We start from the raw sequence: 125,901 nt of genomic DNA on the forward strand, positions 1-125,901 counted from the left end.
GGAGACGGAGCTAAGGCCATCAGTCTTAGCAGCTCCTTTACCTGCTGCGCTATCTCACTAGGTCACCAAAAAAGAAATTTATACAGCCCCAGAAATACAGTTACATATAATAAATATGCAAATCAAACATCTCCTGACAATACATCATAAACTTATGTTACAGTTCTTCAGTATACTTGTAAATTTACCACTTAAAGCAAATCTACATGCTAATGACATGGATGGGCTTGTCTGTCTAACCCAGTACAGTCCAGGGATGTATTAGCGTGACACTTACATGCTAAGGAATAATGTTAGAGGAACATCAAAAAAGTCTTTGTTTTCTATGATCGAGCCGCTCTGTTCCTACGACAGCAGGAAGTTGTACATCCAGGAAACACACACAGCACACAGACCGCCCAGGCCTGAGCTGAGGCGTTTCTGAAGGAATTCGCTGGCACTCTAGACAAAATGGCTTGTCCAGTGCCAAGTGTACATTTCTGTGTTCAGAACCAAACCAGGTTGAACTTGTGCAATACCGCAAGGGCGAGCCTGCCAAAAATACTTCAGAGTAACTTTTGATTAATTTAAAGGTTTTAGTAGTAACATTTGATCTTTGCACATTTGGAAATCTCTGGGGGTTGCCGGTGTTTTCAAAGCCACGGATGTCTAAGACTCTCTGCTGGTGGACAAAGGCATCCCTGTGTTTCCATGCTCTGGTCCTGAGCTTGGCCCCTGTGCTGGTTCGTCTTATGTCAACTTCACCCACAAACTAGAATTACCCTAGAGGAGAAAACCTCAACTGAGAAAAATGCCTTCATAGTATCGGGCTGTAGGCAAACCTGTAGGGCATTTTCTTAATTAGTTGCTGTAGGGAGAGCCCAGCACATTCTGGGTGGTGTTACTCTTTCCCTTCTGCACCCTATACAGGTTGAGCCCCAAGAAAGGGGCATCCTGATCCACAGTTTTACTTACTCAAAAGTCTACAAAGTCACCTCTATACTTGTAGTCTAGCCTGTGTCTGTCTAGGGTTGCCAAAAGTTGCTGAGAAGAAAGCGAAGAAATAGCAATGGCTTAAAGTAAGACCAGGCTGAACCCTGAAGAGCTGGGCCCAGTGCTTTTAACATCCCAAGAACACAGGAGAAGTAATTTCGAAGGAGGCTTCCTGTCCGGAGACAAGTGTAGACATCAAAGTCAGGGTGTGAAAAGCCTATCCTCCTACAGAAGCAGGATGAGGCCCTGCTGGACTAAGTTTCAGAGAGGAGCCACACCTGCTATAAGGCCTGTTATACTATGATCTGGGTGCTTATACCCCAACCCCCAAACTCAGAGGCCGAAACCCTAACTCCCAAGAGAACGAGGAGCTGGGACCTTTGCGGAGGTAAGCGGGTCATGAGAAAGACCCCATGAGTGGGGTTAGTAGCCATATAATGGACGCCAAAGGGTGTCTCCTTCGCCTCCTCTGCTACGTGGGATACAGCGGGAAAGCATCCTCTCTGACCAAAAACTTGCCCTCACTATGTAACAACAAGGCCTGTGCTCAGAGCCTGGGTCTCCTACCCTCAAGAACTGTGAGAGGGGCTGGAGAGATGGCTCAGTGGTTAAAAGCACTGACTGCGGGGTTGAGGATTTAGCTCAGTGGTAGAGCGCTTGCCTAGCAAGTACAAGACCCTGGGTTCGGTCCCCAGCTCCGGAAAAAAAGAAAAAAAAAGCACTGACTGCTCTTCCAGAGGTCCTGAGTTCAATTCCTAGCAACCACACGGTGGCTCACAACCATCTCTGATGGGATCCAATGCCCTCTTCTGGCGTGTCTGAAGAGAGCAACAGTGTTCTCACATACATGAAATAAGTAAATAAACATTTGAAGAAGAAAGAGGAGGAAGAAGAGGAGGAGGAAGAGGAGGAAGAGGAGGAAGGGTAGGAAGGGGAGGAAGGGGAGGAGGAGGAAGAGCTGTGAGAAATACATTCTGTTTTTTATAAGCCACCTAACATAGTTTGAATATGTTTGGCCTAGGTAGTGGCACTATTTGGAGGTGTGGCCTTGCTGGAGTAGGTGTGTCACTGTAGGAATGGATTTAAGACCCTCATCCTAGCTGCCTGGAAGCCAGTATTCTGTCAGCAGCCTTCAGATGAAGATGTAGAACTCTCAGCTCCTCCTGCACCAGGCCTGCCTGGATGCTGCCATGCTCCTGCCTTGATGATAGTGGACTGAACCTCTGAACCTGTAAGCCAGCCCCAATTAAATGTCCTTATAAGAGTTGCCTTGGTCATGGTGTCTGTTCACAGCAGGAAAATCCTAAGACACCACCTAAGCTAGTGGTGATTTACTATGTCTCTCCAAATGAGTTAAGGTGGCATAGCAATCTCTTTTTTTTTCCTCTCTGAAATTTGAGGTGACCTAGATACCTCAAATCTCAAATCCTGTGAGACGGCTCAGCAGGTAAAAGTGCTTGTCATCAAGCTTGATGACCTGAGCTCTACCACCAGGACCCACATGGTGGAGAGAGAGGCAACACTCACAAGTCGTCCCCCTGAATTCCATGTGTGCAGCCTGGCACATGCATGGCCCCACACACATATGTATGTACATATATACGTTTAATAAAAATATGAAACTAAATAGGTAAAAAGTAAAATTTTAACCTCTGACGGGCTCAAATGATCTCTTTCTTCTTATATAGAAAGGGACTCCAGATTCCTTAGAAATAAAGTGAACCCACTTACATCAAAGTCTTCGAAAGGGAGCTGGCTGTGCAGTAATAAGCTACTTTACCCAGTTACCACCAAAGCTCGGCCCTCACTTCCACCCATTTCATTGGCCTGTATGTCACCCACAAAGCCACTTGTAGGGGCCTCACCTCGACCAGCCCATCAAAAGAATGCTTCTGTACTTGCCCCAAGCTCTCTTGACAGTGGAAGACGCAACCCCTTCCAGAGTTAGCAAGGTAAGAAACAACGGCTGATCCAGGCAAACAGCTGCAGTAGGACCAAGTCTCAGGTGACACTGACCCTCTCAGCTGCTCCCGCACAGCTGTTTGAGGCAGAGACTTGTATAGATGTGGCTGGCTTCAAACTTGCAGCAATCCTCCTGCCTCTGCCTCCCAAGTGCTTGGGTTACAGGTAAACACCAACACACCCAGTATGCATCCACCTATACAATATCCTCAGGGAAGACAAACTGAGAGAACCTGATGCTGTGGGGCCTTTTTAGATCAGCTCAGAAGGTAAAGGGAGGGTTAAGGGTCCTCAGTGAGAAAACTAAACTCATCTAAAAGAAAATAAAGCAAAAGGCTTTCTATGAGAGACTCGTGTTCCTTTTTTATTAAGCTGAGCTAAACTTGATATAATGAATTTGTGTAACAGAATGTCCTGTGGTACCAAATTACTATGCACAATTTTTTTTACATTTTTATGGATCAATTTAAAACAAATTTCAAATGTATTATCATGTATAATAGAAAAGTTTTTCTAAGAGTCACACAACTTGTAAAAAGTTTCCGTCCCACAATACAAGGCCAGAAGAGTGTAAGGAGGCCACACGAGTGTAACTAGAAGCTTGAGACTTCGTCTCCACAAATGAAACGAACTCAGGTTTCATCCTTCAGAGAGAACAGAGCTAGGTGGGAGATGGCTTTTCTAGCGTAGAAAGGTTTGTCCTGGAGATTTCAGGATCAGCCATGCAAGAATGCTTCCCTTTTGTATCTAAGAAAGACAGAAGCAGTTCTGTTGATTATCAAATCTCCCTTGCACGAAGAGGCAGGACTGTGAGCTCTGCCGGAAAGCTCTGTATGAGAGGACAGCACCAAGGTTCCCCTGCTGTCCACATGTAATGGAGAAAACCTTCAGGCAGATCTCACAGCCAAGAACGAGTTAATTCTGTCTGCTGCTATGTGGGAAGGGGAACCATAGGCAAGCAAGCAGAAACTACCTAATTCTGCATATTTTAAAAATAATTCATTTTTTAAGACTTTTGATTTATTTTATGTGAGTACACTATAGGTGTCTTCAGACACACCAGAAGAGGGCATCAGATTCCATTACAGATGGTTGTGAGCCACCATGTGGTTGCTGGGAATTGAACTTGGGACCCCTGGAAGAGCAGTCAGCACTCTTAATCACTGAGCCATCTCTCTGGCCCCTAAAATAATTAACTGGGCAGTGGTGGCACACACCTTCCATCCCAACACCCAAGAGGCAGAAGCAGGCAGATCTCTTGAGTTGGAGGCCAGCCTGGTTAAAGCAGAGTCTTAGGACACCCAGAGCTACACAGAGGAAAGAAAGAAAAAAGAAAGAAAGAAAGAAAGAGAAAGAAAGAAAGGAAGGAAGGAAGGAAGGAAGAAAGAAAGAGGAAGAAAGAAAGAAAGAAAGAAAGAAAGAAAGAAAGAAAGGAAGGAAGGAAGAAAGAAAGAAAGAAAGGAAGAAAGAAAGAAAGAAAGAAAGAGGGAGAAAGAAAGAAAGAAAGGAAGGAAGGAAGGAAGGAAGGAAGAAAGAAAGAAAGAAAGAAAGAAAGAAAGAAAGAAAGAAAGAAAGAAAGAAAGAAAGAAAGAAAAGTAGGTAGGTAGTTCTTGGAAATTTAGACCAGACATACTAGTCTATCCAAAACACAGATACTGTGTTAACCATAGTTGACCTTGTCATGGCTTTGATTTTCAGAGCTGTGAAAAAGCAAGCTAGCTTCTCTTTCAGCTTCTCTGCCCCTGGAAGTCTAGTTGATAACTCCTGCGACCCCTGACATCCAGAAGCACCCTCCTTAGGAGGAGTCCCAGCACTGGTTAGTTCACCTAAACAGAAACAGCCAACAGCACAGGCCTACATAATGCAGGAAACAAACGACTGACCAGTGCACTGACTTAGACAAAGCAAAGAGAACCTGGGCGTCCACACCCATTTTCCTGTTGATATCCCACAGCTGCCGGATTAAGAGTGATGGACAGGAGAACTCTCTTTTACCAATTAATTCCAGGGTATAATTTGTAGCCTGGGCCCATCCTGGACGATCCTGAGCTGTTAACAAACCATGACACTGCTTTAATTTCTCCTTTGCCCCCATACTTTATTAAAACCTAGAGTAGGTTCCATCAAATATCCCTTCAAGGAAAAACAGAGAGAGGGGAAGGAATGGGGTGACATTTGTCTCAGTGCAATATGAAAGATTAGAGTTTGCTGGGTAAAGGGGGGGAGGAGGGGCATGAATTCCTGTGAAACACACGCACGTACAGGGACACACACACACAATTTCTCTTTTGCAATGACCTCCCTATGCCCCATCCATCAGCCTGGGGTTGGCTTATTCTAACTAGCAGATTCCTTTATTCTGTATAACAGGCCCATCAGACACAATCTGCATGCCAATTACTGGCACAGACCCCTTGATACCAAAAAATGGAAATTAGCTGTCAAGAAAAGCCTTCAGTCGGCCAGGCCTCTTCTGGCTTCTCTATTTCCGGCTTGTACACACCCTCATTCTACCCAGTGCCCTGCTCTCACCAGGGAGTCCCCAGTGGAAAAAGTCATCTAAAAATACAAACATATTTTATTATTAGTAGTATTAGTTGCTGGCTTTCTCAGTACAATGCGAAATTCACCAGTGGGCAAAAGCTGCTTAGGGCAGAAATGGGTGAGGGAGGTTGAGTTCTGATAATTGCATTTCTATGGGAGCAGATCAGGGCGTCCCATGAAAGGACATTCAAAGAAACTGAGGGTGAGGGCAGAAGAAAACAGACAAAGAATGGGATTCGGGTAATGGAGATAACAATCAGAACTTTCACACTCAAGAATGGGCCCAGGCAGGGTTGAAGGGACAGAGGTGAGGAGAGCTCTGAGCAGGAACAAGCTCCCATCCAGGCTTCGCATCCTAATTGCCTCCTGAAAAGCCAGGCTGTGGCCAGCTGGAGAGCCTGGAGCACAGAGGGAATGCAGGGAGTGTGCTGCCCGCAAGATCTCTCCCCTGCTATTTGCAGGGGCTCTGAAACACAGTTCCTCTTCTCTTTTTGCCAACATGAGTCAGGGATGGAAGCAGTCGGTTTTCCACTGTCCAAGACCTAAGCCTGTGTTACTCAACAGAGTAACTTTGTCTTTATAGAACAAAGGAATCTCTGTTGGTCACCTGGAGATTCCGGGTGGGGCCTTCATTCAGGGACTTATCACCCCTGCCAGTATAGTTCTTATTCTTAAGAAAATATTTTTAGTGAGGGGGCTGTTGGCGTAACTCAGTGGTAACGCACTGGCCCAGCGCGTGTGAGGCCCTAAGTTTGACCCAGCACTGAAAGAGAAAAATGAGTAAGGAATCATTTACCATTCCCTATTTTCATTATGCCATAATTCAAGACTTGCTCAAGATCCATCTTCCTTCATTGGTAAGTAGGAAGCAGTCTTCTTTTAAAAACAAACAGAACAGGGGTTGGGGATTTAGCTCAGTGGTAGAGCACTTGCCTAGTGAGCACAAGGCCCTGGGTTCGGTCCCCAGTTCCGAAAGAAAGAAAAAAAAAAAACAAACAGAACAAAAACCTCTTCTTTCCCTGTATTCTGACAGCTAAAAATTGTCAGACAAGCAAGTCTAGCCATCTTCGGATGCCCCGTGCCCAGAACGTGGTGTCTGAACAGTTTCATTCACCCAGGATCAACAGTTAAGTGCAGCTGCAAGGCTGGCACGGCAACCTGGACACAGGTAATAAATGAGGTGAATGGATACCACCGCCACGAGTGGTGTGTGAATGAGACTCATGCTCTGCCTTGACAAACGTGTGGGCATCCAATCCATCTGACCTTCCTCATTAGCTCTTCTTTGAGACTGGTTCTCACTCTGCAGCCCTGACTGGCCTCACACTTACTCTCCAGGACAGGCTGGCTTTGAACTCACAGAGATCTGCCAGCCTCTGCCTCCTGAGTGCCGAGATCAGCCAGTCTCGTCATCGTTTCTTGTCATTCTTGAAGAAGGTATTATTACAGGTCTCCTCGCCCTCTGAATGTTTTGTTGGCTGGGTTTTGTTGTTGTTCGTGTGTTTGTTGGTTGGTTTCTGTTGTTGTCTGTTTGACAGGGCCACTGGGATGGTTCACCAGGTAAAGGTGCCTGTCACCAAACCTGATGACCTGAGTTTCATCCCTAGAACCCACAAATTGGAGGGAGAAAGCCAATTCCCATAAGCTGTTCTCTGAGTTCCATGCATGTGCTGTAACATGCACACCCTCACGCTTCTACATACACACACACACACACACACACACACACAGAGAGGTATGTATACAAATAGTGTAATACTTTAAAGGCAGAAACGACCACTTTTTGGATAGGTCAGCTATGAGGAAAGTTCTATAAACTGAGGGGCCCTCAGGCCAGAGGAAGAGAACGAATGACAAGAGTCTATGACGTAGGAAATCAGAGGTAAAAATCCTCTGAACCTTAGCCATATCACATGACCACACCCAATCCTGAAGCTAAGCAAGATGAACCCTGGTTAACATTTGGATGGGAGGACCAACCACCTTGGCCATGAGGAGGTCAAAGTATTTCAAATTCTAAGGTATCTGCCTGAGATTAGACTCAAGTGCACTCTTCCCCTGAACAGGCAGAGGCCTGGGGTAAGAAGCAGAGGTGAGAAACAGTAGAGACCTGGGCTAGAGCTTTGGCACGATGCTCACCAGACTGGCCATGATAGGCTCCTAAGAGAACGTGACAGAAAGGCTGAGCCACCAAGGATAGCAGAGAAATCTGGGTGGAACGAGGGCAACAGACAGTAGCCCAGAGCTGGAGCTAGAGCAGAGGCTCTATCGACATCACTGAACGGTTGCACGCAGGGAAGAGAGAACAGCCCGGCTGCAGCTGGCCCACGGGGTGTGGGAGTGAAGAAGAGGAGTTATGATCAGGTAAAGGGGCCAGACATGAACACTATCACCTCACCGGCACATCGCTTACTCTCAGATAGCCACACAGATGAAACTTCTGGGTGGCCCTGAACATCCTCTTGGCTTAGGTAGCCCAGTGAGCCTCTGGCCACCAGTGGGGATCAGACTGGGTGTCATCCTATCAACCTCACCCCAGTGTCCCATTGTTATTTAGCCCTGTAAGGCTTTAGGGGGCAGCTATGGGGAAGAGAGAGAAGTGTGGTTTTAGAAAGGTTTTATAAAGTCAAGCGTGTGTCTCCGCTTGCAATGCACGGATCCATCCAGGTTTGTCAGTGGAAAACAGCACGAGTGCTATTCTCCCCAGAGAAAACAAAGATGTCAGTGCGATTACCTTGGATCCCATAGGTGACCGCTGAGTACCGGGTGCCGGTTTACATGTTAGGTTCCATTGTGCCACATGGAAAGCAGCCCCAGTTCTGCCAGTTATGTGAAAAGTTCCCTGCTACGGGGCTGGCCCTGGACCTCGCAGGAGCCCACAGGCCCCTTTCTACTTGTGCAGGTGAATTCTTTACTACCTGGCTCTAGAGGGAAATGCATCTTACGTAAGGCGCGGCTCTATAGATACGTCTGTGGTTAATGTGCTTCAGCCTGCCTTTGCCACGGCTGTTATTAAGGCTACATTCAGCATATATCTTTTTTATCGGTGTGTGTTGTACTTTTTGGCAAAAAAAAAAAAAAAAAAAAAAGTAAAAGAAAAAGAGACCAGAAGATGTCATTTGTTTTTTGGGAGTGGGCGGGGAGGAAGCTTTCAACCCATACCACATATTTTTCCCAATGTTTAAAACGAAAACATCAAAGCTGTGTTGCTCACATGGGCGGGGGTTTTAGAATGGGGTTTTCCATCACCTACGGTGACAACCTCTGGGTACCTCAGTGGCACCTGTGGGTGCAATGCTTGAACTAAATGAACTAAGTACGGGGGCTGAGGTTCAGTCTATCATCCCTGTTTGAAGTGGATGAAGGTACCCTACTCTGAAGAAGAGGGAGGAAAGAGAAGGAGGAGAAGGAGGAAGGGTGAGGAGAGATTGGGTTGTGAGCTCTCTCAGCTGAGGGAATGAAGCTGATGTTCTTACCTCCTCCGCACTGTATTTTCTTTAATATCCAGGAACCCACACATGTTGAGAAACTAGGGAGGTCCAGCCTACCATTTGCGCCAGTTGACATCTACCATGCAGCAGAGAAAGCCCCAAACCACACTTCTAGGGGAGCAGGTGTCCCTCTTCTGAGTATTTCTACCTCTCCAGGAAGTTCAGAGGCACGAGAAATTGTTTTGGAGGAGTTCACCCCCTCCCCGTTTGGATGGGCCCAGGAACACCAAGATTTGAACCAAAATAATAAACAGGGTTGAACTCATCCAGGGCAACCAGGTCAGGCTCAGACAATGTAAGCTGAAGGTGTTGGGGGAGTTCAGAGTCTCTTTCTCAGGGCCTCAGTACCTTACCTGTGAGAGGCCTGTCTCTCCCGGGCTTTGGTTACTGATATACAGCACTCACAAAGGGTGTCAAAATGACACTTATCTTTCCTCTCCACACACTCCAGGGTCTCCCCCTCAGACTGGCAGCCAGGGCACTGGCTAGAGACCACACTCAGCTATAGCTGCATGGCCAGGGGCCTGACTAGTCTCTACGCTGAGAAGAAGTGTGATACTTGAAAGAGAACAAGTCAGGAGCCAGTCTGAGGCCCTGGGCGGCACTCAAGACTGGAGATGAGAGTCCACACAGCAACCAAAGCCTCAATCAGGATGACAGACTTTTAGCTCGCTCTCTGCCTCATAGCCTTACTTTCAAACAGGCATGGAGGCGAGGAACACAGTGGAGACAGTCTCTGGGTCCTGGCCCATTCTCCTGGGTCTTTCCCTATCTGGTGTCCACAGGCTCTCTGGTGGCCATCACTTCCACACTTTTATCCCTACAAACAGAAGGCTCGTGTCTCACCAGTCTTAGACAGACAGGACTGAACACTTGAACAGTCTTGCTCATTTTCCCAAGTTCCAGTCAGGCTACCCAAATCCCCTTGAGCCCTATCGCGAATTCCTAGCTCTCCCTAAACCCTTCACCCTCTTGCTCCCATCCCCTGTCATATTTATGGTGCCTTCCACTTGACAAAAAAAAATGGTTTATCAAGATGTACCCACATCCCTATTTGTCCCCAATCCAGAATGCTCTGCTTGTCCTCAGCTAGAGCTCAGGGGGCAAGTTAAGTGATATTACACAATGTCATGGTACCTGTGTTTACACAGATCTAAGAGAAAAGACACTTCTACCTAAGGGTTTTTAATCCTTCCCCCTTCTGGTAGATTGTAGCAGCAATGAACACTAAACAAGACAAGGTACCCAACATCAAGACCCCAGGAACAGACTAGATAAGCATCTCTCCTCTCTCTCTCTCTCTCTCTCTCTCTCTCTCTCTCTCTCTCCTTTCTGACACTGTCTCTGTTTCTCTCTCTCCTCTCTCTGCTTCTCTCTGCCACTGTCTCTCTCCCTGTCTCTGTCTGTCTCTCTGTCTCTTCTCTCTCTCTCTCTCTCTCTCTCTCTCTCTCTCTCTCTCTCACACACACACACACACACACACACACACACACACACACACAATCTCTTGGGTGAGATTTTTTCCTGAGGAAACATAACACAAATGTCTATTCACCCCAGAAACAGGTGGAAGACCAAAACAGTGACTTAAGTGGAGCCTACCTTGTGGATCAGGGAGTTTACTGGGGTTCCTTGCAGGAGTACAGGTGAGGAGTCACTTAGAGGGGCAGGTAGAACTCCAAATCAGCCACCTTAGGGGAAAGCCCACCCCAGCAGGGGCAGCAACTCACAAGGCTGCCCCACTAGCTCTCCGCACAACTTACAGACAGCCTAACTGAAGCTCACTGCTTCTCCTGTCAACTGTTTGCTGAAACTTACAACCTTGAACTGAGATCTCCCTGACTCTTGTAAATTTCGCGGGGGTTGGGAATTTAGCTCAGTGGTAGAGCGCTTGCCTAGCAAGCGCAAGGCCCTGGGTTCGGTCCCCAGCTCTGAAAAAAAAGAAAAAGAAAAAAAGTAAATTTTGCCAGCTTCCTAAGTCTTTTGAGTCTCATTCCCTCCAGGAGGGAATGTTTTAGTTAGGAGAAAATAGCTACTGACAGACCCAAGCTGATGGTGCCATCCTGATGTTACAGGAAATTTAAAAAGCAAAGCATTGCAGCCTAAACACGGTGGAGAGGGGAGGAATTTGGGCAGAACTTTTTGTGGAGATGAAAGATGCCTGAGTCTGTTTGTAAGTTGCTGTGACAACCCCCATTGAAACCCCTGGAGGGCGCAGCCGTGTTCACCGGCCTTGGAGTTGTCCGGGAAGGTGGCGCTGAGCACACTGAGAGCGTCTGCCATCCCGTCCTGCCCCGGTCCAGGCTGTATACTCGGTTCCTCCACCGGGTCCATGCTCTGCTGCGACATTTCTGCAGCCCACGCAGGACTCGCGTCCTCAGCCTGCCCACAGAGCATCACTTGGCCACCACGCCACTCAGTAATAATCTCATACATCAAACTGCGATCGGCATGAAATATCATTAACAGGGGCCTCGCGCTCCTCGCCTTCATATGCAAACGCATGGGCTCCCTGGAGTACTTCCTGAGGAAAGTGCTCTGCACCACGGACATTTGTTATTTTGCGGGAGAAGACGCAGAGGATCCGCAGAGACCTAACCAAATCAACCGATGGCCCTGAACCGACTACCAAGACCTCTATTGACACCTAGTGGCGGCTCCTGGAATGACATTTGTTACTAGGGCACCCTCCAATACCACTTTGGAAAAAGCCAAATATATCGCTAATCCAGGTAATTTATAAATATCAAAAAAAAAAAGGACAGAGGGAAGGAGAAAATTTTGCTTCCACTATTTCTTTGAGGATCTACGAACCAGAACACTATGGTTAAATATTTTTAACTTGGCAAAGGGAAGGAGATATCGAAGGAGAGTTGAAGTCCTAACCATCCATGTCAGGTAAAAGCTGGGTCACAAAGAAAAGTGAACAGAGGGGCAGAATCAAGAGACAAATGAGACCTAATTTGACAACGCACATGCTCTCTTCCCACACATACATGAGTGTGCAAAGGTCTTTGCAAGTCAAGCCTAGTGACACACATCTGTAATCCCAGCACTTGGAAGGCTGAGGCAGGAGAACTGCCCTGAGTATCAGGCAAGCCCAGGACTATAAAGAGAGACCTCATCTCAAATGAGAGAGAGAGAGAGAGAGAGAGAGAGAGAGAGAGAGAGAGAGAGAGAGAGAGAGTCGGTGCAGGCCAGACATGGTGGCACCCTTGGAGAAACTGAGGTAGCAGGAGCATCAATTCAAAGCCAGCCTGGGCTAGTCTGTCCTCCAACGGGCTCAGAACCCCTGCGCCAAGGGTACAACTCACGAGCTCCCTCTCCTGTGAGGACATTGTCAGTTCAGCCTGCTTAGTTGACCAGCCCAAGCCTGAAGCCCAGAGGGTCTACGGGAAAGGAGAGGGGTTGTAAAGAAGGCTCAGTGGTTTAGAGCCCGGTTGCTGTTCCAAAGCACACAGGTTAAATCAGTGGTGAACCTGGGTCCTGTGACTCACGTGGTGACTCACAAGCATCTGTAACTACAGTTGCAGGGAATCTGATGCTCTCTGGCCTCCTCAGACACCATGCACACATGTGGTACACAGACATAAAATGCAGGCAAAACATCCAAACATATATAAAATGAAACTAAAAGCTATAGGAGCAATAGGTGGTCTGGGCACTACCCCGGGAACTTTGTGAATTGGCAGAGGAGCCACATGTCACTCTGACTGAAACCAGAACAGCTGGCCCATCTGCAAAAGCTTCAGTCAGCCAGGATCCTTGACTAGTGGCTGCCCTCAGGCACGTTTTCTCATTCGCCTTGGCCATTCTGATGTGGGAGATACTGTTAGCTCCTTTTTTCAGATGAACAGTTGAAGTCAGGGGAGCTAAGTGACTTTCCCAAGGTCATAAAATTTTCAAATAGCCCAACCAGAGCTCAGGCTCAGGGAGACTAAGCCCAGATTGAACACCTCCCTACCTCTGCTCCGTGGCTGTGACGCTCCAGGGTGCTGAGCTCCACCCTAGGGGCGAAGCACATGCTGTTCTGGACCAGATGAGAAGCCTGGGACAGAAGAGGGTGGAGCAAGGCCTGCCTGCAGCAGGGAGGAAAGAGATCCTCATCTGCAGAGTCTGAGCTGGAGGACCCTTCAGGGCAACTTGTCCGTCTCCTTTGTCCTCTAGAGCAGGAACTGAGTACAAGAAAGGAGGCAGGGATGTGTTCTCAGTCATAGAGCAAGGGACTAGGTAGCCAGGCCCTCAACATCTGCCAGAGCTTTGCTCTTCTTACCTCTTGTCCTTGTCTTCTGCTCCTTCCTTCCTTCCTTCCTTCCTTCCTTCCCTTTCTTTCCTTCTTTCTTTAATTTTATGGTAGGCACCGGAACCTCCTTCCTTCCCTTTCTTTCTTTCTCTCTTTCTCTTTTTCTTTCTTTCTTTCTTTCTTTCTTTAACCTTATGGTAGGCACCACATTCACCTCCTTCCTTCCTTCCTTCCTTTAATTTTATGGTAGACACCACATCCACCACCTTCAAGTGCTCTGTGTGAGGCTGGGGACTGTCCACTTTAGCGCTTTCCCAGGTGACTGCTACTGGATCCTTCATTTCCTTACTCAGCTGCTTTTCTTCCTGCGCCTACTTTGAGAGGAACGAGCCACCACCCTCCACTCATCTCCACTCCACCCTTTCCAAGCTCTAGACAGTAAGACTCTCTGTCCCAATCGTTACTCCTCCTGTCTTGTGAGCCAGCACCTCAGAACCAATATAACCCCAAACAAGTTCACCATCCCCGTCTCCAGGGCCCCGGCCTCCATCTCCTTTGCTGACTAACACTTCAGCCACAGACGGGATCAAACTCAATGCGTGGAGCTTTCTGAGGATAGAGTGGGGGAAATGTCACTAAAGGCAGGTGGACACGCTCTTCCACTTTTCATGTGGCCTCTTTCTGGGTTTCTCGCCTTTAAGTAAAGATGTTCCAGGTAGGGGCTAGGAAACGGATGAAAATTATCAGTACAAATATTACTGTTCATCACTGTACTGTGCAATATCAATTTTAAATGAAAGTGTTAAAAAACATTTAGATGGTATGCAAAATCACCAAAAGTACACACGTCGTGTGTGTGTGTGTGTGTGTGTGTGTGTGTGTGTGTGTGTGTCACAGTACACTTGTAGAGGTCAGAAGACAAATTATGAGAGTTGGTTCTCTCCCTCAGCCATGGGTCAAGAATAGTAACCACAGAGCATCAAGCTCCAGTTAGGAGGACCCTCTGAATCCAGCCACACCGGCCAAATGTCTTGGAAGCTGTTCCTGACTAGCTCTACTCACACTTCCTATGTGCCCTCTGGCCTGGATGTGTGGAAGCCATTAGGATTCTCTCACTCCCTCAGGCCACACCTCTATTCTACAGTTCTACTGCCAGCTGCATTCTGGGAAAGCCCTGCTGCTGTGGTTGGGGGCTTTACCTCAGTTGTCCAGTCTCCTGTCCCAGGCTTCTGCTCAGCCTCCTGCCTGGCTCAAGGAAGCTGCCCTTAAAACAGTCCTTACCTGGACCAGCAGGATCTGTGTGTTCCCTGACAAAGGAACCTTGTTGATTCCACTCACCCTGTGGACCAGGTCCCATTGCATTGGTTGCTGGGCTGGGCTCTGTCTTCTGAGACAAATTACCTAACCCAGGATGGGCACCCAACTCAAGTGCTGGCTCAAGCAGATTCCCTTATGGCGTAATCTAAATCAGGGACCCAGACGTGGATGTTGGTTCCTTCAGCTAAGGTGGCTACAAAGCTCGTCGACTGGGATAGGCTGGGTCAATGAGGGCCTCCAGAGATGTGGAAAAAGAAGAAAGAACCAACCCATCCAGGGAGGAAATGGGCTGGCCAAGGCTGTCAGAGGCCACGCAGACAGAGAAGGGAACAGTGCTCTGCTTGGGCCAACAAGGTCATCCAGGGCCTGCTCAGACCTGAAGCTTAAGCAAATGGGCACTGGCTTAGGGGAAAAAAAATCCAAACTCTTGATTCCAAAATCCGAACCAAAAGTGACTATCTAGTTTGAAAATGGAAAGTAAATCATAATAGCTTGTGCTACTTGGCAAACTGTGTGTGTCAGCAGCCTAACTGTCCCTCGTGCCTCTTGGTCACGTCTTGTGCTGACTCTGTAGTCGTTATCATAAGAGGTCACAGAAAGACAGTGAGTCCCTCTCTAGCAGAGGTCATCAAAGTTCACCTTCTTACTGATCGTTCAGAAGATTTTCCACCATTTTCATAAATAGTTACCAACGTCCTGTGCACACTTGGGATTACTGTTGTGTTTAAAGAAATCTCCCTGATTATTTTATTTAGTTGTGTGGGTGTGTGTGTGTGTGTGTGTGTGTGTGTGTGTGTGTGTGTGTGAGCACACCTATAGAGAGGCACAAGGGTGGTATTCTGAATGTTACTAGGACTCAATGGACTGTGATAGCTCGAATAGCTAGATTTGTTGTTCCGGCGTCTTCCCTGATCACTTCATTGAGAGAAGCACGGCAGACACTCCTGGTGTCCCAGCTGGTTCTCGTAGCTACCACTGACTCACGCTGATTCTGAGGAGGCTTAGCTGTTTCTTCGGGATCTTGCCACCGCTGTGGATCCCTGTTTGGTATCCTGACAGTACTGAGGTGGACTGCTGGTATCCTGACAAACGGAGAGTGAAATCCATCTAAACAGGCCCACACCCCCCTGTCCTATTTACCATCTTTCTCCCCAACCTTCAGGTGTGGGCTAGAGGAGGAGTCAAAGCATTTGAGAGCCCTTATTAAAGTAGTTTGTGAAGACTTAAGCCTTCACTCCCCACTTTATTTAGAATCTCTTAGTTGAACCCATAGCTCAGCAGTACAATTAGTCTAGCTGGTCATCTAGCTTGATCTTCTGTCTCTGTCTTCTGGAGATGGACTACAGACTTGTCACCACAATCACTCAGCGATTGCAAGAGTTGGAGATCCCAAGTCCAGTCCACACACCTGTGCCACGCTGCTCTATCCACTGAGCCAGCAAAAAATCCAAGTTTGCAAATTTTCAGAGCACTTCACAGTGCACACACACACACACACACACACACACACACACACACACACCATGACTAAAGCCAAACACTTAAATATTCTTGGATTTGACGGCACTCACTGTTTGTCACCTTCAGGTTTATTATGAGGTTTGTGCTGTTTCTCAGAAAGTTTCTTGCTTTGAATCGATGTTGCGAAAAGGAGACACAGATTCCAAACCATTTTGGTTTTCACCAGCCCCTTAGCTGTGAACTTAAGAGTGTGCAGAAACAAATAAAGAAGCCTGGCCAGGAGCCAGGAGCCAACAAGCTCTGGTTCCGAGAATCAGTTCTACAGCCCTGATCAAAGATATCTCAGTGTACCGATGAGCAACCCGAGGGCCTCACGTACACCCACACACAACCACTGAGCTACACCCGGGCCACACATTTCTGATAAAGCTTCCTCTGCCTGATGTGCTTCCTCTTCTGTTTTGTCTAGAGTGGAAGGGTGATGGCAGGGTGACACCAGCATGATCAACAGCTCTCTTCCTCATTCCCTTCAGCAGCTCGGCACAGACGGTGTCTATTTGTGTACCTTCTTAGACTGCTGACTGTCAAGTGTACAGAACACTTACTGACACGTCATCTCAACACTGGCTGCAGGACCCCTGTGACATTAACTCCTGTCTCCTGTGGACTTCACTATCGCATGTGAGCCTCCATGAGTGCCTGGCATTTTGGTTTAATGCACACACTTTCACTTTGAGCTTTTAGCTCAGGGTAGAACCTGCAGGGGTTTTATTGGGGGGGAGGGTTGTTGTTGTTTGGTTGTTGTTATTGTTGTTGTTGTTTTTATTCTTGTTGTTTTCCCAAAAAGAAATGAATACGAGAACATGATTATGAGAACAAAAAAAAAAAAAAAAAAAAGGAGGGAGTCACAGTGTGTTGAGGAGATTCCTCTTTTAAAAGTGAAAACTTCACAATCCTACAGTTTCTGATGGTGTGCGTTCTTGTGGGAGATGACAGTTAATTCGTTTTTGGTTTTGTTTTGTTTTTCGAAACAGGGTTTCTCTGCATAGCCCTAGCTGTCCTGGACTCAATTATGCAAACCAGGCTGGTCTCGATCTCACAGAGATCTGCCTGGCTCTACCTCTGGAGTGCTGGAGTGCGGGGATTAGAGATGTGGGCCACCACACCAGGTCTGAGATGACAGTGTTTGTAATCACAGTGGCACTGGATGGAGATTCTCCCTGCCTGCCGGTTGTTTCTAGGGAATCACAAATTGTCCCCTGAAATCGATTATGAAGCCCCAACGCCCTGACTCAACATTCTCTAGGAGCTTTATTTATGATTTCAAAATAAACTTAAAAGTATCTTTGAACTTTGGACAAATTGATCTGGGGGGGCGGGGGGGTCTTGTGCGGCTGCGGCTGCAGGCTCGACCTTACGATGAAGAAGTGTGCAAACCTTGCTGGTGGTCCCTAGGCAATCTAGAAGCCTGCAGTGTGTGGTAGGTGAGCAGTTCAGGTATCAGGGCAAAGGTAAGAGCTACCTCATGCTCTCTCAGATCCCTGGAGGGCTTCTCTTCAGTTTCTCTACAGAGTGGAATGAATGTTTCCGGCCTCTCCCAGGGTTGCAGACTGCTCGCTAAGGGATGCAAGGAGAGAAAGTTACATCTTCTTTGTGAACCTCCCACGCTGCCAAGGGAACACCAGGGACCCAGGAGCCAGAAAAACAAAAATCCACGCTACAGTTTGATGTTGTACCGACTTCACCAAGTGTGCACAATGCTTTAGCATGAATGATGGGGCCACAGTGGGGTCCTTGGCCTAAAGAGTACCCCCTAGAAAGTCAGTCTGGTCCAGAGAAAAGCTGGACATGGGGAGTAAATCAAAACGGGAGAGGGTTGCAGCAGCCTCCTTGTCCCCGCCCCCGTCCTTCCCTCCCTCCATTCCTTCCAAACGAAGGGGTTTTTTTTTTTTCTATGTAGCCCAAACAGACCTCAAACTCGAGTCCTCCTAGGGCTGGGATCCAAGTGAGTGACTTACAGAGTAAAACAGAAGCAGAGTAAAGGGACCACTGGGCACATGCTCAGATGCCAGGGATGCAGAGCGAGAACATGGTGGCAGCTAAACTTGCAAGTGACAGTGGAAACTCTATGTTCCGGTCTAAGCGTGGGGACTTTCTCCAACTGAGCCTTGGTTCCAGGAAAACTAACCCGAGCTCTTCCCTTTTTCCTATCAGGAAGCCCAAGTTGCTTAGTCGCTAGTGGGAACAAACGGATTTTCTTTTTCAGAATTCACCACAAGGTGGCACCAGACACCCGTAGACGTGCTAAGGTCGATTCCCTCCGGGTGGACAGTGGCATTGGATCAACCGATCAGGCCGGATTCAAAAGAAAGAGATCTCATTGTCCAGAAAAGTCACACTGGCCAAAGAAGGAACTAGGCCCACGGAAAACAAGACGCCTATTTTAAAGAGATTGGGAGGAGTAGCACAGAGGCGAGATATCATCTGCATTGCAACTCCTCAGTAAAACGGAAAGTTTCGCAAGAAACTTTGATTAGACAGTAAAGTGTGAGAAACAGGCGCTTGACCTGACAGGGGACAGTAAAGTGTGGGAAACAATCGATGGAGAACCCAGAGAGGCAATTACCAATTACCGACCTGCAGATGGGCGCGGGTGGTGTCTGGAGACAGGGACTGATGGCGGAGAAATCGGCCTGTGACTGATCTCTTGACGTTTGCTGGCATTTTCCAATGGTAAAGCGAGTGCGCCAATAAGCCCCACACAAATGAGTACTGTAAGCGAGGACACAGTAAGGAAGCTGCCAACATGGCCGCTCCACGATTAGGGGTAGGTTTTATTGTGAATGGGAGAGAGAGAAAACATCCAGAGGCACCTGGAAGAGCCCAGAGCAGAGGGGGAAAGCAGATTGAACTTGGTCAGGACTACTGGGAGCAGAGAGAAGGGGTGGGGATGGCATAGAATAGTGGAGAGACTAGCCAGAGTAGCAAGGATACAGAATAGTGCATGGGGAAAGGGGGAAGTCTTGGCCATTAGAGAGAGAGCTGACAGGTCTCCAGGAGGAACCGTAGCAGCCTGGGAGTTAGCATAATGGGGGATGAGTGGGAAGGGCCAGGGTGGGACGGAGGGAACCTGGAGGCCAGCATAGGCTTTGATATGCAGCCACGGGTGTATATCAATGGAAGGCCATAGGTCCCCTCTGCCAGAGGCAAGGGAAATGACTCCTTTGGCAGAGGGAAACCCATTTCACAAGTTCCTGAGGAATGCTGGCTTTTATCTAACCACTAATGATCCTTCTATAGTCTCCCTTGAGCTGAGCCAAGACTGTCTCTTTTTTATTTGGAGGTAGATGCTTTCCAAGACCTGGCAAGTTTGTAACAGAAATGCACAGTTGCTCTTTTTCAAATTGTTACTTTTGTATCTGTGTTGACCAGGCGTGTGTGTGTGTGTGTGTGTGTGTGTGTGTGTGTGTGTGTGTGTGTGTGTGTGTGTGTGTGTGATATAAGCCATTGTGCCAATGCTAGGGAACACTCTGTGATATCGGTTCCCTCCTTGCACTTTTCTGTGGTTTCCAGGAGTGGGTTGAGCCTGGGTCTCCAGTGCTGCTCTGCCAGTGCCTTTAATCTTTATCAGCTGAGCCATCTCACTGGACTCAATTCATCCTGAGAATGAGTCTGTCCTAGAGTCTTCTTGGCTATCACTATGGGCTAATGATCTCAGGTAGATTGTATCCAGTGGATATCTTTTCCCCACACGTGCTCAATTCTGTGGCCAGCAGAGACTCCTTTGAGACTAGTTATGTAAAGTTTTGACTGACCCGATTGTTCACAACTTGGTTTTCTGAAGAAGAAAGGCGTAAATGTTCTAGAATTCCCTTGAGCCTTTCAGTTCCAGACCAGATATGGAATTAGGTATTGTTCTAAGGAACCTTGACTTCTTGGAAGATTAACAATGTTGGGAACCAAAATGTAGTCATCAGTGTGCGTTGTGGAGGGTGACAATTATATACCCTGCCATTTCAACAGGAAAAAGCAAAAGAACTTTTTTTAAACACCAAATTATCTGCCTATGAGTTTCAAATGGTGTGACTTCCAATTTCAGGTGGCACAAAAGACCCGTACATTTTATGCAGGCATGACTCCACATTACCTCGTTTAATCTTGTCTTAGGGTTTCTATTACTGTTGAAAAAGAAAACTCACCATGACGAAAAGTAACTTGGGAAAGAAAGGGTTTCTTTTCCTTATAGTTCCAATCCATCCCACAGGGAAGTCAAGATGGGAACTCAAGCAGGGCAGGAGCCCAGGGACAGACGCTGACACAGAGGCCATTGACCTTGCTCAGCCTGCCTCTCTTACAGAACCCAGAAGGACCAGCCCAGGGATTGCATTGTCCATAGTGAGCTGGGCCCTCCCCTCCATCAATCACTAATTAAGAAAATGTCAAGCAGGCTTGGGGACAGCCCAGTCTGGAGGCATTTTCTCAATAGAGGTTCCCTCCTCTCAGCTGGTTCTAGCTTGTCTTAAGTTGACATAACTCTGGCCATCAAAGATTTGGTTCTAACAACACACTGTTCTTATGCACATTTTGATGTCCACAATTGACCCTCTACAGTTTTGATCCCAAAAACCAGGTTCTTTCAGAATAAAGAATGTTCATTTGCTTTATCTGATAGCTTAGGAAAATAACTTTTTAAAGGACTATCAGCAGAAACAGTACAAACACTGAATACATCTTGCTTTAGACAGCACGCCCCTGAGGATCTGTTGCCAAGTGACTGCAACTCAAGTCACACAGACTCCCTCACACCACGTGGCTATGCAGGACAGAAGCGTGGGTTCCAATGTTTGCGATCATTTTCATCTTGAGATTGGCTGCGACCTGCCCTGGGCCTATCTTATTCTCCATCTTTTCATTTTTCCCTAAGGCTTATAAGCTCTCAGTGTACTAATAATTTACTTACTAATAATACCTTATCATTGTTTAATCATGTCCCCATTGTCCATTGAATCCACGCTCCACGAAGCAGGATTTTGTTATTAGATGGTGCTAAGTGTTCTATGAAGGCACAACTAGGAAACCTAGGTCTGTGGGAAGCCTCAAAGTAACCAAGGTCCACATCAATTAACATAATCAAGACAATTTCACACAGACATAAGCACAGGGCAACCTGATCTAGACAGTCCCCCACTCAGATTCTTCCTACATGACTCTAGATAGTATCAAGCTGACAGTTAAAATTGTTACCCAGGTAGAGGGAAGAAAGGAGGTTCCAGGAAAGAGAGTAAACCAGCTTTGAGGAGGTAGCTATGGCCCCATCAGGAGCAAGCTCTATTTCTGATGCTTGGTTGGGGTCCAATAACCACATGCATGTTGGAGACCTGAAGAGACAATAGAATAATTGAGAGAGCTCTCGATATAGCTGAAGAGACCAGCAAAAACACGTAGAATCCCATGAGAAACTGTAACAGATGAAGGCCAGGGTTATTTCTTTATTCTGATCTTAGGTAACAGAGGGACGAGGTCCCTGGGGTAAGGGGGCAGGGAAGAGAGGGGAGAAAAGATGAGGGCCAATGTTAGTATGCAAATTTTAATTCTGTAAATAGCACATATGTTTCCAGACTAGTTGAAATACAAAATTAACATTCACTTCACAAAAGAGTCAAGGCAGAAATAAACAAAAACGGTAGAAAGGCAGGGCGTCTCAGCGCACACCCCTACATAGCTGCCCTTTCTCCTGGAGTCCAAGGTAGACACAGGGTTGAAGCGGTTACACTGTTTCTACTCTTGTCTGGCCGGAGAGACACAGGAAGTTGGGGCAGAGACAAACCAGCTCTAGATTCCAGAGTTGGGAGGGGGTGGTGAGCCTGATTCTGCAGGGAGAGATGAAGCCACTTCCCTTCCTTCTTCTTCCTCTGACTCAAGCTGTCCCCCACCCCTACCTCCCTGCCTGAGGTAGTAAGAAATGGCAATGCCTCTCTCTAGTCAGGGGTTCCTGGTGAGCATCTGGGAGGGGCTGAGAAACCCTGAATGAACTGTCCTTAGGAAGAGAGCCTGTGGGATTTACCGTGGACAAGGTCCTAGGATCTGATGACATTCCATGAACCCACAGCAGCATCCATGTGTGTCCCATCATGGATGCCTATGGCCTCCCTCAATGTCGCCCGCAGCAAAGCTTGCTCATCTACCATTTCAGGATTTGGCTTGAAGTGAAATGGAGCTCCCATTCTTCCTTCCCTCCTCAGGTTTCCTCTGGTAAACAGGTCTGCGTCTGGTTCGATAAAAGTTTTATTACTCTTGGCTGTTCAGTTGTTTACTTGAGATGGGGTTTCGATATGTTGTTCAGGCTGCCTCAAACTCTCGATTTTCTCTCCTGCTCCTCCTAAATGCCAAGATTATGCGTCCAGATGAGTACCCATCGTTTTTAGTGCTCACGTATACCCCACCGTCCAAGATCGGAGCTCACCGTCCTGCACAGTGCCACGAGTCTCCTTGCCAACCTGCAGGTGCTGGTTTGGATGCATACAGAGATGAGGGGAGAGACCATTTTAACAGTCTCCTTAGCCCCCACTACAGTGACAAAGCGGGGTCCCGCAGGGACGAAGCCATTTTCTCCACTGTTATTCAGTGAGCATATGGTGACTGTGGGTCTGGGGATCACTTCTCCAGACTATTTCTGTCACTCTTGGTTGAGTCGCGCCACGTTGCATCTGATGGTGGCTACTAGTCAGGCACACTGCAGGCTCCTGTTACCTCTCTTGTCTTTTATCCACAGAGAAAACAGAGACACAGCCCTCCCCATCCAGGGTTCTGGGTCCTGCAGACCAGGCTGTTAACCCATCAAGTGCTTCTCAAGTCTGCGAGATCCAGACCCCAAAGAGATGCTCCGAGGACAGCACGGTCACGGCACAGGCATCCACCTCCTCCTTTCTGCAGCGGATCAGCTTCTGGGATGAGCTGGTTACTTTCTAAAAATTCATTTTCATAAAAATCATTCATTAGACATCACAACAAAGAATATTGTAGAAACCCGACTGTTTAACTCCCTTTTCAAGCACATGTGTGAACGTGCTGTGGTATGTGTATGTGTGTGTGCATGCATGTATGTGTGTGTGTGTGTGTGTGTTTCTGTGTAATCACATGTGTAGATGGGTACATATGTTCATATGTTCAAGCCCTACATGGACATTATAAGTTTTCCAGGCTGTAGAGATGGCTCAGAGGTTAAGAGCACTGACTGTTCTTCCAGAGGTCCTGAGTTCAATTCCCAGCAACCACATGGTGGCTCACAACCATCTGTCATAGGTCCGATGCCCTCTTCTGGTGTGTATGGAAGACAGCTACAGTGTGCTCACAGACAATAAATAAATAAATCTTTAAAAAAAGAAAGAGGGGTTGGGGATTTAGCTCAGTGATAGAGCGCTTGCCTAGGAAGCGCAAGGCCCTGGGTTCGGTCCCCAGCTCTGAAAAAAAGAACCAAAATAAAGAAAGAGAGAAAGAAAGGAAGGAAGAAAGAAAGAAAGAAAGAAAGAAAGAAAGAAAGAAAGAAAGAAAGAACTGTCCCCAACACCCAGGGGTACACAGCCAGCTATAACTCCAGCTCCGGGAAATCCACAGCCCTCTTCCGGATCCTTGGGCACCTACACTCATGTGCACACACCCTCAGACAGACAGACACACATACTTATTAAAAATAAAAAAAATTTTGAAAAAAATAAGTTGTCCTTGCCCCCCCCCATTCCGCATCTATGTAAGTTCCGTGGATCCGAACCCTGATCCTCACACTGATGCTCATCACTGAGCCATCCTCTCAGCCCTAGTTAATGTTCAAGAAGCAAAACTCTCCAGGACAATCCAAGCCCCTAGGTCTGTGGCTTCCAGCATCTGCTGAGAGCCTCTCTTGACCCTCTGTCTAGCAATTCCCACACAGCCCTGCTAGGTCAGTGCTTTCCTCTAAGAACCAGTCCCACAAAAACTCAGATATAATTCTGGGCTCCACCCTTCTACCACCAGAGAGCTCTGAGAAGAAGGACCTGCTCTGCGAGGCTTCGCACACTACCTAGTCCAGTGCCCAGCCCGGAGAGCATCCTGAGGGAAAACTTTCTCCTACCCACTCCCACCCTCCAGTAGTTTGTCCCAGAGACTTTAAACATAGGAAGAGCAGTTTTGCAGAGTCCATTACGAAGTAGCCTGAATCATCTGCCGATGGCTCATGTGCATGGGCTTAACAATGGCAGGCTTTGGGGAAGCGATTAATGCACGAGGGCTCTGATCTGTCAGTGTCTCTCGATGTGTTGTTCCCAGTATGATCTTATTGGAGGCCATGGAAAGTAGAATAATAGGTTACTAAGAATTAGCTCCAAAAAGATCTGCCTAGTTCTCTACCTTCACCTGGACCTTCCCTCTCTGGTGGTTTGAACGAGAATGGCTTGTATGTCTGACTGCTTGGTGCCCAGTTGATGAACTGTCTAGGAAGGATTAGGAGGTGTGGCTTTCGTTGGAGGTAACGTGTCTCTGGGAGTGAGCTTTGAGGATTCAGAGGCCCTCATCAGATCCAGCATCTACCCCCTCCCCACACCCACCCCTCTGCCTGCTGCCTGCAGGTCAGAATCCATAGCTCTTAGCTATGGCTCCAGTACCAGGCCTGCCTGCTTCCCTTCCTCATGATCATAGAATAACCCCCCAACACTGTCAGCAAGCCCCCAGTTAAATGCTTTCTTTTTTTTTTTTTCTTTTTTTCGGAGCTGGGGACTGAACCCAGGGCCTTGCGCTTGCTAGGCAAGCGCTCTACCACTGAGCTAAATCCCCAACCCCTAATGCTTTCTTTTATATGAGTAGAAAGCATAAAATAAAACAAAAAATAATGAGCATTCTTACACCAATATCTGATGCCTTCTGTGGACACTACGTTCACATGATGCACTGATAGATACACAAACACCCATTCACATGAAATAAAAGCAAATAAAGCTTTAAAAACATAAAAGACACATATATGGTAATTCCTATAACAACCATGAACAAAACAATGTGAAGAATAACAAAAAATGATTTAAAAATTATAAAGTTTATAATATACTGGGGGCTGGCTTACTAAAGTGCTTGACTAGCATGTACCATGGCCCTGGGTTCAAACTTCAGTGTCACATAAAACAGCAGTTGCAGGTGGGAGGTTCAAGGTTATCCTTGAATGTATAGTGAGATCAAAGCCAGCCTCAATAAAAAAAAAAGGGAGAAGAAAGGAGACTGTAGTGTGTGTGTGTGTGTGTGTGTGTGTGTGTGTGTGTGTGTGTTTGTATGTGTGTGTGCGTGATATGTGTGTGTACTTATAATATACTTAATAAACCCTAAAAGAGGCAGAAAAAGAAAAATGGAAAATAAAAACAGATGGAAGAAACAAAAATAAAATCATTAACCAATATACAACTGCATCAATCATTATATTACATGTTAAAGGACTAAACATACTATTTTTAAAAAAGGCAGAGATTACCAGAAGTGACTTACACAAACACAAAATAAGTCAAAACAGAAAACCAAATCAAGTGTCTATAAGAGACACACTTTAAACAAGAACACAGAGCTTTACAAAGGATAAACCATACAAGCAACGAACAAAAAGAACTGAATATTATCAAAGACAAAAAGAAACACATCATGATGCTGAAAGGCTTACTTAAGAAGATCCAGAAATCGTAAATGTGTATGCATTCAAAATGCATGGAAGGTTTCTGTGTGACGGTGCACTCCTTTAATCTCAGCACCCAGGAGGCAGAGACAGGTAGATCTGTGAGTTTCAAGCTAGCCTGGTCTACAGAGTGAGTTCCAGGACAGCCAGAGCTACACAGTGAGACCTTGTCTCAACAAATAAGGAAATAAAAAAAGCATGGAAAGGTAACAAAAGGGAGAAACAGATGTAGCCACATTCATAGATTCTTTACAGCCTTCTCTCAACCAAGTAGCAGGCAGAAGTCAGGGCGGACTCAGTGATCTCAATCAATACACAAGCATCCTCACAACAGCCCCGGCACTTAGCTCTGCTACTGTCAGCTAGCATTATTATGGCTACTCAGAAATATTAGAGACAGGAGAGCTTGTATTAGGATAGAAAGGTGTTGGGGCACCCTGAAGACCGGATTAAAGGGAGAGTTATTCCTCTTGCACAGACCCAAAACAAACCACACAGGCGTTACAAGAGTAGCTTCATTGTAACTGCAGGCTGGCTAGGGAACTCCAGCAGTGTGTTGACTACAGACAGAGCTCGTCCTGATACACTGGAGCAACTGACTGCTAACTCCCCACCAGATAGAACTGTGACATCCTCAAGGTGACAGGGGTGAAAGGGTTGCTCTGCTTCCTTTGTTCTTTCTTGCTTTGATTGTGCTGCTTGGTGTGGTTGAGATCGACGAGGCCTCTGAAGATCTCACATATGTGAGCTACTGAGGCCCGTCTTTACTCTTCTCCCTCCAGGGTGCGGGTACACAGGGCCTACACATACCCAGAGGCTCAGAGCTGTGGTCCACGTTTTCAAGAGAAAAATAAGCATCATTGGCTTATGGGTCACTGAAAGGACAGCTCTGTGAGCAGTCGCTATAAAGGTCCAGACTGTTGTCCAAGGCAAAGCAAATCCCATGCCACATGATCTTCAAATTTGAGAATCATGAGACTCTGCATAGGGATTGAGAATGCAGTTTTGGGTCAGAACATGTTACTGGACAGAGCCGCTGTTAGAATTGGGACAGCCGAGAGTACTCAGGAGGCACCTTGAAAGATTAAGATTGCATGACTCTTGAAACCGTAGGCACCCTGGGCTGAACAACACAGCCACCGTCTTAGTAATGACAGGTCTGGGGGGAACAGCTTAATGGCCTGCCAGAGCCTCAGGATGTCATCCAGACCTTCTCATCAGGAGTTATTGTGACCTGAGTGTATCCTCAAAAACCACATACTGGAAACAAAAGCCCAGCAAAACAGGGTTGAAACAGTAACCGTGGGAGGTGATGAGGTCCCCACTTCATAAATGTAGGCTATAAGGCCTTAAGTCAGCTGGTGTGAAATTTCATTCTATCAGTTAGTTCTATCACATTTAACCATGTTGTAATAGCAAGAAGATCTTTACCCATAAGCCCTTTCTGTCTTCATTCCACCACCACCATCCCCAGCCTCCAGAGCCACTGAACGTCTACTCTCTATCAGTGACCTAGTCTGTAGTATTTTATTACAGCACCACAGACTGAGGCAAGCGAAGTCCCATTGGCGTTTGCTCCACTCTCTGCATATCTTCACAAACCATGAAGAAAGTGTCCATGCCCCCCAAACCCCTCTAGGGCCCATGATGCATCTGGCCAGCATCATACTGAAAGGTATAAGAATGCTCTTACCAAGGTGTCAGGAAGGACAACAGCGGGGCAGCAAGAATAGCGGAGCAGCTGGCCCATCTTCCAGACGGAGAGCAGTGCAACCACAAGAATCAGCACGAAGCCAACAAATGCAAACAGAGCCAGTGCCAGCGGAAGAGACTCTCCTGTGGGCAGAGCACAAGTGAAGTCTTGGGAACAGCAGGGACGGGGGAGCCACCAGGAACCCCTTCCCCAGAGTTTCCTAGGGATGCACTCAGGCCGAGCCACAGGTGACAGCACCATGAGACTGGTGTATCCTCCAATGGCTACAGTGACCCCCATTCTTCTGGAATCTCATGGAGAGTGTTTTTTTTTTTCCCAGAAAGCCACAATTACCATTCCAGTCCTGGGAAGGGGAGGGGGGAATGTAAGACGTTGCCCATGGTAGCGTGTACCTGGCACTACTGCCAGAGGAAGGCGGGCTGCCAGGCCGCAGGCAGGATGAGGAGGAGGAGCTGCAGCAGAACAGCCTAGAACAGGGCTGGGTGGGAGCCAAAAACAACGTGTTTCGCAATTTGCTCTTGGCGTGGACTCTTATGATGGAGGAAAATATTAAGTCCCCTAAACCATCACACCATAACTGACAGATCAAGGTTCTATTACACATGCTAGGTTCTACTTCATCCCCCAGCACTCTGATAAGGTCTAGGCCTCTCTCCTCAGGGTGAGGACCTCTTTCATGGAAGAGGATGCTATCTATGCTCAAGACGGACTAATGGCCTATGCCAGGATTCACAGGTAGGTCTAACTCCAAAGCCTGTGACGAGTTTGCTAACAAATATAGCAAAGAGCACCAGGTCCGAGCATCTGGAGGCAGAAGAGAGGCTGAGCTGGACCCCCACCTCTCTGTTCTAACCTCAAACGCCTGTTTATCATCTCCTGCCTGAGCCTCTTACCCACAATGTGACTCAGCTCATGTGGCTGAGGCATGTGGGGTGGGGCACACGCATTGTTTCACTTTTGGAAAATATTTTGGCAGAAGACATCAAAAAAAACGTACAACGTTCATATCCTTCCAATCCCCTCCTGTGATGTCCATTCCCAGAAAACCATTCCAAGGAAGGAAACAAGTATGTACCTCAGTAAGTGCACAAGGAATGTGCAGACGAGGGCCACAGGCTACCACCAATCTCCTTCCTGCCCAGCAGTGTGCTGCGGTTCATGCATCCCTGTGTGCTGTGACTCTGCTCGAAGTAACCCCCCCCCACACACACACACATGCACCTCACGTGTTATTAGCTGGCTGTTTGCCTCCATAACTGGAAGGCATGGACTCCCTTTTCTGCCCCAGTGGACAGGCCAAGATTTGGCATGTAGTCAGTACTCTGCAAACACCAAAATAAAGAGGAGAACAGCATCTTCCAGAGCCAATGGGAATGATTTAAATGCCAAACACACCAGGCTGATGGAAGATATTATGGAACATTGGCATGGTAGGTTAACAGTTCAGCCATTAAAAGAAGGAACAGGGGGCTGGAGAGACGGCTCAGTGGTTAGAGCACTGACTGCTCTTCCAGAGGTCCTGAGTTCAATTCCCAGCAACCACATGGTGGCTCACAGCCATCTGTAATGAGATCTGATGCCCTCTTCTGGTGTGTCTGAAGACAGCGACAGTGTACTCATATACATTAAATAAATAAATCTTTAAAAAAAAAAGAGAGAGAGAGAGAAGAAGAAGGAACAGGATAGACAGATTGCGGTTTGACCAATAATGGAAAATATTTGGAGAGTAAATGGTATCACTATCAATAAAGATATACTTGCACATATTGGCTTACTGTGTGTCTTTAAAAAGCAAGGTAAGCCAGGCATGGTGGCATAATCCTTTAATCCCAGCATTTGGGAGAAAGAAGCGAGTGTATCTCTGAGTTCTAGGCCAGCCTCATCTACAATAGTGAGTTTCAGGGCATCCAGACCTACATAGTAAGATGCTGTATCAAAGAAGATGAAGAAAAAGAAAGGAAAAAGGAAATGGAAGACATACACTGGCCAATGTGCTACAAGGGATAGCAGAAACAGGAAAAAGGTAAAGGGAACACTTGAGTCCCTTAGTTGAGAAGTGTTGGAAAGTACAGAAAACGCCGAAAGAATAAGTGAAGAATTTGCCTGCAAAAATGTATCTGTGACTTTCCTCAGTGTTGTGATCAAATGCCTGACAAGAAGCAAGCAAAGGGAGGGAGAGTTTATTTTGACTGGTGCTCTGAGGATGCTTCCCATCCTGGCAGGAAGGTGTGGTCATGGGGACAGTTCTCAGTTGTGGCTGCAGGAACAGGAAGCTGTATGTTTACATTCCCCATGGCTCAGGAAACAGGACAGGGAGTGGGGTTGAGCTCTAAACCTCAAGGTCCACCTCTCAGAGAACCACTTTATCCACCTAGGCCCCACCTCCCAATGGTTTTACGACCTCCCAAATAGTGCCATCAGCCAGGCACTAATTGTACAAACACATGAGCAAGTGGGGAGACACTCTATCCAAACTGTAACAGCCAGTCTCTTGAGCATCCTGAAGAAGGCTAGAGGAATGCCTACATCTTATAGTTCTATATTGTTTGGATTTTTCATAAGTTCAACAAGTAATTTTTTAAGTACCAAGAAATGTTACTCAGAAGGTGTTTATGGAAAATGTTACGAATGTATTTGTGAAAAACAAAACAGATATAACTGTGGGATGATATCATACAGGTGGTGCAGGTACAAGATAGAAGGAGGCCTGTTGTTGGACAAGAAGGAAGGATGAGCGAGAGAAAAGTTTGAGGGAAGAGGAGGAGACTGGGAGGGAAGCAGTGGAGACAACATGGAGGCTGATGTTAAGATTCCACTCTGTGTATTTACAGGTTGTTATGCATGTTCTAAAGGGATGCATGTGTACAGGGCTTTGTATGTTTAGGTGGGCAGTTATATCTTATCAACTGGATCAGAGGTTATTGTGTTGTGTGTTCTTTCTAGTGGAGAATTGAGTCGGGGAGAGTGTTTGGTGGCAGACACTGGGCCGCCACAGAGTTGAGATGTGTGTTTCTGGCAAGATATCTCCCAGATACCTTGGGGCACTGCAGTGCTGAATCTAGTGGAGGAAAAGACAGCCTTTTTGTAAGTTTACAATAACATATAACATGTATGTCCTAATGTGCTACAGCATGTCTTCATATGGGTGATAACTGAAGGGTCACAATTCTTTAGAGGGCATTTTCAACAGTGTCAAAGTTAAATGCATGTCTTTTGACCCAGGTACTTTACTTCCAGGAATTTATCATTCAAACACATGCATACTTACATACATACATACATACATACATACATACATACATACATACATACATACAGCAAAAGTGATTATACATAAGGAAATTTTGGTGGGGGGAAAATAACCCTAACAATAGCAGATCAGTTAAATTAAACAATACACATATATACATACACACACAAAGACACATATAAAAATGGAATAGAATTTGGTAATGAAAAAGGATGATGGAATTTCTTTATTCATTCAGAAACATCTACAAGATACATAAGAATAAGATTCGGAACAGTACATATGTCATCAGCTATGCCTAAAAGATGATATATATGCACATACTTACACATACATGTCCTCGTTTACATGTATGTGGATTCAAATGTCTTCAGAAGACTACCTAAGAAACTCATACTGAAGAGAAAGGATGAGGAACTATGCAGATGGAGAAGAGAAGATAATTTACACGTGCAATATGTTATGGGCCCTATGAATAGACTATAGATTCAAACTAATACTTTCTAAAGCTAAGAAGAAAATGTAACTAGTGGTGTTTGCATGGTGGGCTCATGGGACATCAGATTTTGTTTCTTTTCAAGGAGTCTTAAATTACTGCAGGGCTTTTTTAGATCATGAGAGTGAGAGAGACAGAGAGTTTAGGGAGATGCTACAGTCAGTAAAGTGCCTGTTAGGCAAGTATTAGCCAAGTTTGGATCTATGGCACCCATATGAAGGCCAGGAAAGCCTGTGCACATCTATAACATGGGTGCTCAGGAGTCCCTGGGGCTTGTTTGTCAGCCCACAGAGCCAGTCAGAAAGCTCTGGGATCAGTGAGAGAGGCTGCCTCATAAAGCAGAGAAAGAGCAAGAGAACACATATCTGATATCAGCCTCTGTCCTTCACACCCACATGTGCATATGTGTGTACACACATGCATATGCATATATATGTATGTATGTACACACACATATACCTCTGCAGACATATACACACAACACAAGCACAATTTTTAAATTGCTTGAATTCAAATTTAAAAAGTTAGTCAAAAAAGAGGGTTCTACAGACTATAAGATCCCTTCCAGACAAAAGAGGCTATAATTTTATTATAAAACAGTGTGGTATGTCCTTCCAAGATCTAACTCTCCGATAGCCATGTTTGCCCACAGACAACAACCTTCTGGCAAGGTAGTCTTGTAACAATGTGTCACAGGGGGAGGTGGCTTTGGGGGCAACTCCAGACAATGTTCAAGAAATCCTAGCCAGGGTGGGCTTCTACCCCTGGGGGAGTCAGAGTTTACCTTAGAACTCACCAAGCCTGGAAGCAAACATGTAAAGCTGGGGAAAGACTCAGAACCCGAGACACCAGATGGGCATCCAGGCACTGGTAAGGCGGCCAAGTGCAGGGATCCAGGGACAAGCAGGCCATCCCTACCTTGCATCTCCACACACGTAGGCTGGCTGAAGGCACTGTGCCTCCCGATGGTTTTCACCAGCGCCTGCGCCTTCACGCAGTACATGACCCCTGGATCCATGGTTTCTAGGTGCACCGGAATGTCCCCACTCCTCACCACCTTGACACGTTCCTGTAAAAAAGATCAAGACACAGTTAGTGCTGAAGGACAGCAGAGTGAGAGATGGTGGCGAGAGCAGGGCAGGGCAAGTGCAGGTAGTCCTTTTCCAGAACATTCCAGAACAGAGAACATCCCTTCCCACTTGTTCATGAAGGCATTCATTTCTTCATTCACACACTGACATATATTAGGCCTGTACTAATATACTAATGTACCCATGTAGTAATATAATTAGGCACACGGCACTGAATGAAAGACGTAAAGCCCCTGCTCTTGGAGAGCTTGCATGTGGGAGAGAAATATAAATGCATTCCTGCAGTGATTAGGGCCATGAAAAAAAAATGGGGTAAGGCAAAGAGAGTGGCTAGGAGGCACAGGGTTAAAGGGAGTTTAGAAACAGCCTCTCCAACAGGACAAGATTTGGGCAGAGCTCATCCACCTGTCTGCCCACCCGTCAACTCTTGCTCTAACCCCCAGGCCTGTAGAGGAGCCTGTAGAAGCTTGTGTGACCCAGCCCAGATGACTCAGGGTACACACTCTCTCAGCAATGAGCCTCCCAGTTACAAGGGAGGGGACTAGGATCCGCCCCCAAAGACTACGAGGTTGATGCGTGCTCTCTCCTGCCAAGTTCCAGCATTTCTCCCACCCTGTTCCGTCTGCCTGGCTGGCAGTGAAATGTGTTACTAGTGTGCCCTGACCCTGCAGGGTAAATATTAGCCAATACCCTGTCCCACCTGCCCACGGCATCTTCCAAGATCACTATCCCACTCTGCTGAGAGTGTACAGCCCCCAAGATACTGCCGTGTGGCACTGAACAGCCTAGACTGAGAAGGGGACCCACAGAGCTCGACTGGCTGTCCAAACCCCACAAAGCTTAGATAGATAAGTAGAGCCCAAGCAATGGGATTCCTCCCTGGAGGATTTGGTCTTAGGAAACCAAATACCTCAAGTTGGACAGGAGGACAAAGGGAGAGGACTGGGTGAGGAGGGTCAGTCTGAGATGCTTTGAGGAGTCAGGGAGACACAGTCACAGGCATGGATAGGACCTGGGAGTGAAGCGAAGAGGCCACAGTAAGACCTTCAGGGAGAAAACAGCAAGGGTCCCACAGGCCAAGTCCCTGTGTAGTTAAAACTGTACTTCTGCCTGGTCTTGTGCTGGTTCTGCTCACAGATTTGGTGAGACGCCTCTGTGGCCCATATTGATCCTTCTGAGAAAGCACAAGTTTCCTTGTGCCCACTGAAGTGGATCACCAGGCTCTGCCATTCTATCAGCTTAAACAGAACTCCATAGGGAGTGGTGTCCCCTGTGTCTGCTAGAGTTTTACACTGCTGCTGCTGCAGCTGCTGCTTGTGACCACCCTTCCATGAGGGCTGGCCTCCCACTCACCCCAAACTACAGCAAGCTTCCCATGGGGAAGGGCGGCTCCCTTCCAGGCTTTCTGCACGGCCCATTGGATCATAATTAGATAGTCTTATTCATAAGCTAGCTGCTGGCTCTGTGCCCCACTTCTGCACTCTGCCAAGACACACACACACACACACACACACACACACACACACACACACACACCCTCGAGAGGTTTGTGCCCACCTTCTGTGCTTTTGAAATCATCGGAACACCCTGCCCTGTTGGCCCTATGTGTCTGAGACTAGCTGGTGAGGGAGAAAAAAAACCCAAATGCATCAAAAAGGCACTAGGGGTCCGGGGTGGGGGGAGTGGGGAGGGCATTAAAGTAAGGGAAGCGGCCTCCCAAACTCCTATAGACCTGGCCTGAAAAGGGCCCAGACATCCTGGCCAAGGCCTAGGATGAAAGGTAGGTCTTTGAGGAAGGAGTCAAGGGATGGATGGCTGGTTCTCTCGTTTCTCCTTTCTTAAACTTCACCCTGGTCAAGTCACTTATGCCATGAGCACTACAAAGCTAGACACATTCCCTCACCCCTGGAAAGCCGTGCGCCTTCTCTAAGGCTTGACTCAAAGGCCGGGCAGGGTGAGTGGGAAGCCTCACCACGGCACCGGGCTCCATCCTCCAGTAGACCACAAGGAATTCAAACTGGGGCCCCAGGTCTTCCAGCTCAACAACCAGATGCAGCCCATGTTCAGTGACCTCCATCCTGGGTGGGGTGAGAACAGCTGTTGGCAAGAGAAAAAAGAATCAAAACCAGCTCCAGGGGGAACCGATTCCCTCGGGATAAGATGGCCATGTCACCAGCGGAGACGTAGCAGCCCAATGGGCAAGGGGCAGGGTGGTCTGCCGAGGGGTGCTAGTGTGTGGGTGGAATTGTGTACATAAGCATTCTTCTGCACTCTGGGTGCTCATAAAAGTCCTTTTAGATTTTATTTATATTAAAATGTATTTGGTGTGTGTGTGTGTGTGTGTGTGTGTGTGTGTGTGTGTGTGTGTGTGTGTGTGTGTGTGTGTGTTTACTTGCATGTGAAACACAGAGAACAGTTCTCTCCTTCCACCAGGTGGGTTCTGGGAATCGAACTCAGGTCATCACGCTTGCCAGCGAAGTGCCTTTGCTTGCTAAGCCATCTGGTGGTCCTCATAAAATGCTTTTTGAATGATGAATGAGCAGAAAACAAACGGTAAAGACTTACTACAACTCATTTTCACCCCAAGTCATCTGTTCCTTCTCCGGGAGCAGAGGCTCAAGAGAAGGGAGGAAGAACTCAGGGAAACATTGTTGCCTTCTTTTCCTTTTAGAGCATGTTCTCTGTCTCCTCTCCACCACCTTGTTTCATTGTTCTTCACCTTGACAATGAGTGAAGACACTGGTCCTTAATGTAGCAGTGAGTTTAGCTACACTGCTTTGGCCCCTGCGGGACCCAGGGTGGCACCTGCCCAGGAGCTATCTGGATTCCTGAATGGAAGACGCACAAACACATGCCAGTTAATTTTAAAATGCCTTGGCTACCTTAAAGGCTTGGCACTCCTAAAGCTTCCCCTGCTACCCCAGGCTCAATCAGAAAAGTAGCCAGTGCCACCCACCTAAATATTCACATGGCTGGTTGGCTTTCTCTCCTGCAGTTGCCATGTCCCATCCTTTCCCATCCTTCTCCCCCGAGTCTTGGCGATTCTGTCTCCTTTTTCCAGTTCCTAGCCCGCACAAATCTAAAGGCCTGCCCCATCTCCCTTTGCCCTGCCATTGGTCATTGGCATTTTTATTGATCGATCAAAAACCAATTGGGTACAAGGGCCTTTAGTGTTTGGACATGCAGATTCCTGATTAAGTTAAAGCATTAGAACCAATCCTTAACACCTTAATGCTTGCTGAACGCCTGCCTGCCTGAGCTCTGCTGAACATAGCTGGCATCCCCTTTGCGCCTTAGGAATAAATTTATCTGACAAGGTCAACCTTGTGCATCCCTACTGCTCACACAGAGCCCTGGCACATGTGAGATCTGGTGCTAGCTTGGGTGACTCGGTCCTTCTATTCTTGGTCCAAGGATTCTTAGTCTCACATAAAAACTGTCAGCAAGTCAGAAGTGTCTTAGACATTCTGACAATCAGTTCTAGAAATCACAGCCCAAGCACAAACATTGTCTTTCGAATTTTGCAAGTTCCCAAAAAGAGAGGTTGCCAGTCTCTGGGAACACCTTCCCACCAAGAGGCCAAGAACAGAAGGGCCCACACGGGCTGCCTCCCCTCCTTCGATATCAATCTAGAAACCGCAGGACCAGAAGGACCTGTGGGATGGTTGGTATTGGCTTGGGAAGTAGGAAGAGAGGTGTCATGGACTAAATCCCTCTACACTGAGGCCAAGCAACATAGAGAAGAAAGGCAGTTCCTAGAGAAGGCGTTGAGAGAGCAAAGGGGGTTTTCCCTTGCCATCCTCATTAGAGAAAATATCCCTAGGTTTGGTGAGCTGTCCCTTGAAGGGACAAAGAGGACTTGGGAAGTCAAGCCACCTGTGCAAATACAGCTAGTCCAGACACAGCACCACTGTCTCTGTAATGCCTGCAAACAGAGAATGCCCAGTCCACATATGGTCAGAATCTGGGTCTTTAATGCCATCTCTTTCAATCTATGCCATCCTTTTCAATCTAGAGTTTCTTCCTTCCTTTATTTCTTTGTTCCTTCCTTCCTTCCATTCTTCCTTCCTTTCTGGAAGCACTCGGGCAGAAATCTCTGGCCTACATACTCAGTATGCTTAGAGCAATTGATCCACCCACAGAAGGTAATTCTGTGGTACAGAGATGTTAAGGGACTTGCTCAGAGTCACACAGCTAACAGCCAGAATTAGAACTCATGTCAGTCTGTTTCCAGCCTCCTGTGTGAGATGTTCATCCCTAGAAGCAGGGACCCACAACTCTGGCTACACATGACAAAAAACTGGGTAGAATTTTAGGTTCAAAAAACAATGGATGCGGGGATGGGGATTTAGCTCAGTGGTAGAGCGCTTGCCTAGGAAGTGCAAGGCCCTGGGTTCAGTCCCCAGCTCCGAAAAAAAGAACCAAAAAAACAAAACAAGAACAAAAAAAAAAAACAATGGATGCTCAGACATCATTCAAATCGGACACACCTGAAATGGTCCCAATCAGGCCTTCAAGCTCCATATGGTTATAACATAAAATTGAAGTTAAGAATGTCTGCCCTCGGGGCTGGCTTACCTAGGAAGCGCAAGGCCCTGGGTTCGGTCCCCAGCTCCGAAAAAAAAAGAACCAAAAAAAAAAAAAAAAAAGAATGTCTGCCCTCAATGAGGTTAAGAATAGGATAGCTCCACTGGAGAACATTAAGATTTTTGTGTGTCAGAGAAGTCAGAGTGAGCCTCTCAAATGGGAAAGGCAGATAGAGCGCCCTTAGGAGATTCAGTGCTAGCCAGGTGGCGGAGGTGCACACCTTTAATCCAAGCACCTGGGAAGCAGAGGCGGGTAGATCTCTGTGAGTTCAAGACCAGCCTGGTCTAGAGAGTGAGTTCCAGGACAAAGCTCCATATAAAAACCCTGCCTTGAAAAAAACGAGAGAGAGAGAGAGAGAGAGACAGAGAGAAAGAGAGAAAGAGAGAGAGAAACAGAGACAGAGAGAGAGACAGAGACAGAGAGACAGAGACAGAGAGACAGAGAGAGAGACAGTCAGAGTTAGACAGAGACAGAGAGACAGAGACAGAGAGACAGAGACAGAGAGACAGAGACAGAGAGACAGAGACAGAGACAGTCAGAGTTAGACAGAGACAGAGAGACAGAAACAGAGAGACAGAGAGAAAGAGAACCAGTACTAACCCAGCTAGGTTGCTGACTCCACTACACATGAAGCCAATAGGATTCTTAAGATTCTGCTCTCTTCAGCACATGCAAACTCCTATCCCTCAGATTCCCCTGCAGCAAGACCTTTTCCTGTTTATGCTGGCCTCTTGAGTACAGATTTCACTGCCCAGCCCTTCCCAAATAACTGCCGGCACTCCCTGATCTCCATCTGTCCTGGCCTTCCTTCCAGCAATAGCTGCCAGACCCCAGAGGAGTTCTTGGCTGGAGCCTCAGGCTCCCAGGTGCCAGAGGAAGTGGGGCTGGGTGTTGGCTGAACTCTGTGGGCAGAGGAAGAGTTGCAGTGTCCTCCAGTGCCCATAGCCTCCAGGTGCCTAGGCTCCGACCACTTCAGCCAAGTCTTCCCAGTACCTGGGAAAGATGCTTAGCAGAGAAGTCCGCATATCACAGCAAAAGCCTCCCTGGCATCCCATTCCAGCAACCCTGTGCTCCTCATCTGCTTACTGGCTCTCAGCTCCGGCATCCCCAGGACAACAATAATAATATTAGCAACAGCTCATATGGTTCCCCTCAGCTATCCCATGAGGCAAAATATTGGACTCACACGGCTATCACGTTCCAAGATGGATTTGAACCAACCCTCATAATTCCTCAGGGCCCATTTGGGATGCCTTGTCATCTAAACCCTCCTGACTTCCACTCAATATCCTCTGTCCTCAGTGACTTGACTTACTCCATTACTGGAGACTGGGACCTAATGTTCCTAAGCTCTCACTCTAAGGAGATCCTCTGCCACTGGAAGATAATGGGCCACTGGAGGCCCTGCCTTTTCCCCAGCACCAAACGCCTACCATCCCACCCACTCCCACTTCAGACAAGGAGCTGCCTCTTCCCATCTTCACACAGTCCGCAATGTGTTGCAGTTGCAGCCTGGTCACTTTTTCAAGGACCACCCAAGGGCTTCTTTAAGTTTCTCAGGAGCTTTCTGCCCCTTCTAGCTACCCAGCCACCTACACAAATCCTTCCACTGTCTACATTTTAAACCCTGAGGTTCTGGGACCCCATCCTGAGTTCTTTCTATCCTCCCTACATTGTCCCTGGACACTTACATCATCTCCAAGCTTATATAGCTGGTATAACTTTGTGTTGTGTGTTTGGCTTTCATCTCCAAGAGCCTCAAGGCCTGATTTCCGGTTGTAAGTCAGACATTCACAGCACACCACGTTGCGGGAGTTCAGCTCCAAAGAACACATAGAGTGTCTCCTATTCTTCAAGATCAGTTGCTCCTTTTGGGTTCTCTGCCTTGGACAGCAGTCTCACAACCCAGGTAAGAAGCTAGATTCTGTCTCCCTACGCCATCCCTCACTAACCCGATTCCCAAGCTCCCATGTCTGCTGAACTCGTCCCACTCCCCCGTACCTCCTCTGCTAAGATAGAGACCAGAAACCATCTTGGCTTAGCCGAAAGCTATCAGTTTCCCTCTCACTCTTCCTCTGCTCCGCAGGTTTACCTACTCCAGGTTACTCTCCTCACAGTGGCCATAGTATCTGTTCTGTAAGAAAGACATGGCCTAGACCCTGTCTCCTTCCATCGCTCCCCTCTCCTGACCTGATTAAGCTTTACCATAGGGCCAGTTCTTCATCTGCCCTGCTGCCCATCCAGCCATCACCTCATCCCAAACACACAGGTCCTTTCACAGGACAGCCACAGCTGGCCCTTGGCCACTTATCTGGACTCTTCTCTCCCCTTTCAACCACTTTCCAGTTATAATTGCAGGAGAAAAGTTATTTGCCAGCGATCACAGAAAGGAAATGTTTCTGATAGCGGTTAAACGTACAGACGTTTTTAAACAATGGAGCTGCTCTCAGCAGTATGGGGTTAACGGGGCTCCAGATGGGAAATGTTTACAGAGGCGTGATCAGAGTAAGATTTCTAGTGTCAGTGCTAGAATGTCAATACCTGTGGGCCCTAACGAGGACAGTCAGGACTGACTCCCAAAGGAAAGGAGAGGGACAGCAGGTGAGACGGTCGGCGATTTAAAAACAGTGTCAGTAAGGTTTTGTGTTTCTAAGCACACCAGTTATTTTGATGCTGAAGGTAGTTAGTTCCGTAAGGGCAAGAGAGGTATGCCTTACTTGCATTCCGATTAAAGGGGTGCTCCAGGTTGCTCCAGGCTGAAGATTGCGAACCCAGCATGGCCATGACCCTGAAGTTATATGGCACTGTGGCAGTGACGTCATCAGTGACATCGCACTCCAGACCTTTGGTAGGTGAGCACTGGCTGCTGGGGATCCAGATGTGACTCATGTACAGGCTCTCGTACTCCCTGGCCAAGGAGGGGAAGACACAGAGTCAAGGCACGCCCTTCGGGCAGACTAGAAGATAACTGCTTTTGTGCATCAGTAGAACGAGCATTCTCTCCCCAGCTCCCGACTCTCTACTTCCTTCCCACCCCAACCACCACTCTTCTTTATTCCTCGGAAACCCTAGCATTAGCCTCCACCTGTCCCTGTCTCTCTACGTCCACTGTTGCCATACCCATCTCAGCTGCCATCATGCCTTGCCACACTGTGGTTTCCCATACTCCACCTTCTGCAGTGGAGGTCTCAAACACTGCCCCCTCAGCAGACTAGGATGTTTCTGTCCCTGATGGCTTCCTGTGAGACACTGGCCTTCTCCCATCCTGCCCTCTAGGGATGCTGCTTCTACCCACTGACCTTTGCTCACTCCTTCAAAGTGAGGATGATCTCTTTGTCTATGGCTTCTACCTAGATGTTCACTGTCTCAAGACTGACTCTGCCATCTCTCAGGAAAGGGTACGCCTCCTACAGAGGCCACCACCACCACAAAAGAACTGCAAACTCAACTCCTTTGCATGACCCTTAACAGCTTCCTGTTGGGATTCTACAACTCTGCGTTGGGCTCCGAGCTCTGCTGCCCGATAGTCTCTGTGATGACTGAAATGTCCTGTGTCAGTGACGGTCAGTGGGGGTTGTCACTCACCACTTGTGGCTATAGAGCATGTGAAGAAGGAAGAAGGGGGTCAGTGACATGCTTCGGTGTAGTTTAAACTTAAATAGCACCAGTAGCTGGTGGCTGCAAAACCGAGGAGTGCACACCCAGGGTATGTAGTTACCTCTTGCTCCAGAAGCTGGTTTCCCTGAGTCTACAAGTGTGCATCCTTGTATCCCTGAGCCCAGAAGAATATCTACACACGTGGGGCTCTATTCCTGCCTACTGTGTTAATCCTGAGATTCCCCGAGAGATAAACTAGTTCCACAATTCTGAGTCAAATTTGAAGCAAGCTTTAACTAAACACTGACCAGGATGAACTTTAGTCAGGACAACTCCCTGGAATTCCCAGCTGAGTGGCTTCAAGACACATGTTGCAGAGACTTTTAAGGACAAAGCCATATGACCACCATCTTTTCCCTCGTGGCCTTGTTATTTTCCAAGAACTGTAGCTCCTAACATCTAGGAGGTTACTAGTCGTTGGTTTACAGGCTAACCTCGGTCTTACATCGCTAATGAAATGTGTTGAGCACTAACTCTGTCAGTCACAAGTGCCCGGGCAGCTGGGAAACACTAGATCCAAGTTCACCCACCCCAGGCCAGCTGAACATTAGGGTCAAGACTCATTTGGACTTCTTATCCAAGTAAGTCAAGGAAACTATGGCTGGCCTCCTACACCTCAAAAGGTCTAGCTCTCTGGATTTGTCCATTCCAAGCAAGGATCAAACTCACCAATTTTCCTACTGTTGAAAACAGGTACACCTAAATGTATTTGGGTCTCTCAAACCCATTAACACTAAGGGGCAGACTGGGTAAAACATCTATTTTGAGCCGCAAAGCCTCCTGGAGTAGAGAAGGAGGGGCTGTCCTTCTCAGACCTGTTATCTAAGGAAGAAAAGGCTATTAAGCAGAAACAAACCAAACTTACCCCTGGTACTGCACAAAATAGAATACCGTCTCCCCCGGCTGGGTCACTGGGTTCCACATCAACAGATGCTTCATGTTGGTTGACCGTACAGAGAAGTTTTGTGGGGCAGGCAGAATGGTCGCTCCATCTGGGATGAAATTAAGTAGAGAAGCTGACCTCTGAGCAACAGTGAGAACTAGCATAGCTTCAGATGCAAAGCCTTACAGGTTCATCCACAGTCACTGCAATTTTATCACACTTGTGCCTTTGTGACAGCATGGAATGTCTGTAGTAATAACAATAGCTAAGCTCTAGTGAACTTTGCTCATACTCTATATAGGTCATTGCTGGATTGTTACAGGATTACCCCCATTTAATTTTCTTCTCCTTCTCCTCTTCTGTTTGTTTGTTTGTTTGTTTGTTTGTTTGTTTGTTTGAGACAGGGTCTCTTTGTGTAGTCCTGCCTGTCCTAAAATTCACTCTGTAGACCAGATGGGCCTCAAACTCAGAGATCCATGTGTCTCTGCCTCCCAAGTGCTGGGACTAAAGGTGTTTGCCACTATGCCCAGCTTTCCATGACCCTACTGAGTAGAAGAGCCATTATTTTCCCCATTAAATGAACAAACTAAGAGGCATGTTATTTGTTCAAGAGCATGTATTTTTTTCTTTTTTTCAAGACAGGGTTTCTCTAGGTAGCCTTGCCTATCCTATAACTTACTCTGTAGCCCAAATTCAGAGATCTCCCTGCTCTGCCACCTGAGTGCTGAGAACACCACTCTAGTATAATATGCTTTATTACTTAATAATTTGTTTATTACTAGTATGTACAATATGTATGTATATGAGTGTGGATGTATATTCCATGGTGTATATATGGACACCAGAGGATAACTTTAGGGTTTACTCCTTCCACCAATGGGAATCAGGTGCAAATATGGGTCATCAGGTTTTCATGACAGCACCTTTATTCACTGAGCCATCTCATTGGCCTTATTTATTTTAGTGAACGTATAAAAAATGTACCCATGATATCTGTGGGTATTTTACCACATGAATGCAATGTGTTATTTCAAATAAAAGCAAGCCTATCTCAAACATTTTTTCATTTCTTTTTGGTTAAAAGCCTTCAAATATCCTATCTTGTGGGCCTTTTGAAATACATCCCCCCCCCAATTACTCTACTGTGCAACAGGACATCAGAAAACTCTGCTATCTAACCGTAACTTAATAACTGCTGACCTATCTTCACTTTGTATTCTCTATAACCACTACTCTCTCCAGCTTCTAGCTACCACTGTCATTCCACTCTTAAAACACACTAGATCAACTCTGTAATCGTCTACCTATGAGTGAGATTATGTGCTGTTTGTCTTTCTGTGTTTTGTTTATTTCACTTAGCCTGATATCTTCCTGATCATTTATGTCAGCCTTTTATGGCTGAACAGTATGCCATTGTGTATAGGTAGTTTTGTCCGTGTATCAGTGTAAACATCAATTTTATTTTAAGATAAAGTGATAAGAGCTCTACTCAGCTGATCCCAGATCATCTCCTTCTCTGTTCTATCACTATGCCTAGACCTGGAAGCTTCTAGCCTCCTTCAATATAATCTTCCCAGCTGACTGATTCAATCCAGCTTCTCTTGGCTTCTGTTGAAATTGCTCTGCCTGGCCTCACACTAACTTTGACAATATGTTCTGTCTTCTCCTGTGTCTAGCTTGTTCTCTCTGTAACCTGTCTCTTTAAAACTGTCCTGATAAAATTGCCACACACACACACACACACACACACACACACACACACACTACCCACCAACTACCACATCACCTTTTTTTTTTTTCTCTCTCACTGCTCTTAGTAGCCTCTCTTCCTCTGCTGTTCTCATGTAACTTGGGTGTGTCCTATCTCTGATTCATTCTATCAAATCTTTCTTTGATTCGACACTTGGTCTGCTCCTCCATTATCATTCCATTCTAAACACATACTAGATCAACTCTGATAATCACTTCGATAGATCACTTTCAACCATGTTTGCTTTCTTCTACAAACTAATCTTACCTCCATTGTTTGGGATTAAAGGTGTGTACTAAGGGTGCGTCTGTATTCCAGCCAGGTCATATTGTAACCCAGGGTGTGTCTGCATCTGGACAGATCGTATCTTTGGATGTGATCCCTTGCCAGAGCAGCCATGCTGCTGAATTAAAACTCCTCTACATCTTAGTTGAGGGACATTTAGGTTAATTCCACTTCTTGGCTTCTGTAGACAGTGCAGCAGCTGTCTCAGCACAGTTTTTAATTTCCTTTGGATGCATTATATACCCAGTAGTGGGATAGCCAAGTCATGATGGCTGCACTTTGAGCATTTTAGGGAACCTACACACTGCTTTCCATAAGGATTATAATAACTTACGTTTTCAGCAATAGTGTATGCCAGCATTTGGCTTGTTATTTTTAACTTTTTTATTGAAAATCTCTTTTATTGTGGTCCTGGGGATAAAACCCCAGGGGTTTACACACCCTAGGGAAGTATTCTACTGAACTACAGCCCCAGTGTGGGGTGAGGTGATATCTTACTTTACTTTTCTTTTGTGTCTCTGGGATAATTAATGATGTTGAATATTGCTTCGCATACTTCCTGGTCATTGGTATTATTTAGTTTTAAGGAATGCCTATTTAATTTTACTGTCCATTTTCAATCAGTTTATTTATTGACTTGCTAATGAGCTCTTTATAGACTCTAGATGATAATCTTGATGCCAAATTGACCTGGATTCAGGTCTTGACTCAGCCCTGGAATATGTTATCTTATGCAACCCACATAACCTGAGCCTCCCACTTCTTCATGGCAATTCACTCAGGCTCTGGCCAGTTTCTCATGATGTCTCTTTGCCATCCTTGGGCACCAGGACACATTAATTAAGTGAACACTATGGCCAATGGGGCATCTGCAGCCTGGTGGGAAGCTCTGACTCAGGTCTACCATGGAGATAATCTAGTAAAGAAGGGTACCAAAACAGCTCAGAGACCCCACCCTGGAAAGACTGCAAGCCCCCAAGCCCATCCCAGGCACAGGATAAAGGCAGCGTGCCTAGAGTGTGTACACAGTGGTACTGCAGTTTGCACAGAATAAAAATGGCCAGCCAAACTGCACCTGCACTGATAAGGACTCCAGGCAGCCTGAAGCTCAGCCTTACATGCACCTCTCGGCCTCGGGTACCGGACCGCTCCTTTGCGCATGCTCCTCTTTCTGTACCCAGCACCTGGCTCCCTTACCATTAAGACTCACAGTGGCGGTCTCAATGACACGCAGACAAAATATCAGCTGGGGTCTTTCCCTGGGACCTTTCTGTTCCTGCCTCTAGATTGGCACCTGCTATTTGTTATCAGGCATCAAGCCCCGTGTACATGAGGGAAGAGGGATGCTCCTGAGAACACCCTGTCTGGCTGGTGCCTTGTGTCTTTTCTAACCTGGGACCCTGATGGTGTACCTTCACTTCATCCTCAACACACTCGCTCTACCTGAGAGGAAAGACCGGGGACGCCTGCAGGGAGATTTCTTGGCCTTCCAGCCCTAACTTCTTTGTTTTTCTTTCCTTTTCTTTTCTTTTCTCTTCTTTTCTTTTCTTTTCTTTCTTTCTTTTGTTCTTCTGTTTCTAATTTTGTCATTAAAACTCTCAAATGTGCACAGCCCGTTCTTGACGATACTCACGCCCCACCCTTTCCTGACTCCCTTTCCTGCTTCCGGTGGTCTACTTTTCCTTCCCAAAAAGTCACTCTTCCACCTTCTTGTCTTATTACTTAAAACAAATAAACAAACTAACCTAGATTCTGCCATATGAGAGAAAAATAGCATTTGTGGGAGTCCTACTCAACATAATGATTTCAAGTTTCATACATTTTTCTTCAAATCACATGATTGTATCGTTTTGAGACAGAGACTCTCTGTGAAGTCAAGGCTGGCCTGGAACTTATATGTAGCTTTGGCCTGGTCTCAAACTCACAACAGTGCCCTCCGCCCTCCCCAGGTTATGGAACTAGTCAAGCATGGTCATTCACATCTATAATCTCAGCAGTAGGAGGCTGAGGTAAAGATTAAGCTGGAAAGAAGCCTGGGCTACATCATCAGCTCCAGCTGTTAAGAGTTGGGCCCATCTCGTTACTTTAAAAGAAAAAAAAAAAAGAACAAGAAAGAAAACAGAACGATTATGGAACTAGACTAACTAACCCTGTGTCTATGTATGTGTTTCTGTGGTGTGTGTGTCTACATATGTGTGTGTATGTCTGTGTATCTGAGCGTCTGAGCTTCTGTCTGTGTAGTGTGTATATTTATATATGTGTCTGTGTGTGTCTATGTGGTAGGTATATTTGTGTGTATGTGTATTTTTTGTATGTGTGTGCATCTGTGTATGACTGTATTTGTGTGTCTTTGTGTGGTGTGTGTATCTGTGTGTAGGTGTATTTGTGTGCCTATGTGGTTTGTGTATATGTGTATTTGTGTGTGCATGTATTTGTACGTGTGTGTGGGCATCTGTGTAACTGTCTATCTGTCACTTGTATGGTGTGTATATCTCTGTATGTACCTGCGTTAGTCTGTGTGGCTGTTCATGTGGTTTGTGAATTTGTGTATATGTGTGTGCATCTGTGTGTGTACTTTACATATGTTGCCACTGGGATTTGAACCCAGGACCTTGTGAATGTTAAGCATGTACTGTATCACTGAGCAAAACCCACAGCTCCAATTAAAATAAGTTTGAAAGAGCTCAAGAGATGACAAGATGGTGACCTGTGTTGGATCCCCAGAACCTATGTAAAGGTGTGAGAAAATCAACCCCACAGAACCGTTCTCTGACCTCCACACGGGTGCTATGGCATTCGCTGTCCCCAATAATAGAAAAATAAATATTTTTTTTAAAGAATAAAAGTGAAGGGACCAATCCACACATTCAAGACTGACAGTAATTAAGACTGCATGTGGGGCTGGAGAGATGGCTTAGTGGGTAAGAACACTGACTGCTCTTCCAGAGGTCCTGAGTTCAATTCCCAGCATCCACATGGTGGCTCACATCCACTGTAACTCCAGCTCCAGGGGATCCAATACCTTCTTTTAGCCTCCAGGGCACATGCAGCCAAACACCCTTACATGTAAGTAAAATGTTGTCTGAAGCTGTTTAAATCATTTCCTATGTTAACACAAGACAGCACCACACAGCTCTCTGGATGGCATAGGTATGTAGTTAAAGATACAAAATGAAATCCTGGCAAGGACAGAGAAGACAGATGCCTCATAGACTGCTGGTAGAATTGTAAATTGGCACACTGGTTCTGAAAAAAATGGCTTGGCAGTTTCTTTTAAAACTAAATATGCAATTACTATCTGACCCAGTAGTTGTGATCTTGGGTGTTTATCCTAGAGACATGGAAATTTCTGTTACCTAAGATGTGCATCTGAATGTCTAAAACTGAGCTGGAATGGGCCCGAGTGTCTTGCAATAGGCGACTGCCTACCAAGGGTGAGTGTTACAAAGGGTGGCGTAGATAAAGGAAGGGGGCTATGAGCAAGGAACCCAAGGACTGCTTGCTGGAGGCTCAGTGTGGCAAGGAAACAGATTGACCACTGCAGCCTCCAGAAGGGACACAGTGATGCTAACAACATGAGTCACTCCTGTTACTCAGAGCAGCTGTAGGATAGCAGAGGGAGCTCCTGGATGCCCTCATCCGTCCTTCCATGCATCCGCAGCCACAGCATGACTGTGAAGTAAGACCGAGATATAACTGCAGGGTCAGTGGCTATGGTCAGTCTCTAATCAGTTCCTCCAGTTTTCTCCCTTCGTGCTCTCTTTTCTTTCTTCCAGGAACTAACCAGGATTCCCCATGTAGCTGTCATGTCTAGTTAGTCTCCCCCAGTCTGTTCTCAATCTGTCTTTGTCTTTTATGACCTTGACATTTCTGAAGTACACTGGGTTAGCCGTTTTACAGACTTGCTCTCAGTTTGGGTCTGTCTGTTGTCACTGGGCTTCGGTGAAGTTATAAAGGTTGCTTGTTTTATTTGCCATTGCATCCCGAGAGTGACAGGATGGTGCACCAAATCTAGTTCCTTCAGTATCCTTCAGGAACTTCTCAGAGACTGATGAAGGTCCCCCTCCCCCATCCTAGTTTTCCGGGGATGGTGGAGAGATCAGTCTTAGGCTGTCCCTTTCATCATGTTAGCTGGAGAGAGGTCTCAGCTCTGTGATTGCACCCCAAGGGAGATCTTCAGGTCAGCGTTGGTAAGACACTGACTCCAGACAGGCTGCAATGTCTCCTGGTCTTTGACCTCATAGTAAGATGCCTGGCTCCCTACACTCTAAGTTGTGTCCGTCAACCACTGCTCTGCCCTATGAAGTCCAAACACAGTGAGTAGAGTCTGGTCTGAGGCTGTGAATAATCTCTCTAGCTGAATGAGGGTGTTGCCGTGTACCTTGATGCAACAACGGCGTATGTGTCCCCAAGGCCTAATATGGTCCACTTGGCCCTCTTCCAGGAGGTCCACCAAAACTCTCAGGTAACGTCTACCATGCATTCTTGCTGTGGGCACTCATTTCCACCTTTCTACGTGCTTCAAACCAGGGCAAGCCCAAGCAACTGATTGCAAAACGTTTGTACGCGTTTGCCTTGTATGCACAGGACACAGTATCAATACGTGCAATTATCAGATGTTAATCTTGATCTGCAAAACTACCAATTTACTGTTAAAGTTGCTGGGAGAGACATGTGAGAGTATGTAAGCTCCTTTCAACCTTGCATACGTTAAGTTGACAGGCGTTGGTTCGGCAGTCACCACAGCTGTGATCTGAGTCTTTTAACTGCACTGGGGTTCTCCCGTAAGGAGGAGCCAGTCCTCCTCCACTGCTGGTCATGTTTCCAGTGATTTACGTAGATGAATAGACTCCTAGGCACTGCTTTCATTTTACGGTTAAAACCCAATGCTACTATTGTTTGCTTTGTTATTGGTTGTTCCAGTGTCAGCCTCTGGCAACTCAGGTTGATCCCTGTGTCCATTTAGCTATTGTCGCCCCCTCCCACTCTTTCTCCATTCTCCTCTTGTCAATCTGCTTTGGTTTGGGGTTTTTTGTTTGTTTTGCTTTGCTTTGATTTTTGTTTTTTGAGACAGGATCTATGTAGACTTTGATGACTTCAAAATCAAAAAGATCCACCAGCCTCTGCTTCTGAGTTCCGGGGTTAAACGCACCAGCCTCTGCTTCTGAGTTCCGGGGTTAAACGCACGCATCGCCACAACCAGCCCTGTCAGTAGACTTTAAAATAACTCTAGACCTCCAGACTTCAAAGACAGTGCAAACTCCAGCCAATGTTAACATCTTACGTAGACATGATGCCGTTATCAAAACTAAGGAGCACTGTGGATCAGTGACCACAAAAAAATCCCAGGCTCCATTTGGATTTTGCCAATTCTTTCACGAACAACTGTTTCCATTCCAACATCCAACCCAATGTGCTCTGCTACCTTTGGGCCCCGTCCTATTTTAAGCACTTCATAGCTTCCCACACACTGCTCCTGTCTCATCTTGCTTTCCCCTTGCCCAGTCTTGTAAGCATCCACTTCTCTACAGAGCCACACCCAGGGAGTTTCTAAAATGCCGGGGTCTAGGCTGCTCCCCTGGTGAATTTTGAATCTATGGCCATGCAGCCTTGGCAGTTATATTTGTGAAAAGCTCCCCAGGTCTCCAGGGTTCATGTGAGACCGGAACACTGATCCTACTTCCGGTGGATAAAGTATAGTTTGAAATACGTTAAACCCCAAATGTCGAAGGTCTCAGTGTATTTTCTTGCAGACTTTATGTTTACTATAAACAGGTTTTGTTCATCTCGAATTAGCACCCAGCTCAGAGCCCATCACAGACCAAGAGCTCAGACACTAAGTGAAGGAAACTGAACAAGTAAACCCCACACATCTTGACTCCCATGAGGGTCATCTTAGCCTGGTGGTTCTCCTAATCTCTCAGCCATTGAGGTCATCCTTTTAGCTGCTCTAAGATTCACGTCTCCTAAAATCTTAGGTGCAGGGGGTGGGGCGCAGCAGGAGGGCATCCTCCACCGAGCCACGGGGCAAACTTTCCAGGCAGAAATTGCTGCATCTCTTCCTACCTGGATCTCTCTGGTCACCTCTGCTTGTTTGGTTCCCCTCTCACCATCCTTTCCTGCGACGGTCTTTTTTTTTTTTTTTTTTTTAAAGATTTATTTATTTGTTCTATGTAAGTACACTGTAGCAGAAGAGGGCATCAGATCCCATTACAGATGGTTGTGAGCCACCATGTGGTTGCTGGGATTTGAACTCAGAACCTCTGGAAGAGCAATCAGCGCTTTTAACCACTGAGCCATCTCTCCAGCCCCCCTGCCACAGTCTTTAAGGTAAATGCATTGGGAAAGCCACACATCCCTTAATCCCTTCACTCTGTCATCCTTCCTTTGTACTCCACAGAGGACTGAGCGCAGAGCATTTTTCTGGCGCTGCTAAATCAGAGTCAAACTCCAATTCCCCCATTGATCAAATACCAGGACAAAGAACTGAACATTTCTGAGTCTTGATTCCTGGTGTAAAATGGGGCTTATCAGACCCACCTTGCAGAGTGATGTGTCTGAAGAGCTTTTACTGTTAATCCAGGGGATACAGTGTACTCAGGAACGTGAGCCATGTGTAATGGCACAGGTTTAGAATTCTAGCTACATGGGAGGGTGAAGCAGGATTGCAAATTGAAGCCCTGTCTGGGTTACAGAGCAAGCTCAAGGCAGTTTGGAAAATGTAGGGGAAACCTAACTGAAACATGGAAAGTTACAAAAAAAAAAAAAAAGGCAGGGACAAGGGCTCTGAGAATACCGTTCAATAGTAGAGCGACTGCCTCAGAATGCATTAGGTCATAGGTTCAATCTTAAGAGAGAAAGGGGAGGGAGGGAGGCAAGGAGGAAGGGAGAGGGAGAGGGGAAGGGAAAGGGAGAGGGAGAGAGGGGGAGGGAGAGGGAGAGAGAGAGAGAGAGAGAGAGAGAGAGAGAGAGAGAGAGAGGAAGGGAGGGAGGAAGGGAGGGGGAGAGGGAGCAAGTTAGAGGTAGGCAATTGTGACTGTCATTGTTATTAGCAGTAGGAAGCAGTTTCCTAAATCACCCATTATTATTTGGAAAGGGTTAGGGTTAGTGAAGCAAGACATCTTTACTCATCAGCCAAGGGATCTTGTAAGCAACAGAAGTTCCTTCTGCATTTGCAAAGTTTGCCTGAATAGTCTTGAGCAAATGCTCCAAATTGCATTGCCTAAGGCAACCTTAGCTAAAGCAAGTATCCACCCCACCCTCCACCCCCCCCACCCCCCCCCCCCCCCCCCCCGGAGCTGGGGACCGAACCCAGGGCCTTGCTCTTGCTAGGCAAGTGCTCTACCGCTGAGCTAAACCTCCAACCCCAGCAAGTATTTTCTGACACCATCATTTGCATTACCAAAAGATAAGAATGGCTAGCATTTGGGGCAAGACTGTCTGAGTTTTTAAAAACTTATTTGTATTGTCTTGTTTTGACCCCTTAAAACTTTAAGGTGGCTGTTATAAGCATTTTACAGATGGAAAAAATGAAATTATATGACCAGTGGCTAAACTAGTAAGTCACACACACAGGCACGTGGGGGGCGGGGAGAGTAGCAGGAGGACCTATGGGATGGCAGACAATGACCCATTTGGTTCTGAGGATTGACCTTAGTTGTCAGGCTGGTCAACAGAGTGCATTTACCTACTGAACCACTTCAACAGCCCCTATGGGAAAATGATAACAATGAAGGCTAAGGCAAGAAAAGAGTAACAGAACGCATCGACTGTGTGGACAGCAAGTGGCCGTGTCTACAGTTGTTTTCTGAAAGGAGTGAGACATAGGCTCAAATAGATACAGGATGAACCCACATAGACGACCACTGAGCAGAGTGTGGACGGCGTTTACTGAACCTTTGGAACGCTGAAGTTTTGAGGGCCAGGAATACCATCCATTTCTATGTCAGCTACACTTGGAAAAGTTGCCTTAGTGCTCAAGGCAACGCGCACACACACACCACCGACGCCACGAAGTAAGCATACGCTGGAGTATTTAAACTAGAAATCTCTCCTAAATGCAGTTCGACTTAAAGAAACACTAACAGGTAGGAAAGGAGCTGCAGTTCTGGAACAAGAAAGAAGGTAATTACAAGGAGCCAGGAGTGGAGCAGAAAATCATGCAATCTTCCCGGGAAGGAAAATGCCCCAAACTGAATGTATTTCTAAATGCTCATACCATTTAGAAAAGTACCTTTTTCTATAATGATCAAGAGAGCAATCTAGGGGTTGGGGATTTAGCTCAGTGGTAGAGCGCTTACCTAGGAAGCGCAAGGCCCTGGGTTCGGTCCCCAGCTCCGGAAAAAAAAGAACCAAAAAAAAAAAAAAAAAAAGAGAGAGAGAGCAATCTAATGTTTATAAATCTTATGCTCAATTTGAAGCTTATAAATGTCTTTTTGTATTTGTCAGAATTTTTAATCATTTTAAGTGCCATGTGGAAATAACTGCAGTAACTATACCTTAACCCTTCAAATGCCAAACGAAACAGCAAAACGCACTGAGCTCTGCAGACCATATCAATGACATTTTTTCAGATTGTTCTGTGGATGTCAGGAGGAAATTTTCCAAATAAAATGCAGGCATCTGAGATTTGAAAAATGGAGCTAAGGTTTTTGAAAAGACATTCTAACCCAACCCAAACATAGGAAACTATTTGTCATCTTCTTAACCAATATTCAAAGCCCAGGCTGTCAGTTGTATTTAAATTCATTCTTACCAGTGAGAAAACCTGAGGTCATGCTGTAGAAAAACCACATGATCGGACTTGTCCAGACTCCTTGGAAAACCATCGTGCTGGCCTGTTTGGTGAGGAACTCTGGCAAACTCAGCTTGCCCTGAAACACTGTTTTCTTCCAGAATGAAGCTTTCTGTCCATGCTGACCATCTTGCTTCAGGAAGCAGATGCTGGTGCTGAGGTCAGAGTTGCAATGAAGCTTGACTCGCTCTGAAAAGGAGAGCTGGCCCAAATGCTCAAAATGGGCGGACTTCACAGCACCCTCCTTTTTGCCCAAACCCAGATATTGCATCAAGGGGAGTGGCCTGTCAGAGTTCCAGAGAAATGATAACCGGGGATCTTGAGACATCTCCATCTGCCTGAGGGAGACATCTGGGCATCCAGGCTGTGGTGGAGGGCCCTGGGACTTACCAGTGAGCAGCCAAGATTATTGTCCCTACTCATCAAGAGGCTTCCTCGGCCAAGACCCTCTCTGGCTGTTCATTCAGGCTGGTGCTAATCAGCTCTGTTTGCTAATACCTACTTCTGGAAAGGGGAAGAAGTTAAATGATTCCCATCATGGCTGTACTCTACAGTGCTAGGGGATGAATCCAGGGCTTTGGGCAGGCTACACAATCACTCTGCCACTGAGCTACGACTCAGCCCTGTGGCCTCCATTTGAAATACCATTATACAAGTCAAAAGGTAAAAGAACAGTCACTTTATATTTACACATCTGCAAAAAGAAAATCTAGGCTGTAATAACAAGATTGACATCCTGATGTAGAAGAAATAGCAAATGGAAATTAAAAGTGTGAACACGTATCCTTTAAAATTAAAGTCCTGAGCATGCACTACTGAAAATCAAAAATAATTTTAAAACTTTGAAGAGGAATCCTGTAATAGAAATTGGCCCCTTAAACTTCAATTCCTTGAGGACTTAAAAAAAAAAAAAAGCAATGTGCAAATTATAATGGTAAAATGAACACTAGTTTGAGAATAAACATTTATTTTTAAGATTTATTTTATTTATATGTACACTGTAGTTCTCTTCAGACACTTCAGAAGAGAGCATCCCATTACAGATAATTGTGAGCCACCATGTGGTTGCTGGGAATTGAACTCAGGACCTCTGGAAGAGTAGTCAGTGCTCTTAACCACTGAGCCATCTCTCCAGCCCACATTTATTCTTTTTTTTAATATTTTTAATAGGATATTTTCTGGTTCCAGTTTTGTAACTTACTTGCATGATAATTTTGGGACAGTCATTGATTCATTCAACAAGTTCACTAGGAGTTTACTATGTGTAAAATCTTGGAATTCGCAGTTCTTATCCTTTCCCAACTGATGAAGGTGCATAGTCATGGGACAATATTGAGTACAGTGAAGGAACCATCATGGGTACTGGAGTACTAAAGAGAAACTCCCAATCTACTCTACGGGATCATAGAAGGCTTCCTGAAGAGGAGACGGGTATGGGGTATTGAACTTAGCCACTTAAGTTTTATACAGGTATCGATCAAGGATGGGATGAAAAGACATGGTGAGGCACACAGAAGCAAGGTCTGGAGAGCTTTCAGTGTTTTCTGAGATTCCAGTATCTCCTGAGAGCAGTGAATACCAAGGGCAGAGTTTTAAACTCATATCTGATCGTGGCATACTCTGCATTTAAGCCTTAAAAGGTTTCTGAGAAAACAAGGAAGGGGCAGACTTGAGGGGACTCTGTCAGGAATCCAGGTGAGAGATACTGTCAGCCTAACTCTAGATTTCCCAGATCTGTGAGAAAAAAAAAAAAAAACAAAACAAGAAAACAAACCCAAAACCTCAAGATGCAGAATAATAATTCCTACATATTGCATGGGTTGGGAGGGGCCAGGAAGAGGAGCCAAACAGGACTTTCCAGTTCTGGTTTGGATAACTGGATAGACAGCAATGGAGAGAAAGGAAGAGAGTAAGGCAAGGACAAGACAGGCAGGATTAGGGGGTCTGTGGGAAAAGGCTGCTTGTGCTTAGCCTTATATACTTAGATTTGAAGCATTTATGTGAGCAGTCACATTCCCCGCTATGCAAATAATCTACCTCAAATTGATGTCAAGAAAGGGAAACTTTTCTCCTGCCTATGGAGAGAGCCTGTGCAAAGAACATGTCCATTAAGGAGGGTGTGAATACATACATACATACATACATACATACATACATACATACATACATACATACCAGGATAAGAACATGAAACAGAAAGACAGGGGTGGGGTGGGAGGGCAGCTCAGAGAAGAGGATCCAGTATAGACGACTACAGTTCTGAAAACAATGAGGCAGGCTGTGATTGTTGAGGCAGAGTGCAGAAGAGAGTCCTCTGTGAGTTAATCATTAAAAAATGTTCCCTGGATGTAACAACTGGAAAGTCATTGTCATCCCAGCAAGAGGAGTTCCTGTGGAAGCCTTGGATCAGAACCTAGATCATTGTGGGCTGAAGAGTAAATGGAAAAACTAATGACCATTTGATGCAGAGGAAGAAAACGATTCCATCAGCCTTATTTTTTTTTTTCTCATTTACAAAGAAATGTCTAACAAAATAGTTGCAGGAATCAAGAATGGGGGCAGGAAATCCGGCAGGAATATGCCCAACTCTTTTCATTAGCTGCTTCCCAATTAACACTAAAAGGAGCGTGAGCCGTGAAATTAATAAAGGCTTAGAGAATAAGCAGGAAGTGGGTCTCAAAATGGAATATACCCACCTGCGTTTGAAAAGGCGGCATTGGATGAGTTCATGACTCAGCCATTCACATAGAGCAACTTGAGCCAAGTTTGAGATGGAAACACTGACAATACTTAGTGAATCAAAGGTCAAAAGAGGAAATGTAGACAGAACTCATGCAATCAAGAGTTAAGACTCACATGGCTGAGCCGCAGCCGCCGCCGCCACCAAGTCATAGGATCATAAAATGGTTAGTTCTGCTTGGCATGAGTCTATACCAAGATTAGCCAACCAAGCATTATTGCCCTGACTGGCATCTGCCAATCTCACAAGCAACTACAGGGAGAATCAATCCCAAACTCAGCTCACACATACAGGGCAGAGAGGGGTAATGTCATTAGCCTATCGTAGCTTTTGAATTAATCTTTCTCAAGCCCGGACACCACCCAGTAAGAAAGTCAGATATGCCTCTGCCTGGGCCGCCACACTAGGTGAGGGCTTCTGGATGGCTATGCTCATTTGTCCAACTCTCCCGGATACTCCTGGCTGGGCTCTTGCTTGCTTCTCTTCTGTTTTGTCAACTTCCTTCCTATACTATCTTATCGGCCAGTTGTGATGCTTATCTATGCAACATGCCCAAACTATCCTTTATCCTGTTGCCTCCAAGGGTTTTTTTGTTGACACAAGGTCTCAAGGAGCCAAGCCTGGTCTCAAACTATGTAGCTGAATTCATGGATGATCTTCATTTGCTGGTCTTCTTGCCCCCATTCCCAAAGTGCTGGGACTGGTAGACATCAACATGCACGGTTTAGATGGCACTGGAAATCAATCCCAGAGGCTTGTGCATGCTAGGCACCATTCTACCATCTGATCTACATCCCAGCCCTGTTGTCTGCATTTCTGGATTAATTTTCTCCGTAATTGGAGGACCATTCATTCAGGTTTGAAGATGAACTGTTGAGGTGGATAAGTGGGTAGTCTAAAAATAGCACTTACCTCCTCCTTGCTACTTAAATCTTTAGTATTTAATTTTGTTAGGAAAAACAAGGGCTTTATGTAAAGGTAGAGAGGGGGTGAGGCAGAAGGAAAAATTTGATGGCCATTTTTTCCACCCCCAATCCAAGGTTCACTCTTCACTCTCTCAAAACAGTTCAGGCACAGGGCAAATAGAGAATTACTTTACTCTCTTTCTGTAATCGTCTTTTCCCTTCCCTGCTTGCATCACAACAAGATCTCGAAATACTGTGTTTAAGCATATCTGACATTTAGCTCTCATTTCTGTCTCCTGGAAGTCACACAGGGAACTTAGGACCCTTTTGTATCCACCACGTCTCCACGGCAGCTTGATCTCTATATTGCCAGACTCCAGTTTTCAGATCTCGTGCCTGCCTTTTAAACTTCCTCTGTGCGGCTGGAGAAATGGTTCAGTGTTAATCAGCTGCTCTTCAATTTCCACCTTCCCCCCACCCCCATCCCCACCCCAGCCCAATGGTGGCTCACAACCTTTTCCAGTTCTCAGGAATCCGATGCCCTGGTTCTCCCTCCAAGGACACTGACACACATGCAGGCAAAATATTCATACACATTTTAAAGAGTTAAAAAATAAAAAAATAAACCAAGCAAAATCCAAAAACTCTCCCTTTGAACAAAGTCATTTCAATTTACTGACGGTCTTCAAGAAATTAATCTCTTGGAATTAATGGGTTAGAACCTTTAAAACTCCAACACTGTCATCTTTCTGTAGTCTAGTTTCTAGCAAACATTACCCAGTAACTCCTATTAAGCTGGAGACTCAGGTTTTATTTTGGACAGCCCCTTAGTTAAAAGCTCCATTATTTGATGGAACAAATACCACTTTAAAACTCTGGGAACTTGGGGTTGGGGATTTGGCTCAGTGGTAGAGCGCTTGCCTAGCAACCGCAAGGCCCTGCGTTCGGTCCCCAGCTCCGAAAAAAAGAAAAACAAAACAAAACTAAACTAAACTCTGGGAACCAGAAACAATGCTTTATAAGTGAACATTTACATGACAGTCTAATGCTTTTGGCTACAGCTTTTCAATTGCTTGTTGGCCCTAAGTGGAGCCCACAACATCTAAGAGCTTCTACCAAAGGCTCTCTTCCACCTTCCGTTATCTTGTACTCCAGCCTCGACCACTGTCTTCTCCACTTAGGCTTTACAGCGCTAGAATACAAATTTCACAAAAGCTTTGTTTTTGTTCTCATTGTGCTGCTGGGTGAATACAGCCTCACCTGAGCATCAACTTAAAGGGTAGAACTGTTTTAGGGCAAGATGAGGAATGGGAGAGAGGGGGAGGGAGGGGAGGGAGGGGGGGGAGAGAGAGAGAGAGAGAGAGAGAGAGAGAGAGAGAGAGAGAGAGAAGAGAGTCCACCTCCTTAAGGCTCCACCACCTTCCCAAAGTGCTAGAGATGGGAACCAAGAATTTAACACAGGACTTTGGGGAACATGCAAGATCAAACTATAGCAACAGTTCAATACTAGAATTTTAATCTTAAAACCAATCGAGGAAATCACTATTTGTTCTGCATAATACCCCTCTGTCTGCAGCTTAGAACACATACTACATTCGATGGCATTGCTCTAGAGAAGCCATGCTTACTCAGAAGTTACTAGCTGTCCTCTGTAAGTGTTCAAAATCGCCCCAACTACTTTTGTAGTTAGCCTATATTAGACACCTAGTCTCTATCTGGAATCCATCTTTTTTTGTCTCAACAATTTTTCAGCGATAGATACCTGCTGGTTCACAGATATCTCCAAGCCCAAAAGTTGGTTTAAAACAATCTTTTCGGGGTTGGGGATTTAGCTCAGTGGTAGAGCGCTTGCCTAGCAAGCGCAAGGCCCTGGGTTCGGTCCCCAGTTCCGAAAAAAAGAAAAGAAAAAAAAAACAAAAACAAAAACAAAAAAACCAATCTTTTCTTCCTAGATACCTTCTTAGATCACTACTTCAAAATGTTGTTTTTCCGTTCATCAATGAGGTATGAGAGAAAACTTCTGCAGTGAGACCAGCTTTCGCTGTGCTGTAAACTCATGTAATCTGAGTGAAATCATTTAAAGTCAGAGTTGGTCGAACACTTTCCTAGCGTGCACAAGGCACCTGTTCTACTGTCTAGCACTACAGAGAGAAATGACCGTATCAGCTAGTTTGTTCCTGCTAGGCTACTGGAGGCATCACGCCAGTTCTGAAATTGACAGAAATCAGTGTCTTGGCCAGAAAAAAAAAAAAATTCTTACTTTGGTTTAAAACCCATCTGTGTATACACCCAATGATAAGCAAACCCTTCCTCTTTACAACTCAGCAAGCGCAGTTAATTTCCTATTTCATTCAACAAGTCTAGGCAAACCACACACTGTAAGTAAACTAGAAACACACATGTAACAGCAAGAAATGAAGGTGTGGACTAGGCTTGTTTTGCCGTCTGCAGTGTTTAGAATATAGATTTGATGAACCCTAACAGAACTAGCATAATCAGTTATCTGTTTTTCAAGACTCTGGATATGATTCAGAAAATGATAGTTTTATACTGAACAAAATTCAAGGAGTGACGACGATGTAAAAACCTAGAAAACAGTTAAGGAAACCATACAAAGGTTTCTTGTCTTGTAATATTAAAATTAAAAAGTAAAAGCTGGAATGCTATATATACTCCAAATTCACTGATTTGGACATAGGAACTCTTTCTGAGAAATGGCAACTTCATATTCAAGGCCAAAAACTCTATATGCAATAGGAAAAATAGGGAGAAATGATAAATCAATATAGCTATAAATTATGGGCTGAGTTGGGAAAGACGTTATTATTCTACCGGAATGTCTTTCACGTGTACATTCTGGTGCCATCCACTTCAGGCTGCAATCTGATTACTAACTTGGGAAATCAACTCATATCGTCAGCAGATTTTTAAAGGAAACTGTAAATTACAATGTTATCTGAAATCTCCCGTTTTAAGAGCAGTCAAGTTGAATCCTACGTAAGTTGAACAATACTTCTATATTTGGCTACATCATTAGCAGGTAAAAATCTACACTTTTTGACAAGGGATGGGGTGTATGAGGAAAAAATGCCTTTTCCTAATTCTCGGTTGCAGCCTGTAGACTACAATGGCAGACCATTAAATGATGATTCTCATGCAGTACTCTAAGAACCTAGGTTGCTCACTGCGAGGCTTTTCTACTCTGGCAATGTGCTTGGTTCCCCTTTGTTTGGTGGTTGCTTGGGATAGCATCCAGGCTTCCAGCATGCTCCCCTACAGAACCACAATCCCAACTCTTTTTTCAGGCAGTGTCTTGATAAAAGACCCAGGCATACTTCATAATCCTCCTGCCTCAGCCTCTCGAGCAGCCAAAACTACAGGCTTTTAACACTTGGCTGGGTATTTTGTATTCTGCTCAATGATGTCTGTAAAACAGCTTTACTAGTCTTAGGTGCACACACTGACATGGATGGTGGGTGTGTGCAATACATGTCATGGAGGTATGTAACTCACACCCTAAGATTTATGACCAAATAAGACACAGGGCATTTAAAGCTTTTCTTTTTGTTGCAAAGCTTGCACACATACATAAAGTTGTTTAAGTGTAGACTGCAGGTACGATATATACTCAAATTTGAGAACCAACCATCTCTTCATATACAGGTGAAAGCTTTTGTAATAGCAATTCCCCAGGACCCACTTCTTAGTCTAAAACGAGCACACAGAGCACAGTGTGTCAAGATATACACGGCACGAGGTTTTGGATGTTTGGTCTCATTACCTAGCTATAGGGACATTTTCCAAGGTTGTTGTAATTCCTAAGAAAACTGCTTCAAGTAAAACTCATGCTTATAAGTAGCCTTTGAAGAGAAAGCTGAAGACATTTTTAAAAACCAAGCAAGTGTTGAGGCACAAAGTGACAGTGTATAGTGAGGCTTCGTTCTATAGTTAGAAAGCAGGTATTACCAAGCACCTCCACTTTCTACAAACTCTAGCATGCAATCCACCGCAGCACCACTCCAGGACGTTTCCAGAAACAGCTATGTCCATGATGAAGTTATCTGCGTCTTTTTATAAAGCTCTATTTTGTTGGGGGAGCATACAAAGAGAAAACAAGAACTAAAGTGTCATCAAATGCTAAGAATGTTCACTACCTACTCATTCTGAAACCATTCACAGTATTTTATACCTCTAGAGGTATCATATATAACCTTTAGGTAGATTAATAATCTACCACCATTTACCTTACACAAAGAGTACTCAAAGACAAATGTAAATTAAAAAGCTTTCAAAGCAGGTGTTTAAAGACTGAAATTCATACATCAGTGCTTTAATCACATCTGTTGACTTCTTAGTGGGAGAGGCCAGGGCTGCCACCCAGTGGCAACATCAGCCTCCAAATGATTTTAAGATTTAAATGAAAAGTTTTAAGATACTACAATGTAGGAAAAAGTCAAACTACAAAGTTTGATTTTCACGAGCTATAATTTTGGTAAAGTGTTTAAAATAGCAAAAAGCAGCAATGTTCTTGTACTTATGTGGAATTGAAGTTTTTGTTACTTTGCTTAAAAATTTCAGAATGAAGAAGACTCAATGCTTTAGCTTCTCATTCACACACACAAAGTACTAGATGGCAAACAAAAAATTAGATAATACAGTTTACCTGACCATAGCACATCATTTCAGTGTGTGTCCCAGTTAAAGAACTAAAAGGAGGGACCAGAGAACTCACTAATACAGAACACCTGCTTTCCATGTGTGAATCCTTGGGCTCAATATGCAATAGTGTCAAAAAAAATTATTTCAGTAAATCTGATCAGATATTGGATCAGGATGGTGAAAAGTTGAAAACTTTAAGTTACTGCCATGCAGAATTAGTGATGTTTAGAGAGGAAAAAAAATTACGCATCTCATTGTCGACTATATTCCCCAAACTTAGCCATGACTTATTTCACAGTGGCATAAATATGGCATGATCTCATGGAACAAAGTTTGGTCAAGGAACATTAGAAACATTCAAGAATCAACAGCCCAAACTGCTTTGTTCTCTTGAATAACCAAGTGAGGGGGGCAAGGGAGAGGAAACACTTCCTAAATTCTTAAATTTTTGTTTAAATAGCTATAAATTCTATTTTCTAACAGATTATCTGGTCTCTTTTGGATACAATAAATGGATTTTTTAAAATTAAGGCACAGACAACAAACTTGATATTTACAATGGCTTGTGACAGATACAATATCTAAAAATAATGTCTTATTTTCTGTTTATTATTGCTATTTAGTCACAGAAAAGATTAACACTTTACAAGAAATGTCCTTTATCATATGCCATATAGATATAATTTTATATGAAGAGGGACTGTGGGGAAACAGGATAGCTTTACGAGGAAATAAAGAAACAGCAATAAAAGGATTCTTCCATATAAAGATTTTGAACCAAATTATTTGTTTTCAGAATACAAAACCTTAATTGTTGGAAGGAAAGAGAAAAACAGCAAAGAAAACAGTAAGACAGAAGACCAAGAATAAAGACCTCTTCTACACGAGATGCACTGCCTATGCAATATGTATGTATGGGCTGAGTCATAACAAAATACTCATGTATTGTACAGTCAGTTCTCATACAGTTAGAAACAGCACTTTCCCAGCAAGCACAACTGGCCCAACACTTTCTCAGTCTTCCGCTGCGTGACGAGTTAAAGTGTGTAGCAGTCATTGCTGACGAGCAGTATCAAGACAAATGCTTGACGAGATACAATTTCTCTCCTTGTTCACTTGTAAAGATCGGTGCCTTTTTGTAATGTTCTACAAGTTCCTCCATGGTGCTGAATTTCCGCTGCCCAATGCAGTAGACAGTCTCTTTCAGCTGGACTTTAAAATGCTTGTTTTTCCCTTGTGCTTTTAGTGATACTGAGAAATCATTTGGCTAAAACAGAAAGGGGAAAGGGGAAGTAAACATTTGAAAGTCATGTATCAGGACATAAAATAAAACATAACTGTGTAAATCTGAGCATTTATGCTAAATTATTTATATCTCTCCTTTATTTCTCCAAATAAGCCCTTTTTATAAATGAGGAAAACAAGCCTCAAAGAGCACGCCTAGGATCCATTACCTGGTGACAGGGTGCTAGCGTCTCCTAACAGTCACCCACAGTACCCATAGAGTAGTAAACACAGAAAGGAGTTTTCAGAGGCACAAGAGAAAACATTAGAAAATCTCAGACTTCCACTCCATCCCCTCTCAGTTCAGAGTGAACAGTAACTGACTTATATAGTATGCTGAATTTTCAAAAATAATGGACAAATAGGAATTCAACTAAACTTTTAATAAAAGGTAACAAACACAAATTCCTACAAGGGCCAAAAGTTAAATGTAAGAAAGGCAGAGGAGGAAAGAGGGTGTGGCCAGCCTAAAGAACACTTACTGTTCACCTGTGATTGCTGCTTTGCAAGAACTGACTGCACGTGAACAGTTTTTTTAACACCTTTATTTATGGGTGAGTGTTTCGCCTGCATACATGTTTCTATATCACATGTGAGCAGTGTCTGTGGAGGCCAGAATTGGGTACTGGATCCCCTAGAACTGGAGTTACAAATGGTTTGAGTTGCTGGGAATCAAAACTGGTTTCTTTGAAAAAGCAAAAGAACAGTACTCCTAACCCTGAGTCCTCTCTCCAACGTGGTCTTTCAATTTTAAAGGGAAATCTGAAGTCCACATTTTTAAAAGAAGTTTTTATTACTTTACAGATTTTGCATATGTTTGTATGTCTATACGTGGGTATATATATATATGTACACTAGTGCAAGATGTTCAAGAAGCCATCAGATCCCCTAAGAGCTGCAGCTACAGGTGACAGTAAGACACCTGACACAGTGCTGGGTACTATGGGTCCCCCGGAAGAACTGTAAGCACTTCTCATTGCTGAGCCATTTCTTTAGCCCCAAAGTCTGGATTTTTATAAATCCTTCCCTATTTAAATATTGGCAATGAATTAGAAAAAAAATTTAATTGTGTAAGGCTAAACAAAAATACACGTTCACGATCTCTAGCTGAAAAATAACACTACTGAAAATAATCACATATTTCAGCTGGTATTTATACTCAAGCCACAAGAAAACCAGCATCCTGTACTTAACTTTCTTTCCTTCTTAATCAGGTGGAGGCAGTTGCAGCTGTCGTTTTAAACCTAATATTTCTGAACAATGTCAATCGAGAACAGTGACTTTTGAACGGTCTGTGTGCTGCTGACCATCAGGATTTTAATAAAAATGGACTCCTCTATCCCATCTGTTAGCAACTCTCTGCCTCCTGACAGGTTAAAGGCCCATTTCTCCCAATTCCGCATCAGAAGGTTCAATTCATCTCAGTCTCATACACACACCACTTTCTTTAAACTGTTTGTATAATGCATTCACAAAAAGCCAGTATTAGCCATGATTTGATAAGTAGTGACATCATTTATCAGGAAAAACTTTAAAAAAAAAATAACCATCAAATTTTAGCATTCAAAGGAACACTTTTAAGAGATTATTAGTGATGTCATGGTTCAATTTGTATGGCTACTGTCTAGCTGTTACTGCAATGTAATTTACCTTTTATTGCAAGTATATTTTAAATGATGCTAAGTAGGTTGTTGAGGTGAATAAAAACTATTTTTGGTCAAGTAAGGTATATCTGTGATTTCAAGGCACCCTGGTCTACCTACACAGTGAGTTTCAGGGCAGCCAGGGTTACAATAGTGAATCACTGTTTTATTTTTTTTTAAAAAAGATATTTTAAGCAAACAACTAATTTATAAAGAAACATTCAGTTGCTCCATTTTTAAGTTTAATGAACAGAACTATTCCAGAAATGCAAATTTAAAGCAACTGAACAAAGTCTATTAAAACAAGATATTCACTGCTCAGTTATCTTATTCAAAACAGGTACACTGGAAAGAAGAGTGTGATCGTGTCCCCTGGCTACCTCAGGCTGAAGGAAGCCGGCCACTCAACCTTTCCGACCTTATTTATGAATGCACGGAACTCTATTTTCACTTTCCTTTGAAAATCACTTACCGAAGACTCACTGTCGCGAATGAGGAAGTCTCCTTCATGCCCTCTTTCATTCAATGCCATCTCTGCCTGGTGCCTGGTGACTTTGCCATAATACCAAGGATTGCCAGCAAACTTCCCCGTGAGTGAAGGCCTAATGTAATCACACTGTGGAGGCGATGGTTCCAAACCTGAGGTTAGCGGATTATTCTGCATGACGGTAACATAGTTTTTTGGCACCAGGCCAACCATGCCATTGATTTTCCTGCATTTCCACCATTCTGGGTCATTTTCCGGCTTTTCAATAACATCCATTACATCACCTTTCTCAAAATTGAGTTCTTCATCATTGGATGAGCTGAACGGGTAAAGAGCCTGTACAACGTGCAATACTTGACCTGTATTTAGGTTATTGACAACTGCTGCTAACTTCTCTGACAGAGAACCTACATGGTCACCCAAAGGACTGTCACCTTCTTCAGTTACATAGTTTGAAGGGAACCATCCAATTTGTCCATTGTAGCTGCCACGCCACCATCCGTCACTGCATTTCTCCATGACTATCACCTTGGTCCCTTTTATCAATGACAATTCATCCTCTCTCTCAGCCATGTAGTTAAACTTCACAAAAGCAGGCATGTTGAGGTCATAGAGACGTTCTCCTGGATCAACAAAGCTATCATCAGCAGGAGATGCCGTATCTGGAACACTGGGTTTTCTTTTCACTTTTCCAATGCCTGTTTGAATAAAGAGGAGGCTGTAAGACTATAGCTTCAACTTGATACACTTACCTCAACCAGGCTTCTAAATGGAGCAAGCAGACTGTGGCATGATGGAATCATCTTTTGGGAGATAAAATACAAGTTAAGTTCTTCTATAACCAAACCAAATATACTATTAAGTATCTTTCTCTCCTGCCAAAGCCAAAAAATAATTGCATAATAATAAAGTTGCCATGTTGAATTTTCTCTTAAATGTTAATATGGTTTCTTTCTTTCATAGCTACAACTATGAAAGAAAGTACTGAAGTACAAATACTTCAGTAATCCCACACTTTGATATCTTAGTTTATTAACCTAGATTTTGTAATTAGCTGTATACAAATGAATCAACTATTTAAATTAGTACCTGATGCACATAAAGAATTCTATCTGGGCAATCTCATTTATTAACTTCTTAGTTTCCAAAGCCAGACCACTCTACAGATCTGTTTACTTTGAAATAAGGTATTTATTATTTACTCATTTGTTTCCCTTCATCCCAATTCACATACAACCTCCTAAAGGGCAAGGATTTTTCATTTTGCTCATAGAAAAATCCCTGGGAGTTTGAAGGGCACTTGGTACATAGAAAATGGTTAATGTGTTTTGATTGGAAGAACTGGGAAAATGAACCCGTCATCGGAAATATATCCTTCAAGGGGAACCACGCATTTTCAGGGCTGCTCACTTCTCAGCGTGGTACCTGATGTTTTGGTTTTTTTTACTTTTGAAATCTGGGACTTTGTAAACTATTCAAATTTTTTCCTATATTGTTTTTTTTTGTTTTTTTTTAAAGAAGAGCAGGTATCCTAAATACCCTCTTTTCTTTTTTTTTTTTTTTTTTTTTCGGAGCTGGGGACCAAACCCAGGGCCTTGCGCTTGCTAGGCAAGTGCTCTACCACTGAGCTAAATCCCCAACCCTTTTCCTATATTGTTAAAAAAAAAAAAAAAAAAAAAAAGCCACCATATTATTCTTAGTCTTTATTCAGCCAAGACCCCAAATTCTGATCCTTCGTGGTTCTTAATAGCCATCTTTTCTCTTCTGAGACTCCTTGTTATACTATCCTTGCTGTTTTCTTACTTAGCTTCATCAATTATCTAAAAAGCCCACAAATCTCTTCAATCCTAGCGTTATTCACTTTGCTATGCTTTCAGTCAGTTCTGCACTTGCTCGTGTATGTATTTACTGAGCCTAGCACGTGCAGACAGAAAACAACTTCTGAGAGCTCCTTCTTTCCTACTGTGTGAGTTTCAGAGACTTGAGTTCAAGCTATTCTTTTAAAATTCTATCACTCTTTTATAATTATCTTTCTACTTCTCTTTCCAACTTCTTCCCTCTTGTTTGCACCCCCCCTTTCACACAAGTTGATTATTATCTATGTTGGAGGGCCGGTGTTGTAGAATGTAACAAATTATGTTGGTTGGGCCAAGAGGACTAGACATCAAACAGAAAAGTAATGAAGAGTAGGGAAGAACTTCAAATAGCATGGCAATGTGGGGAAGATAGACACCATGCATCTTAGCCTAGGAAACTGACAAAAGCTTTAAATCATAAGCTAATGCAATATCTGGGGCAAGAGATGAGAGGTATACATTATGAAGCCATCCTAGTCAAAGTGAAGTTTTTGTGGTCGTTATTCCAGCATTGGCTCTGCAATGGGGCCTCTTTATTGCTTGAAACTCTGGTTCTCATGAGATTACTTCTGCTGAGGGTTAAGTCTTACTAAGGTGGTGTTGAATGATTTCACTGCTCTTAGAAAAGGTGGCCACAGGGTTAGGACAATGGCTAAGAACTTTCAGTAAGCCCTGGGGATCTGAACAGGATACTATAAAAACTAACTCCCAAAGAACTTTTTGAGTTCTTATGTTTGTGCCTTAAGCCTTAAAGGGAATGGGTCTGATTCAGTATCTATCACAAAATTTTCAGATAGACACTCCTTGATTAACATGCTTCAATGCAGAGTTGAACAGAAGAAAGACCCATAGTAAAAGCAGTAGATATAAAATGAAGGCAGAGATACCAGGTTTTATCTTGCTTTTAATTACCCAGTAGGCACAGGAGCCAACACATTCTTAGCAAAAGCAGTAGCATAGTTACTTTCCTATTACAGTAGTAAGATGCCATGACCAAGTCAACTTATAAAAGAGTTTGTAGTTTCAAAGGATTAGTTAGAGTCCATGACCACCATGGCAGGGGATGGGGCAGCACAGAAGCAGGCAGGCAGTCAGCAGGGCTCTGGAGTAAAAGCTCAGAGCTAACGTGAGGTAAAGAATGCTTCAGGGTGTTTTTTTTTTTTTTTTTTTTTTTTGGTTCTTTTTTTTTGGAGTTGGGGAGTGAACCCAGGGCCTTGCGCTTCCTAGGTAAGCGCTCTACCACTGAGCTAAATCCTGCAGGGTGTTTTTAAAACATCAAAGCTCTCCACCAATGAAACGCCCTCTCCAATAGGGCCTCTCTTCTTAATCCTTTCCAAAGAGCTCCACCAGATGGGAACCAAGTATTCAAACATGAGTTTGTGGTCAATCTCAATCTAAGTGTGTGTTATCCAGGTAACACACAATTACTAGCATCCTTGGCCTTCTCATCTTTCCATGTGACAAATCAGATCACAGGCAAGCTCTTCATGCTTTTTCATTACTTGTCTGTTTCCTTAATACGACAGCTCCCTGAGGAATTTCCAGTGCTTGCAGTTTACACATTAGTGAGCAGGAAAAAGCAATTTATGAATGAATTATTAAGTCCTAAGTTGAAAATTATTTCCCCAAGATGGCATAGTTGGCCTTCTCTACATCAAAAAACAAAAACAAGCAAACAAACAAACAAAAAAAACACTTAAACTTGTATGTAATTTATTTGAAGACTTAAACTCTTGCTCTACCTGGAAACCCAACACTAGACAGAGTTCTATCAGTAGACACCATTAGATATAACCAACACCTCAAACCTAGATTCATGTCCAAATAAAAATGATCCCTCCTTAAAAAAAAAAAAAAAAAAGATTCCTTCTATACCTTTAAACAACTGTGTCCTTGATCTCCTTACTTCTGGCTAATGAGGTCATCATTATGAAAAATCTTTACAACAGGGTGCCATCACTAAAAATGGCAGTAGAAATGTCAGGGCTTCCTCTAAAGATCAGCTAATGAGCTGGCAAACACTGTAGTATCAATTTTGCAAATCCTGGCATCTGGTAAAGGAAGCAAAGCGGCAGGCAAGGAAGGCTGAGTGAACAAAGTGCTGCTTTGTTAAGAGACCACGGGTGCACAGAACGCAGCCTCCGATTCGTCTCCCTCCCAGGGCAGAGGTGCTGTGCCCATAGCTACACACAACCTCACTAAGGAACTGTGACTGACAGAATTTAGTGTCTGATCCCTGAATCCAGAGCTAGGCTGTCTTCCTAGGTGGATCTCACTTTGAATCATTTGTGATACAGTAGCGGAGACGAGGAACACTTGGGACAAGGAAGAAAGATCAAAAAGCCGGAACGGGAAGATGATAAGGAAGGTTATACATGGAAAAAGGAGGTACTTAAAGATCCCATATGTTTTCAGGAACCAAGATGATCACAATGTGATCACGGTTGGACACATGTTGTGGAAAAGGTTAGAAAAAAATGTTGATCTTTACCTCTGGCTGACCTACAACCTCTAAGAGCACAGTAGGCAAAGCCCAAGACAGAACTGTAAGTGGCTTGGCCGAATGTTAAAAGAGCGTACAAACACACAGCCAAGCTATACATGGAATTCCCATCCTCCGTTTTCTTTGTTCTGTATGTTTAAAGAAACAATGTCAAAAGATTTCATTAGCCATATAAATAAGAATACAGACCTTACAAAAAGTACCAAACAGTTCCTCAAAGATAAAGAAATTAAGACATTCTTAATTCATCACCAATAAACTTGTGTTTTTTAAAGAATGTAAAAAATAGTCCTCCAGATTGGGGAAAAAAAAAAAAGACATCAGCCAGAAAAAAATCAGATATCATACAAATAAAGAACAAAGAATACCACCATTAGAAACACACCAACATGAACATAGGAAAGTTCAAGAAGTCTCAACCCTAGTCAAAGAATGACAAAGAACTAAGGAATGTTAAGAGCAGAAGTCCTCCCCAAGGAAGAGCACACTGGGTAGGTATCCAGGGCCAAATGATCAGTCCTGGAAACGTACAGAAAAGTAACACTACATAGAATGAGCAGGTTGCATTAAATATTTAGGAACACACACACACACACGCACGCACGCACGCACGCACGCACGCACCCCACCACCAGCACCAGCACCAGCACCAGCCAGCACCAGCACCAGCCAGCACCAGCAATTAAAGAAAAAGAGACTATGTATTTCAAGGGGGGTGCAGAGCAAGGGTGCTTGGGAGGCGCTTAAGGGAAGAAAATGAAGGCAGAAATGTAATTATAAGCTCAAAAATTTATTTACAAAACAGAGAAGAAATAAAGGTAGCTATATAGGTATCAGTACTAGTCCCAACTTTTTTCCTTTGTTCCTGTATGATTTAAAAATACATAAATCATATCTTCAACCTAAGTACATAGGCAGTGTATAAAGAGATAATATATAATGATATAAAGGAGCAGTTATCTATATCATTCAAACTACGTTGGGATTAACTTAAACTTTTTTTTTTTTTTTGGTTCTTTTTTTTCCGGAGCTGGGGACCAAACCCAGGGCCTTGCGCTTCCTAGGCTAGCGCTCTACCGCTGAGCTAAATCCCCAACCCCTAACTTAAACTTGTTAAAAACAAAATGTTAATTGTTATTTCCAAGGTAGCTTCCAAGGAAAACCAAAAAACTACAAAAGAAATTAAAGAGATTAAAAAAAACAGCACATGCTAAGAAATGAAACACAAAGGAAGCGGTAATATAGGAAGGAAGATGGGGGACTGGGCATAAAGGAAGAAATAGCAAAACAAGTCCTTCCTCATCGGTGATAGTTACCTATGGTAAAATGCATTTCCCATTCCCACCCCAAGGACATTCAAGCACTTCTTGTTAAAACATTCCAGGATCTTCTCAAGGAACTACATAATAGTTTGTTTTTCCCCCTGAGTTTTTGCTTTATTTTGTATTTAAGCCAAATATAAAGCATACCTTTCAATGATAAGTGTTCGTGTTTCATTAATCTTTTTGCATGTACACCATCAAAAACTGTATATGGAGCAGACATATAAACAGTACAGTGAAATAAAATATTTTAAACTTTTAACTGAAAATAAAGACTAGCCTCCAAATGACTTTTAATTCTAAAGAAAATGTCACAACTAGTTATAGATATTCCGATTATATATATACATTCTGATTACATATAATCAGAAAATAAAGAATAAAGATTTCTGGAAAAACTAACAACTAATATGTCAAGTGAGAGCACATTAAAAACAATCTGCACTAATCGTAAGAGACTAGCAGTACTGTGAGGACACGGCATGTAGTGTCTATAAACTAGAAGCCTCCACATCTCTGTCCTCAGTAACACCCTCCTCCTGGCACACTGCCGCTCTAACACACCACAGCCAGAACAAAGTCTCATAATCACTGGAACACTCCCACCTTAGTCTTCAAAACTTGGCACAGATATGTAGTTACTCACTGAAGATTTCCTTCCCTCTCCCTCAGAGTTTATGTGTTTCTCCTTTTCTATTACAAAGTTCTATAGTTTTACCCTAATGCTAATACTGTGTGCTCCTATTTGCTTCCTTAAGGCCAAGCATATGCTTTTCCCCACTCTCTCTCCATCCCTAGTGCCTCCCCTATATTAAATGTTCTATTAATCTTTATCAGAAAAAAGAACAAACCCCATGCCTGATCGCACATGATGGAATGGGAAAACAAACATCCATAGGTTGTCTCCTAACCTACATATCCTTGCTGTCGTGTGCACGAACATGTGCACACGCATGGCGTGCACACACAATGATAGTAATACATTTTTGTAAACAAATGTATGTGTAACTAGTAGGCTATATTATTCTCCTTTACAACTTTGTTTATATTACAATCTGCTATCAACAAAGGTTGATATAAAAATTTTACAAAATTATTTTAAAGTATTAAGTCATTCAATCATGTATGTGATACTTATTAACAATTAGATCCTTTCTTTTACATTTCCTTCAGAATCTATATTACTATTTTTTCCAAAATCCCTCCTGTCTTTCTTTGCTCAGGCTGCTTATTACGTAAGCCACGTAGCTTACAGTTAACCAAAATTTGCCTCTCATAGTTCTGGAAGCTGGGAGTCTAGGCTAAAGACTACATTTGGTGGTTTTATTTCTTATAGTTCAGGACTCACATTTTAGTAAAGACAAAAAAGCTTGTAACTGTGTCACACGATGGCACTAATCCAACTCAGGAAGGCTTTGCCCTAGTAAGCTGGTCGCTGCCTAAAGACCCAGCCTGTAAGTTCTGGGACTCAAAGCTGACACACAAAGCTCATGTCATAGTCTCATGTATTAGTGATTGAACGAACCAAGGGATTCCAAGGGATTGGCAACACAGTGAGACCCTGTTTGTTTTAAAAACAAACAAAACCCCCACTACATTCATAGCACATTTTAATCTAGCATTTAGTTGACCACAATCATCCTAATTTCAATTAGTCTTTTATTTCCAAATTATTTTATTCCATTGCTACTCTTGTTTTGATCATCTCTTAAAGGATATATTATGAAAACTTAATAAAAAGACTTAAATTTATATTGTCCCTTGTTAACTTCTTTAATTTAATCAAGTTATTTAATTTTTAAGCTTCGAAATGTTGACATGTAAAGAGTTTTTTGTTTTTTCTTTTTTTCGGAGCTGGGGACTGAACCCAGGGCCTTGCGCTTGCTAGGCAAGCGTTCTACCACTGAACTAAATCCCCAACCCCAAGAGTTTTTTTTAAAAGTGCATATATTAGTGCTTAGGATAATACACAGCACATAGTAGGCACTCAGTAGGTAGCAGCTATCAGTTTTTCTGGTATTTTTCAGAATTAAATAAATCTTTTTCACCATGACAGGTTGGCCAGACCTAGCCAGGGTTGGAAGGGAAAGAGTCACATGTAAACACTAATGAGGAGATAACTCTGAAGCAGCCATAGTTGTTGTTGTTACCTTAAAAAATGGATAGCTTTTGTCTCTCATTTCTATTTGGTCTTCTCTAGAAATTGTGTGTGTGTGTGTGTGTGTGTGTGTGTGTGTGTGTCTCGGGCTACAGGCTCTCCCTATGTAGCTCTGACTGTTCTAGAACTCTTAGGTCTGTACTACCTTATCTGGCTAAGGACTACTTACTTATTTAATGTATATGTGGGTTTTGTCTACGTGTACGCCTGCATACAAGGAGATAGCGGATCCCATGGAACCAGTTATGAAAGGCTGTGAGCCACCATGTGGGTGCTAAGAATGGAATCCAGGACCCAGATCTGGAAGAGCAGTCAGTGGTCTCATCCACTGAGCCATTTCTCTAACCCCTTATAGCAATGTTTTAAACAAGAATAATGAATTATAAGTTGCTCAAAAGCTTTTTGGAACCAGCTGAATATGGCGGTAAACTTTAATTTCAGTACTCCAGAGGCAGAAGTGGCAGATTTCTAAATTTGAGGCCAACCTGGTCTACAAAGTGAAACCTTAAGAAAAAAAATTTTTACCCCAATCTCTATATGATAGTGTTCTTCTTTCTCAAGCAAATCTTTGTACCAATAACTCTTCCTTATATAAACTGCTTTCAAATCCCTAATAAGCTTAATGTCAGAGTCTGAAAGCATCAGATACCAAGTGGACAAACTGCCATGTTTAACTGTCCAGAATATATGTAAGGAAGCTGCTGCAGACAAGACTTGAATCAAGACCACCATAGATTTTTGCACTTACACAACCATGGCAGCTCTTACTAAATTTTTCCTTGGTGTCAGCCATTCCCAGGCTGATTTTCATCAAATTTTTATTAGGTTTTGCTTCCAATAACAGCTTTCTTTCAATAGCTAAGTAAATGCTCAACAGAATGGGTTCTGAGAAAGTACTGCTGCTTCCAATTCCTCACTGAATTATCATCTGCGCTTATGTCCTCATTTCTCCAAAACCTGCTTCTCCTGTGGACTTCCCCCAATCCCCATGACACACACACAGCCATTTATGTATATGCCAAGACTGTAAGACTTCTAGAGCTTGAAGGTACTTTCTAGGATCATCTAGTCTTGCCCAACTGTTGATTTTTCCCAAAAAGGAAATTAAAAAAAATTTATAGCTGTATATTAAGACTACGAGGCTTATACATAGTTTAACTGAGGGTAGAACTAATTTATTGTAAATACAAATATATACTATTCTACTCATTACAGACTATTTTTTACTTCATCTGTTCATCTATCTACATCATAAATTATGAAAATATGTAATATTTTCAAAGTATCTTGGCTATTAATGAAGAACATATAATCCTGTTTTCTCTGTTTTTCAAGTCCATTCAGAAATCAGGTGAATGACTAACCTGTCTCTACTCTGACAAGTTTCCTGGCAGAATAAACATCGGTATTATAGGGATTGAGGAAAGTAATATTTTGCTTACAAAACTAAAATCTTAGCCCTTGGACTAGATACAGTTAGGATTATAACTGTAAAGTTCCTAAGACCCAGTAAGAGAACAGCTTTGTCATTCTATTTATAAACTGATATACTGAGTCAATGTCCAATAACATATGCTTTATATGCATGCCATCTTTTAATATCATTTCTGGTTTATTAATGATTACCACTCATGCCAGGCATGGTAGTACATGCCTTTAATCCCAGTACTTGGGAGGCAGAGACAGGCAGATCTCTGTGAGTTTGAGGTCAGCCTGGTCTACAAAGGAAGTTCTAGGACATCCAGGGCCACACTGAGTAAACCTGTCTCAGAAAAACAAACAAACAAGAAAAAAAACAAAAAACAAAAAACAAAAAACCAACGTATGACCATACCTAGATAGAAACCTACCTACATTATTAACAGATAATTACTACATCTAACTCCCTACCAGATTCTACAAGAGTTAATATGTCATACAAATCTTAAAAAATGATTTTATTACATTATTTGTTCATTTATTATAGTATGTGTATGTGCATGTATGTGAACATGAATATGCTGATGTAAGAACAATGTGTAGGAATCTGCTCTTCCCTTCTACCATGTAGTTCTAGGGATCATATGGGTTGTCAGGCTTGATGACAAGGACTGAACCATCTTGCCAAAACATTGGGCGGATTTTTATACAGCTTGCATTAGATTCTCTATAAAAGTATGTTCATAAATTAATGAATAAAGAGCTGAGGGGAAGCCTCAGTTGGGAACACACTTGCACCATGAGCACAAGAACTTCATTTTTTACCCAGAACCCAGGTAAAAAATGCCAAGTGTGCTAACTTGGTTTTATGATCCTGAGCTGAGGAGGCAGAGACAGACTGCTGAGGAACATTGGCTAGCCAATGCAGCTCAATTATGCGCTCCAGACCAATGAGAGAACGTGTCTCCCTGGAAAGAGGAGGATGGTGTTCCTGAGGATGGCACCTAAGGTTAGCCTCTGGCCTCTATAACGTGTACCCACATGCGCAAAGGCATGTACACACACATACACACAATGTGTAGAAGAAAATTAGCTTTAAAAAACTGGATCTCTTGGGCTGGAGAGATGGCTCAGTGGTTAAGAGCACTGACTGCTCTTCCAAAGGTCCTGCGTTCAACTCCCAGCAACCACATGGTGGCTCACAACCATCTGTAATGGGTCTGATGCCCTCTTCTGGTGTGTCTGAAGACAGCTATAGTGTACTCATATACATAAACTATAATAAAATAATTCTTAAAAAAAAAACAAAAACCAAAAAAACCTGGCATCCCAAAGATCTAAAAATGTGTTTGTTCTCTAAAAAGTAAATAGGAGTTAGAAGAAAGAATGCAGGAATCAGTCAGTCATCAAAGCTAACAAGGAAACAAAAGAGCCCACGCATTACAATGACCACATTCTCTTCCAACAGTGCTTACTCCTTTGCTTTGCCCTTTCTTTTGGAATCTCTCGCTAGATTACTGTTTTCTTCTTAGGCTTCTTGTATATAAGAGACTTCTAGAATAATTTCTCTCTTCACTTTTGTAATGACACTTAGCAAATATTCAAAGAGATACAATCAAGTGCAAAATTATCATAGTATGCCACCAGCAGAGCCAGGTTAGCATAGTATTTTACTTATAAATCAATACTTGTAGTTTACTAGTGCTCTTATTAAATGTTATCTTGACATTATTCCAACAAAGCATAAGCAAAATCTAGTAAACAAAACAACCAAAAAAAACAACCAAACCAAAATCAAACAAACAAAAAACCCCATGGTGTTACTTCAGAGGGTGAAAGTAAAGAATTGCTCACAACTGACAATGCCTGTGCGAGGTTGAGCTACTGAACTCCAACTCTCTACTTCACATCTAAATCTTGTATATCCTCTGCCTACTTGTTACGCATTCACAATGAAACACTTTTAAATCATTTACCAGATCAAACAACTAGTGAAAATATCACCAGCCATCTACCTTATATTACACAAACAGCATGAAGTACCAGCTTACATAAACCCACTGAGTTCTTTCCATAAAATTTCCCTCTTAATTCACAAAACAATAAAATCCAATTCAAAATCTGTAACAAGAAAACTACAGACTTAATAAACAAAATAACTTACTGAAAAAGTCTTTAAAGATGTTTAACCAATCCATTTTGAATAAAAATTCTGTGTTCTCTTTTCAAAGTTTGTTGACACAGCTCCGGGATAATTTTCAGTGAGCTTCCTGGTCTGTTCTGTAACACTGAAACTTCCCACACCCAATCCATGTGACCTGGCCCACACCCAAGCAATAGAAAAGTTTTCAAAACTGAGGCTTCTCTTTTCCAATACTGTTTCCCTGTAAGCCATAACCCGTGGAACAAATAACTCATGGCAGCAGCAAAAACATGAGTTATAATCCACTCATTGTAACAGAAAATATTAAAGCTAGTACGTTTTTAATAGTTAAAAATGAATACATACATTCTTCATTTCCTACACTTCCTCCTTTTCCTTGACTTCCAAACAATGTCTCTACTAGCACAGCCATTGTAAAACAAATTCATTAAATTATATGAGATTTAAGGTATCAAAATGTGGTACAGAAATCCTAGGAACGGGGGAAAGTTAGATATTTGATACAAAACCTAGATTCATATCATTTAGATGTGACCACTAATTTAATTTCCAAACTCTGGGAAATGCAGACAACTATAACTGTAATAAGTACAGTTGACTGATGTTTCCCAAAATTAAGAGGTAAGAAGTTAACTGGTGTGTCAAATTCCATGTTAACTGCAGATATTAAAATATGTTAAGTATACCAGAAATGTCTTCGTGTAGAAACTGAAAATCCAATACTTCAGGAAGTTCTTAGTACTATATTTTAGCTTTTGCAGCTTAGAATAATTTAAAAGAAGAAACATTTACCTTATATTGCCAATAATTATCAAAATACTAGAGTATTAATTGTGTATCAAAAATTTTAAATACTATTTAATAATATGCTAGTCATGCTACATTTAGTCCTAAACTGTACACAAAAAACCATTTTCCTCCTTTTTTACAAACAGGCAAAGAATTATTAAGCAATAGCACATCTGTCTCCTTGAACACCAAAGTTAAATTTCTGTCCCTCCCAATTCCTTCCTGTCCATTAAGGAAAGTTAAATTAAGAAAAGGGAGGAGGTCAGTCTTCACCCTACATACTTCCTTCCTTCAGTTTAACCAAGGCCAGGGTAAAGTGGGTTCCCCATCTCTGGCCTTAATAAAGGCCAGCAAACAGCTGAACCAAACATACAGAGTTGGGGTAAGACAGAAGTTAACAGAAACGCGACCAGTCCTACAGATGCAAATATACAGCAATAGCCCAATGGTGTAGAACTCTTCCGTCAGAATAAAGTAAAATGATTTGCTTTTTAAGGGAAATTCATTAACATGTCAATAAAGTTCAGTAATGTGCCATGTAACATAAATTACCAGGAAGCCTAGAATCAATTGCGAATCTCATTCATTTTCCCTTTCTCAATTAGTGGCAAATTTTTTGCAAATCGAAACTCCACAGGAGCTGTTGTAAGAAGGCCAAAGTTGGGCTGGAGAGATGGCTCAGTGGTTAAGAGCACTGACTGCTCTTCCAGAGGTCCTGAGTTCAATTCCCAGCAACCGCATGGTGGCTCACAACCATCTGTAATGGGATCCGATGCCTTCCCTGGTGTGTCTGAAGGTCAAAGTTAGTTCTGCTCATTAGTACCATTTGAATGCAGGCCTAGATTAATATAAACAGCTAACATGATCGTCATTGCCTCTTAAACAGCTGTTAGGAATTCAACTTACATTGTCTAGATAAAACAACTTTGCATACTGCTATATGGATTGTGTTCAAAGAACTAAGTTCCAAAATCCATCTCAAATGAAAGCTGTTGCTTTTCCTCCAATAGGAAACCACTTACCTAAGGTGTCCTTCAGGTTTTTAACAATAGATGCTTTCCGAGCACTATTTTTTCTTTCCACATAGTTAGAAGGGACAAAACCTGTTTTATTCATGGAATTTCGAACTCGCCACCAGGACTTAGAGTCATCCAGGAGCCATAATCTCTCATTCTTCTTGATATCCAGCTCTTGTTCCTGCTGTGCCACATAATCAAATTTGGCCACCACCACCACTTCTTCAGCCATGTTTCAGCAGCCTCACTGTAACACATAGACAATGTGTTTAAATGTTGCTGGAGTGTAACTGTCTACATGCTTGTTCAAAAAGACATGCCTAAACATGTAAGAGGCCAGAAATTATGAATCATACCAGCAAGCCTAACACTCAAAAGGCTGAGGCCAGAGGACTTTCATAAGTTTGAGGCTAGCCTTGGCTACACACTAAGTTTGAAGCTAGAGTGAGCTACAGAGTAAGGCCCTGTCTCAAAAATAATATACAAAACAGGAGACGGGGGCTGGGGTTGCATGTAGTTTAGTGGTAGAGAACATGCCTAGAATATGCACAGCTTTGAGTTCAATTCCCAATACTATAAAAAGAAAAACATCTAAGAACATCAAAAAGTTAAAAGTGATATGAAAAATGCCAACAGGCAAATACTAATTTTTAAAAAGCACTTGTTCCTATTTAGTATTATATAAACTAACTTACATTTAAAACCACCATTAGCAATGAAATTCACTACACAAACAACTGAACATTTTTCTTAATGTGGATAAAATCAAACTTGTATGTAACAAATAACATAGATGCTTTCTGAATACTTTTCTATCCCATATAAGTTATATAGTACAAAATTTAAATATAGTGGTCTAACTACAGGAGAAATAACAAATCCATTATTATGAGGGATTATTTTTAACATACTTATCTCAATAATTAAACAATCAAGGAGACAAAGCATCAAGGTTATAAAATAACACTGTTAGTGAGATATAACAGGCATGTCAAGTGTTACTTCTAAACAAAAGAACATATATGGAACACATAGATACCATCAGTATGAGCTAAAACTTTAAAGAAAGTTTTAGCCTGTAAGTTCAGCAACTGGAGACTAAGGTAGTAGCATCATAACTCCGAGGCTAACTTAGACAACATTTCATATCTCAAAAGTCTAACCCCTTTCATGTTGTTCTCTGGACTGAGAACCAAGTACACTGATATGTGTGTATGAAAAATTCAGTAATAAGGGCAGGAGCAATGGCTCAGCTGTTAAAAGTATTTCCTGTCTTCCGGAGAACTGAGATTTGGTTCAGACTCCCCACCTCAGGTAACTAACAACCCCTGGTAACTCCATCTCTCCTCTCCTCTCCCCTCCCTCTCCCTCTCTCCTCCCCCCTCTTCCTCCTTCTTCTCTGTCATACACACACTAAATAAATTAAAAATATTAAAAATAAAATAAATATTTAGCGCAAGGCCCTGGGTTCGGTCCCCAGCTCCGAAAAAAAGAACCAAAAAAAAATAAATAAATAAATAAATATTTAAATTGGAATAATGAAGCCCATTACTTTATAAACTGGTTTAAAAATTATTTTCAACTTTCATGTAACTGGCAAAAGAATTTATGAAGGAGATGGCTCAGAGTCAGGGCTGCCAGCCATTGCCCAGTGTAGAAGAGTGTGTAACACTCAGGAGGTGAAGCTCCAGTCCTCTCTCTAATTAAAATGACAATTCTGGAGATATTAATCAATAAAACAAAGAAAAAGTACATGTAAATACCGGGAGCTACAACTGTGTACTGCAAAACAGTCAAAGTTAATAGTAACACAAACAACTTTATAAATAAATCTGAAGATAATAAAATACAATGATGAAACTGTATGAAAAATAGTATTAACAAGTCTTCCTATAACATCAACACCAAAGAAAGAAAGTTTTACAGGAAAACTCTACTAAAATCAAGAAGAAATTATATTGATTGATTGAAAGATTGATTGGTGGGATTTTTGGTTTGTTTTTTTTTTTATTGGTTTGTTTTGTATTTTGAGGTAGGGTTTCTCTGTGTAGCCCTGGCTATCCTGGAACTCACTCTGTAGACCGGGCTGGCTTCAATGTCATCAATCTACCTGCTTCTGCCTTCTGAGTGCTAGGATTAAAGGTGTGAACCACCACTGCCTGGCTTATACACATTATTTTAAAAGAAAAAATAGTTTCAATAATAGTTACAACTATTATTCAATAATAGTTCAATAACATATAGTTGCAATAATAGTTTCAAAGGCTGTCTTGAAACTATTTTAGAGTTGATCTCATTCTGCTTTCTTCGGAGAGATTCCTTTCATAAAAGCAGATATATATGCCTCACAAAGGAAGCCAATTCAGCCTTTTGTCTTGGGCATTGATACCAGGTCTGTTTTCTCAACAATGAAGTAAGTACTTTAATCTAGAATTTTAATTTTAATCCAGAAAATTAACTTTAATTCAGAATCCAACTTCCTTTTGCACAAGTATGTCAACAAGATAGAGACATACAAAGGATTTGCAAAAGCCTCAAAATCTGCCACACATTGTTTTATGCTTTGTAAGGGAATCACTTAAGTGAACAAAGATGCTTTAAAAAAGAAGAAAGAAAAAGAAACAACATGCTCTGTAAGAAACACTGATGAGCTAGGATGTAGCAGGTCAGTGGTAGTATTCGTGCCCAGAATGCACAAGGCCCCACGGGTTTGAGAACCATGAGAAAAACAAAGATGAGCAGAAAAACGTGTGGGGGGTGGGGGGGAGGTTACTTGTATTACTGCAACTCGACTGTCTGAAAAGACCTCAGCACAGAGTGTAAATCATTACTGCCATGATACGATGTCAGTTAAAATAAAGGCCGAGGAGACGGCTCAATTGGCAATGTGCTTGCTCTGCAAACAGGAGGAAGAGTCTAATGCCCCAGAACCTATCAAAACGCCAGACAGCAGCACACAACTGTAATCCCAGAGTTAGACACACACACACACACACACACACACACACACACACACGTCCCAGGAGGTAGCCCTAAACATGCTGCCAGCCCATCTAGCAGTCCATCTAGGTTCAATGAGAAACCCTTTCTTAAATATAAAGAGCTATTGAGGAAGACACACAGTTGTCAACCTCGGACAGACACATAGAGACAGACAGACACACAGAGACAGACAGACACACAGAGATAGACAGACAGACACTGATTACAATGAGCAACCAGCTTTCTGAAATACTGGAAAACTAGAAGCAGGGATATTTTTCTTTTTTCTTTTTTTTTTTTGTTCTTTTTTTCGGAGCTGGGGACCGAACCCAGGGCCTTGCGCTTCCTAGGTAAGCGCTCTACCACTGAGCTAAATCCCCAGCCCCGATATTTTTCAAAGATACCTAAAGAACTGGAATAAGGGTTTTTTCCTCCCTCATACCCCGCAACTAATTTTTATAAACTTAATAGAATTTATTTTGATACTTGACAACTGTTTTGAGTTTTTTCTAGAAAAGCATGTAAAATTAATAATGAATATTTGGAAAGATAATTATCTGAATACTGACAAACTGTATATTCCAGAATTTAATGTCTCCTGTTGTAGCATACTTGGATTACCCTTCTATTAGAATCTACTGTTATTTTTAGCAATGCAACTTGGGAGACTGACTTTAGCTTCAAGTAACTGGATTAATCAAAGCCCCATCAGGATATCAGATTCACATATTGGACTTTTAAGGCCAATTAAATGAAAGGAAAAGAATCTTGACAGTTGCTTGGAAATGAGCTAGAACTGATTTAAAAAACAAAATACTGCAAAAGTCATCCTCTGAACCTCTAGGTCCTTAAGTTAGTAATGGGAAGATTGTTCATCATCTCAGGCATTTGGGTCATCCTTTACTCTTATTTTCAGTTAGGTCATGTTACAGGTAAGGTTCCCAGTTACCACAATGTACTTAAAAATGCTGAAGTAATTTAAGACAACACTAAAGCAGAAACATATAAAACCAATACAATTACGGCACCGCTGCATACACTTAACCTCTAGAAGTCTTTTTTCCCCAATGTACAACAAAGTTCTAGTTTAGGCTTTTAAAAAGTAGAGTATTTCAAACTACTGGTGATCTAAACATTGAAGTGATTTCCTTTCTATGTTTCTATTCCTCCTTCCCCCAAAAAACACTTAAAGGTTTCACACAGACCAACTAATTCAAAAGCAAGTGATTTTTAGTGACTTTCTTTGGTAAGTCTTTCTAAAGCAATCAATTTAGTTTTCATAAAATAACCTTCTTTAGCACTATTTGTTTATAAAATAAATAAAGGTTCTTAAAAGAAACTTTCAATATGCAGATTTAATTCATGGGAACAGAACTGTACCAAAGGTATCAAGTTATACCCTGCATTAACAAAAATGCAGGGGCCTAATCAGGCAAGTCAGTTAAGTAACTTCTATTGTATAAAAACATTAAAAAATATAAGAGCTTTATGAGGAGTAGCACTGCAAATCATGTTAGAGCAAGTTATTTAATGAAATAACTGACACCAGAGTATTGGTCCTTTGGGGAAATAGTCCCAGGTTTCTAACTAGATGGGAACTTGTACTACTAGGGAGGACTGTCCTTTTGTTAAGTTCAAGTGAAATTCCTAAGTGTTGTACCTGGAGAACAGGACAGAGAGTGGGGCATTAAAAACAGCAGAGAGACTAGAAACCTCTCTCTCTCTACCAAAATTGACACTTAACAATCATGTGCAGAATAGCTATATGCTCTGGGTTCAATCTTTAGCACAGAAAATAAACAAAGCCTAAAAAATGAAAAGAACACAGCTAGAGGATCTCAAGCAGGCAAAGACCTACACAAGTGATTTTTAGTTTAATGTTCAACCAAGAGAAAACAATAAATCAACATTTATAGAATCCTCTGCCACCCCCCCAAAATATCAAAATACACATGCTTTACCATGTGCCCTGCAGGGAACAGATAGAGATAAACCATAGTCTTAGCCACACAAAACTCAACACCTCTGTATGGCCCCCAACCATCTGTGATGGGATCTGATGCCCTCTTCTGGTGTGTCTGAAGACAGCCACAATGCACTCAGATATATATATCTTTTAAAAAAGTTTGTACCAAGCTTTTATACAATATTCAGAAAGTAAGAGTCATACATACAGATATCCTTTAACAAATGACTGACTTAAAAAACTGTAAAAATCTATACCAAAATGAGCAAGACGGATACACAAAACCTGCACAAAGTTCTAAGGGAATTACACGGAGTGGAAAAAGGCCAATAATAATGACTACTGACTGACTCCATTTACATAAAATTCTTAGAATGGTATGTTACAGAACTAGAACTAGTGACTAGAGGGTAATTACCAAAGCAATGAGCGAATGGGAAGGGGCTGGAGAGACAGCTCAGCAGTTAAGAGCACTGATTGCCCTTCCAAAGTACTTGGGTTCAATTCCCAGCACCTACATGACAACTCGCCACTCCAGCTCCAGAGGATCCGACATACAGACATATGTGCAAGTAACACCATGCACATAAAATTAATAAAATTAAAAATAGTTTTTTTTTAGGAGAATGGGAACAGGAGAACTGTGAGTATAGTGGTTTTGTTAGTCAGCTTTCTCGGACCAATAAAAACAAACAAACAAAACCTGAGATAACTTATATTTAGTTCAAACATCTTGGTTCACAATTTTGAAAGTAGCAGTCCATAATTAGCTACTATTGGTGCCATGAAGGAATAGAGACACTCATTTTTTAGCTATGAAGCAAAAGAGAAAGGAAGGGAGCTAAGCCTCTAAAATGGCATAACCTCCCTCCATCCTCAAAATGGCCCAAAGATCTCTCCCTAGGCTTCAGCACTTAAAGAGCCCACCTCTTCCCAACAGCACCAGGGGCTGGGAAGCAAGACTTTAACACACGGACTTTTGAGGGACTTAGAAATCACAGCAGCTACAAGTCAGCAACATGACAGATTCTTTTGTTTATAAAAGAAATATACTGTATGTTGATTGTGTCAACATTAATATTCGGGTTGCGATATTGTACTATAATTCTGCCAGATATTACCACTAGAAGAACTCAGTTTTTCAGTAAAGTCTAAAGTTTCTTACATTACACATAGATTTAGAATTATCTCAAAGTTCAAACATAAAAAAATTAACATGTTTAGCACTTAGTGTATTGCTGCTGTAACTAACACACTAGTAATTTTAGAAATCACAAATTTATTCTTACAATTTTTTTGAGGGTCAGAAGCTTAAAAGCCTGATGAAACCTGTAACACTAAGCAATATTTTCAAATGTATACCCATGAATAACTGGGTAAAATAAAAATCAACCAAACTAAAATGCAGTTACTTTTTCTTTGGTGGTGGTGGTGGTGGTGGTGCTGGTGCTGGTGCTGGTGCTGGTGCTGGTGCTGGTGCTGGTGCTGGTGGTAAAATCCAGGGTCTCCCACATACAAAGTGCATTTTACCAATGAACTACATCAATGTGTTTTTAAAAGCTTTCGAGACAGGGTCTCAGTAAAGCTGCCCAGGTTGGCCTTGAACCTTCAAATTCTCCTTAGCTAGTATATTTTATGTCTCTTAGTATTGCAATTATTTTCCGTCACTCTTCCATGTTCTTTCCTGAAGAAATTAGATTCATCATTCTTATAGTGCATCCCCCATCATGAATTTGGCCTATAATCCCAACATGTGGGAGACTATAACATAAGTTCTAGACTAGCCAGGACTACACAACATAGGAGGACCCTGTCTCAAATTAATTTACTAACTACTTAAATGAGTGGAAGAAGAGAAATCAACTCCAAAGAACTGTCCTCTGACTTCCACACACATGCCATGGCATGTACGTCTGGATGTAAACCTCCCTACAAAGGCTACTTAAATTACATGTTCACCTAACATAGCCAATAATTTAGAAAAACTCTGAATCAATGAAATTTTATAATAATTAGGGGTTATATTTACTCATAATTTTTAAAACTAGGGTAGGGTAATAGTTTGTGTAAGGACAATATAAGTTATAAACAGTCAGTATTTTAAAAAGCTTGGTGACTCCAATATAATACGGCCATTTCTTAACTTGGCATAGAACATAACTAATTTTGCTTTACTCACACTCATTTCAAAATGAGGGCTGGAGGGATGGCTTATCAGTCATGAGCACTTATTCTTGCAGAGAATCTGGGTTCAATTCCCAGAACCCACACAGAGGGTCACAACTATCAATAAGTCTAGTCCCAGGAGGATCCTACACCTTCTGACCTACACAGGCACCAAACAAGTGCATGGTACAAAGACACGCTTGCAGGCAAAACACCTATACACATTAAAAACATTTTTTTAGGGAGCTGGAGAGATGGCTCAGTGGTTAAGAGCACCGACTAGGGGTTGGGGATTTAGCTCAGTGGTAGAGCGCTTGCCTAGGAAGCGCAAGGCCCTGGGTTCGGTCCCCAGCTCCGAAAAAAAGAACAAAAAAAAAAAAAAAAAAAAGCACCGACTGTTCTTCCAGAGGTTCTGAGTTCAAATCCTAGCAATGGTGGCTCACAACCATCTATAAAGAGATCTGAAACCCTCTTCTTGTGTGCCTAAAGACAGCTACAGTGTACTTATATGTAATAAATAAAAAAAGCTTTTTTAAGACAAAATCACTATATTAGTATTTACATATGAAATTCTTTTTTTTTTTTAAGATTCATTCATTTTATTATATATATAAGTACTGTAGCTGTCTTCAGACACACCAGAAGAGGGCATCGGATCCCTCTATAGATGGTTGTGAGCCACCATGTGGTTGCTGGGAACCGAACTCAGGACCTCTGGAAGAGCAGTCGGATGCTCCTAACCGCTGAGCCATCTCTCCAGCCCCCTACATATGAAATTCTTAAAAGTATATACTTTTTTTAAAGTTATAATCATGTATAAATGTATGTTCTTAGCTGGTAAATAAATATTCTTACAGTAATGTAAGACTTCCTGTTTCTATAATATCTATCGAGGGAATTTTAAAGATGTCTCTATTTTAAAAAAAAAGAACAAAAAAAAATACAGCTTAATTACTAAGTTGCAATTTTATAAATTCTGTATCATTAAAATCTCAGAAAATTAAATTCTAAGAAATAATTAACTTGAAAATTTCAGAACTATCCCCAACATACTTTTCTTGGTTTTTTTTTTTTTTTTTGCAATTTTAAATGTAAAACATGTTCCCCCCAACCAATGATAACTCATTGGTTTACATAAAAAAGGACTCTAAACAACTTCTCTTAAATGTAACCTTCTGACAGAACTAAACTTATTTTTACAGATCACTCAATCTTAACTTAAACCAAAAAGATTTATTTATTTTATATATGTGAGTACACACACCGCCACTGTCTTCAGACACACAAGAGGGCATCAGATCCCATTACAGATGGTTGTGAGTCACCACGTGGTTGCCAGGAATTGAACTCAGGACCTCTGGAAGAGCAGTCTCTCAGTGCTCTTAACCGCTGAGCCATCTCTCCAGCCCCCTCAATATTAACTTGTAGTTATGGCCTATATTTGTTGTTTTATTGAGACGGGGTTTCTCTATTATGTAGTTCTTGCTGTGTAGACCAGGTTGGCCTTGAATTCCTAGAGACCTTTCTGTCTCTGCCTCCCAAGTGCAGGGATTAAAGGTGTGCATACCTGGCTACACCGTATGTTCTAAGCAGTAGCTTTTGCTTAAACTTAGCCTAAGTTTTCTAAACCTCTTCTATCACATTTAGCTAAAAATTGCTTTATTTATACATACTACTGTCCATATAATATCCCCACAAAACAGGAGTTAAGATTATCTACAGGAACATGCCTATCTCACTAAAAAGGATCAAAGCATGGGATGACTGACAAGAGGGAAGTAAAAATTGAAATGAAGCCTCAGTACTCCCAAGAGAAAACCAAACTAGGGAAATTTATGTGAAAGAAGCTCTCAGGCATTTGCCTATACTCCCACTAGGTGGAGCTATTAGCTGCCTCCCTGTGTTCTGCTAATGCAATCCCTTTCCGAACATCAGCATGCTCCTTTTTAATTACAGGCTTCCAAGTGTCCTTAACTGAATCTATGTTCAAATACAGCAACAAACAGCTAACTAGATAACACAGTGCTCTGAGTGGTGTCTTGGGTGGGGGTTGGGGGATGATGAGACCTAAGCTTCAACCCTATTCTCATAGAAATGGAATAGTAGGGGAGGGAAGACAGCTCAAAGCAAAGAGTTTGCCTCATGTAGACATGAGGACCCACATTCAATCCACAGAACCCATGTAAAAAGAAGGAACAAAAATGGAGATGCTGGTGCACTTGTAATTCCAGCTCTGGGAAGGCAGAGACAAAGGCAGATCTTGGGGGTCAGCCAGCCTAGTGTAATCAGTGCACTCCAGATTGGTAAACGATGCTGCCACAAACTCCTCAGGACAGCTCCTGAGGAAACACACACACACACACACACACACACACACACACACACACACCCCATTTTAGCAACCACATGGCATTACCTGTCTGTAGCTCAGATAATGAATGGCCTGAAGCATAGAGCACCTGGATTGCTACAGTGAAAACCCCCAGTACTTGCCTGTGCTTCTTTTTCCCATTTAACACTGGACTGTTACAAGCACTTTGAGGAGAGATTTTTTTAAGATTTCATTAGATCTTTCCAATATGCTCATCATGCTTGTCTCTTTGACTAGCTTTTAAGTACTCTCAGTTACACCAAAAAGGGTTTTACTGTATGTAAGTCAACTAAATATGGAACAAAATAGCTACCAGGATGACTTAAAACACAGAATGAGCCTCCCACATACATAATCTTGTATTGTTATTCGATACTCACTATATTTTATATACCTTACAAATGTCCCGATGTTTTGTGACATCCATCAACTTTGGAGACAACTAAATGTCCACAGTAAAAGAGAAACTAGCATCCTACTATTGTAAACATTGCCTTGGCTTTATAGATCCCTCAGTCAACCACACATCTAAACAAGTGGGTACAACAGGCCAAATATCTACACTTCACCTATTTCTACAAATTAAGAACACATATTATTAAGTTTGTCAAAACAGTCACTTGAGATCTCAAACACCCTTAACCCCAGTACTCAGAAGACACAGTCAGGCAGATCTCTGAGTTCAAGACCAACCTGGTTTACACAGAAAGTCCCAGGACAGCCAGGCTACACAATAAAACCCTCTCAAAGAAAGGCTGTCAAATCATCTAACCAGCAAACTCTGAGGAAGGACGATGTTTGCCATTGATATAGGTCATAAGCAATGGGATCCTTTTTTTGGCAAGTTAGATGTTACTGTCTAAAAACAACCAGCAGCAGGGGAAGGGGGAAAAAAACACATCTAAGAGAAGCCTACCATGCTAGTTATAAATACGATTTTATAGTCTGCTGTACTTTAACTCATTACTTGACAATTTCCTGTTCCTGATAAGAATGAGCTAAGTAGCAGTACTCAGGTAACTAAGTCAGGCCATTTAGATGAGTTACAATCTCTCGGTAAACTATGAAATAAAAAAAATCAATAATAACATTATATTATTATTGTTGTTATTATTATTATTATCAACATTTTATGCCATACCATCATAGTTTATATTGCTAAATATTCTAACAAGTACAACTAATAAACATTCTACTACTTACAAAACAAAAATTAGAAGCACATCAGAAATAAAGAGAATGAAAATCAAGTGTTTTTTTGAGTTCGGTCTGGTCTTACTATTTGTTTGGTCAGTTGTAATCACATGTGGCCCAGTCACGCCTTAAAACCCACTATATAGGATGACCTTGGCTTTGAACTACTGATCTTCCTATCTGCAATCCCAAATGCAGATATTTTAGACCTGTATCACCATGCCCAGAAAGATTAGGTTCTTTTAAGGATAGGGAACAATTTTATCACTTTTTTAAGCCACTTTTCAATGATTACTTGGGATATATAACCAAGATGAGAAAACAAAGATGAAAAAGAAAAAATGGTATTGCACACATAAAATTCAGTTGTTCATTCAGCAAATAATAGCTGAATAAATGTTCACTAGGAAAACAAACCAAGTTCTGGGAACAAAGGAAGACAAATCAAGTATACTGCTAATAAAAAGGATTCTAGTGAAAATCCTGTTTCTTCAACACACTTACACATGCCTTATACTAACACAAGAGTAACACATTCCCTATATGAGGAGTTTGTCAACCATCACAAAATTTTACTTTCTATCCTCTCTAAATTAAAATAAACTGACCCAGGATTATATATCCTTGGGCTGGAGTGATGGTTCAGTGGGTGCTCTTCCAAAGGACCTACCTTCTACTCCAAGTATCCACATGGCGGCTCACGACTATCTGTAACTCTAGTTCTGACACGCTTTCACACATGGACAGACAGACATGCAGGCAAAACCACCAATGCACATTAAAAAAAAAATAAATAAGGGCTGGAGAGATGACTCAGCGGTTAAGAGCACCCGACTGCTCTTCCAGAGGTCATGAGTTCAATTCCCAGCAACCACATGGTGGCTCACAACCATCTGTAAAGAGATCCGATGCCCTCTTCTGGTGTATCTGAAGACAGCTACAGTGTACTTATATATAATAAATAAATAAATCTTAAAAAAATAAATAAATAAATAAAAGAACATACCCATCCTACAATCTGCAGAGAGTATTATGTTTTATAATACCAAAAGAAGCAACCACTAAAATAGTAAGCAATCTTGCCAAAGTAAATAAATTACAGCTACATGATTACAACACAAACTGTGAAAATGCATAACATAAAGAATTTTATTCATATAAGACATGAGTTATGAGTTAAAGAGTTATTACTCTAACCCTTAGGTTACCAGATGGCTATGAAACAGTCACCACTGACTATATCCACGTTGAAGTGCTCTGATTGTGATATAAATAAATGATGGGTCAAGGATGTAGCTGCTGATACAGCGCTCGCCTAGGGCATGAAGCTCTGCTGAGTTCAATCCTCCTCACCACAGAAAACCAGATGTAGTAGCACATGCTTGTATTTCCAGAACTGGGGCGCGCGTGCGCGCACACACGTACACGCACACGCACACGCGCACGCGCACACACACACAGAGTACGCTGAAATCCAAGCCTCCGCACCTATGAATATGACTATTTGGATAGCTTAAAAAAGTAAATGACGCCCACAGCTCACTGCTCCCAAACCCCTTGGGAGAGAGAGCTCACTGCCCGGACAGGTGGGCACTCCTGAGACTGCAGAGCGGAAGAGACCACCAATACTGCCCACCCCTGCCCACATCCCTGGACCAAGAGGAAACTGTATACGGCCTCTGGGAACCGGAAAATAGCGGCACGTCCCCGGCACTCCAGACACCACCTGGACCTGAAGGGACTCGGTCAACAGTTCTCTGCACCCAAATCCCGTGGGAAGGAGAGCTAACCCTTCAGAGGGGCAGACATGCCTGGGAAGCCAGAAAAGACTACACTCTGCCCACATTTCTGACTCCAGAGGAAAACACCCAAGGCCATCTGGGACCTCTGTGCACTGGGGCTCAGGGAAAAGGCGGCGCAGGACCTCCTGGTTACCGCCCTCACGGAGAGCTCAAAAGCAGCCCCCTCTGCACACACATCTTGGACACCAGAGGAAAACGCCAAACGCCATCTGGAACCCTGGTGCACTGAAGCTCCCGGAAACGACAGCGCAAATCTTCCTGGTTGCTGCCGCCGCAGAGAGCTAGTGGGCAGCACACCCCGAGCGAACTTGAGCCTTGGGACCACAGGTAAGACCAACTTTTCTGCTCCAAGGGACCTGCCTGGTGGACTCAGGACACAGGCCCACAGGAACAGCTGAAGACCAGTAGACAGGAAAGACTACACGCCCGAAAGCAGAACATTCTGTTCCCATAACTGGCTGAAAGAAAACAGGAAAACAGGTCTACAGCACTCCTGACACACAGGCCTATAGGACGCTCTAGTCACTGTCAGAAATAGCGGAACGAGGTAACACCAGAGACAACCTGATGGCTAGAGGCAAGCGCAGGAACCCAAGCAACAGAAACCAAGACTACATGGCATCATTGGAGACCAATTCTCCCACCAAAGCGAACACTGAATATCCAAACACACCAGAAAAGCAAGATCTAGATTTAAAATCATATTTGATCATGATGCTGGAGGACTTCAAGAACGTGAAGAACTTCCTTAGAGAAACACAGGAAAACATAAATAAACGAAGCCTATAAGAGGAATCACAAAGATCCCTGAAAGAATTCTAGGAAAACACAATCAAACAGGTGAAGGAATTAAAAATGGAAATAGAAGCAATAAAGAAAGCACAAAGGGAGACAACCCTGAATATAGAAAACCAAAGGAAGAGACAAGGAGCCGTAGATACAAGCATCATGAACAGAATACAAGAGATAGAAGAGAGAATCTCAGGAGCAGAAGATTCCATAGAAACCATAGACATAATGGTCAAAGATAATGTAAAACGGAAAAAGCTACTGGTCCAAAACATACAGGAAATCCAGGACTCAATGAAAAGATCAAACCTAAGGATAATAGGTATAGAAGAGAGTGAAGACTCCCAGCACAAAGGACCAGTAAATATCTTCAACAAAATCATAGAAAAAAACTTCCCTAACCTAAAGAAAGAGATGCCCATAAACATATAAGAAGCCTACAGAACTCCAAATAGATTGGACCAGAAAAGAAATTCCCTCTGTCACATAATAGTCAAAACACCAAATGCACAAAACAAAGAAAGAATATTAAAAGGAGTAAGAGAAAAAGGTCAAGTAACATATAAAGGCAGACCTATCAGAAGCACACCAGACTTCTCACCGGAGACTATGAAAGCCAGAAGATCCTGGACTGATGTCATACAGACCCTAAGAGAACACAAATGCCAGCCCAGGTTACTGTATCCTGCAAAACTATCAATTAACATAGATGGAGAAACCAAGATATTCCATGACAAAACCAAATTTACACAATATCTTTCTACAAATCCAGCACTACAAAGGATAATAAATGGTAAAGCCCAACATAAGGAGGCAAGCTACACTCTAGAAGAAGCAAGAAACTAATCGTCTTGGCAACAAAACAAAGAGAAGAAAAGCACCCAAACATAATCTCACATCCAAATATGAATATAGCAGGAAGCAATAATCACTATTCCTTAATATCTTTCAACATCAATGGCCTCAACTCCCCAATAAAAAGACATAGATTAACAAACTGGATACGCAATGAGGACCCTGCATTCTGCTGCCTACAGGAAACACACCTCAGAGACAAAGATAGACACTACCTCAGAGTGAAAGGCTGGAAAACAACTTTCCAAGCAAATGGTCTGAAGAAGCTAGCTGGAGTAGCCATTCTAATATCAAATAAAATCAATTTTCAACTAAAAGTCATCAAAAACGATAAGGAAGGACACTTCATATTCATCAAAGGAAAAATCCACCAAGATGAACTCTCAATCCTAAATACCTATGCTCCAAATACAAGGGCACCTACATATGTAAAAGAAACCTTACTAAAGCTCAAAACACACATTCCACCTCACACAATAATAGTAGATTTCAACACCCCACTCTCATCAATGGACAGGTCATGGAAACAGAAATTAAACAGAGACATAGACAGACTAAGAGAAGTCATGAACCAAATAGACTTAACAGATATTTATAGAACATTCTATCCTAAAACAAAAGGATATACCTTCTTCTCACCACCTCATGGAACTTTCTCCAAAATTGACCATATAATTGGTCATAAAACAGGCCTCAACGGGTACAGAAAGATAGAAATAATCCCATGCCTCCTATCAGACCACCATGGGCTAAAGCTGTTCTTCAATAACAATAAGGGAAGAATACCACATATACATGAAAGTTGAACAATGCTCTACTCAATGATAACCTGGTCAAGGAAGAAATAAAGAAAGAAATTAAAGACTTTTTAGAATTTAATGAAAATGAAGGTACAACATACCCAAACTTATGGGACACAATGAAAGCTGTGCTAAGAGGAAAACTCATAGCGCTGAGTGCCTGCAGAAAGAAACAGGAAAGAGCATATGTCAGCAGCTTGACAGCACACCTAAAAGCTCTAGAACAAAAAGAAGCAAATATACCCAGGAGGAGTAGAAGGCAGGAAATAATCAAACTCAGAGCTGAAATCAACATCAACCAAGTAGAAACAAAAAGGACCATAGAAAGAATCAACAGAACCAAAAGTTTGTTCTTTGAGAAAATCAACAAGATAGATAAACCCTTAGCCAGACTAACGAGAGGACACAGAGAGTGTGTCCAAATTAACAAAATCAGAAATGAAAAGGGAGACATAACTACTGATTCAGAGGAAATTCAAAAAATCATCAGATCTTACTATAAAAGCCTATATTCAACAAAACTTGAAAATCTGCAGGAAATGGACAATTTCCTAGACAGATATCAGGTACCGAAGTTAAATCAGGAACAGATAAATCATTTAAACAACCCCATAACTCCTAAGGAAATAGAAGCAGTCATTAAAGGTCTCCCAACCAAAAAGAGCCCAGGTCCCAGGCAGGTTCAGTGCAGAATTCTATCAGACCTTCATAGAAGACCTCATACCAATACTATTCAAACTATTCTACAAAATTGAAACACACGGAGCACTACCGAATTCCTTCTATGAAGCCACAATTACTCTTATACCTAAACTACACAAAGACCCAACAAAGAAAGAAAACTTCAGACCAATTTCCCTTATGAATATCGACGCAAAAATACTCAATAAGGGAGTGGGGAAAGAAAAAAAAATACTCAATAAAATTCTGGCAAACCAAATCCAAGAGCATATCAAAACAATCATCCACCATGATCAAGTAGGCTTCATCTCAGGCATGCAGGGATGGTTTAATATACGGAAAATAAACATAATCCACTATATAAACAAACTGAAAGAACAAAACCACATGATCATTTCATTAGATGCCAAGAAAGCATTTGACAAAATTCAACACCCCTCCATGATAAAAGTCCTGGAAAGAATAGGAATTCAAGGCCCATACCTAAACATAGTAAAAGCCATATACAGCAAACCAGTAGCTAACATTAAACTAAATGGAGAGAAACTTGAAGCAATCCCACTAAAATCAGGGACTAGACAAGACTGCCCACTCTCTCTCTACTTATGCAATATAGTTCTTGAAGTTCTAGCGAGAGCAATCAGAAAACAAAGGGAGATCAAAGAGATACAGATTGGAAAAGAAGAAGTCAAAATATCACTATTTGCAGATGATATGATAGTATATTTAAGAGATCCCAAAAGTTCCACCAGAGAACTACTAAACCTGATAAAGAACTTCAGCAAAGTGGCTGGGTATAAAATTAACTCAAATAAATCAGTAGCCTTCCTCTACACAAAAGATAACAAGCCGAGAAAGAAATTAGGGAAACGACACCCTTCATAATACTCCCAAATAATATAAATACCTCGGTGTGATTTTAACCAAGCAAGTGAAAGACCTTCAAACCTCTGAAGAAAGAAATTGAAGAAGACCTCAGAAGATGGAAAGATCTCCCATGTTCATGGATTGGCAGGATTAATGTAGTAAAAATGGCCATTTTACCAAAAGCGATTTATAGATTCAATGCAATCCCCATCAAAATACCAATCCAATTCTTCAGAGAGTTAGAACAATTTGCAAATTCATCTGGAATAAGAAAAAGCCCAGGAAAGCTAAAACTATCCTCAACAATAAAAGAAATTCTGGGGGAATCACTATCCCTGAACTCAAGTAGTATTACAGAGCAATAGTGATAAAAACTGCATGGTATTGGTACAGAGATAGACAGATAGACAGACCAGTGGAATAGAATTGAAGACCCAGAAATGAACTCACACTCCTATGGGCACTTGATTTTTGACAAAGGAGCCAAAACCATCAAATGGAAAAAAGATAGCATTTTCAGCAAATGGTGCTGGTTTAACTGGAGGTCAGCGTGTAGAAGAATGCAGATCGATTCATGCTTATCACCCTGTAAAAAGCTTAAGTCCAAGTGGATCAAAGACCTCCACATCAAACCAGATACACTCAAACTAACAGAAGAAAAAGTGGGGAAGCTTCTCAAACAACATGGGCACTGGAGAAAATTTCCTGAACAAAACACCAATGGCTTATGCTCTAAGATCAAGAATCGACAAATGGGATTTCATAAAACTGCAAAGCTTCTGTAAGGCAAAGGACACTGTTGTTAGGACAAAGCTACAACCAACAGATTGGGAAAAGATCTTTACCAATCCTACAACTGATAGAGGGCTTATATCCAAAATATACAAAGAACTCAAGAAGTTAGACTGCGGAGAGACAAATAACCCTATTAAAAAATGGGGTTCAGAGCTAAACAAAGAATTCACAGCTGAGGAATGCCGAATGGCTGAGAAACACCTAAAGAAATGTTCAACATCTTTAGTCATAAGAGAAATGCAAATCAAAAAAAAAAAAAAAAAAACCCTGAGATTTCACCACACACCAGTGAGAATGGCTAAGATCAAAAACTTAGGTGACAGCAAATGCTGGCAAGTATGTGGAGAAAGAGGAACACTCCTCCATTGTTGGTGGGATTGCAGACTGGTACAACCATTCTGAAAATCAGTCTGGAGGTTCCTCAGAAAATTGGACATTGAACTACCTGAGGAGCCAGCTATACCTCTCTTGGGCATATACCGAAAAGATGCCCCAACATATAAAAGAGACACGTGCTCCACTATGTTCATCGCAGCCTTATTTATAATAGCCAGAAGCTGGAAAGAACCCAGATGCCCTTCAACAGAGGAATGGATACAGAAAATGTGGTACATCTACACAATGGAATATTACTCAGCTATCAAAAACAATGACTTTATGAAGTTTATAGGCAAATGGATGGAACTGAAAAATATCATCCTGAGGGAGGTAACCCAATCACAGAAAAACACACATGGTATGCACTCATTGGTAAGTGGCTATTAACCCAAATGCTTGAATTACCCTAGATGCACAGAACACATGAAACTCAAGACGGATGACCAAAATGCCAATGCTTCACTCCTTCTTTAAAAGGGGAACAAGAATACTCTTGGCAGGGAATAGGGAGGCAAAGATTAAAACAGAGGTAGAAGGAACACCCATTCAGAGCCTGCCCCACATGTGGCCCATACATATACACCCACCAAACTAGATAAGATGGATGAAGCAAAGAAGTGCAGACCGACAGGAGCCGGATGTAGATCGCTCCTGAGAGACACAGCCAGAATACAGCAAATACAGAGGCGAATGCCAGCAGCAAACCACTGAACTGAGAATAGGACCCCCGTTGAAGGAATCAGAGAAAGAACTGGAAGAGCTTGAAGGGGCTCGAGACCCCATATGTACAACAATGCCAAGCAACCAGAGCTTCCAGGGACTAAGCCACTACCCAAAAACTATATACATGGACTGACCCTGGGCTCCAACCTCATAGGTAGCAATGAATAGCCTAGTAAGAGCACCAGTGGAAGGGGAAGCCCTTGGTCCTGCCAAGACTGAACCCTCCATGAACAGGATTGTTGGGGGGAGAGTGGTAATGGGGGGAGGATGGGGAGGGAAACATCCATATAGAAGGGGAGAGGGAGGGGTTAGGGGGATGTTGGCCCAGAAACCGGGAGGGGGAATAGCAATCGAAATGTAAATAAGAAATACTCAAGTTAATAAAGATGAGAAAAAAAAAAAAGAAAGAAAGAAAGTAAATGACTCTGCCTGAGCCTGACAAATAGAGGCGGATGCTCGAAGCCAACCACTGGACTGAGCACAGGGTCCCCAGTGGAGGAGTTAAAGGACTGAAGGTGCTGAAGGGGTCTGCAACCTCATAGGAAGAACAACAATATCCAATCAGACACCCAGAGCTCCCAGGAACTAAACCACCAACCCAGGAGTACACATGGTAGGACCCATGGCTCTAGTCACATATGTAACAGAGGATGGCCTTGTAGGGCATCAATGGGAGGAGAGGCCCTTGGTCCTGTCAAGGCTCCATGTTCCAGTGTAGGGGAATGGCAGGAAGGTGGGAGGAAGGAAGGAAGCACCCTCATAGAAGCAGGGGGAGATAGTGGGGTTTCTGGAGGGGAAACCAAGAAAGTGTATAACATTTGAAATGTAAATTAAAAAATGCAATTTAAAAAAATTTGAAATAAAAAAAAGAGAAAAATATTGTTTCTCACATGAATTGAGGTCACTTTTTTCTTATTAACATTGTAATCTGGTTTTAGATCTAAATTTGTTCTGATATCTAAATATTGTCTCATATATCTGTTACTTTTTTGAGAATTATTATTAGGAAGTTCTGGTTTCTAGTTTTTTCCAATAGATTTTTGCTCATTCACTATTATGCATGATGGGTTTCTTCATCAAGATATTAAATAATGGGGTTGGGGATTTGGCTCAGTGTAGAGCGCTTGCCTAGGAAGCGCAAGGTCCTGGGTTCAATTCCCCGCCCTGAAAAAAAGAAAAGAAAAAAAAAGATATTAAATAATTCTGTTATTGATGGGGTGCATCATGGGCTGGTGTTTCATTGACATTAATGTTACCTTCACATAAGACAGAATATAAAATCTACAGAGTATCATAGCAGGACCACAGTTTGGTGAGTTAGAGACCTTTTGTTACACAGAGTGAGTTTTATGATAGCCAGGGCTGGGTAGAGAAACATTATAACAACTCTTAGCTCAAAAACTCACCAAACAGAAAGAAAAGCAAAAACAAAACAAACAACAAACAAAAAAGTAGTGTATGAAAGTCACATAGACTCATTATGAATAGAAACAATGTAAAGTGTTACCTACTTTTATGGTCGAGTCCTAGAAATTTACAATAACACTCCAAAGCTTTTCCTCCCTTTGCAATATCAGACTATATTGAATAATGTAAAATAAACAAGGTAAATGAGGAACAATGAGTTTATAAGTTTACTAACAGGCCCTTATCCAGCACGACTGGTGCTCCTGTAGGAAAAGTTTGGTTCACTTAGAGAGAGAAAACAGCCATCCAGAAGCCCAAGATAGGAGAAAGGTTAAAGCGTAGAAGAGGAGGCTCTCAAGAACTCTGCTGAACCTAACCACAGACTTACTATCTTCCCAAAATGGTGAAAAAAAAAATTTCTGTTGTCTAGGCCACTGTATCTGTACTGTTTTCTTAATAGCACCCAAGAAAACTAATCGAATACAAAAAAATTACCATCTGAGCTATGTTTTAAACGATTTAAGTATACAATCCCACAGCAGTAAATACCTTTACAATGTTGTGCCATTTAGCACCACTATCTTCAGTAATTTTCATTTTACAAAAATGAATCTTTGTGTATATTAAATAATTCTCTTATATGCAGTCAAGTCACTATATTAATTCTACCACATGATCCAGCTATACCATTCTTGTGTATACACCCCCAAAGATGTTGCATCATACTACAAAGATATGTGTTCATCCATGTTTACTGCTGCTCTATTCACAATAGCCAGAAAGTCAAGCTCTGTGCTTGGAGTCACTGGGGAAGAAGAAACTTCAATTAAGAAAATGCCCCACTAAAACTGGCCTGTAAGCAAGCCAGTAGTGTATTTTCTTGATTGTTCAATTATGTGAGAGGACCAAGCTCATCACAGGCTGTGCCACCTCTGGGCTGGTGATCTTGGATGCTATAAGGCAGGCTGAGCAAAGCATGACGAGCAAAAGAGTGAGCATCTAATTCCTGCCTTCAGGTTCCTGTCCTGATTTCCATTAGTGATAGCATGTGACCTGAGAGCTGTAAGCTGAAATAAACCCTCTCCTCCCAAAGTTGCTTTTGGTCATGGTGTTTTATCATAACAATAAAAATCCAATTAAGTTAGAAGGGAAATTAGTTAGGTAACAGAGAGGGGTGGGTCTCAAGGGAGAGAAGATAGAATGCAATTATAAAAATGGGGTACAGAAAAAATGGGGTACAGAATAATTGAGTAGAACAGATTAAATGGGGTGGTATGTGGGAAGGCAAGACAGAGAGGGAATACAAGGAAGGATAACTAACAATAAAGATCTTCTGGAATAGTTGTATGAAAAACTCTGACTGCAGAAGCTTCCTAAAATATAAACAAATAACATATAAAAAGAGCTTACGAGAGTACCCTATAATGGGACAAAAATGTCTCTAACTCATGACAATAAAAAGCCCAATGTCAGGAATGAGGTTCTATACACACCCTCGCTATAGGCTATCCCCATTGTCCTCAGTTACACGACAAAACTTGACTAAGACCCTTTTGCTGAAGACATCACATGCTTGAATCAAAAAACATGAAGACATCAAGCTGTTATCACCAGGAAGCTTTATTCCCACTCATCAGCTCTTACAGCACTGGAAGGTGCTATTCATATTATGGGGAGAGAAAAGAAATTGTCAACCTTATTCAGGTATGAACCCTGTGAGTTATACTAATGAGCTGTCTGGCAAGATATGCCTACTGTTAGAAAGAATGTCATGACAATAACCAACCACTGCAACTGGACTTAAGGCCTTCTCCACAAGATGGATCTCCTACCTGGCACATTTATCACGGCCAAGAACCTGTGCTTACATGGAGTCTACATTCCTAGAGGAGACCCTATTACTGCACTCTGCTAATGGGACATAGGATTAAGCTGAACCTAACAACTCCTCATTATACACAGAGATCTGTACCTCTCTCAAATCTCTCATGAGAGGATCTGCTTTTCACAGAAGATAAGAGATGACCACAAACCCTGCAACTGGTCATGTTGCAGAGAGTAAGTGCAGTGTGCTCCTCCCTAAATGAGATAGATAGCTGTATCACACAACCTGCCTCAAGGCTCTAGGACCATGGCAGAAGAGGGGACAGAAAGACTGCAAAAACCAGAGGTAGTACACAAGGAAACCGTTTTTCAGACACAATATGGCAGCTGCACATGAACTCATGGCAGTCGTAACAACATGCATGAGGTCTGCACAAGTTTAAGCCATACAAAATCCCAACGTGGAGGGGTAGGGGTACAAAGTCCCATATCTATTGAGGAACTATTGGTGAATGACAGTTACCAGGAGAGGTAGTTTTAGTTTTAAGGGTGTAGTCCCTAAGAGGTCTAAACAGAGCCAGGCGAAGGCCAGATAACTCGGAGAAGACAGGCAGCACTAACATGACTTCATGGGTTAAAAAAAAAGGTGAGGACACAAAGTTGGATGGATATGGGTTGTGAGTATGGGAGGAGATATAGAAGAGGGATCAAAATGTTCAAAATACAATGTATGAAATTCTGAAAGAATTACTAAAAAACCTTTGTAATATTAATTCCAGGGTTGGCAATTTAAAATCCAATTTTAAATATCCTATTAAAAAAAAAGAAAGAAATGTAATTGCCACTAAAGAAAACTATAAAACTGCGAGGCACTGGAAGAAAAAATGTACGGATACTCCGGAAAGAAAAAGGAAACCTCACCCAAATACTTCCCAAATCCTAGGAGATCTGTGTACAGTAACGGATTATGGCTTCTCATCATCTACATACAGGCATAAGCAGGCTGCCAACATTTCATTTCTCCAAAGTATAAATCCTTCCTTCTCAGATTGAAGAAAACTTAAAGAATTGTCTTTTATTGTTTTTCTTCTCCCCCCATTTTTCTGTTATCCTCTTTTAGGAGCCAATAATAGATCAAGATATTCAAAAGAAAACATGTAAACTGAGGTGACTAAAAGGTCATGTGAATACTCAGGAAAGACAAGAGCAGACAGATATGGGACAGAGAAGGTAGTGACAAGCAAAGGAAGAAATAACCCTAAGAAAAGGAATACTAATTCCCAGAGTTACCACAGAAGATTTGGATGTATAGTTTTCAACATCAGAAAGTGCAAGAGGACTATGGAAATAGGTCAGTCAGTAAAGTGTTTGTTATGAGCATAAAAACTTTGAAGCTAATAGCAAACTCCAAGGCAGCTAGGACTAAATATCCTGTCGAAGAGGGGGAGTGAGACCCAAGGTTAAATTCTGGCCTTAGCACTCACATACACATAAGGAAACATATACACAAAGTACACAAAGAAACAAATAAATATGCCTATTATAAGAGAAGAGGGAGGGAGAGAACCAACGGAAACTTCCTAGAGAAGAAAAAGTTGGATCTAAACTACATAATGCTTTTAAAACAGCTGCCTCAAAAATAACCTAAAAATTAAAGGAAGGCATAAAGAAAGGCAAAGAGAGAGAAAATAAAATTGAAACTAAAAGAAATTCTAGAGTTGAAATTTTCACTAAAACCATTCAAAGGCAGATTTGAGTGCACGGAATAAAGAATCAGCACATATGAAAAATCTATAACTGAAGCTAAATGAACTAAGAAACAGGAAGAAAAAAGACTGAGGAAAAATGAGCTAAAGAAATGGGATCTAGTGCTTACTTCGGCATATACTATATACTATATACATATACTAAAATTAGAAATGGGATCTATGTGATATAAAAAGACATTGTGGGAATTCTGTACACACACGCCATTGTTAAGCTGATGTCATTTGAGTTCAAGTATCTGGATGGTATTCACTCTGAAGCCTATTTATATTTAGTTCACATCAGAACTGACTCAGATGTTCATATGTCCACATAAGAAAGATGAAGACTAGGTGTTGGGGAAATGGTTCATTCAGTAAGATGAACAGAACATAAGTATAGATCCGAGTTCAGATCCTAGCACCCGTATTAAAAAAAAAAAAAAGACAAAGCAGTGTGTATTCATAATCTTGGTTCTGAGAACATGAAAACAGAAAGATCTCTTGGTTTACTGACCAGCCAGTCTAGCTGATTCAGTGAGTTTCAGGTTCAGTAAGAGACCCCACTTCAAATAAATAAACAATAAAGGAAACTATCCAACTTCAGCCTCTGGCCTCAACATCACAAGTGTGTACTAGTGCCTGTCATATGCACACGTTCTCTCTCTCTCTCTCTCTCTCTCTCTCTCTCTCTCTCTCACACACACACACACACACACACACACACACACTCGAGAACACATATATATATGCACAAAAAAGGATTTTAAAGAAGGAAATCATAGTTGAATACCCACTATGACAGCTACTGCTCCCATTCATTAATATCTGTGCTTTCTTCATCAGCTTACTGCTATCTTACATTTTTCAGAAATGCATAAATTTCTACAAAGAGAACATGATGTGGCTATGACCAATATGGGTAAAAGAAGTGACCACTTCTAATCCAGTACCTTAAGCTTCCCTATACACATTTCCCTTTTCAACTCAACATCAGAAGCCACTGCTGATTGTGGTGGTAACATAAAGACAGAAGAGCTTACGTCTCTAAGTAACTGCATGGAGCAAAGGTGTCCTAACACACACCTTAGACAGTGATATTTGAAGATAATATGAACTGTGTTGTTGCTAAGATTTGTGGCTTGTTGGACACAGTAATGAATCATACCTAATATAGAAATCTTAAAAACATTTCTCTGGCTGCTGTGTGAAATAATTTTTTTAAAAGGTAAGAGATTTAAAAGAAAAAAAAAAAAAGACCTATTAAGGCAGGAAGCTCATAGCTCGTGCCTATAATACCAATACTCAGAAGACTGAAGCAGAGTTATGGCCAGGAATTTATGGCCAGGGGCTACACTGAGTTACAGTCAGCCTTAGCTAGAGTTCTGAAAACAAAACAAAACCATATATCCGCACTGTAGGACAATAGGTCTCCTCTACCTTTTTATCTTGGTATGAAAACTCTTTTCCCATTAAGTCCCACTCCATCCTCCTGGCCCCTAGAGGACCTGAGTCTCTGTGAGTTTGAGGCCAGCCTGGTCTACAAAGAGAGTTCCAGAATAGCCAGGACTGTTATACAGAGAAACCCTGACCTCAAAAACAAAACAAAACAAAACAAAACAAAAACCAACAGCAACAATGAGAATATTGCCCAATTTAAATAAAAGGGAAATTATACTTTTCTAAATATACATAAATCTCCAACTAACATTAAATAATAAACATCAAGACCAGTCATTAGAGAAAAGCTAATCCAAAATTCACAGAGATATCACCTCATATCTAATAAGAAGTGGTGAAATCAGAACTCTGGTACATTACTGATAGCGACATAAAATTATTACAATAGCTATGAAACAGTACTGTAAACGTTGCTTTTATTTCTTCAGATGAAGTGATAGAGCCAAGCTGTGTGAATATGTAACTACTCAGCTTGGGCCGAGCCTACAGAGTGTCTATCTCTAGGCCTAGGCCTAAAAGCTTCTAGTTTTATTCTATCTAATCTTCTGCAAGCCTGAACCTAGGAAGCTTCAACTTCCAGCTTCCATCTGCTAACCTAGGCCTAGAATATCTCAGCCTCCAAAACTCACTACTGAATAAACTCACTCTTTCTAGCTGTTCTGAACCCTGGCTGTCTGGTTCAACTCAGCTGTTCTGACTCAAAGACCTCTCTAAGTTAACCAATTCAAACTGGCTTGACTGAATTGCTCTGCTTGGAAAATCTGCCCCTAAATTCCATGAACTGAACGAACTCTCCGCCCTGTGCTGCGCTTAAGTAGCCTCTCTTTTCTGTTTATCCTCATGACAGTGGACTTATCTCTGACTCATTCCAGCCAGGTAACACAGACCTAGAAGGTCTTTAGATCTGATTCCTTGCCAGAGTAGCCATGTTGCTGGATTAAAATTCCTCTATACAGTATTGAGAGGTCCAAAAATCTTGGGAATAAAATTTTCACTCCCCAGGTAATCTAGGCTCCTCAGAGGAAGGCACTGATAATGGACCTGCTAAGTATGGAGCTGAGTCAGCTCCTGGGACATCTTGCTGGAGGAGAGAACAAGGCCAAAACAGAGCTGGCTTCTAAAAACTATTCACAGTATCACCAAATACAGTGAAACTAGCATAGCAGGCAATCAAAAGTGCACTAATGTCACTGCTCGGCTGGCTACCAATCATGTTAGAGGTTACCCAACCCTTCTAGAAAATTCCCCTAGCCCTGCATGAAAAGGAGCCTGCTTGGTCCTCTAGTGGTCAACATTTTAACCAATGATTGACCCCTGCATGCTGGTAATTTCTGCAGAACAAACACTCTTTGCCTTTGTATACTATTTAAGTGTAGAGTCTCCTTCGGTGACTCTTGGACCCTAACAGTAATGATAGTTCCCCAAAAATATTATAAACAGAACTATTATACAATCTAGCAGAGAGCACAGTCACAAAAAGACAGTTCTACTATTCTACGTGCAACATTTAAGAAATTTATTGAAAGAAAAAGCAGATTAGAGGGCTGGAGAGATGGCTCAGTGGTTAAGAGCACTGACTGCTCTTCCAGAGGTCCTGAGTTCAATTCCCAGCAACCACATGGTGGCTCACAACCATCTGTGATGGGATCCGATGCCCTCTTCTGGTGTGTCTGAGGACAGTGACAGTGTACACATATAAAAGAAAAAGCAGATTAGAAAGTAGTTGCTAGGGGCCAGCAGAGAGAATGGGGACTTTTTTTTAAATGGGTAAAGAGTTCATACCAAGATGAAAGACTACCCGACAACATGAATATACTTAATACTAAACTATAGACTTGAAAGCAGTTAAGACTGAAGGAGGGGAATCCTGAGTTTCAGAGCAGCCTCAGCTTAAAAAAGAAAAAGGGGGCAAAAACCTTAAGACTGTAAAATGTTTATATTTAACAACAAAAAATACATATAACAACAGCCGGAGACCAATAATCCAAATAAAATAAAGACAGCAATGATGGTGGCTTGCAGTTGACTAGTGTACTAATATAAATAGAAAATAAAAGAATTTACTGGCTGAAAATGCAGCCAGTCAGAAGTGATTGCCTAGAATGTATAATTTAGAATGTCTGCCTCGAATGCAGAAATTACCAGCATACAGGGGTCAACCACTGATCAAAATGGTGACCACCAGAGGATCAAACACTGGGTTTGATTCCCACCACCACATAAAACTAGGAATGGTGATGCATACCTATAACTCCACAGCTGAGTATTAAGCTTGAGGCCAACCAGGGTTATGAGACCCTAGTCAGACAAGTAATTAAGACTCCAAAGGTCAGCAAAATGACTCAGCAGGTAAATAAAGGCACTTGTCATGCAAACCTGAAGACCCGAGTTCCATACCCCTGAACCATATAGAGATGAAGAAAATCCACTCCACAAAGTTGTCCCCTGGTTTCTATACATGAACCGTGGCACATGTGCCCCTCCACATATCATGTATGTACACACTCACAAGCATACACACAGATATGCAAATAATAATGATAATAATAATAGTAATAATAATGTGTTTAAAGAATTCAAGAAGCATTTGGAAATATAATGTATATGGACTAGAATAAGGAAAAGAAAGGTATCAGATATGGCACATGACTTCCTGACAGAAACACCATTTAATGAGTGAGGTGGCATGAACTTTAGTTCTCAGAACTCTCTGGAGGCAAAGGCAGGCAGATCTATGTAAGTTAAAGGCCAAATCATGGTAAAGGAAGAAATAACATTTGATAAAATGAGGAAGACTGAGGAAAGTTTTACTCCAATTATCTTAAGTTGATACTATCTGTGAAATATCCTAATGACATCAAGAACATTACTCAATGTATGGCAAATTATATTTTTAAAAGATAGCTGAGGGTTGGGGATTTAGCTCAGTGGTAGAGCGCTTGCCTAGTAAGCACAAGGGCCTGGGTTCGGTCCCCAGCTCCGAGAAAAAAAAAAAAAAAAAAAAGATAGCTGAGGGTGAGGGTATAAGAGTATAGGAAAGGTGGTGTGGGAGAGGGGGTGTGGGGGAGGGGGTAGAGAGATGACTCAGAGGTTACAAGCACTGACTGCTCTTCCAGAGGTTCAGAGTTCAAATCCCAGCAACCACATGGTGGCTCACAACCCATATAATGGGATCCAACTCTTCTTCTGGTGTGTCTGAAGATAGCAACAGTGTATCCACATACAATAAATAAACAGTTGTGATACTGTACCCATCCTAAAGTACTTGCTATATGATTTAGACAAAATTAGTAGTATATCCCTCTCACTGGCTACAACAAAAGTAAAGTATTTCAATTTCCAAGTTCTCATTAAAAATGTACCATACAGGGGATTTGGCTCAGTGGTAGAGCGCTTGCCTGGCAAGCGCAAGGCCCTGAGTTCGGTCCCCAGCTCAAAAAAAAAAAAAAAAAAAAAAAAAAAGTACCATACAAAATCTCACTCTTCAACTACAGGAATTCTTCAATCTTTTACTGATTAATTTCATTTTCTGTTTTAATGATATGATCAATACTTCTACTATTTGGAAGTTGACTTTCGGGGTTGGGGATTTAGCTCAGTGGTAGAGCGCTTGCCTAGGAAGCGTAAGGCCCTGGGTTCGGTCCCCAGCTCCGAGGGGAAAAAAAAAAAAAAAAAAAAAAAAAAAAAAGGAAGTTGACTTTCCAGTCTGACATTTTATCTTACCTTTTTGTCATTGGTATCCTTTTTCCTTTGTGAAAGGTCACTAATAACTTTCATCCTTTATTGTTCTGTCCTTGTTATACAATAGTTTAACAGATTTTTGTTGTTATTTTGGTTGAATTCTTTTTTCCTATTTGCTTCATTTTCTTATTTGTAAAGCTTGTCTCATATATCTATTAATCCTGTCTGTCTACTCAAATTTAAAAGGAAGCCCCTAAGAAGTTGTTAAATTGCTCCTCCCTTTGGATTATTGAGAGAAGCATCTTTTCTATCCTGTCTTTAGGCAGGATCTCACTATGCAGTCCAAAATAGCCTTGAACTTGGCATCTTTCTGCCTCCAGATGCTAAGATTACTGGCAAGCATAATCGTGCCCTGGAATGCATTCTCTCGACTACTACTTAGATGCCAAAATACCAGGAGCAAAAGAGAAGAGTTCTCAAAAAGGGTTACAGTAGTGAGTACTTAATCAGATTTTTCTAGGAGACTTAGTCTTCAATTATGTTTAATGCCTATCTTCTCTCCGAAAGATACATTTTAAACTATTTGCAGTTTAAGTTTTAAGTCCTGCTAAGGCATTCAAGTAGGTAGCATTCGTCTGTACCACTTGACGAGAATATCTGAACTCAAGCTTTCCTTTTGTAATAACTTTATAGAGATGTAATTCACAGATCATAAAACTTACCTACCTGGGTTGGGGATTTAGCTCAGTGGTAGAGCGCTTGCCTAGCAAACGCAAGGCCCTGGGTTCGGTCCCCATCTCCGAAAAAAAGAAAAAGAAAAAAAAAAAAAACTTACCTACCTAAAATGCATAATAGGAACTGAAGAGATGGCTTGGTGGTTATGAGCACTTTTGTTATATGCACTTGCTGTGTAACCCTGAGCATCATAACCCCATGTAATAAACTGAACATCCACACTTGCTTTAATTCCAACTCTGACTTGCTTGCTTCCAGCCTAGATGAGAAAACACACACCCTAGGTTCAGGGAGAGCCTTTGTCTCAAAAGGAATAGGAAGAAAGTTATAGGAGAATATCCAATATCTTCCAGCCTCCATGCACAGTCAGTCATATATACACATGTAAATAAAAAATTTTAGATCAATAAAAAACAAAGTGTGTGATGATTTTTGTGTAATCAGAAAGCTATAGAACCTCCATATTTAAATCTGTTGGAAGGGTTACACAAACAGAATCATGTATTTTGTGGGGGTTTTTTAAAAATAGTTTTCTTTGGCTCTTTTTTTCGGAGCTGGGGACCGAACCCAGGGCCTTGCGCTTGCTAGGCAAGCGCTCTACCACTGAGCTAAATCCCCAGCCCCTTAAAAATAGTTTTAAAGGTCCATCTAAACTAAAACATATGCCAATGTTGTAGCTTTTGTGACTTTTTTTCTTAGTTTTTATTTTAACTTATTTATATATATGCGTATCTTGCCCATCAAGTATGATTGTATATCACTTGTATGCGTAAGACCAGTGGTGGACAGATGATGGTGTTGGATCCTCAGAACTAGGGTAACAGGTTTGAGACACCATTTAGGTGCTGGAAACTGAACCTGGAAGTGTACTTGCTTAATCTTGAACCATCTCTGCAGTCCTATGAGTAGGATCTTTCACAGCACAATGTTCCTAAAGTTCAACAATGTTACACCATGAATCAATATTTCATGACTTTTTAATGCTGAGTAATAATATTCCATAGTGTCATATACATTTCGCTAACTCATCAGGTGATGAGCATCTACATTTTGGTATTATTTTCAGCAGATTTGAGGTGGTATATTTTAAAACCTAGGATAACTTTATTTTAATAGATCATGGCAAAAATCAGGGCTCATGAAAATCTTCTATTAAATACCCAAGGGTTCCATAAAGTATAATAAAATCAATACTTCCATTAGAGGAACTGTGATGCAAAATTTTTAGATTTTTATAAAATGTTTAAAATGGCACTTGTCTCCTGAGATACAGTGTACTATTGACAACCAGGGTCCACAAGTCTAGGCTGCAAAGCAAAAGCAGGAAGCAAGACCCTCCTATCTGGTATTGAGCAACTTTGTGATAAAATCAGCCCTAATACTGCTCTGTCCTTTGAGATAACACACGCTCTTAAACAAACAAAACCCAGAGCTTTGGAAATAATACAGGAGAAGAATAATTTTCATGGATTTTTAGAAAACTAATATATGCACATAAGCTAGTCTATTGAAAGCTTGCCAGGTTAAGTCTGACATATACTTGTACTTAATTCATATGAATAAAGTGGGTATCCCCAAGTGTCACCACTATTTCAAGATAACTGCTCCTTATTCTGATGGCTAGTGCTGTACTACTAGCTCTTCCCATTATGTGCACTTCTCTGACCTCTACCTCTACTACTTTAGCTCCCTCAGTGGAAGAAACTACAGACAGACTGCTGCTGCTGGCTGTCCTCTTTCAGTTGTCCAACAATCTCTAATATAGGGCTTACACCTCTGGTACATTGTCTTTTTTTTCAAGAAATAGAGCAAGCTTTGTGATGCAAGGGTAGGTCAGAGAACATCATGTGGGAGGCAATTCCCTCCTTCTGCTCTCTGCGTTCTAGGGAAGGAACCCAGGTAATCAGGCTTGATAGCAAGCACCTTTACTGCTGAGCCATCTGGTGATTCCCTGAAAACACCACCTCTTATAAAGGTGAACTGCTGTCCCTCTCCTGCTGGTTTATGGCCCAAACTCATTCTCTCTCTCATTTTTTACAGATGCTGGGAAAAATACAGGGGTGTCTGTGCATTTGTGTGTGTGTGTGTGTGTGTGTGTGTGTGTGTGAGAGAGAGAGAGAGAGAGAGAGAGAGAGAGTGTGTGTGTGTGTGTGTGTGAGAGAGAGAGAGAGAGAGAGAGAGAGAGAGAGTGTGTGTGTGTGTGTGTGTGTGTGTGTGTGTGTGTACATAAATAGGAACAGAGATGCATTCACTGCCTGGAGCAGCTTCTTATACAAGTATGAATGTTAACTATGAAGAGGGGACAATTTCATTAGAAAATATAGGCCAGGTACTGAGGTACGTACCTCTAAACTCAACATTTATGAGTTCAGCAAGAAAAGAAACACAAGTTCAAGTCCAAACTAGGCTACATGGTAGATCCTACAAAATGAATACTGTGAGAACCACTGCAGTGTCAGTTCCTGAAACAGTCCTTGAGATCCTCTGTAGACTGTAATGGTGAATGCTTGAGTGGGAGGAGGTTCTAGCCAATCCTTCCTTTGAAGATAGTAAAGTGTATCCATTAGAAGTTAGAAGTTACCAAATACCATCTTTGAGCACTAGGATTCTGTTTATCTGTTTTGCCTATGTATAGATACTGCTGTTCTTATAGGAGCAGTGAGAATCCTTGTTCCCAACCAGTGTTCACCCAGGAACGTATAAGTAGTAAAACATGTACAAACTCCCATTGAATCCTAAAAGTGCGTTCTTTCTTTGGTATTTCAAAACAGTACTGAGAGACCTTAGAGGTCTTGGGTTTGCAAAGCAAATACAACAAAACAAAACATCAATTTGATCCTGCACTTTGAGGCTTTAAACCCTTCATGCCCCATTCCCCGCCCCCCGCCCCCCCCCCCCACTATGTGAGTTTACATCTTACCTCAAATGTAGTAAGATCTTACTGCCAAAGCCTCTCAAGCAGCTAGGGTTACAGGCAAGGACTTTAGCTTCTAACTTCCTTCCCCCATTTTGTTTTGTTTTGTTTCTTTTTGAGATAAAGAATGTCATCATGTAGCCCAGCTCATTAAGTAGCCCAAACTCATGACTGTCCCAAATACATGAGGTCTCAGGTGTATCCACTGCCCTAAGCTCCCTTTCTTCTCCATTCTAAAAGTATATGAGTCTCTTGGGTTCTGCACTTAGATGACAAAGCAAAGAGCAGTAAGGATTTCTTAGATTCTACAATTCAGTTCCTCAAGATTATGCTTTATCTAGGCTCTCTAAGCCTAAGGTTTTACATTAAGATGATTTAATTAAGATGGCTGAGTAGAAAGAACCAAAACAAGCAAAAAAGAAAAAAACACCAAAAAAACCCAACTACTTCACTGAAGTATTTGAGGTATTTTTTTGAAGTATGGTTGGAATGTGGAGAAGACGCTGCATAGCATGAAAACAAGAAGAACCAAAACAAGCAAAAAAGAAAAAAACACCAAAAAAACCCAACTACTTCACTGAAGTATTTGAGGTATTTTTTTGAAGTATGGTTGGAATGTGGAGAAGCCGCTGCATAGCATGAAAACAAGAACTAAGTTGTGGTGGTTGAATGAGAATGGTCTTCATGAGGCCATGTATGTGAATGTTTGGTTATCACTTAGGGGAACTCTTTGAGAAGGATTAGGAGGGATGGACTTGTTAGAGGGGCTGTGTCATGGACAGAAGGCTTTAAGTTTCAAAAGCCATTCCCAGTTACTTCCCTCTCTGCCTGCGACCTGTGGATCAGAAAACTGGCCCTAAGAAACTGATGCTTAGTCTTTTCTGTAGGTTGATGTCTAGATGCAGGTGAGCGCTGGCACAAGTTAAGTTGAGGCCTGTAATTGGACAGTAAAATGTAAGGCAGGAACAAAGTTTTTGTAAGGTGAGAGAGAAGAGGGGGAAAAGGAAGAACCAAGATGGAGGCAGAGGGTGACCTGGAGTATAACGACCCCAGCAGTTATGACTATTCCTTAAGGGATGGATTTTTACAGCTCAATTTAGGTGGGCGCTTTATATCATTATCAATTGGCTCTGAGTTTATTGTGTGGACGTACTGTGAATTGAGAGTTTAACACACAAATCTGATTGCTAAGTTATAAGCTTTTTGAGTATTAATTCTAACGGGTTGCTGGGAGTTTATACTATAACTTTAAGGGGGCAGATGCCATGAATGTAAACAGAGCTGCAGCAGAGAGCTTCGGGAGAGTAACCGCTGCTAGGACCAGGGGTCAGTTACTGGGTGTATGGGCAGAGTCCACAGCAGGGAGCCGCAATAGGCCAGCTGCTCCCGGGATCTCTAGAGTCCTGATTTTACGGGGTTGCTGGGACCAGAGAGCTCCGGGCTGACAGAGAAATAACAGGGAGAAGGTGGCCAGCAATGGGCAGAGAGACCTCCTAGGCCAGAGAGTAGCTGGGGGTAGTGTGGCATGGTGCCCTATGGCCACCAATGAGATGAACGTTCCCGCTCTGCTAATGCCATGGCCTCACGGTGCCAGCATTAGTGTGAGATATTAGATTAATTTTTTTAGTATTTACTGCAACATCCATCCACCCAACATGGGAAACAGGCAGGCAGAGTTCCCTGAACAGTCGTCCCACAAAAGACTATATATATATACGCCATCTTTACCACTGGTCAGCATTAACCACCAGAGAGCATTGACACACTGGTCAGAGTTAACCACCAGACAGTACTGACACACTGGCAGACACCACACCCTACCCTACTGAAACATGCTGTGCTAGATCCCCAAAGCCCTGGGGCATGCCTGCCTTCATGTGACCAGTGGAAAGTGGCCAGCATCCCCTCCTAACTGCTAGATGTACCTCATCAGGAGCAGGTGACAAACGCACCTGCCTAAGGGAGCGACAGCTTACCATGCTGCAGTCCCACCACCCTAAGATCACAGTCCCACAGACATCTACAGACATTCTCAAATTAATTATAGCTGAAGAAACTACTCAAAAACTATGCTAAAGCATCTACCTGAAACCAAAGCCAACAGTCTATCCAAATAAAAGTAGGAAACACTGCCAAGAATGCTTTAAGCCACTCTTAAAATTGGCAGAGACTACTAACCTACCAGCTGCATAAAATACCAACACAGGGACACAACTAACGTAAAGAAATATGTTAACAAGACACTTCTAAAGGAACACAAAAAACTTTTTTAGAAAGTGCCAAAGAAAAGGAAACCAACAAACTGTCAAAAAATTTTAATGAGTGAAGAATTCTGCAAATAAAAATCATTCTTTAAAAATCAGGGCTAGAAATACAGATGTGGATGCTCGCAGCCAAGCACTGGACTGAGCAGGGGGTCCCCAATGGAGGAGTTAAGGAAAGGACTGAAGGAGCTGAAGGGGTTTGTAACCTCATAGAAGAATAATATCAACCAATCAGACCCCCCAGAGCTCCCAGGGACTAAACCACCAACCAAAGAGTACACATGCAGGGACCCCATGGCTCCAGCAGCATATGTAGCAGAGGATACCCTTGTCTGGCATCAATGGGAAGGGAGGCCCTTGGTCCTGTGGAGGCTGGATGCCCCATTGTAGGGGAATGTCAGGGTGGGGAGGGGAGAGTGGGTGGGTGAGTGGGGAAGCTCCCTCATAGAAGCAGGAGGGAGGGGGATGGGATGGGGGGATTACAGAGGGGAAATCAGGAAGGGGGGATAACATTTGAAATATAAATAAAATAACCAAACAAACAAAAAAAAAGAAAAAGACAAAGACAAAGAAATCAGAGCCAGAGACTATAGCTCAGTGGTAGGACACTTGTTTAGCATATTAGTAAGCAGTACCTCAAATTTTGGCATTGAAAACTCAATATATAAAATACAAGAATAACTTACTTTGAAGATAGGTCTTTTGAAAATATCTAGTTAGGCTTAAGCCACAAACAAACAAACAAAAGGAGAAAAAAATAAAAAAGACTCCCAGACTTAGAGACTACTAAGCAAGCAAGCACTTACAGTTTGTGCTTAAAAAGAAGGGGAAAACATAGAAAACTTACACAAAATAATAAGATTATCATTATTATTACTATTATTATTTTAAACTTTTTTTTTCGGATTTTTTTTTTTTGATTCTTTTTTTCGGAGCTGGGGACCGAACCCAGGGCCTTGCGCTTCCTAGGTAAGCGCTCTACCACTGAGCTAAATCCCCAGCCCTATTTTAAACTTTTAAAAACAAAACCTTCTCCAAAGCACTTAGTAGTCATGCTACCTAACACAAAGAAAGCCAGGAGTGCGGGACACAATTCAGTCAGCTCAGCAACAGAGTAAATGCTTAGTGGTTCAACCTCAGCACCAAACAACAGAGAAAATTCTGACGAAATGAAGAAAAAGGTGCATCTGATACTCTTGCTATGAAAATCCAACAACGTGATCAATCCCCGGACCCATGTAAAAATAAAAGAACCAACTCCCCATAAGTTATCATCCTCTGACCTCCCACATACAGTGGCAAGCAAACATCCATACATACCAAACATAATAATAATAATTTTTCATCAAAAAATAACAATGTGGGAGCTGGAGACACAGCACAGTGGTAAGAGCACTTGTTCCTCCTGAAGAGCCCAGTTCAGTTCTCAGGACCCTCATCCAGTGGCTCACAAAGGCCTATAACTGGAGCTCCAAGGAGCTCAACACCTTCTTCTGGCCTCTGTGGAGAACCTAAACACACATGGCACTCACCCACACACAAACACGTACACACGAATAAATGAAAATACGGGAAATTCTGGAGCTAGAGTTAACTGCAGTTAAGAGCACTTGCTGCTCTTGAAGAACTAACAGGTTTGGTCAAAGCACCCACATGGCTGCTCCATCACTTGTTAACACCAGTTCCAGGGAATCCCACACCCTCTTCTGGCCTCCAGGGACAGCAACACACATACATACACACAGGCTAACACTCATACACATAAATATTTTTCAAAATAAAAGTAAGGGATTCAAACTACCCCTTCATGTTGAAGTGCCCTTGTTAGCCTTAACTATTAGCACAGCTTACTCACTTGAGAGTCTCAGCTGAGGGACTGCCCAGATCAGACTAGCCTCTGGGCAAGTCAGTGGGAAGCTAGCTTAGTTACTAATTGATGGAGGAAGACCCAAACCACTGTGCCTGGCAGGTGGTCCAAGCTGTATTAACACACACACACACACACACACACACACACACACACACTCACACACACACACACACTCTCACACACACACACTCTCTCACACACACACACACACACACACACACACACACACACACACACTCTCACCGTGAGCCGGTAAATAAGCTAGCAAGCAATGTCTCTCTAGAGTTTCTGCTTTAAATTCCTACTTGACTTTCTGCCCTGATTTTTCAATAATGGTAGAGTAACCTACACGCTGAAATAAACCCATTCCTCCCCTCCCCTCCTCTGTGCTGCTTTTGGTCAGAGCATTTTTAGCATATCAGCAAATCAACAGAAATGTAACCACAGTAGAGAGAATAATTTTTTTTATATAGAAAAACCTAGACATTCTAAAAAGTCCATTACAGCTATACGATATCAAAATTATCCCTGCCAGGTGTGGTGGCACGCACCTTCAATCCCAGAGCTTTAAAACAGAGGCAGGCAGATCCCTGTGATTTCAAGACCAGCCTGGTCTACAAGGTAAGTCCCAGGACAGCCAGGACTGTTATACAAAGAAAACCTGTCTCAAAAAACAAAAACAAACAAAAATTAACTCATGAGGCAGAATTAGACAGACCTCTGTAAATTCAAGGCCAGCCAGGGCCACAGAGGAGAGGGAGGGGGAGGGGGAGAGGGAGAAGCCGAGGGAGAGAGGGGGAAAGGGGAGGAGGGAGATGGGGAGGAGGGAGATGGGGAGAGAGGGAGAGGAGGAGGGAGAGAGGGGGGAGAGGGGGAGGGAGGAGAGGGAGACCCTCCCTCCAAAAACAAAATGGCAAAACAACAAAAATCAACATACAAAACTTAACTTTTTAAAAATATACAAATAACTAGGAAAAAATTAACTAAGTCCACATATTTAACATCAAATTTTCAACAAAGGCAAGTATATTGATGAAAAAGGAAAGTCTCTTTAATCAATACTTCTTGGAAGACTGAATATAGAACTGCATAAAAGTAAAACATCTGCCCCTATTTCTTGATGTAAATAAAAAATAATTCAAAATGGAACTAAGATTTAAATTTAATTCTAAAACTATGAAAACACTAGAAGAATATACAAGAAAAATGCTTTTGGACATGGGTCTGAGCAAGATTTTTAGGTAAAATACCAAAAGATCAAGGAACAAAAGCAAAAACTAACCAATGAGACTGACTACATTAAAGAAAAATAAAATAAAATTTCATTCTAACAAAGGAAACCACCAAAAATGAGAAAACTGTACAAAATGGAAGAAAACAATGGCAAACTATTCCTCTAACATGGTATTAATTCACATAAAAACTCAAGACAATTCAACTACAAATAATACAATTATAAGTGGGCAACTAGCTGGCTTGCAAGAACATCTCACAGTTCCAGCACTCAAGAGGTGGAGGGGAAAAGATTAATTCAAGGTCAGTCTGGGCTACAGAATGAAGCTTTATCTAAAATGTGTGTGTGTGTGTGTGTGTGTGTGTGTGTGTGTGTGTGTGTGTGTGTGTATGTGTGTATATACACACACATACAATAATAAATAGGCAAATGTTGTAAGTAGGTAATTCTCGGGATATACAAAAGCCAATAAATACATAAAAATACTCTTCATTCATCACTAGAGAAATGCAAATCAAAACCATATGATTAAAAAAAGAAGTAGGCACAGATGAGGATGAGCTGAGAAATTAGTGTTGGTAGTATATTCATTACTTTTCTATTGCTGTGATAAAAGACTCTGTTGGCTTATGGTTCCAAAGAGGTAAGAAAACATCATGGAAAAGCAACATGGCAGTAAAATGACAAGCAACAGGAACAGAAGCTAAGAGACTAATCACATATACAACTGCAAACAAGATGCAGAGGTGGTGAACTGGAAATGGGTGCTACAAAAAGCCCACCCAGAGACATCCTTCCTTCAGCAAGGCTGCACCACCTCCCCAAACACAAGGGCTAAACTATCTGAGCCAATCGGGGACTTCGTCATTAAGTCATCACAGCAGGACTCTACAGTGTGGAGGTTCCTGGAAAAACTATAATAGTGGTGTGACCCAGCATGTCCACTTCTAGGAAATCAGTGGTGAAGAAGGAATCTGCACTCACTTTTATGTACGTTCTGGTTAGATTTTTGTTGCTGTTTGGTGTGTGTATGTCGGGGTGGGGGTGAGAGGCAGGCAGACAGACAGGCAGGCAGACAGACAGACAGGCAGACAGACAGGCAGGCAGGCCACACTGTGTAGCCCATGCTGGCCTTGAAATCATTATACAGGATACAGTGGCCCTAAAATTGTGCCCTTCTTATCTTCAGCCTCCCTAGCACTGGGATTACAGGTCTACTGACCACCCTTGTTCACCCACAGAATCAATGTCCTATGGCTATCGATAAGGAATAGTAAATATACATAATGGAGTGCCCAAGGAGGTCAGAAGAGGTGTCAGATCTTCGGGAACTGGAGGTACAGACAGTTGTGAACAGACTTGGTGATGCTGGGAATTGAACCAGGTCCTCTGGAAAATCAACCAGTGCTCTGAACCATACAGTAGGCAGGGGGAATAAAACTATCCAGCTATTAATTAATTTAAAAAAATAATAAAAAGCAAGATTGGCAAGCCATAACAGTTTCTGCCTCTGCTCCTGCTGGAGTTTCTGTTCTGACCTTCCTCAACAATTGATTGTTGATCATGTAAATCAAATAAACCCTTTCTCTACAAGATGTCATGGTATTTATCAAAGCAATAGAAAGCAAACGGACATAGCGCGAACACGAAAACAATCAAAACATCCCTTTAAAAGTTTAAAAAACTTGTAGTAGCTGAAAATGATGAAGCATTTCCCAGGAAAATTTTCCACTCCCCTGTCAATATGTTTCTTCAATAGAGCTCGAATGCTTTAAAGATGCTACATTGTGCCAAAGTATTCTATTATTTGAGTTGATCTACACACATAACATGATTTAGAGATGTGTGATAAAAGTTTTGGAAGACTGATTAAACAAAAGAAAAATCATTTAAGAAGCACCTACTCTTAAAAAAAATGTCCAGGCTAGGGACATAGCTCAGTTGGTAAAGTGCCCTCCTAGCAAGAACAAAGCCTCACTTTCAAGATCCAGCACTGCACACACAAAGAAAGATGGCCCACACTTAGGGGACTTGGAAGCAGAAGATCAGGAGGTTCAACAGAGTAAGGTCAAGACCAGCCTGAAACAAATTTTCCACACACTCTCACTGATGTACTTTATTCAAATCATCTGAAGAAAAGCTGGCATCACCCATACCGTATTTATATAGAATATGCAAATCCCTAAAGATAATTTCAGAAATAAATAAGAATCAGCATTTCAACAGAATTTTTCTGTTTCTTTTTATTTTTCAAGATAGGACTTCTCGTTTGTCCTGGCTGTCCTGGAACTTGCTTTGTAGACAAGGCTGGCCTCAACTCACAAGAAATCACTCTTCCTCTGCCCTCCCAGGCACTGGGATTAAAGGCATGCACCACTACACCAGGCTCAACAGACTTTTTAACTTGTAGTTTTGTTTTAAGACTGTACTACATAGCCCAGGCTAACCTCAAGCCTGCAATTCTGCCTCAGTCTGAGATCTAGGATTTGGCAGTTTATTTAAACAAATTAAAAAAAAAAAAAAAAAAAAAAGCAAGCCATGTTAACCAACCAAAGTATAAATGAAAAAATAGCTTCTAATCTTTTTCTGATCAAAAAAGGAAGCACTCAGTGAGGCCTGGCGGAGTATACCTTCAATCCCAGTGCCTGGGAGGCAAGAGACAGGAGGATGTTTAGTGAGTTTGAGGCCAGCCTGGTCTACCTTAGTAATTTTCAGCTCAAACCAGGACTGTTAAGTGAGACCTTTTCTCACACAGAGAAAGGGGGGTGGGGGATTATAGGAGAGAAGACTCAGAAGAACTTTGCCTGGCAGGTTTCTGTGCTCTTTGCACCACTGAACTCATCATAGGCAAGACAACACTGCTTTTATTAACAAACTTTAGAGTTAAAAAAATAAAAAGCTCTAGCGCTACAAAATGGAAGGTGATTGTTACAATGTGTTTAACAAGCAGACTGCAGAGCTGAGGCTTGACAAACAAAATGTGAAAGTGTTACTGTTTTAACACCCAGAGAAGGAACATTTAGCTAGCTCATTACATTTAGTTACATGATAAACCCTCCAAGCTTCCTCCAAACCATTTCAGTATCCTTTCAAAGTCCCCCAGAGAGTCATTTTTATCAAATAAGTCAAGGAAGATCCTCAACTTCCTAACAGCAAAACCTGTAAGGCAGCCATCCACTGTCTTTTCCCTTTGGTGCTAAGGATCCAACCTCCTTCTGCCTCCCCCAGAGCTACATCCCTAGCAACAGCGTACACTTCTTAGAAGGCTACAGGCCTCAACCACAGAGACAACTTATTTTGTTAATGCTCCTAATACATGGAGTCTGAGAAGTACAAATAAAAGGTCATATACCAGAAATCCTAGATACGCCAAAGGCTGGATCAGATAGATGGAAGATCACATCAGAACATAATTTGAGCAAAAATTTAGAGCAATGATTTGAGAGCCCATTTTTTTTATTTTCAAAATAAAAAGTGCTGGATCTCTAGGGGGAATATATAAAACAAATATTACATATTGTACACAGTAATAATATGGTATCAGAAAGAACACACGATACTTGAATAAGATGACATTTGCATCTCAGCTCTGCACCAACATCAGGATGTGTAAATCTCAAGTTATTTTGCATTTCACTTTCCCAATCTAAAAAACAAAGGGCTAGATTCCAGTGTTTTAACAATGTTCCATGACATCATGACATAAATCCATATAAAATTAAAAAGCAAGGGAAAGAAAGATGTCAGCTGGGGAAAAGGATGTTTAAGGAAAAAGCACAGCAATAAATACATATGCAAACACCATCACAAAACCCATCACTTTGTATGCTAACTCGAAAAGAGGGAAATGCAAAAAAAAAAAAAAAAAAAAAGACAGATTAACATAAGTAACAAATTTTTGACAACCTTTCCTCAAAAATCAAAATTAAATTTCTGGGCGCTGGAAAGATGGCTCTGGTTAAATTCAAGTACTATTCTTGCAAAAGATCTAAGGTTGATTCCAGCAACTATATCAGGAGACTCATAAGTAAGTGCCTGTAAGTCCAACTCCACCATATCTGACACTTTTTTCTAGCCTCCTTTTTCAGGCACCTGCCTTTGTGTACACATATCATGTCCTCAACATACATACATACATACATACATACATACATACATACATACACACACACACACACACACACACACACACTTTTTAAAATGTTTAACTATTTGTAAAAACTATAACTCTGGTTGGGTGTCGGATGCCTCTGCAGGTAAAGGTACCTGCTGCCAAGCCTACAAACCTGAGTTCAAGTCAAGGGACCTATGTGGTGGACAGACAACTGACTCCCTCAAGCTGTCCTCTGACTCTGCCATAAGCACATTGCCTGTCCACCCACCCCCCACATACACACACACACACAAACAAAAATGTAATAATCTTTTTTAAAAAATAGAACTTTAGACTGATGATATAACTCAGTGGTTTATGAGAAGCCATGGATCTGACCCCAAAACTGAGGGAAGGAAAGAGTCAGGAAGGGGAAAGAGAAGAGAGGGGTGAGGAAGGGAGGAAGGAGATTATGGAAGGGAGACTTTTACTTTGCTACTTTAGTAATCTGCAGACAACTTTCTTCCTGTGCTAGGACAGATGGTTCAGTGGTTAAGAGCTCTAGCAGAGGATCTCCGTTCTGTTCCCAGAACCCACACCACATGCTGTGCGCTTCTATGTAGGCAAAACACTCAAACGCATAAAATAAAAATAAACTCTTAAAAGACTGAAATCTAGACGAAAGATATTACTAGTGTCTAAACAGTAAAAATATGTTCAAAGTCGTATTTTAAGATCAGCACAGGCAGAACACATTTGTGAACACCCAGGCAGAAAACCCAGCTAGGGCAAGTGAGCAGTTCAGAAGCGGAAATTTAAACAATATATAAGAATAGGAAGGGAAGGTTTTTTTGTTTTTTGTTTTTTTTTTTTTAAAGAAAACGACTACAAAAAAATAGGACACTGTTAAAGGTTTATGTCTGGGTTACTGAAAGCATGTTACAGAATGTATCACCAAAGAAAGACAGCGCATGCATCAGTTTTGCAGAGAAGACTTTTTAAAGATTTATTTATTTTATGTACATAAGTACACTGTTGCTATCTTCAGACACACCAGAAGAGGGCATCGGATCCCATTACAGATGGTTGTGAGCCACCATGTGGTTGCTGGGAGTTGAACGCAGGACCTTTGGAAGAGGAGTCAGTGCTCTTAACCACTGAGCCATCTCTGCAGCCCCAGGGAAGACTTTTAAGTTTTATTTCTCAGACAGATTAAAGTGAGAATCATCCGGGCCTGTCAAACTTTCTTCAAACTGTTGGATTTGTTAAATGTTCAGTAATTTCTAATTTTAAGTTTCCTTCAATTTTACTTAACAGTGAAATAATCATTGGTTTTCTGGCATTGAAACCATGCATTCTTCCAAATACTACCAAGGTGAATTCATTTTTTTTTTCCAAGTTTTCCTGAAAAGGAATTTATTTACAACAATAATCACATCAAGCCTTGAACTCTAAAACTAAGTTCTCAAATTATGAAAGTCAGCAGCATAAACTATCACTCAGTGTTTAATAAAAGCAATACATTGATATGCCAACTTGTTTACATAGGATCTGTAAGGCTTGGAAAACCAAAACAAAAAATGCTTGACAGGGAGGCAAGTCTTTTCAAAGTTAATGTTCATACATACAGCTGAGACATCAACACAATGCATGCTTAAGTTATTCTAGCCAATTCCTACAGAAGCTCTTCCCAGAGAAAACATCCAATGTGAGCATGATGAAAAAAGTACTAATCAGCCAATGCATATGCTTTGACTTACTATCACGATGCGGAGAGAAGGTCTACTTAAAAACAAGACTGAAAATTATCAAACCAAACTGTCTTCTTGGACTCTCTGTTCATGTGGTGACGTCGCTAAAGGCTGAAAGCTTGCAACTGATTTCCAGGGTGCTTAAGAAATCGTTAAGGCTGATTGATCATCAAGCTATCAAAGTAACTCTTTTGAAAATGAACACTTCTTGCAAAACTTTACCCGTTTTGGGCTGAACACTGATCTCACTGCTCCCCACCCAAGATGGGGGTCAGGAAGTTTTCTTCATCTCGTTCTTTCCTAACTCCTATGGATTCTTACCTAACTAAAGGGCAGTATTGTCTTTGGGTGATTTCAGCTCCGCTCGACATTAACCAAGCGATAATGTTAAGATGATGTTACGGTCCTCAACCCTGAACAAAAAACCAGCTTCCTTCCAACCCAGCTGTTAACAGACTGAACCGAACTAGTGCGGAAACCCGTACGAAAACCAACCCAATGGGCTGTTTTTCCTGGACCTACCCCACCTCAACAGCCACCCCAGACAACCCCATCTCTCCTGCTCTGGAACGGGAGGGGGAGGGGAGGGCGCGCCCGAGGATGTCCCCCCTCACGGCTTCCTCCGGTTGGCGGCTGGAGGTGAGAGCGCCCTTCCTGCCTGCCAGCCCGCGTCCCTACCGTCCCGGCCTCGGACACACCACAGACCGCGACAGGGCTTTCTGAGAACCGCCGAGACAGCGCGCCGCACACTTGCCTGCTCGGCTCCCCGAGCAGGGCTCGTAGCTCAGGCCAGAGGCCGCGCGGGGTCACCGGGCGGCACCGCGGACACCGGAGCTCCGCCGAGCGGCCTCCCCGCCCCCTCCGCTCCGCTCCGCCGCCAGCAGACGGCGCCCCCGGGCTAACTTCGCCGGGGAAGAGGAAGCGACCAGAGACTAGCAGGCAGCGCGGACAGACTAGGAGACCGAAAGGACGGTGCGTGTGTCCGCACGCGGGCAAGGCCATCTCACCTTCCCTCCGCCGAGCCCGCGGCTCCAGTCACCTGAGGACTGCACCGGGACGCCACCGCGGCTGGCCGGATGCCGTTACCGCACGAGGCCTGTGCTGCGCCGCCGCGTAGCTCTCAGAGAGGGGCGGGGCGCGCGCAACCGGTGGGCGGACCGTTGCGGGCAGGAAACCCGCTCCACACCTAACCTAATAGGCTCCTTCGCCTCCGGCGCCCGCCCCTGATTCGTCAGAGGAATGAGCCGCTCCCTGATTGGGCGAACGGGCTTGTCACTCAAGCGCGGCGCTCACTGTTCAGTGAGCTGAGGCTGCGCAGCGTTTGGACAGGAGAAGTTGAGGTTCGCTGGGCCCCACTGCCTTTTTCTCCCCCAGCTTCCTCGGTAGCTGGTTACTCTCCGCCTCTCCAAGCCCTACTAAAACCTGTCATTATAATCGCTCATTAATGTCGAACAGTGGTCCCGAGTTCAACCCAAACTACTCTGGTTCCTGCTTCTGAAAGGGCCGACCACCTACAGATCTTAGGGACAGAGAGCGACAAAGAAAAATCAAGCCTCGGAGAAAATGTAAAATGTTTGTTAACTAAAACCACAACCAAAATAAGCTGTGTGAGGAACTTCCGAGTGCCCTGGCGCGTGGGTAGCCTTCACTCTCCGCTTCCAGTTCTGTGAAAAGCACTGTTACCTTTGCCCTTGGGTTGAGCGTGGCAGTGGCACAGCCCCAGCCACCCGCTAAGCCATTAAGAAATCGATTCTCCTTCCCAATTAGCCCTACAGCCACCAATAACCTGCCTCACTATTTCCGAACACCCTTGCTACTTAGTATAGCTGTGGCACCTAAAAGCAGCACTCTAGGTTAGGTAACTTTATTGAAACACGGGTTTTGCCTCCGGCGTAGCTGCACCCATATACCTAGATTGCAAAGTCTATTACAAGAGGAACTGTGTCAGCACCCACCCACCCTCACTCCATGCCTAGCACAACATCATCGTCAATAATCGAGGAATTAATACATCTTCCTTTCCCCTTTTATTCATTTTTATTTTTTGTGTGTTCGAGTGTTTGGTGTACATGTGTACTTGTGTATCATGTGCGTGCCTGCTACCCCTGGAGGCCAAAAGAGGATATAGGATCCGCAGAAAAAAAGTTACAGATGGTTTTGAACTACCCTGTGGGTGCTGGGAATGAAACTGGGGTCCCTTGGAAAACTGGCGCTCTTAGTCACTGAACCACCTCTCCACCCCTTCCTTCCGCTGTAATACAGGTCCTACCGGTAAGTCCTAAAAAGTTACTTCTCTGCCTTTAACCTAGTTGCATGTTAATAGATATGGTGGCCTGCCCTAGGTAAAATACAAATTACCTGTAGCGCCTTCTTATCCTGAGTAAGAAAAGTAGGTGGTAAAGCTGGGCAGAGGATACTCTGCCTATGTTCTATTGTTAGTATCAAAAGTAGGAATGCAAATCATATATTAAAAACCATACATACTGCAGACAAGGGGGTGGTACATGCCTTTAATCCCAGCACTTGGAAGGCTGAAGCAGATGGATCGAGGCCAGCCTGGTCTACAGAGTGAGTTCCAGGACACCCTGGCTACACAGAGAAACCCTGTCTAAAAAAAAAAAAAAATCATACAGACCATTACACATTACACCTGCATAGACAGGTTCAAGTTTTGCAAGTTCAAAGCCAGCCTGATTCATATAGCAAATTCCAAGACAGTCAAGGCTACATAGAGAGACCCTATCTCAAAAGCAAACCAAAAACCATACAGGCAGCTCACCCCCATTAACTCTGAAGGAGGATATTTGGGGTAGTGTAGAAAGGAAATAAGAACTCTCCATGCCTTAAGACCTTTCCCAGAGAACTATTGGCAGCTTATGGTTAGAATGACCTAGTTTAGGGGTTGGGGATTTAGCTCAGTGGTAAAGCGCTTGCCTAGGAAGCGCAAGGCCCTGGGTTCGGTCCCCAGCTCCGAAAAAAAGAACCAAAAAAAAAAAAAAAAAAAAAGAATGACCTAGTTTAGTGTCCCTATCATACAGGAATGATTAGGAGGAAGAAAATCCTACCTATCTTATCTTATGGTTATCAAGAAGTTATCCCAGACTTGATCTTCAAATGTAAAAATCAGTGGGCCATACTAAACAAATTTAACTTGTGGATTTAGTATGGTTGTGCTGTTATAGGAAAGAGTCTGCTTTGTATGGTAGGTGCTGCAGGAGGCACTGTATATCTCAAGTCTACACCAGTGTCAGATACTGAGATTTAAACCAACCCGTATTCTATGCTAAACACATCAACATTGTATCTAGGGACAGATGGGCATTAAGCCACAATGAGAGGGGAAATGTGTAGTAAGACTATTTGCGCAAAAAGAAGGGTTTGGGAGGGAGTTACCTAATAGAGAGACATTGAGTAATTGTAGTATGTTGGTGGAGCAGACACGGTGGCTAGAATTGAAGCAGTATGTCAGGAGAGCTGAGGTCCTTAGAGTTTATTCTATAGGAGGCGAGCGGTCACTAAAGAGTTGTTTGTTTTTTCAGTACTTTAAGGATCATTCTGATGCTTTCTGCCTCTTGTTTCTGCTGAGGAGCAAGTTGCTATTTAAAAAAACAAAAACAAAAACCCTTTCTTTGATGTGTGTTAGATGTTTTACTTACATACAGTTCCCTCGGAGATCAGAAGAGGACACCAAATTCCTGGAACTGAAATAGCAAACAGTTGTATGCAGCATGTGGGTGCTAGGAGCCCAACCTGGGTCCTCTGAAAGAGCAACAGGTTCTCTTGATGGAGGAATCCTCTCTCCAATCCTACAATGTACTTTTTGAAATGTTTTATCTATTAATATTTATTTGGGGTGTGTGTGTGTGTGTGTGTGTGTGTGTGTGTGTGTAGGCTCCAAGGATCCACCTTGGGTTGTCGGGATCGGTGACAGAGCCTTTATCCACTGAGTCATCTCTCTGGTCCTGGAGCTCTTGTCATTGTCTTTCTGTGCGTTTGTCCTTTTGCTCTGTTATTTTTAAGATTCTACAACTTACCCTTATCAGCAAAGGTGCACTGTTGAGTTGCACACTTTTAGATGTCTTTTTCTGTTTGTCCTGCTGCTGGGCGTTCATCTGGCTTTCCAGATTTCTGAGTTGCTGGTGCTTATTTTCTGCCTTGAGTCAAATTTGAAAACACTCTGATTAATATTTCTTCAAAATCTTCTGCTCTATTTTTTGTCCTTTTCTAAAGACCACAGTGACGGGAGCTGAACTATGACCCTAAGGGGACTTTGTACAACATTTTAAAAAAAAGATAAAACTGTAGGCATAATGTTTTTGAACACTGTGTTATTCAAATGCTGATTTCTCTGCCCTCATATCTTGTTTCAATTCAGACACAGCATTGTAGGGCTTATACCAAGAACCTCCTGCCTCAAGTTTGTATAAACAGTTATTACCAGTTATTCTGTGCCTTGTCAATAAATGCTGATCACCCAATAGCTGAGCAGAATAGAGAATAGGGTGGGACATGCAGTAGCCAGAGAAGGAGAGATGGAGAGAGGGAGATTCAGATCAGCAGCAGGTTGGAGGAAGTGGAGCCATGAAAAGGGGATCAGTGTCATGGGAGGGGCTGGGAGGGGCCAGATTAAGTTCCTTTTGCTTGTTCCCAACAATGTCTGTGCACATCACAGCACCCAAGACTTCATATCTGCTGCCCAGGATCTTGCTAAATTTCTCAAGCCGGCCTCAAATTTAGGAACATCCTGCCTCAGCTTTCTAAGACACTAAGATTACAGGCTTTATACCTCTATGTCGGGTTTAGTTTGCATAATGTCTATTGAAAACTAATGTTCAGTAATCCCTGAAAATCTAAGTGTCAACATTGCCCAAAGCTGGCTACCTCATTAATGGCTTTGGTTTTGTTTGGAGATGATTTAGAAACATTTTACTCAGGAAAACAGAAATCACAAGATAACACAATGGAGGAGATTTAGTATTACGTGTTAATGGACTGAAAAAAACTGACACCAGGTTTGGTGGCTCACACCTGTCACCCCATCATTGGGGCAGCAGACACAGGAAGGATCACCCCAAGTTCAAAGCCAGCATGGGTATATAGTGAGGTAATTAATTAAATGCAGGGAGGGGCCAGGGATGGCAACTGAGTTAACACAAATTGCTTCGTGGATCTGCTACCACCCCTAGGGCTAGTGAAAAGGGAGAATCAAGTTTGGACTATAGATAGGACTTGAGCGGAGAGGCATGACCCAGCTGGGATACAGCTCAGACCTCCAAGAGGAAGCTCTCCCTCTGGCTCTTCTACTGCTTAGGGAGTTATGTGTGGGCCCGGGTTACAGGACAGAATGATGCCAAGAGTAACATAAGGATAAAACTAAGTCCTGATTGCTGGAGCCAAACAGCAACAGATAAGGCAAATGGAAAGAA

General features: G+C 42.6%; 2 protein-coding genes and 1 long non-coding RNA gene across 10 annotated transcripts; 1 reads left to right on the top strand and 2 right to left on the bottom strand.

The window, feature by feature from the left end:
- Positions 1-16,395: 16,395 nt before the first annotated feature.
- Positions 16,396-17,340, top strand: LOC120094241 (uncharacterized). The gene is made up of 2 exons (XR_005488416.2): positions 16,396-16,671; positions 17,025-17,340. It is a non-coding gene; the product is annotated as an uncharacterized LOC120094241 (long non-coding RNA).
- Positions 17,341-21,459: 4,119 nt separating this feature from the next.
- On the bottom strand, positions 21,460-59,418 carry Il20rb (interleukin 20 receptor subunit beta). 4 transcript variants are annotated; one of them, XM_017595846.3, is made up of 7 exons: positions 52,144-59,418; positions 41,336-41,462; positions 39,531-39,721; positions 34,130-34,323; positions 32,054-32,204; positions 27,369-27,511; positions 21,460-22,955 (listed from the first exon to the last, which is right to left on the bottom strand). In XM_017595846.3, exons 1-7 carry the CDS (start codon positions 52,514-52,516, stop codon positions 22,839-22,841), a joined length of 1,296 nt encoding a protein of 431 aa, XP_017451335.1. In that variant the 5' UTR covers positions 52,517-59,418; the 3' UTR covers positions 21,460-22,838. The 4 variants fall into 4 exon arrangements, with proteins under 4 accessions (XP_017451335.1, XP_063122069.1, XP_038937904.1 ...); NM_001173438.1 differs by having other exon boundaries at positions 22,758-22,955; positions 34,199-34,323; positions 52,144-52,315; XM_063265999.1 differs by lacking the exon at positions 27,369-27,511 and having other exon boundaries at positions 34,199-34,323.
- A 1,656-nt stretch (positions 59,419-61,074) lies between these two features.
- On the bottom strand, positions 61,075-121,599 carry Nck1 (NCK adaptor protein 1). 5 transcript variants are annotated; one of them, NM_001106851.2, is made up of 4 exons: positions 121,483-121,599; positions 77,134-77,374; positions 63,886-64,598; positions 61,075-61,753 (listed from the first exon to the last, which is right to left on the bottom strand). In NM_001106851.2, exons 2-4 carry the CDS (start codon positions 77,357-77,359, stop codon positions 61,559-61,561), a joined length of 1,134 nt encoding a protein of 377 aa, NP_001100321.1. In that variant the 5' UTR covers positions 77,360-77,374; positions 121,483-121,599; the 3' UTR covers positions 61,075-61,558. The 5 variants fall into 5 exon arrangements, with proteins under 5 accessions (NP_001100321.1, XP_038937117.1, XP_063121296.1 ...); XM_039081189.2 differs by lacking the exon at positions 121,483-121,599 and adding an exon at positions 121,230-121,439; XM_063265226.1 differs by lacking the exon at positions 121,483-121,599 and adding an exon at positions 121,154-121,256.
- Positions 121,600-125,901: the final 4,302 nt, after the last annotated feature.

Source organism: Rattus norvegicus, chromosome 8 (genome assembly GCF_036323735.1).
Source record: "Rattus norvegicus strain BN/NHsdMcwi chromosome 8, GRCr8, whole genome shotgun sequence".
NCBI classification, from domain to species: domain Eukaryota; kingdom Metazoa; phylum Chordata; class Mammalia; order Rodentia; family Muridae; genus Rattus; species Rattus norvegicus.

Bases quoted from the DNA above. Each gene is read 5' to 3' on its own strand.
- Nck1 (NM_001106851.2), bottom strand. From the start codon at position 77,359: ATGGCTGAAGAAGTGGTGGTGGTGGCCAAATTTGATTATGTGGCACAG. The intron at 64,599-77,133 runs GTAAGTGGTTTC...TTATTCAAACAG, and splicing joins AAACCTGAAGGACACCTTAG to GCATTGGAAAAGTGAAAAGA. The intron at 61,754-63,885 runs GTAAGTGATTTT...TTTCTGTTTTAG, and splicing joins TTCGCGACAGTGAGTCTTCG to CCAAATGATTTCTCAGTATC.
- Il20rb (XM_017595846.3), bottom strand. From the start codon at position 52,516: ATGGAGATGTCTCAAGATCCCCGGTTATCATTTCTCTGGAACTCTGAC. The intron at 41,463-52,143 runs GTAAGAATGAAT...ATTTCATCCCAG, and splicing joins GACCTCAGGTTTTCTCACTG to ATGGAGCGACCATTCTGCCT. The intron at 22,956-27,368 runs GTAAGAGCATTC...ATGAATTTTTAG, and splicing joins TTGTCCTTCCTGACACCTTG to AAAGTAACCAGCTCATCCCA.